The 138,278-nt window shown below is 41.9% G+C and overlaps 4 protein-coding genes across 10 annotated transcripts; 1 reads left to right on the top strand and 3 right to left on the bottom strand.

The window, feature by feature from the left end:
- Nucleotides 1–20,863: 20,863 nt before the first annotated feature.
- On the bottom strand, nucleotides 20,864–25,621 carry golt1a (golgi transport 1A; the record flags this gene model as incomplete). Its single annotated transcript, XM_080025474.1, has 5 exons — nucleotides 20,864–20,893; nucleotides 21,006–21,069; nucleotides 21,159–21,337; nucleotides 23,438–23,529; nucleotides 25,597–25,621. 5 exons carry the CDS (start codon nucleotides 25,619–25,621, stop codon nucleotides 20,864–20,866), a joined length of 390 nt encoding a protein of 129 aa, XP_079881600.1.
- Nucleotides 25,622–29,576: 3,955 nt separating this feature from the next.
- On the bottom strand, nucleotides 29,577–95,560 carry plekha6 (pleckstrin homology domain containing, family A member 6). Of its 7 annotated transcripts, none has more exons than XM_080026104.1 (24): nucleotides 95,423–95,560; nucleotides 84,424–84,507; nucleotides 78,209–78,329; nucleotides 76,515–76,619; nucleotides 72,846–72,918; nucleotides 65,163–65,263; nucleotides 56,191–56,381; nucleotides 54,761–55,312; nucleotides 53,363–53,846; nucleotides 52,523–52,609; nucleotides 50,789–50,857; nucleotides 50,203–50,283; nucleotides 49,391–49,540; nucleotides 49,044–49,139; nucleotides 48,101–48,212; nucleotides 47,850–47,989; nucleotides 44,798–44,852; nucleotides 43,092–43,195; nucleotides 42,530–42,688; nucleotides 41,916–42,068; nucleotides 41,227–41,360; nucleotides 38,147–38,298; nucleotides 35,470–35,577; nucleotides 29,577–33,650 (listed from the first exon to the last, which is right to left on the bottom strand). In XM_080026104.1, exons 3-23 carry the CDS (start codon nucleotides 78,317–78,319, stop codon nucleotides 35,480–35,482), a joined length of 3,207 nt encoding a protein of 1,068 aa, XP_079882230.1. In that variant the 5' UTR covers nucleotides 78,320–78,329; nucleotides 84,424–84,507; nucleotides 95,423–95,560; the 3' UTR covers nucleotides 29,577–33,650; nucleotides 35,470–35,479. The 7 variants fall into 7 exon arrangements, with proteins under 7 accessions (XP_079882230.1, XP_079882229.1, XP_079882231.1 ...); XM_080026103.1 differs by having other exon boundaries at nucleotides 29,577–33,647; XM_080026105.1 differs by having other exon boundaries at nucleotides 29,577–33,647; nucleotides 56,191–56,306.
- An 8,803-nt stretch (nucleotides 95,561–104,363) lies between these two features.
- Nucleotides 104,364–123,685, bottom strand: serinc3 (serine incorporator 3; the record flags this gene model as incomplete). The annotated part of the gene is made up of 10 exons (XM_080026590.1): nucleotides 104,364–104,499; nucleotides 105,166–105,345; nucleotides 115,888–116,089; nucleotides 116,957–117,047; nucleotides 117,191–117,360; nucleotides 117,636–117,773; nucleotides 117,865–117,944; nucleotides 121,222–121,415; nucleotides 122,758–122,919; nucleotides 123,641–123,685. 10 exons carry the CDS (start codon nucleotides 123,683–123,685, stop codon nucleotides 104,364–104,366), a joined length of 1,398 nt encoding a protein of 465 aa, XP_079882716.1.
- Nucleotides 123,686–125,907: 2,222 nt separating this feature from the next.
- Nucleotides 125,908–134,317, top strand: LOC307249411 (serine/threonine-protein kinase 35-like). The gene is made up of 3 exons (XM_080026114.1): nucleotides 125,908–126,436; nucleotides 130,355–131,087; nucleotides 132,071–134,317. Exons 1-2 carry the CDS (start codon nucleotides 125,950–125,952, stop codon nucleotides 131,074–131,076), a joined length of 1,209 nt encoding a protein of 402 aa, XP_079882240.1. The 5' UTR covers nucleotides 125,908–125,949; the 3' UTR covers nucleotides 131,077–131,087; nucleotides 132,071–134,317.
- The last annotated feature ends 3,961 nt before the right edge of the window (nucleotides 134,318–138,278 follow it).

Below are 138,278 nucleotides of genomic sequence, written 5' to 3'. Positions count from 1 at the left end.
TACAACTGTAAGGTCAGTTGTCTGTTTTATTCAAATAAGCAGTTGTTTATTTCTGTAGTGCGTATTGGCATCTTTGAGCAAAATACCCCCAAAATTTTCAGCGCGCCGCGTTGCGCCGCGCCTCCTCCACACCTGGGTGGTGACCGCCTTGACTAAGACATTTCCTGGGGGAAACACTGTTGCGTCACAATAAGAAGTGTAATAGACACTGATGTCAATTTTCAGTGATATGTGGCCCACAAAAAGTGTAAAGTAATGTGTTCTTGGACCTTTGATGGGAAATGATTTATGAAAAGCATTAGGTATGCAATTTCACACGTGTACAAACAGAAGCTTAATTCATTTGATGTGTGCTATGTAAATAAATATTAGCGATTTGATACAAGTAGCTCTTGGCCACTTACATTTTTTCAAAGTAGCTCTCAGTTGAAAAAAGGTTGGAGACCCCTGCTCTAGGCACACCTTGGACCCATGGATATGTTGGAACACATTTAAAAAGTGCATTTAGCATAATATGTGACCTTTAAAGATTCTTCTAACTATTGCCAGTACTGCTGCCTGCGACAGAAGGAATCAAATGGAACATTGAAAATAATGTACTGGTCCCCTCAAAGTCCGGCCCTCAATCCCATTGAGCTAATTTGGGGCAAGTTGGAAAATAAACTGGACAGATATATTGTATATTCAAAGGCAAGCCTTTGGTTTGAGTTGTAGAAGGCATGTGATAACATTAGTGTTGAAATTCTCCGGAAATACATTTTACTTTGTGACAGAGAGATGTGCTGCTGTAATTGCTGCAAAAGGTGGACCTACCAAATATTAAAGTTAAAATGGATAAAAACAGTAGGACTGACTTCATTTGATATTTTCTTGTGCTCAGAACAACCATCTGCATATTTCATGAACATTTTTAAATGACATCATGTTTTGGAGGCAAAAAAAGGTAAATATTTCAGATATGTCAGGTGTTCTTGTAATTTTGGCCACAACTGTAAATATATTTTACACCAGGCCACAATGACAGCTCTATATCAATTTTAATTGTATTTCCTGTGCAACAATATACATCAAACAGTAAACTACCTTATATCTTGTTTCACTGTCTTTTTCTTCACATTGTCCATTGTGAAGTAGAGTGTTCTTGCTTATGGAACTGATTGTCCCCTTTGAAAACTAAAAGCGAACTAATTTGAATAAAAAAATTGAAAGTATTCATACTGCTGCTGTATTTAGTCATCTGCTTGCGTCTTCATGTGTTTTATTTTCACAATGTGCACAGTGGAAAAAGTGTATTCATAGGCAGAGGGTTCTTTAAAACAAGGACATCACCTACTGCACATCAGATCAGAGACCATTTCCCAAAACATGTATGCCTGGTCCAAGTCCAGTTCTGAGGATCTGACTGACTGCAGTTCAATCAGGAGAGACTCAATGAATTGAATAAAAATACATTTATTTAGCATGCATATGAATACATATAGAAATAAAGTATTTGGCGATTAGACTTCATGGTGACATCATGACAGGGGGGGTATAGAGAATCCATGGGTTGTGCAGAATAACCCCCCTGATGGAGTCTAGACACTGTCAGTTGTCATTTCATCAAAGCTGAAATGACAACTGACAGAACGCAGAGGGAGACTGGTTTAAAAGTCTTGGCAGTGACAGCCTCATGGACAGTGGCGTGCACAGACATTTTGGGGGGCAGGTGCTCATTGCAAAAAAAAGCGCACAATATATTCTATCGATGAATGACCAAATCATTTTAAGGGTAGGCTACTTGTACAAAATCCCCCCCTGGCCTAATGACTTTTAATACCCGGCCACACATAGTGTTTCTCAAAGGAATTTGGGAGACTGTGTCTGGGACCCTGGACCTTCGAGGGGGGTCAGGGGGAATGCTCCCCCGGAAGAAAAATGTTAACCTTTTAAAGTAAAATTCATCAATCAGGTGCACTTTGAGAAGAAAGCTAAGGCTAAATCACCTGTGTCAATGTGGGCTATTTAGTACTATTTTCTGGAATAATTTGGAGACACAGAATTACCAAAAAGCAGATAGAAAAAATGTACATGTTTGAAAAAAAAACTGTCAGTTTCGGATTTTTTTAAATAATCCCTTATCCTGAATTATCTCTTTGAAGTCTTCGTTAGGCCCCTGATCTCCGTACTAATAATATCCTGCTAAGGTAAATACAAGATTACTGCAAGTCTGGTAACATAGAAATAACTTATGGTTGGGACAAAATAATATAATTAGCTTATATAGCTTCATGATTTAGTACCACCAACCCACTTTGCGTAGTTAAAATAAAATGTGTGGACAGCTTTTAAGATATTTCAATAACATTTGAGGAACAGTTCAACATTAAAATCTGAGCTTTAAAAGGCCCTGGTGCAACTGGCCCCAGGGGCCGGTTGCACCAACTGGTCTTAACTAAGCCTGGTTGTAACTGCTAAGTAGGGTGTAGTTAAGACCAGGCTTAAGAATGGGCGTAGTTAAGACCAGGCTTAAGAATGGGCGTAGTTAAGACCAGGCTTAAGAATGGACAGTTAACATGACTCTGGTCTTGACTCTGACCCTTCATCTTCATCTTCCTCCTTGCTGCTGGTGGATGCTTTCATCCAGGAGAGCAGAGAGCTGCTCCCGTGGGCTGCCTGCTGTAGCTCCCTTTCTTTTGCCTTTTTAACCTCTCCTTTCTAGGCATTATACTGCAATTTGTAAATAAAAAGAGACCAACCATATAAAATAAGACTGCTTGGTTACATTACAACCAGGCACAAGGCTACTTTATCTGCAGGCAATTGGGAATTGCCTGTTTGTCATTTAGCAAATAAATTACTGCATGTGTTAATTATATAGCCTAAAGTAAACCTAAACAACACTAAATATTCAGCATACTGATAGATTCACATAATGTACCAGTGACAAACTCCGCCGAAATTAGTTGTGTTCATCACGTCATATCTATTTTTTTTTTTGGGCTAGCTTGTTAAGCAGGACAGTCGGCTAATTTATGCTCAGCTGTGTGGCGCTGCATGATAGAGGCTACTTTAAAACAGAGACAGATAAATGCAAGTTATAGCTTGGCAACTGAGGCTTTGGGGGCAAACAATACACTCTTGACTCCATTCAATGTATGTGTTACCTCGCTGGTGGGGCAGGGCAGGCCGGGGAGTAGGTGTGTGTGTGCAGCAGCTGTGAACTGCTGCGGCAATGCGCCTCCGTTTGTGTCCACTCTGCGCGTTCACGTTGAAGTGTGTGCAGAGGAGGAGGAAGGGGGGCATATTTATTGGGGCATTATTGTCAAACGTTTTTAATCGTTGAGCATTTATAGATGATAATGTCGGCATGGGCCACATACACTGTAAAAAAAAAAAAAAAATTCAGATTTTTTAAATTTTTTTCAAAAGGGCACTTGATTGGGCCAGGGGAAAAGGGCAGGTGCTTCAGCACCACTTCAGGTCTACCTGTGCACGCCACTGCTCATGGAGAACACAGAGAGATGTGATAGGTTAGATAATAGAGTGAACCGCCCACGATCAGCTGATTGTGATAAATTCACTCTCTGTCCAATTGTAATGAAAAGGGAACTTGAACATTACAAATAAAAATATGTTTTGAACCAGGCTGTACAAATAGGCTTATTTATGCAGCTCTGTTGAAATTTGCTACTTTATAGAGCCAGTCTCAAGTGGCCACTTGAGGAACTTCAAAAGTTAGTTTTTTTTAAATATATCTTCTTTAACATTACAATTCATCTCATATGGCAAATGTTATAATGCACTAAACATATATTAAGTCAAACACATGGGGAAAGCTTCAGTAAAATGTTTGTTTTGCAGGCTGGCATTCAATCACTCCAACTGTAGCCTGGTTTACTGGGAATTGATTGTTGATAAAGAACCGCCGACCATTTTGGGTCAGAAAACTCACTGTTTTAAGTTCCCCCTCAATACAGGAAAGAACTAGTCTTGCACAGCCAATGACCATCGTGAGTTGGCGTGGATTCTTTGCACCTTTTAACTCAAGCAGCGGCATGCACAATATATCAATGAACATATCCTCCACTTCACAAGAGCACCTGGGATATTTGCTAAACGGCACTCTACAAGAACCCTGTCACCATTTTGCGAGGACACCGTTGCTGCTTCCTGTGCTTATCACAGCCCTAAGCCCTAACACACACGCACAGTAAATACAAATGATCTCAATTAAACATTACAGCCTTCAAGTATGTGTGTTATTAACTTAACATGTACCAATTGTGCAAAGGTATGTTTGTAATGAAAATGAAAGCAGGAATGAAGATTATCTTCCATGGTATAATCTGGCCAGTGTTCCATTAGGAGAAGCACACTTTCTTATGGTAACTATAATATTTGATTTTACTGGAAAATAAATTACGAATGATCATGCATCTATGCTGCCAGTAGACTGTATGTCATTAGGCTGTTTTAAATATTCAAATTATGAAATGATTCACTGCTTGATCAGTTCACAAGAATCTGGGGACGTACACAGAAAAAGATAGAACATTTGTTCTTCAGTTACAGAGAATGCATGTCCTTTCAGTGTTTATTTTTAGTTTCTATTATAAAGCCCACTTCACTGTTACTGATCTTATTTTTACGACCTCAAGGCATTTGTTTTGAATGGAAACCTCATCTCATGTCATGACCAAATTGGGAACCAAAAACTATTTGATGACATTTTGGAATGTTACTAATAAGACCATATCTTAAAAGAGGTGGATGAAAAGGAAGGACACGAGGAGAGCTGGGTGTATGTTGTTGCACATGCGATAAAATACAACACACCACCAACCAGTATTCAGTGATGACGCAGGATGTATCCCCCTACAAAAGAGATTTCTAGCCCATGAGGGGGGGACTCTCAGTCAGCACTCGCCTTCAGCAAACAGGTAAGACCAGGGCATCACATTTCATATCCACTAATGTTCTTTTAGTATCTCCGAGATGTTGACGATATGAGGATAGTGTCACAGTCACTATCAGTGTGAATCTTGGTTAAATAATCTTCAGGCTAGGTTGATCATGAAATTAATTTAATCTGCATTCTTAGGCTTAAGAAGTATATCCCAGTCATGACTGATGACTGAGTGTCTCTTTTCCACTGCAGGAGGCTAAGAATCATCAAAACTAGCTGGAGGAACCAAACACTACGTAGCTTTTATTTATTGATTTTATTATTAAAAGTCTCTCCTTTGTAACTTTGCCGTCTCAGTGCTACAGTGCTTTCTTCATCTTGGCTGATAGTCTATAGAAATTCAAGCAGTGCATAGAAATTAGTGACTGCTTCCTCAAGGATCTTAGAGAGGAAGAAAAATCCGAGGTAGGCTAGGTTTATACTAGAGCCGAAGAGGGTTTTTCCTGATGGTATATTTTCAGGTTTGTTTATTTTTATTCATGATATTCATTTTGTAAATATTCATGTTCTCACATATTCATTCAGAGCAGGTCTGGATTTTACTGTAAAAAACGAATCTTGAGCCAAAGGAATGGTTTTTGCTGAGGGTAGAGTGACGCATTCTCCAGCAACCAGTAGCTAGCGGCACTCAGTCTGTGAGAACTCTACTGGAGCATGTTATAGAAAAAGGGACAGGATTCAGGGGCTTTAAGTACTCTTGAACATAATGTGTTTCAGGGACAATCAATTAAAATATTTCAAACAACCTATGGTTGCATATTTTCATAACAACCTCTTGCAACCAGGAGACAGAAAGATATGACCTACAAAGCCAGGACCATTTGACTGCATGATGGAGACAACTAAATGCACATGCAGGCTGACTTCCAGAAGCCTTGATAGCTTGTATTAAGTTATGTATGTGGTCCTTATATACCTAAATAAAGACTCCACTGCCTTTTTGTGCAGGGACTCCCCTGCACAAAAAGGCAGTGGAGTCTTTATTTAGTTATACCAACTACCAACTTTAGTCATCAAGGCTTTTCCTTTCTAACCTCCTCATTTCCACAGTCCTTTTTGGGGCGACTGTGGCTCAGGTGGTTAAGCGGGTTGGCCAACAATCCAAGGGTTGGCAGTTCGATCCCCGCCCGGCCACCTGTGTCATGGTTGTTGTGTCCCTGGGCAAGACACTTCACACACCTTGCCTTGTGTGAATGTGTATGTTTGAGGTGGTGGTCAGAGGGGCCTTTGGCGCTGAATGGCAGCTGTGGCTACTCTCGTAGTTTACCACCACCGGTATGACTGTGTGTGAACAAATTGAACCTGGAACCCTGTAAAGCGCTTTGAGTCACAGAGAAATAAAGCGCTATATAAATCCAATAAATTATAAATTTTTACATTCTGTTAGTTCTATGGCAAAGCATCTGGCTCCGGCTCGATTTTGTAGGGCTCCTTTCATTTTCCCCAAGCCAAAAAATACAGTGGGAACTGTGAAGCTTGAACTGTGAGGACACGCCTCATCAGCTTAAGTGCGATGACAACATAAATATATTGTTCTGTTATCTTTTCAATTCTCAGCTCACCTTTAAAGCATCCTTTAACTTCCAGTCTGTGATTTCCTGGTCCATACAGAACTTTGAGGCGACTGCAGTGTCCCATACTTTTTAATTGAGCAATTGCTGTTTGAAGTTTCTATAACACTTGCTCCAGTGTCAAGTTTGAAAACAGTCCCTTCCCCAATTCAAATTGAATGTCTCTATCCACTCTTCCTCAGAGCACATTTCCCCTAGCTAAGAAAAATCAGAAACATTAGCAGTTTTATTGTAGCTACCATACTTCACACTCTGTTTACATGGAAGCGACAAAACAGACATACATAAACAGAGACAAATTAAAATAAACATATTAAAATGTCATAAAAATGGGGCGGCATTAAAAAGTAAAAAAAAAACATTAAAAAGCAGCATTTGGCAAAGTCCTGTTGTGATATGTACGGTATGTGCAATGTGGTACCAGTGTGCAATGGTACACATTTAAAGTGCTTAAGCTTTGATAGGGGAAGGGAGGGGTCACCGTCACATACCTGTGTGTAATCCATGATGGCCTGCAGGTGCCTCTTGTTTTTTCTGTCAGTGAAGTTGCTGTTTTCAAGTACTGTAGTTTCACTCTCTTGAAGGTCTCATATTATACACTTTGTCAATATTATATGGTCTTAGAGGTCCCTAATAAGTTTTTCTTTAGTTGTTTGCTGAAAAAAAACGTTCAGATCATTTATTGTAGTATGCCTCTATACCAGGGCTATTCAATTAGTTTTGAATGGGGGCCGTGTTTCCCCCCCAAAATATGTTTGTCAAGGGGTCACTGTCCAGGGTCATGGGAGGCGCAGTGCAGCATAGAAATAAACAACTGCTTATTTGAATACAAAAAAAAACTACTGACACTGACTTTACAGTTGTGCAATTTTGTTTGCTATGTGAAGGTACAAATTTTGTGCAAACATGCAATATTATGCAGACACACTAAATACAAATAATGGACCATATACTTACACTGCGGTACAATCGCGCCTGCAAAGCTGCATACACAGAGCCTATTGAATACCCTCATTTTCAGCTAATCTCACGATGGCCTATTTTTGAAACCGAGCTGCAGCTCCCCTCTTTTTATATACAATCCATGAGCTCCCCCCGCCCCTGTCCGGAAGCGAAGCCATTGGCCTCGCCCCCTCGCTCTCTGGCCATAGGTCCATAGCTTGCCGTGCCTGTTACCACGGTTAGGTTTACCCGTGAGAAGAACCATGTCTAGTGCTAGTAACGCAGGAGCTCAGCCGCACTTTGACATGACCGATCCTTGTCTACATGAAAGACTATGTTCATACAGATGCACTGACAGCCACAAGCTAATGGAAACGGCATGTTCACAATAAAAATGCGGCAAAAGATAGAGGCTACTGCGAAGCTACTCGGGGGCTAACGGTTAAAAATAACACTTAAATCAGTGAAATTATTAGATTCCTAGTTTGACTTCTACACTATTACCTTCCAATGCTTTGTCTTGCTAAAAACGAGGCATTGCCAAACTGCTGTGGGGAATCTAAATAGGTTATTATGAGCAAAAGATCTATGCTTTTCCCGAAGCTAGCTCGTGAGCTAGCGGCTAAAAATATCACTAAAATCAATGAAAAAATGTGCTTCAAAGTTTGACTTCTACACTATTACCTTCCAATGCTTTGTCTTGCTAAAAATGAGGCATTACCAGACTGCTGTGGGGAATCTAAATAGGTTATTATGAGCAAAAGCTGGATGCTTGTCCCAAAGCTAATAGCTATACACCAGTCAGGCAAAAATACCAATAAAACATTTCTTTTAGTTTCACCGTTTGAAAAAAAAGCACAAGTAGCTTCCTATCCGTTGTGTTATCAAAAACGAGGCATTAATAGACTGCTGTGGTTAAGATAAATGAGTGGATTATGAGCAAAAGCATTATGTGTTGGTTTATGCAACATTCAGCATGCTTTGCTGTACTACAGGCATCCTGTCGCTTAGCGGGGAAAACAAGATGGAGGTGAAGGAATGTTTTTCCCAGAGGATCTCGGGGCTGTGGACCAATTAGAAATAGGGGGTGGGGTTATCATAGACTACTGCACGGTGGAAGTTTCTGGTTACTAATGTGGGGGGAGGTGGCTTCTTCTCGCTATGACGACATAGCGAGAAGAATTCTGAACGGAGTACATTGGGGAGGGGTGGAGGGTTTCAGAAAGGGGGAGAGTGAGAAAAGGAGAGTTCTTTTTTTGATACTTTGGCAGTCTCTAGGCACACCGTGGATCCATGTTTATGTTCAAAAACATTTTGAAAAAAGTGCATTTTGCATAATATGGGAGCTTTAATTCCCTGAGTCAGATTGTTTCTTGCAGTCTTCAGAGATGCCTCGTCACCGGCTCTGACAGTGTGTCTCGTATCTTTAGCAGAGAGCAAACCTCCTGGGTCATCCATGGTTTCTGATTAGGGCGCACAGTGATGGTTCTGTTTGTTGTTACATCATCTGTGCACTTAATGATGTAATCCATTACAGTCTCGGTGTACTCCTGGAGGTCTGTGTGGTCCTAAATGGTTGGTTTTTCCAATGTGTTACTGATGTTTGGATTGATCCTGAAGAATGTTCAACACTCAGCCACTACTTTGTCCACATTAAAGATCCATGTGATATCAAAACACTCAAAAGGGAACACATCTCCCCACGCACACAAATACAACCAAATCAATACATGCCACTTTTATAGTGACTGTATTATAAGTTGTATTTGTATCTCACAATAGCAAATGCTAACAGGACACTGAATGTTTAAACTTTTGCTAAGCTAACTTCTATGGGGTAATGACATTGCAATCATTTCTGTCTACTTGCAGAATAATTCAAGCAGCTCTGACATACTGACTGTCATGGTGCCACGACTCATTGTTGCTCTGATGATGGCTGCTTTGTCAACAGAGGTCTACATTACCACCTACCAGGGTAGGAAAGTCACTTTCTTTTCTTTCTTTCTTTTTTGTAACCAGGGTCTATTGTTTGCAACGTTTCAGAGGCATTTTAGATCCTGTCCAGGGCAATTTGATCAGATTGGGAAATACCTTGTTTCCTCTATCAGGATACCTCCAGGAGTCTAAATGTTTCAATTGTTTGGTCTCTTTATCAGCTTGATGTGTGTTTGACGTATTTGCATTGTATATTGTATGTATATGTGTTGTTGTTTTTGCTTGTGTAGCGAGTGGGGCGAAGAAGGGGCAATGAATAGGGGTAGGGAGTACCGACAACGCCACCAGGGGAATTACACCCCTGGAAATAAAGTATAATAAAAGGATGTAACTTTTGTGTTGAATAATATTACCAATGCTGATAAGGCAAGCAGATTTGTTTAACTGACAGACAGAGACGGGAATTCAAAATAAACCAAATCTTTATTTAGATGGAAAACAATCAAGATGTGGAGGAACTGGAACTACTAAGGATGAAAAGGGATTAGTGTGTAAAAATGAATAAACAATATAACTAAAGGGAAAATATTCTTTATTACAAAACAGCTAAAACTCATTTATATAGAACATCTAAAAGTCACGATATCTAAAATAGCAGTCCCAAACTTAAACAAAACCTCGCCTAGCCTCCCTACAGTTTGGCACCCAGCTCCAGCCTAAATAAACAATAACTGTTAAAACATCAATCAAAAACAAACATTTAACCCCCAGTTGGTTCGATAAATACTCAAAACAAGGCAAAGCAAAAGTAAGGCAAAGCAAAACAGCATTAGGGCAAAACAATACTCCAAAAGAAAGACAAACAAATAAATACTAAACTAAACTAAGGCAAAACAGGGAAAAACAATACTCGGGCAAAAACAGCATAAGGGCAAAACAGCAGCAAGTGAACCTACAAAATGGAGGAAAATAAAGTCAACTACGGCTCACTATGCTGCATACTTGGATCAATTGGTGTGGCCTACACATTACTCACCACCACGGGTTTGGGGGTAAGCATGAAAGTAGTGATTGGTCGTAATGTGCCGAGGCTTCGGAGCGTGTGTCGAGTAATCCCGGAAGTTTTTGGTGAAGCGCGTATCGATTGTATCGTTTAGGGCGAATCACGTGACTGATGACGTTCGAAGCCTCGTTTGTTCAAGAAGTGCTTCGGGTATTGTTGATCCACTCGCACTTTGTGGGTTAGTGTTGGCGATTTATTGGTTTGGGAGTGATGTAGACGTGGATGTTGTATCAACTTGCTGTGACTTTATTGTGCACCCCTGCCTCCGCTGTACCATGTGAAAGAGTGTTCTCCAAAGCAGGAGAAGTTGTTTCCAAAAGGGGAAATTGTCTGAACCCCAGCACAGTGGAATAAATTTTGTTTCTCAATAAAAATGTATCAAATCCTTAAGTTGCACAAGCACATTCACTGCCCCTTACCTTTTTATAACACTGCGACAGTTTGAAAATAAGTATTCCTGTCATTATGAGTAATTCAAAGTTTGACGAAAAATATTTATTGATAGATTTATTAGATTTATATGTTTTTTCATGTTTCATACCCATAATAATACACCAAACAAAATATAAGTTGTATTTAATGTATATGAATTAATACATGAACAATAGGCTACATGAAATGCATTTATTAAGATGTATTGATTTATTAACTTGTCAGTCACTCATTCCCAGGGCTGCACTGTTGCAGACAGTATGGAGTGTATTACAAATTGATAGAATTATCTGGCTATTTAACACTGTTTGACCAGCAGGGGGGGTTGTATTGTGTTCAAATCGGTTCAAATGAAGCCTCGAGAAATGAACCTTTTTGTGAACCATTTGGCTTTAAGGCTTCAAGGCTTCAAAAAGCTTCATCTGGCCATCACTACATGAAAGTCACTCGGTCACAGGGGGGCTATCCTAAAGCTAAAAGAAACACACCAGATTAATGGACGCTTGTTTAAAATTAAGTTCAGTACATCTTCTAAGAAAAAAAAATACTCACATGGTCACCACTCCATACCAGCCAAAGCTCACATGCTACTGTATGGGATATTGAACTTCTCTCACAGCTCTGGTATATAAAGCTTTTTGAGGCTTTGCCTACGTTTCATTCTATGAGCAGCACAATAACCAAACGACACACTGTAGATGACGCTCTTGATCATATCCTTGATCATGTCACGGATGAGGAGGAGACAACATGATAGTGAAGGTGCATTAAAGGAGGAAGTGTCTGACATTACAGAAGTTGATCCAGAGGAAGAGACAACGTATGTGGAAGTATCCACTGATGAGGAGGAGGTTCCTGCCGTGGTTAAATTCAGGTCAAAACGATGAGGATTCGTCCAGGTCTTCATCCAAACCACAGAGGGAAGGTTGGCCGCCAGATAGAAATGTTATCAGTTTAATCCCAGTGCCAACGAGATACACCGGGTTGATGCTATACAATCCAGGTTCTAACTGTTCCTGACAAAGTCAATGAAAGTGAAGACCATGACCATGAGGGGAGACGAGTTTACAATGAAAACTGGAAGGTTGTAGACCAGACCGACCTTGCATACCATGCATACGAAGGTCTCTGGATTAGGGCTGGTGTTTACAGATCCAGAAACCAATCTATCACCAATTTATGGTCATGCAATTTTTTCGGTGTCACTATGTCACTCCAGACATTTCACATATTGTCACAGGTGATTGGGACGCCGCAGAGAGCCTTTCTCCTCTTAATTTGCCTTCACCTATACACAGACGCCTGTATCTTACTGCCCGAAGAAAAGGAAAAATATGGCCCTGCTGACAACTCTGCACAGAGAGACTGCAGTGAGTACAAGGGAGGACAAGAAGTCCAACCGCCATAAAGAAAACATCATCCACTGACACCAGCATTGTACAGACAACCAATATATACAGTATTGGTCAGTTTACTTCAATCAACTAATAAAAAACTGGGCTTACTGGTTAAATTACATGACAAAATAAAAGAGCTCCATGCTTGCCTGGAATGTGAACACAACTACATTGAAAACTCTCTGTCAACTCGCTAGCTGAAAAAAGAAACTATCTTATACCAGTAATAAACACTCAATGTCTCATCTCATTGTTAACCACTTATCCAGTTCGCGACCATGAACTAAATGTGTGAAATAAATATCTATGATTTCTGACTTTTTGAATGAAATAATATTTATTTTGTTTATCTTTCAGACAAGGAAATACTCAAAGCCCTGAGAGTTTTAAGTCATTCATCAATACCCCATTCAGCGAAGACATCTGATCATTTACCTGCAAAGGTCCATTTAGCTGATGGAATGCTTCACAGGAAACGATGGTGGATCTCCAAAGTGGTCCTGCCACACAGTATCCATAAACGTCTAGATGTCTCCTCATACAACCACAACTCCTTTGGTTTACGTTATGGAAAATGACCCAAAACCTGCTGTCTGTTGTTATTCTGTTTATTCTTCTTTTGTATATCGCTATCTACTGCAACTGTGAGGGTAATCTTTCAATTTATCGATGGACCTGCTTTCAAGTAACATGAAACCAATCTGAGTCAAATTAAAAGATAATAATGTATTGTAAGTTTAGTGATATGCAGTTGTGTTGCCATTTTTTTGCAATTCTTATTCTGAATATGATATTTTGCATATTGAAAGTAATGTGAACTAATAACAAGATAAAGAGATAAGTATCAGAGATTTTATGGTGAACATGATGCTTGATGTACATGGCTAAATGTGAGAACATTATATTCACCCTCTCAAGTAATTACATGTATGAATTTTAATTATATTTTTTGTGCAATACCAATCAGGATTTTGCACCCAAAACAGAACAGAACATTCTATTAAATAAAGCCATGTTACGCTACGTTGCCTATAGCGACATCTTCAGACCAGACCAGTGTAATTTATCCACTCCAACCACTTGATGAAACCCACCTCATTACCATTTCACTTTTTATTTCTTTGCAAACTTTCAAAAGATTCACTTCACATTTAGATGGAAATCTGGCTAATCATTGTCTCGGAGACTCTGTGAGCTGAGAGACCTACTCTCTCTGGGCTCAGGAGAATCTCTGTGGTTCAAATTTAAAAGTTAACTGACGGAGACACCATATAACCTAACAAACAAATCTAAAACGTTACCCGAGGATTCAGATACAATAAATGAATTAAGTCTTATGGGTGGAAACTTTTCCCCCCTAAAAATAAGTAAAATATTATTACATAGAGAAACACTTTTAAGTTTTTTGTATGTGTTTTTAATTGATTTGTAAAGGACACATTTGTTTGTTGGTACACTACAGTATAAAGCATAGTAAATCTGGCTGATAATAAGTTTATATTAGGCAAAATCTTAAATTTGCCTTTTGCAGCAACACCAAACAAAAACGTAAGTTATGAACATAACTATGGATCTATGAGACCGACCGATGACCGTCACTACGGTCTAACCGTGAATGATACCCTCCATTCTACCTATCTTTCGAGACCATAATATCAACAGAGTCGTATGACCGACCTTTAGAGGCGGGCTCGGAGTGCATAAAGCATCCGGGGGAGCACGCCTCTTCCTCCTGCCTGGAACGCCTCAGCCAGTTCCGAGCGACAAGAGATAGTGACGGTCATCGGTCGGTCTCATAGATCCATAGTTATGTTCATAACTTACGATCTATTTCGACCTCCCTCAGACCGTCACTACGGTCTAACCGTGGATGAGTCATATCAACAATGTCGCGAGGAAGAAAATTCCTCGTCATCAGTCCGCTCGGTGGCAGACCTGAGAATAGTGGAGCCCATGGTTGCGGACGCAACATTGACCCTATAAAATCTGGTGAAAGTGCATGGAGTGCTCCATGAAGCAGCCGCACATATATCACCTAGGGCAACTCCTTTTAAAGCTGCCCATGACGTGGCCATACTTCGTGTAGAGTGAGCCACAAGGCCACCAGGCATCGGGAGTCCCTGCGTGGTGTAAGCCTGGGCAATCGTCTCCACCAGCCAGTGGGAAAGACGCTGTTTAGACACTGGGTGGCCCAACTGTCTATCAGCATAACACACAAACAGCTTAGTATGTGACTGCCTCAGTTGCTGAGTACGGCTGACATAAGCCCTCAATGCTCTTACTGGACACAATGTATGAAGAGCAACTCTTCCTTGGCACGCTGGATCAGGGTGAAATGCCTCCAGCTCGATCGCTTGATTAACTGTATCTGGCCTTACCACTTTAGGCAGGAAGCAAGGGTTTGGCCAAAGAGACACCCCTGCGTTCTCGGGCTTCCACCTTAAGCACTCGTCACTAACAGACAGTGCGTGTAGCTCACTCACCCTTTTAGCTGAACATATGGCCAAAAGAAATGCAGTTTTTTGTGCCAAGAACTTTAAACCCGACTGCTCTAGCGGTTCGTATGGGGCAATAGCCAAAGACCTCAACACCAAAGGGAGGTCCCAGGATGGGGCTCTCAAGCTCCTGCTTGGCCGCAGGCGGTTAGCGCCCTTGAGGAACTGAGACACCATGGGGTGCTTTCCCACAGAAAGACCTCCCACTGTCTCGTGAAATACAGAAATAGCGGCAGCATAGACCCTCAGGGTGCTTGCTGCCCTCCCCAGGTCCAGTAGGGACTGCAGGAAGAGGAGCACCAAAGCCACCGGACAGGTGACCGGGTCCAACTCCCTATTTTGGCACCATGACGAAAAGAAATTCCATCTTTGTTGGTAATTGGCTCGTGTAGAAGGTGCCCTGGCATTATTTATCGTCTCCAGGACGGCTTCACTCAAATCCTGAGAGATGGACTGAGGAGGGGCCAGGCCCATAACTGCATCACAGACGGGTTCGGGTGCCAGATTTGGCCCCGTGCCTGAGAAAGAAGGTCTGCCCTGCGGGGCAAGGGCAAGGGTTGACCGTAAACAAGACGGAGGAGGGCCGGGAACCAATGCCTCCCCGGCCAGTGTGGAGCCACTAACAGGACCCTGTAGCACCCCTGGGAAATCCTGTCTAGCACATGGGGTACCAATGGAAGCGGAGGGAAAGCGTATAGTAACCCTTCCGGCCACTCTTGAGACAGTGCATCCAGGCCTAAAGGGCTGCACGGCTGCCTCAGGGAGAACCACCTCTGGCAATGGGTTGTCTCCCTGGAAGCAAATAGATCCACCTGGAGCCTTCCAAAGTGAGTTGACAAGGTCACTACAACCTCTGGGTGTAGTCTCCATTCTCCCGGGAGAGGTCCGGACCTGGAGAGGAGGTCCGCCGCTATGTTCAAGACCCCTGGTATGTAAACCGCCTTGAGTGAGGCCAGGCGTGGGAAGGCCCACGTCAGAAGCCTCTGGGCCATCTTTAGGCAAGAGAGGGACCTTGTGCCGCCCTGATGGTTGATGTTGTACACCGTGGCAGTATTGTCTGTTCTTACAAGGACATGTCTGCCCTGTATGAAGGGAATAAGAGCCTTGAGGCCCAAATAAACTGCCCTTATCTCCAGCACATTGATATGTTCTGTGTCCCAAGGAGGCCCCCAGAGACCCCTCACCGCTCTGCCTTCCCAGACCGCCCCCCAGCCTGACTGGGAAGCATCCGTAGACACTATGGTCCGCCTCGAGGGGAGATTGCCCAAGGGGGCTCCTTGTGTGAGCAACCTGCTGTCCCGCCATGGGCGCAGGGCTCTGAGACATGAGTGTGTTATCCGGAGCTTTACATGCCTGTCCCTGTGTGGGTTTAGGTTGAAAGCATTTAGCCACCGCTGTAGAGGCCGCGCCTTGAGGAGACCCAATGGAATCACCACCACTGCTGCCGAAATCGACCCCAGTAGTCTCTGAAGGTGGATTAGTTCTAGGCGCTTGCCTAGGCGAAAGATGCGCAGGGCCCCCAGAATTTTTGCCACTCTCTGAGGGGTGAGTGATGCCCTCATCGTGAGGGAGTTCAGACATAGTCCTAAGAAGACTGTCTCCTGCCTTGGCATGAGATTGCTCTTCTTCAAGTTGACCTGGAAGCCAAGAGACTGAACGTGGGACAGGACTGTCCCTGTGTCCTGCACTACCTGCTGGCAAGACGGAGCGCAGACCAACCAATCGTCCAGGTACGGCATGATTTTTAAGCCTGCCCTCTGTAGGGGCATCAAGGCAGCTGCCACCACCCTGGTAAATACCCTGGGGGACAGGGAGAGGCCAAATGGGAGGACTTTGAACTCGTAAGCCTGTCCCCGAAAGGCGAAGCGTAGGAACTTCCAATGTTCCTGACAAATAGGGACGTGGAAATAAGCGTCCTTGAGATCGATAGTGGTGAACCACTCCTTTTCCTCTATTGCTTCCATGATGTGCCTTGTGTGCAGCATCTTGAAGGGTAAGGTTTTCATAAAGGCATTTAAGCCCCTGAGGTCCAGAATGGGGCGCAGCCCCCCGTCCTTCTTTGGAACCAGGAAATATATTGAATAAAAGCCAGTGTGCTGTTCGCTGGAACTTACTTTTGCAATTGCTCCTTTTTGTAGCAGTGTGGCGATTTCCTCGGCCAACACATCTGCCTGGACTGGGTCCTTCACGGATGTTATCCGGACCCTGGAAAAAGGTGGGGGCCGCCGCCGAAATTGGAGCCTGTAACCCCTGGCGACTGTTGCCAGTACCCAGGGGTCTGAAACTTTCTGCTCCCAGCTGTCCAGGCGTAGCTGGGAGTGAACCCCGGCGGCTGTCCCACCAATCCTATTCACGACCCTGCCGGGGCCTTTGGCCCCTCGGGGGACGTCTATTTTGGGGAGCCCCTCTTGATGTTGAGTGGGACTGAAACCCCCGCTGCAGTGGTCTTACTTTAGCACCGCTGTAGCCCTGGTTGCCCGGGCTCTGACGTCCGTTACGCACCCAAGGATCCTGACGGCCCTCAGCAGTCTGATATGGTTGCTGCCGGCCAGTAGGTCGCTGCCTTGTCCTCCCAGGGTGAGTGAACGTGCGTTGCACACTCTCCCTGGCACGTGCAGTTTGTTCAGCCTTCTTCAGCACATTCTGGGAGTCTGAATGAAACATTGAGCCCGGCTCCACTGGCATATTGGTGAGCTCGCTCTTAATACTCGCTGGGAGGTTCGTTTGAGCCAACCAGATCTGCCTGCGGGTCATCATGGCTGATGACATAGCCGCCCCCACATCCCGGGTGAGCTGGGAATGGGTGGATAAGGCCGCATCTACCAAGTTCCTGGTATCGCGGTCAGCTGCGCTAAGAGTCTTCCTGATAGCTGCCAGTAGGATAGCCAAAGCATTTCCTGAACAAGCTGCACGAGCAGCTGCATTGTAGGTCCTGCAGACCAAGCGGTCCGTCTTGTCGCACTCCTTTCGTGGACATCGTGGGTCAACTGTGACCTTCTCTGGGCTGAGAGAGGTTAAGGCTGCCATCTCCTTCTCCACCGGAGGCATACCCCCCAGTCCTGTCTCCGACGGGTATTGTGCCTTAGCCACCCTCCTGCAGCCTGTATTAAACTGAGGTGCTTGGCTAGGAGTACTCCAAGCTCCTTTCAGCATCTTGCAGTAGTCTTCTGCTGCTGGAATAGCCACTGAAGGACGGGGTTGTGGAATGCCAGCCCAGACCCCCTCTGTCTGACTTGGGACTTCCACTGGGGTGTCAAGTCCCAGGATCTTGGCAGCACTCAGGACCCTTGAGAACACACTATCTTGACCCGGCTCTTCTGAACACTCATCTGCAGAAGCAGATCCCTCTGGATGGGATGAGCTGAGGCCGTGTGGCTCTGCAGCAAACTCCTGTTGTCCCTCTTCTGCGAAAAGGGAACCCCGGGCATAGAGGGATATAGAGTCCGGGTGGTTGGCTTCTGGCTCCTGGTACGATGACATATGTGCGGAGGATGTTGGACCAGAGGTGTGAGTCTCAGAGATAGCTTCACTCTGAGAGCGAGTTTCAATTCTGCCCACCCTGTCTGTCAGGCCACGAATGGCAGACAAAATTTGCAGCTGTATATCCTCCCGTCCTGCCGCCGCCACTGGGGTGGGGCCTGGACCTTCTGGCTGCAGAGCCCCTCTTGAGGCTCGTCTTTTGCTACGGCCATGGGAATGCTCACGTTGGCGTTTGCGTGATTGGCTGCTCTTAGAGTGGCGGTCCTGTATCCTACCATCGGTGGGAGAAGGAGCACCTGCCGCAGCACCGGGGGGGGGGTTCTCCTAACCAAGCCCTCCGAGACCTCTCGTCCAGCGGTAGGTCCAGTGCAGCTGGGCATGGGGACTCCACATCCTCCAAGAGGTGAGCCCTGCCCAAGCATGGGGGACACTCTCTGTGACCATCACGGGGGTCCATGGTCGCTCCACAGGAACGGCATGTCTGGGGGGCCATAGTGCCCAATTTCACCCCAAATGTGTACGCGGACGTACACTGGGGGACAACTAAAGGAACCCGACCGTCTGCGCACAGAGGTTAAGGGAAGCTTTAAGTTGATCAGCAGCCTCCTAGCTTAGCTGATTTTTCTCTTTATTCTTTTCTTCTTTTAATGAATCAAATTCACCCACAATGTGTACGCGGACGTACACTGGGGGACAACTAAAGGAACCCGACCTTCTGCGCACAGAGGTTAAGGGAAGCTTTAAGTTGATCAACAGCCTCTTAAATTCACCCACAATGTGTACGCGGACGTACACTGGGGGACAACTAAAGGAACCCGACCTTCTGCGTACAGAGGTTAAGGGAACCTTTAAGTCGATTAACAGCCTCTTAGTTAAGCTGCTTTTTTCTTTCTCTTCTCTTCTTTTCTTTTCTTCTTCTCCTCTATTTTCTTTTTCTTTCTTATTTTTCCCTACAATGGGGAATAAATAAAGAAACCCGTTTTCAGGGAAATTAAGTTGACCATCAAAATCAAAATCAACTCTGAAATAGTACGAATCACCACTCTTGGGACGTACGAGGAAAATATATAAATAAAGCACTTCTAACGCCGGCAGGCAAGGCTTTGTTTATTGCTACTTATTCTTAGTATTTAACAAAAAGTGTATTTCGCCCCAACACTGCTTTTTCCTTGCAGGCTAAGGGGAGAAGCAACAGGTGTTAACAATCAACAACAATCAAACACCATGCGCTACAAAACTACTGGAGACCTTTCGGTGCGCCAATAGTTACAACCTGTAATCACAGGGAAACCAGTTTAACAATCCTCAGGGACACAAGGCACCTGCACAATAATGTGACGGATTACCAGCTTCCTACATTTTCAAACACAACTTACCGGTCTCTCAGATGAGGCGAGAAAGGCAAAGAGGAAGAGGCGTGCTCCCCCGGATGCTTTATGCACTCCGAGCCCGCCTCTAAAGGTCGGTCATACGACTCTGTTGATATTATGGTCTCGAAAGATAGGTAGAATGGAGGGTATCATTCACGGTTAGACCGTAGTGACGGTCTGAGGGAGGTCGAAATAGATCAGCGAGCAGGGGGCGGAATTAGCTCAGTCGGTGGGGTCGTAGCTTGGGAACCCGAGTGTGGACTGGAAGCTGGAGGTGTCAGTTCTGAGTAGCTCCGGGCGCAGTAACAAACTAGAGGTTGACCAGTAGCTGACTTAAAGCTGGGGTGGAGGATTTGGGGAGAAAATGGCAGTTGGGATAGAGATTCGAATCCAAATACCTCAACCGCTCCACTTGTTCTCTTTGGTCCCTCCCCTGTGGTCCTTCCCTGACACGCTCTACACCAACAAAGTCGTGCCAAAGTGAATGGACAGTCCCATCAGCCAATAAGAACAGAGAATCGGAGCCTCGCTATGATTGGTCAACGTGTCAGCTCATGTTAACTTTGACCAATAAGAAATCATATACCCCAGCTTTAATCTACACAGGTGATTATCAAGCCTAAATAAAGACTTAAGTAGCTACATCAGGAAATCAACTCATCGGTGCAAAAGACAACACCAGCATGATGATGATGATGATGAACTGAGATAAGTGAAAAACAGGCATGGCTCTGTTTTTGATGTTCATTCTCAAATCACTCTGGAACCCTAGAATACCTTTCGGTGCGCTGTAAATTTGATTTTACTGGTTATAATGAAATCATCAGCTTACTAACTTTTAAGATGTGTAATGATGGTCACCCTTAAAACACTTCCACTGGGGATATTATACATTTATTACGTGTGAAACTGTGAGACTACAATATTCAAATTACCTTTATTCTTTTCTTTTTTTAACAAGAGCATATAAAGAAGTTATAAAAACAGTACATGATTGTAAAACAAGTTGCAAAACATCTTGTACAACAGGACGTTTTCTAATTTCAAATAGCTTTTTGTTGTAGTGTTTTTTGACTGGTTATATGGTTGAAATTAGCATACACTGTAAAAACTGTATTCTACTGGTCATCTGAATAATAAACTCATAAAAGTCTTCTCTCTGTGCACCTCTCTCTGATTTACAAAGTCCACCCAGTATTCCTTCACTGTTGCAACATGTTCTTCTTATCAGACCATTGAGGAGCTGCTGGGGAAAAACTGAAACAAAAACAAAATATTTCATTGAAAGCAACAATCAAAAACTGTCAAATCTCTGCTTTATTTCTTTATTATGTTATCCTTTGATAAGCTTTTGAAATATAAAACATACTGCATTGAGGAAAGGGATATTTACAGCTGACAGCACAAATCCCACGGCCATGGGGAAAAAGGATCTGCAGAGGGAAAAATTGTTAATTGTTAATTAAATTTTTTTTTAAATCAAATTGTTTATGTGTGTCGGTAAAACTATTATTGGACTTACCTGAATAAAAGCACAAAGCCGTAACCCTCCACTAAAATTCCAGTGATTGGCCAACGGCACAGCACCAGAGACACGCCTCCCAGGAAGAAGAGAGAACCTCGAAACTTATGTCTTTGGAAGAAGAAATGAGCTGTCCTCCTGAGGCCTATGATAAACATCAAACCAGCCAGAAACAAGATCTACGAGGAGGACAACGAAACAAAATATTTAAAGATATATGAAACACATTCTTACACTATGAATACACTGACCTATGTTGGACCAATTCATATTCGACAGCTGTTATCAGAGACTCACTCTTCTGTGCAGTGCATACACTTCATTGATAAACCACTGAATTTCATCTGGACTTTCGTGGATGACCCGACCGTGACAAAAATGTTCCAGGGTGCAGGTGGATCCGTGAGGAACTCAAGGAGCTTTAAAGATTGGCTGGGAGTCAGTCCCCCATTCTTTGTACTGAAGAAAGTTGGAGATAGCCAGATGAGTTCCTTCCTAAGACTTCCAGCTGTCACTAGCAACAGGGCTAGCAGGGGGCTGGCTAGACGCAACACGACAGGCAGGCGACTGATTTACGGCAACAGGACAGGAGCACAGCTGTAGGCCCAGAAAGCCCATGTTTATTGACAGTATAGCAGGCTTATTGCTAGCTGGGTTAGTGGGCTGGAGGCTAGCAGACTCAAAGCAAGTGTGAAGGCTGGGAGGCCGTGGTGCAGAGAGGTATTTAGAAAGCTGGGGCAGAGGCTAGCAAAAGAAGCCGAGTGTGACCAAGTGTGTGAGGTGATAATTACTGAACACCTCACACACTTACAAGTTCAATTGAAACCTCACACACTCACATCTAAATTCTTAAAGTACATCTTAAAAGTGAAAATGACAACTTGCAGTAATATGGTGTATGGGGAATTTGGAAGATAACCTCTTTGTGTTATAGTTTAAAAAAAATAATTAGATATTGGGGGAGATTGTTAGAAAGTAAAGAAAGTAAATTTGGTCAAATAATGTATATAATCATCTGCACAGCTTGCATAGCAGTGGTGTATATGCTTCACCCTGGGTTTGGCAGGTAAAGCAGATACTTGACAATTGTGGATTGTCCTACATTTGGGTCACACAAAAGTGCAACAACATCCCTGGTTGAAACTCACTGTTGAACAGAGGTTGAAAGATCAATTTATACAGAAGTGGCAGAGTGAGCTCACAAACATGACCTCTAGTGATATTTCCATATAATTTAAACAATAGTTTAAATTAGCTCTGCTAATTTCTTTGAAGGTCCTAGATATAATTTCTGCTAAACAACCTTTTACAACATTCCATGTCTGCAAAACCACTTTTCCCCCTTGGTAAACACTAGCAAAGGTTAAGATCTGTGGAAGTTCTAAGTGTAATCAAATAGAAGTAATAAGGTTTTATGTGCCTTATTGTGATTTAATGTAATATTCAAGTACTTTAAGAACAGTTTTGAGGAACTTATGAGGAATACAGTACAGTATTCTTTGTTACCTATACTTTTACTACACAACATTTCAAAGTGAAACACAGTAGACTACTTTTTTGTGAGGACACAGAATATTTCAGCCCGGTGAGGGCACGGTATCTTTCTGCTCCGTGAGAATGGTTAATGCTCACTCACTGCAATCAGGTGTGTGGCACTGATTGGCTGATTGAGCCCAGGTGTGATGAGTTTTCTTATGCCCTGAGACCCCAGTGCTCTGTGCTGCTCATTGTCTCTCCCTCTGGGGTAGTGAGCGGTTCTCTCTTAGAGCTCTCTTAGTGCTCGCTGTGTTTAGAGTTCCCAAGCGAACTGTTGAGTTATTTGTCTATTCTTTCAGCTGCTTGGCAGCGGTGGTTTAGTTTGTTGTTTAGTGTGTTATATTAAAGGTAGTCTGTGTGGCCCTTACAGTTTTGTGTGTTTTTTAGTTTTCTCTCCTTCCCCATATTTGCATTTGCGACTTAGTGGTTATCCCTCCGGGGATAACTTTCAGAAGCCCCTGAGTCCGCACCTGTGACCCAAACCCCCCCACCCTCCTAGTCATTATACTATGTATTAAATACATGTATTTGACATTTTCCATATTTACCTTTTCAGAACACAACTGCACTTATCAATACATGATATGAGTAATTCATTAAATAATGTGTAGTGTGAGAGTTATTTTCGGGGAAAATGTTTGCCCAAAGGTTGTGAAGTGGTGGTCATATATTTAAACGTTGATATAAGCCATTTATGGTGTGATGTCACTGGGCAGATGGGTGTTTCCTGAAATATTACTCACATTCCCAAAACCCAGCAAGACAGAGTCAAAGTACAACAGCATTCCAAAGAGCAGGAAAAATAAACCGAATCCCATCAGACCAATACCAATCTCTGGAAGACAAATATAAACAGGGTTGTTAAGAAAATCACAAAGTCTGTGTTAGCTCATTGGTTAATACGAAACGTCAAAACAAGCTGCAGAGCTGCCCTTACATTGAGCCCAATATAAGATGTCACATACAAAGTAAAATGTAGAATTAAGATTCAAAGGATAAAGCGATCTCTATATTTTTCATATTGTAAACAAATGTTATATGATCAAAACAACAATATGTGAACTCAAGAGTATGTTGGCTCTTTAGTTAGTTAGTGGAAACTGAGTTTTTGTTTCAGGAAGCAGGTTTAGTGTAACTCTGAGACCGGTTACCTGCTGTCAGGTTTGCTGCAACCAACAACAAGTTTGTTGTAATTTTACGCTGCAGCTCTGACTGAAGAAAGCGTGTCACAGTGTGACTGTTTACGGTTTATTGCAAAAATACTCTAGAGAAATCTCCATCGGGATGTTTTTATCATTTTCTGATGATTTTCTTTTTGATTGATCCTTTATCTGCTCTATATTTATCAGCCCTCGTGTCGTTCATGTGACACATCGTGAACACGCTCTACATTCAGAATTAATTATTTGTGTTGGACATTTTTTATTAACAGGAGATTTCTAACATTGCTAACGCTGAGCAGATTTCGGTCAGGCTGAGAAGTGACTCTGCACGCAAACATACACTTGTGTGATGTTCCAAAGACAAAGACGAGCCTCATTAAATAGCCTAATATGAATATAAAAATTATGTTATAATTTAAACTGTGATCACTTACTGAGGAACATGGATTTGGTTATAAATCAATAAGGCTCTTCAGTGAAAACTGCTGCCTAATTTGTCTAACTTTAAAGTCTTTCACTCCCTATTTAAAAGAAGCGACAGTCTTTTTACTATTTTGTGCCACACCAGCTCCTACATTTGCTACTGCTGCAACTGTGCATAGGTTATAACTTTGTTCTTAATTATTGCATCTCATAATGAAGCGTAATTCTGCCCTTTTACTTTCTGAACTGCCGAGATGATTCTGAGATAATGATAATAATATCCCCTGTTAAATAATCTTTAAAAAATGGCTCATTTTTTAAAGTAATTTCCTCATACAGTGGTTCACTGTAGGTTTTAAAATTGCATTTGCATTTGATCATTTCGGGCAGAAGGATGGTGTACTTTATGTGAGATTGGATCAAAATAAATGATAGTGTGTTTATGATGATGAAGGGACACGTCATCCAGTGCAACAGTATATCACTGACGTTTAAAAAAAATGTTTTATAGCAGAGAGAGCTTTAATGATCTGAATCTTAAAATAGTATTTCATTTCTTTGAAAATACCCTAAGCAAAAACGTCATTGGAGACAATTTTAAGTATCCAAGTAAGTAATGTTAATTACAAGAAAAAAAACACTTATTACAATTCTAATGAAAATCAATCAACAAACACACAGGCATTTAAACGGTTAAACCTAGCGTCACCAAGCAGCTGCGTGGCTGTTGTGTTCAACCCTTTTTATAGCCTGTGCAGCAACTCGGACTGGTGCATGGTTCCTTCCGGTTTTGCTGGTGTGCGCTCTTTTATTTCCACCACTCATTCTATTTAGTTTGACTTGACAGTGCTGGCAGTTGTGTTCTCAGTTTGATCAATGCAGGCCTCTTCCAGCCCGTTAACATCACATTATTCTCCATGCTTATCAGAAGGCCTGCTCCACAGCATTCATCCAGAATGCCTGCAGCACTGCTCTCACCTCTTCCCCACCAGTAGTTACACGGGTTCTAATCCACAAATACTTTTAAAATGTATTCTTTGTTTTATGCACATTTGTCAATTCATCAATTTGTTAATTTTTGAATCCTCTGAATTATTTAAGTAGGCTTTATCCTGATTTAAATTGATTTACCTTTTACACTTTTTAAATACTATAGCCTATACTCTATTATTATCCTGCAGTCCTTAACCTTGAGACACAATGCTTCCAGAAAAACACACCTTTGTATTTAGGAATCAGCCACAGTTGTGTGCCCAATGACTCCCTCGGAGGATTACACATTTACCCATAACACTTAACAAAAGTTAAACACTTACTCTGAAACTCTGAAACAGCCAGCATTGTAATCCCTTATGTCTTCTCTCCTCTCTTCAGGTTTGGCTTTGTAACGCTGTGATCATTAGGAACCAATGAGTCATTTCCTTCTCTTAACTGTGACCTTTGTGCGTTGATGTTGTCAGTGGTTGAGGTGAATATTAACAGAAACACACACTAAGCCCCTGTGGCTTGTCAGGGTCAACTATCTGAGTGATGTCATCAGCCTTTTAATATATGTATCCCTTATCATGTGTTTGTGTTATGGCTGGTGTGACAAAAAGCAACACACTCATTAGCATGAGCAAGGGCAACAGGCTTGAACTTAAAATAAAACTGTCTTTTGTAGGGAAATACTGTTTACAATGCCTAAACCAGTGGTTCTCAAAGTGTGGCCCGCGGGCCAATGGCGGCCCGCGGAAGCATATCTGGCGGTCCGCGGCCCGCATTGAATTATGAATTATTAAAAAAAAAATATATATATATATCATTTTTTTTTTTTTTTTTTTATTGAAACGCACGGAGGGGATGCGTCCCCCGTAACAGTAAAAACAGTACAGGGGTCGAAACACTTAAATATCCCTCCTAATTGTTTGTATTCATTCCCCACTTATTAAACTTGCGAAGTTCGGCTGGCCTCTCGTTGCAGACGGCTGGTCAGCCTCCCGCAGTGCAGCAGGCAGTGTAGTGGTCCCAATGTAAGTTGTTAGATAGTGAGCTTGTCAAGCCCAATACGATGCACTTTGGATGCTAACATTATCTGGTTTCTAACTCTTTTGCCTAAAGTTTAGCTAACAAACTAACGTTAGCTAGCTGCTGATAGCCATGGAACTATCTGCCTAGTTGACTGCTGATAGCCCACCCGGTTTATTTCCAATGTATAGTGTCATAATAGTTAACACTGCTGCTGCATCATGAGTAGTGAGTCCTACAAAAAAACACTCCAAAAGGTGATACGTTTTCAATGTGTAGAAAGTTTTGAACAATAAAGTAGAATAAATATTTGAATGCAATACAGAATTCCTCAGTGCCTTGATTTATATTCCATTAGATGTGAGTCAATGGGAGCGAGTTGTCTTTTCCTTAAAGCGGATACGAGTAACATTTAAATATCTTTTAAACAACCTCATGTTTCCTCTGATAATCATAAATTACCTTTAACAGCAAACGAGACCATCAGTGCAAAGAAAGACGTTTTTATATAGTTTTTATTACTGCTTTTGGTCTGGTCGCACACCCAGTCCGATTTTCGGTTCGCTCGTGCAGGCTCTATGGTCACATATCCGTATTGGTTGCAGATTTCAGTGTGGCGCTGCAACGCGATTTGAGAAGCCTATCCCTCCAGGTGAGGGAAGGGGAGCGGGAGCCTTGTTTGAGACAGTTATTTGTCGTCATAAATGACTGATAACGGGGCTGAACCATCAAAGAAAAAAAAGAGAATGCAATGAAGAAAAGCGAAAAGGGAGAGTGAGTGATAGGCGGGCGGGAGGACGTTGCCAAGCAACGTGTATACAATTTCACGAGAGCGAAACTAGACTGCTAAATGAATGAGCGGTTGGTACTAACACAAAGTTTGCTTTGCTTCACCATCATCAGATAACCATTATCTGAAATAGTCATTATTTACATCAACAACACAAACACATTACCTCATCGTGATCCATAGTCTACTAACTGCCGTCTCTCATTCATTCGCTTTCTGTGAGGACACAGCTCCGTGAGAGAGAGAGTAGTTAGGTGACGCTGCTGAATCAACTCATTGCAAGCAGGTGTGTGTACTGACTGGCATTAGTTGATGCAGTGTCAAAACCACTCTCACGGAGCCGAAAAGAGTCCTCACACTTTCAACACACGAACATGCACTATATTGCGCCCTTCTCAGTCCACGCTCACGCGCCTGGCACGAGCATTTGCGACAGCGGGCGTCGTAAAAATACTACCGCTTTTGTCCAAAGGGGACGCCAACGTGCCATCTTACTCGTAGTGCCTTTAACATTTCCACCATAAATAAATACAGAAGACACAATTCCCACTGGAATTAGAAATATTAATAAATTTAAAACATGTTGTGGAAACAAATTGAGGAATTTTATTTCAATTACAAAATAACAATCTTAGCCATTCTGAAAAACAGGAGGACATTATTAAAGAAAAAAACAACAATAAGCTACAGAAAAGGCAGCTGGAGTAGTAGAATATATATGCTGTATAGGCCTATATAATGAAGATGTTGTCACTGTGTTCTCAGATCATGTGTAAACAGTAAACAGACTGCCACTCCTTTTACATGAGGAACTACAAAAAAAGACAAATGCAGTTTGAAATCTCAGATCACCAAATAATAAGTACTGCATATATACAGTACAGTACCAGTCAAAATGTTGGACTCGCCTCTTCATTCAATGGTTGATGGTAGATTAATATTGAATACATCCAAACTACGAAGGAACATATGGAATGATTTAGTATCAAAAATGTGTTTAACAAACCAGAATATGATTTTTATTTTAGATTCTTCAAAGTAGCCACCTTTTGCTTTGATGACAGCTTTGAACACTCTTTGCACAGCTTTGGCATTTCCTCAATCAGCTTCATGAGGAAGCCACCTGAAATGGTTTTTCAACAGTCTTGAAGGAGTTCCCAGAGGTGCTGGTCACTTGTTGGCTGCTTTGCCATCACTCTGCGGTCCAACTCATCCCAAACCATCTCAATAGGGTTTAGGTCAGTCCAATATAGAGGCCCGGTCATCTGAAGCAGCACTCCATCGCTCTTTCTTCAAAATGGTCAAATAGCTTTTTATTTGGTTGGGAAAAAGGATAAAGGTTAATTCCTTATTATCAAAATTGGCCTTATTTTTTTTGTCATTCTTTCAGACACATTACTCATTCACATATCTCACCAAATGAATAGCTAAGATCTCAAAACAAGATGACATCACTAAAAATAAGTGCAGGAAACAGGATAAATCAGATTCTTGACAGTTTGATGTGAAAAAATCCAGTCTGTCTTTGTTTTTGGACTTTATTAATTCAGACATACACTTTGATATAACAAAGACTGAAGAATATCAGAGCCTATTGGTAACGACGGGCTGGACAGTTAACCTCAGTAGTGTTTTTGGCAGTGAACTTCATTATCAAATAGTGGATTTAAATAACAGCAGTAAATAAATCCTCATTCCAGGCAGCGAGACATTTTTATATACAAAATACTGTGATCAATTCAAAAGCATCTAGAGAATCACATTATTTGTATACATTCACTTTATTGCAAGGTTTTCAGAAAGCAAGCGTACTATTTGTCTCTTTTTCATAATTTGCATAGTCAAAGCAGTTTGTCTATTCTCCCTAAAGTTGCAATGGTTACATGTGATAGGTATATACTGTAACTGAAATCCAAAATATTATATACATTGACCAATGCATAAACTGTATAAATTCTGTATAATCATGATGCACAAATGCTACCTCTAGTATCAAACATTTGACATTTGGCTGTCATTTGTAACGGATCAGATTCCAATTCATCCAAAAATATCTATGTTCTGCTCCTTCAAACAATCCTCAAGAGCAATAAAATAAAAACAGTCTTCTTTGTGAAAAATGCAAAAAGGTGATACAGTGTAAAAATTGAACCCGTCAACTTGTCATCAAATATCCATGCATCTAAAAAAATATTCACTCACTCATTGAATGTATTCCCTTTAAAATAAAAACTTTAAATAAGAAAACAAATAGAGGTATTTTCTTATACTTTTTGTTTGTTTTCTGAACTGAAAGGATTTACCTTCTTTCTGCATACATTTCAAATGTATGTGACTTATTGTCTCTGAATTAAAATATGGACATACAATAGCTTTCAATACAGACAGGTCAACAGTGAAATGTGTAATGGGAAAAAACATACACATAACAGGCTGGTGTGTGTGTGTGTGTGTGTGTGTGTGTGTGTGTGTGTGTGTGTGTGTGTGTGTGTGTGTGTGTGTGTGTGTGTGTGTGTGTGTGTGTGTGTGTGTGTGTGTGTGTGTGTGTGTGTGTGTGTGTGTGTGTGTGTGTGTGTGTGTGTGTGTGTGTGTGTGTGACACAATACAATCTGGAAGAAGTTGTCAGGATGTTTGACATTGTAGTATTCAGAAGTCCCTTTGCACCACATTCAAGTCACTATGACTTTATGGTCAGTCACTATCCTAAAACCCTGGCAGTAGTCTTACCTCCCCCACAGAGCCACTGTTTTAACAGGGATAAATGTAATTTACTTTTGTGTAATAGAAATCACCAGTTTTACTATGAAAACAAGAATGATTACTTATCATTATATTTGACTACACAAGTAGTTTCAATTATACATTTATTTCAAAACATATTATTAAATAAATTGGCCATGTTTGTGTTCCAATTTCATTCGATATTACTAAAATGTTTGTTTGCCGACCCCCCCCTCCTCCCCCCATTGTTACTGTAAATAATTTCATTTCCTCCAGATTTAAGTCATGCCATTAATATTTTCATACATTACAACATATAAAACAAACAGACATGTTTCAGACATATGGCACAGCATGGTTGAATGAGATGTAGGTATATGTGACATGACAGTAAATATAGTATAGAATTCCTCTCAAATGACTGCAGGGTTTTTCTTACTCTTCTAAGGTCACTTCTATTGTCTATTATCCAACATACAATACATTACCTACTGTATACACAGGTGCATGATCTCCAAAAATGTAAACATCATGGAAAAGTCCTTTCAAAAAATTAAACTTTCATATGTTCTAGATTCATTACACAAAGTGAAATATGTCAGACCATCCTCTTGTAGAATATTACATACAACCAATCAAAAAAAGGATTTATAAATTGGATATTATAGGATATTATAAATGTCAACGTTTATCAGGGAAATTTATTCTAGATACAACTTTGTGTAATGAATCTAGAATATATGAAATGTTCCCTTTTTGAATTAAATTACGGAAAATAATGAACTTTTCATTGATATTAAAATTGTTGGAGAAGCACCTGTGTATATGTATATACAGTATATACATATATTGGACAATCACTGGGGGGAAATAAATAATTTGAGCACTATAAATTCCACTGCATTTCTGCCGAGTATTTAACCGAAACTGCAAACAGTGATAATTGGTGAGATGATCATATCACTCCATGATGCAACTCTGTCTTAATGAATTACATTCACATGCATCTGTTCTGGATCAAAGATATATGCTCAGTGTGAACATTCTGTTTCAAAGGTGAAGAGCATTACACTGTATGGGGTGCATGGGAGTGGATTACTGCATACAAGGTGATCAACTCAAGAGTTCCAGCTACTAATACTTTGTGGTCCAAGCACTTCATGGTCTAACCACCAAATCACACTCATCGTTGTCAAAAGATTAGAGAGGTTAGAGAAAGTATTTGCCGCAACATAACCACATTTTAACTATAGCGTAGTTGTCATGAACACATGTTTAGGAAAACCAAATTGAAAAATGTCAATTCTACTAGGAAAAGCCTTTAAGGCGTGTCTCTTTCTGTCTGTCAGCGCTGGTTTGAACATACCAGACTGACCAGAATCATGCAGACAGCAAGTCCAACCACAGTAAATCTGTCTCTCTTAATGTCTCATTATACTCCACCATGTAGATGAGACAAAATGTCCACAAATACAAAGTGACTGGCGTCCACATCACAGAGCAGGGTAAGTCTTTCCAATGAAGAGCAGGAAAGATCGCCAGCACACTGCCTTAATTTTCCTCCACACTATAACTCTAATAAAACAATTTAAATAAAAATAGTACATACAATATTGAGTTTGATTGCATTACGAGGGCAACATTGTTTCACTAATTTATTTGAGTTTATCAGACTTTATTAGATATATTTTTTTGCCGGAACCATACCCTCTTATTAGCACTGCAGCACTTTGGGTTACATTCGGTCAAAAACACTGAAATTTTCTGTTTAAAATGTTTTCACCGAAATTGGATGGATATGGACCAGTGTGACCGCTGACTGCAATTAATTTAAGTTGGCTACACCATATTCTTATTTCAATTTCTTTTATTTTTAGATATGATTGACAAATATATTATATCTACAAATATATTTCCATTTTAAAGTTACTAAATTACATTTCGCAATCAATAAATATATGTAGGAAACCTGATAAATGTTAGCCACTTTGATCCACTGAGTTTGGAGACTTGGCTTGCTCTGAATTCATTAAGGAGGAATGAAAAATGTATAGTGTGCTTTCTGTTCAAAACAATGATGTCAGATGACATATTTAAGAAGCAAGGTTTACCTGGTCAACTGTGACGGGTAAAGGTGGGTACATGTATCTACCTTGTTGGGGGACTGAAGTTATCACCACCGGTAAATGTACACATATTTAGAAAAATCTGAAATGGTTACTGTACCAACAGATATCAGCAGACCTGTCTCACAAAAACTTCAGGTCAATATTGGGAAAGGTCGTTCTCACTTCTTTGATAGCAGTTCTGTGCGAAAATGTGTTTTATTATAAATTTGTATTCTATTAATGCTCATTGACTATAGTCTCATTGTGCAGACAAATCATGGTTGGTTAGTTAATTGGGAGTATTACTTCCAAAAGTTAACTGGTGATCTTTCTTTCTTTCTTGTCTCTTTTACTCTGTTTGATATTGTTGATGAGATCACCTTCAAAGATATTCGTGACAATATGGCCCAACACCTGGCTGGAACCACCTCAGGCACCTTGATTCCTGTCTGGCCTTATTGATTAACTCCACTGTATGAGCAAAAACTGCATTTGAACTTTATTTAACAGGTTTTCCACCTGGGCAGAAGACAGCTAGGTGACTTCCACATAGCTGCTAAAGTATGACCATGCAGACCTTATGTGCCTACACTGAAGCAGACCAGATCCACATCTGAATACTCAAAGACCCAATTTAGTATGTACATCAATTTATATCAGGGATTTTCCTCTACTATCCTACGAATAATTGAGCAAAAACACCTCACATAAATATTAGGGAGGAGCATTGGAGGTTAGAAAATGTATTTTACATATAGCCATACACTGATTCAAGGACACAATTTAGTCTTTGTAAGACAGGTCATGGTTTTGTTTCTTCCTCTACAGCTTTGCAACAAACTGTAATTGTGTGTGTGTGTATGCTTTGTGCGAAAGAAGGGTTATGCATTGAACCCAGGTGGCATTAGGTTTGACCCAATCAAATGTATGAAAGGCTATAGGTTGCATATGAATGTAATAGATAGCAAACATGGTTGATAGGAGTGGTGTAGGGGATGGAAGTCAAGGTAATACAGGCATCACAGTGAGGTGAGGAGTAAAAGTCCTCAGCGTTTGACAATGGTAAAGATGCTAAAGTAGTGTCAGGATATGTCAGAGTGAGCAAAGACCCTTGGCTTGTCACTAAGCCCCACTCCTCTCACCAGTGGCTTGCGGTTTCTCAAGGTTGATGTTGTGATTAGATAATAATGAGATAGTTTCCAGAAGCCAGAGTCCACTTAACATTAACACTCATACTGCTTCATCGCAGATGCTTACTTTCCATTAATCTCTGATGCTATTTTCTTGTTTCTCTTCAGTGTGGACCCCTCATATGAAGTCTTCCCCGGTATTCTTCCAAACGTCCAACCTCAGTTCATTAACATTATTAACAATACTTAACATACTGTTAACATACTGAACCAGTAACCCATACTTTGTAGAATGGGTCCTGAGCTTAGTTATATTACACAACTTGAAGCCGGTAAGAGATCTGAAGCCCTCCTTTATACCGCAGGGCACACATAGTGGAAAACTGTACTCATTTGGATGAATTAAGAGTTCCAGTGGTTGATGGGAGTTCTACCTGGGGTCCTCTTCCCTTTCAGGAACCTCCTTTGAAAGCTTCCCATGCTTTTGTTGTATCAGTTCAGTTGCTTAAGAAAATAAAAGGAATCTGTATGGGGCCATCTTCCTTGGTCAGTTTGTCCAGTGATACCTCAGAAAGATGCTCCATCAAAGTTGACAGTCGCTAGGCCTAGAGCTACTGACAAAAAGAGGGAAAGAAAAAAGAAAAGGAGGATAGATTAATGCTATATTAATCCCTCAGGGGAAATTAAACAATGTTGTTATTCAACACACACACACACACACACACACACACACACACACACACACACACACACACACACACACACACACACACACACACACACACACACACACACACACACACACACACACACACACACACACACACACACACACACACACACACACACACACACACACACACACACACACCAACCAACCCGATCTCACGCCGAGGCGTCACTTCCAGACGCATGGACCGGCGGCTCTATTTCACGCCTTGCCTGACCAGGGCGGCTCTATTACACGCGCACCTCCGTAGTCAAGATGGCGGCCGCGGTCGCGGACCTCCCGTAGTCAAAATGGCGGCCGCGGTTTTCCGTCAATGTTTTATCTATATTATAACCTCTCCCTGTCCCCTTGCCCTAACCACCGAGGGGGCTGCAGCTAGATAGTATTGAAATGCTGGGAGAACATGTCGTGCTATTCCTGGGAGAACATGTCGGCCCCTGTTGGTGCTATTCCTCCGTTAATTTAGACTATTCCTCCGTTCATTTGGACGGCGGGAGGTGCGCGTGTAATAGAGCCGCCCTGGTCAGGCAAGGCGTGAAATAGAGCCGCCGGTCCATGCGTCTGGATGCGTCTGGAAGTGACGCCTCGGCGTGATACCAGGTTGCACACACACACGGAAATACAATGATCATTTCAGATTCCCTGTGTCACTGGGTACAGTTTGTGATCATGAAAAAAGGGACAATCTAACTTTGTAAGCTATTTAAGCAAATATTTATTTGTACTGCTACTTCACTGCTAAAGGACAATGCAATGTTACTATAGACTAGAGGAAGGGGACATTGTAAGTGATGTTTAACCATCATCCTACCGATAAACATCTTGTCATATCTCACTGGTATTTTCTTTTATCATTCTAACTTTTCAATGTGTCAATCAATGTGTTCCTAATCACTACAAATGTAAACCGCCTATGCAGTTTTAGTCTATCGTTGTCTTAGTTTCTAATTTAAAGTATCACACACAATCAGAGAGCGTAGGGGAGCTCTCAGTCAATTTGAAGTTGACAGACAGCAAAGTAACTCTAAAACACTGATATTTCCATAAACCAATAATATTCCCCTAAAAAATATAGTAATCTGTTGTTCTCAGATGCCATTATTTAAATAACTAATATTTATAAAAGACAAGTAATGTATTATTTTTCCTTGATGGTGGTTTCTTCCAGTACTTTTTTCCTGGGGGTCTCTAGTGACCCCTGTCTATGTATGTTAAATACGTCGATAGGATGAGGGTAACAGCCTGTTTAACACAACATATACTGAGCTAAATAAATGTCACTGTCAAGTACGTAGATGTCATTGTAACTACTTGACAGCTCAGTAAAAAGGAGGCTTGGAAAAAAAACTATAAAGTTTTTCCTACACATCCATGCACAATATTTTCCCAGAGCCAAGCAGGTGCTTCATGTTGTCTCTATTGCTTCTTGAAAACCAAATACCAAACTTATGGTAAAGAAAAATCTGGGTTTTTTTCCTCGGAAATTTGGCTGACAGAAATGAAAATCTGAGAAACTCCTGTGCCCATTTAATAACATAAAACACAACAATTGGTCATCAGAAGCTTCAAAGCTTATGAACATGACCGCTGCCATTCAAAAAAACCTGTTTGGGTTAAATATTATGTTCTGAACGTTTGTGAAAGCAGTGGCAGAGAGTGAAGCAAGCAAGGGAAAGGGAAGAAGTGGGGTGTGGTGAACTGACCTGATGCGATTCACACCTTCATTATGTGTGCGGAGCTGGGGAAGTCAGCAGAGGAAGGGGGAGGGGGCAGGCTGGTTGGAGAGGAGGGCGGGCTTGGGGCACATTGGGCTGCAGGCAGACGCAGTCAACACAGGAAGGAAAACAAAAACAAAATAGTGAACCAGAGAGGGAGAGCTGTGCTGACGTAGTGAGGACATATGGGGACTTTCTGGAGAATGCTGTGAGTGAAGTCAAAAGTCCTATTGATTTAACCTTCCTCCTGTGTTAACTTTCTGCTACCATCCATGGTGTTAGCGGGTCGGTTTCGACCCGTGTCTGAAATCAGCTGTAAAAAACACTAAAAACAATTATCTATCATCCAGTTTGTTTCTCATCTCTTGGTTACCTTGTTAGGCTTCCTTATCCATGAAAATATTGTTTTTAATAAGTTTTGGTGTAGGCAGCTGGGCCTTTTTTTTGTCAGTATGCGCCTCAATTTCAATTAAAAAAATTGTAAAATTAACCTCAAGAGAATCATAAATAAATATTTGGTTGTTGTGTTACCTGATTATTACTGAGGGGTATGAGAATACATTTCTTAACTAAATTTGTTTTATTTATTTTTTCATATTAATATTATTGACCTTTTTAACATCTACGGTGTTACTGGTCAATTACGACCCATATATATTTATTTCAGAAAACAGCAAAAAAACTTTTATTTCAGCATTATACAAACACACAATGAAAACCAGAACAAGTCACAACACAAAATATAGATTTGTAAGGTCAAATAAACAACAACTAATCAACAAATCAAACCAATCGAAATCAATTACTAGTTCCAAAACTAGTAAAAAAAACAGAGTAAAAGTCTCTGTGTGCATGTGCTTGGTTGTGTGTTCAGATGTGTGGCAAAGAGCAACACTTTCAGTGTTCTTTGCAGAAATATTTCTTGCAGGTAAAGCACAATACTTTTATCTTTCTGTCCTTAGTGCTTCGGCAGACCTGACACCTCTTATTTTTAGAATCAGGTGGCCATTTTCACCAAAAACATGATCCAGAACTTGGCTCACTGTATATCTCCTAATTTTTGAATGCTGCAAATAGGAGATGTGCACTGTGCAAGTCACCAACTCTATATTGAATTGACCTCACATGTCTGGATATGCCCGTCTGTTTGTTTCGCTTTTATGCAGGTATGAGGAAAAAAAAAGTCAAAATGAGAACCCCCCCCAGAGCTCACATGATTGGGAGAGGAGCTGACTGTCATTGTGTTGGCTGACAGTGCACTTATGATTTCAGTTTTGGCTCTAGTTATTGTTTTTTACATCTTATTCTATAACCGGGTCGAAAACGACCCTAACACCACCAGTTTTATAATTTCCACCAGAGCATTTTATAATTAAGTGAAACATTTTTTATTTTTTTTTATTTTGTTGAAATAGAGGTTCCTGACAAAGTCAAGAAATTTTTATGCAATAAACAAAATGTAAGTGGTTCTTTTATGCATTTGAAATCCAAAACGGGTCGGTGGCGACCCTAACACGAGAGGAAGGTTAAGTTGATAATAAACCATGTATAGATTATTTTGTTGTTTATTTAATGTATGTATAACAGGACTATCAGTCTACAGGTAGCCACTGTGTGAGGCAGTAAGACAAAGTGATGCTTTGAGACAAACCTCAATGTCAGCATGCCAACACACTCAAAACAACAATGTAACAATACGTGTGTATTAATATGTTTATCAGTTCATGTTTACCACATTTATCCATTTAAGTTCAGTGTGCCACATGCAGACGGCACTCAACTCAAAGAATACAGCTGAGGCTGATGGGAATTGTGAATAGCTTTGCAGCTATTTGGTTGAAACGCAAAATATTAAAATACAATTTTAAAATCTTTAAATTTGACCTGATGTCACAAGATGAAGAGCCTGAAGATCACCAAAGCAATCAGAAACCAACTCTCGTTTAGAACCATGTTGTACTAAATGTCAGTCTGTACTAAACTGGGTAAGTAAAACACTTTGACCTGCCGGTGGTGCTACATAAATACATTTTTGGAAATATTTGCAGATAAGAAGTTGCATTATCTTCATGCCGCACATTGTTGCTGATAATAAAAATAATTTCATGAACTATGTGACAATACCACCAGAAAAACACAAGGCCTTACAATTTTCTAAGAATGTTTAGTTTTGCCCGGATTGGTTTACCATAAGTCATTACTATGTCTTCATTGGTTGTTGCCTTTTTAAAATTACTCACACCATCTGGTTGCCTAAACACACACCGAAGACAAGAGGAGTCCTGTACCATCCGCATTATGCACATACAGTGAATGGCTAGTCAAAGCCATGGAATAACATTTACAGTCCCCTACAAAAGTATTGGAACGGTGAGGCCAATTCCTTTTATTTTAGCTGTAGACTGGAAACATTTGGGTTTGACACCAAAATATGAATATGAGACAATAGATCAACATTTCAGCTTTCAATTCCAGGTATTTACATCTGGATCTGATACACAACTGAGAATATATTACATTTCAGATGTGAGTTGGATGCATCATGGATAAACTCCCCAAAACTACCTCTGCAGAAATGTACACAAGGTAGTTTAAGAAGTTAAGTAGGTGGCTGGTCCTGGGCTGTCCGGTCATAGTGAGACAGTGGTGATGGTGTGGGACTCACCGGAGAGAAGGCGGCTCCTCCGGGATGCCTCAGCAGCCAGGGCACAGGAGATCTCTATACGCTTCTCCTGCTCCTGCAGCTGGTGCTGGGAGCTGACTGGAGCTCCACCCTCCTCCACTGGGCCATCCAGGAGAGGAACCATGTTCTGCAAACTGACAGGAGGGCGATGAAAGACAAAGAAAAAAAAGGAAGAGGGCGATGGTTGTTTAGTCAAAGAATATGGTTAATGCATCTGACAAATATATCGTCTGCGTATATGTTGATTTTGGATTCTATGTTATTATCATTTTTATCATATTCAGGGTTCGTACAACTTTTTAAGAGTAAAATTCAAGCACTTTTCCAGCACTTTCAAGATACAATGTCAACTTTTTCAAGGAAGCCGAAGCTTTAAATATATACAGTATATAAATAAATGCTTATGATTTCATACATTGCCTTATCTGTAAAATGGGAGTGTTCATAATATAATGTGTATGGACAATCACCAAATTGCAGTATGGCCCTAAGGAGACCTTTATCAGTTTAGTTCATATGCCAAAAATGACCATCTATCAGGTTAATAACAACATGACTATACTTGAGCAATATCACATGAGATGGAGCATATTGTCACTCTATATCAGTGCTGCTGCAGTGTCCTCTCTCCCAGCCAATTATTTTTGCTAGTGTCCTGCAAGTTTACATATTGTTTATAATAAATCAGAAATAAAGACAATTGGAAAATGTGATAAAACATCAAAAATCTTATTAAAATAAACTAATTCATGAATTGCAAAGTCGTAGGACAAGTTTTAAGTAAACATTGGGTGTGGACACATTAGAAGTGGAGGTCTGGGGGTCCCCCCCAAAAATCTTTGAGCATTAAACACTTAATTTCCTGCATTCTGGTGAATTTTTATGAAGCAATGTGTGCCTTTTCTGCATTCATTTTAATGAAAAAAAGGAGAACATTCACGGTTCCGCTGACACAAATTTAATTGAATAGCCTACAATGCATGTGTAGTGCTTTCAAATATCTCCTGTAGCCTATTGTTAAAACATTTGGTTAAACTGTAATAAAGGTAATTATTCTATATCATGTCTACTATTGAGGGTTGAGTGGCTGGTGGTATTTTACTAGCAGCATTAGGCTTTATTCAAAGAAGAAAACAAGTAGGGAACAGTTCAACACCAATGCAAACCAACCTACTAAAATAAAAACATCTGGGGACCAACCCAGATATTTTATTTTAGTAGGCTCCCTCCTCTATGCTACCTTAATTTGTGTTATGAAAAGTGCTATAAATGTGCAATACATAGGATACAGTTAATTACACAGAAGAATAAAAGCATTTTTATTGGCGGATGAGCCATTAATAACTTTGCAAACCTAATTTTCAAACAAATGTACCAAAAACAATGTACAAAACGATCCAAAGAACTTCTGAATTTACTAGAGTGAAATTGAAGCGTTATTATGTTTGATGCATGCGCGATTGCGCGCTCACCGGCCGGCGGGGACACAATTCTTATCAGCGGAAACTTGGCACGCTATCAACACACATAGAGAAGGTGCAGGGAGGGGGCTCGCCTCACGCTTCGAATGCACAGTGCACATCAAAGTATAACGTTAATGCGCGTTCAGAAAGAGGAAGTCACGGCACTCATGTCTGTTAAGCCCGTATCTCACTGGGCTGCGACTGTTTGCGACAAGTTGGAGACTGCAGTCGCGAGGGAGTCTCTAAACTGTCTCCAAACGTTCGCGGAGGTCTCAATTTCCTCGCATGAGTGTAACATCACGTTACAATGAAGTAACCCCCAAGCTTACGTTATCTAGCTAACAACATGAATTTGGAGCAATACATTATTGAAAACTAGCTGGTCAGCTAATTGCTAACGGTGTTGAGCATCAATTTAGCATGCTATTTATTTGTATCAACAAGTCAATTACACATACAAACTCGGGATTTGGTGTAACTTGCAAAGAAGAACATGATTGAACAGTCAACCAGAGTGACATAGTCCGATACGTTTTAACGAAAAAAAATTCTCAACTGATTTACCTTTGGCAGGAACTCTAAGTGCCGATTCCCCCATTGTGTACAGCTGGAGGTACTTTAAGCAGACCGTACAGTAGCCTATGCCTGTCGGTTATTAGGGCCTCGTCATAACCAAATGGAAACGGATATCTGATATGGAAGTATCGGGAGCAATAGGTCCATGAGCAGCGACTCGTGGTTCTGGATAATTCCTGGAGCGATCGCCAGGTGTGGCGCGTGTCCCAGGAAAGAAAACACGGGGAGCAACTGCACTCGTGCATACAAGACGGCGGCGAAGAAAACATTGCGACAGATTTTTTTTTTAATTTACAGAATAAAAAAATGAAAGAATTTGATGAATTACGACACTGGTCAATAAAGAGAAAATCCAGCATTTTCCAGCACAGTGTTCAGATTTCAAGCACATTTCAAACCTTGAAAACACTCGATTGAAAATCAAGCATTTTCCAGACTTTCAAGCATCTGTACGAACCCTGCATATTAGTTTATTAGCTTATTCAGCAAGGAAGCAGTTCTCTTGCTGAAATGAACAGTAATGAAATAAATTGACACCAAGTTAGGGTTTTCCACTTCCTTCATTCTGCATTTTTAAAGAAATAGAACCATGTGTGAAATGATTTTAAATAATTTGCAGAATACAGGTCCCGCTATCTTGCCCATGGTAAAAGTTGGTCCCTTCTATGCATTTGGATGCCTTCTTGTCATCAAATCATGACATGAAGCTGTTTTGGTAAATTGGTGAGGTTGCAGCTTCTTCAGGTTGACAAGTGAAAACTTTTCTTTGAATTGCACATACTGTAAATGTTTTTTGTGATGGCTATTTCTGTAAATCAATTATCTGAAAATCTACATTAAAAACATTTGAACACAAGTCAAAGCCTTCTTCACCATTCACGCACAGTATAGTTTAAATGATAATCAGCCCTTTTTGTTGTGAAAGAAGGTACATAGAAGGCATGCTTTAAAGTCGGACCAATAGGTATAAATTTAAAATGTCCTGAAACATCAGTGAGCGACATAAAACAATATGGAACTCACTTTGATTTGGCAATGAGGGTCTTGAGCCGCTCCAGTTTCTTCTGCTTCTCCTTCTCTTCCTCTGGGCTCAGAGGAATGCTTTCCTCCATATCCAGGTAGCGCTCTGGGATCAGAACCTTGTCAGGAGCCATCAGCTAGAACAAAAATTATACACATAAATAAACATGGATCTACACACATACTTTAGCCTACTTGACACAAATAAAAATACCTTGATGCATCCATATGTTATGCCTTTCATATCATCTATCAAATGACCCAGGAAAACCTTTTGTGAGGATGTTTCTTATATGTTCTTGTGTGCTAAAATATTTAGTTAGTGTTACTGATTTTCCTAATAAAATTTACTTTTTGTCATGCATTTACTGCACATACTGCAGGCTGCTACCAATCATGTTACATGTTACATCTGTGTTGTTTACGGCACACAGGGTCTCCTGTTTGGAGCTTCGTCATTATGAATAATGGATACACTTGGAAAACAAATGTCCCTTCCCTTGTAGTTCCAGTTATAACAAGCCTTTTAGAGCTCAACTTCGGGAAGTAATAATCCCATTAATTTCCTCCCTAGTGGATTTGATTATTAGCCATAATCTCATAACCATCCACGGCACAGCTACCTCAGTGTGAAAGGATGGTATATGATTGACGAGTGAAAGAGTGAGTAAATGAAGGAGTGATGAAAGCACCTCTCTGCTGATGTCCAGGTTGTAGTGTTGTGGTTCCACCTGAAGCCGTCTGAGGCGAGCAATCTCTTCCCGAGGCGACTCCTGCCCCTGGCCTCCAACAGCTGCCTCCAAGTCTTTAATGTCAATCTCATGAGCTGTCAGCCGCCTACGAATCTGTGAGCACGCGCAGACACACACACACACACACACACACACACACACACACACACACACACACGGATATGAACACAAATACAATTAGGTTCAACATAAGAAAACTATTGCTGATTGTCTCTTTAGTCTACAAGTGTAAGTCCACAGTACAGTAAAAGCAAATAACTCTGAGAGACATCTGACAGAGCTTTGAAGCTCAACTTGCCATTCAGAAAACCCTTTATCCATTTCTTCTCACAGAGGCTTGGCTCTACCGGCGATACACAACGTTACTGCTTCCAAAACATACCAAACTACGGGGCGGGCCCAGGGTCACAGAACACGCTGCATTAATCCCCCGTTATAAGAATAACTGCCATTAAAAGAAGTTTGCGTTAACACGATATTAGCGCGTTAACATTGACACCCCTAATTGAATATGTTAAAATGTTTGACAAGGCAAATAACAGGGTTGATCATACCATTTTGTAGGTGGCTGGAGACAGGCCTCCTGAGAGGTTTAAACTCCGCCTCTTGTCCCTCACAGAGCTGCTCTGGTTGCGGCGGAGTCGCTCATTTTGCTCCTCCACGCTCATCTTCGACTTTACCTCTGCAGTGAACACAGCACTCTTTGGACGTTCCTGTGACAAAGATGCGACATATACACACATGGTATTTCAAGCAAGATTTTGGTCCTAGTCCTTCAAACAAGATTCCTAAAGTCGTACAGTGCATGCCCAGCTTTAGGTAGATGTGACGACAGTGTTGAAATGCTGTTAAGTATCTTTGCTTAAACGAACAAGAGTTCTTGTATAAGCAATACAATGATGAAAGTATCACATGAAGGCAATATACAAGTTCTCAGACCCCACATTTGCCATGGTTTGTTTTATCAAAGGGTTCCTGTGCACACTGGTTAAATGACTTTGAACGGTTTCCACACAATGTTTTTCTTGAAGATTTAAGGCTACACATCTCTGCATGCTGTGGGTTGGATAAACATTTGGATATTGTTTAGGCTACATGAAGTTTAGCTTGACATACCTTAGGGATTCCATTAGGCCCTCTGCCATTATATCGGGAAGTTCCAGCAGATCTGCTGTGTGATTCGACGGTGGGGGACTTTGTTCTAGGAGGAACAATGCCAACTGGCGAGGAACACAATATATTATTAAGACACCATGGAAAGAGATAGGGAGCTTTGAGATTCCACCTTCCCTACTTTCTCCTGTATTTACAGTTTTTTTCGATTGCTAACCCACAGTGGGCACAACTGTAGCTCAATGTGCAAAACTCTAACTACAGTCTGCACTACCAACAGTCACTGGAGCTGAACAGTTCACTTCACCTGCAAAATAGGCTCAGTGCAGCAAACACTATGAATTGTCCTCACTGAGATAACACACACTGTCACTAAGAATATGCTCAGAGTACAAACACTAGCATCAAACCCCAATACATAAATTACAAACTTTTAATCTTTACAGTTTGAATAATTTTAGTTATTTCACACAAATTACGTAATATTTTCTTTGATGAAAGGGTGAAATTCTTTCACATGAAATTGTTTATTTTATAACATACCAGTTTTTTTAGGAAAACAAAAAGAAATGAAAATCAGAAGTTTGCTTCAATAGATACACATTTTGTATATTTTAAGGAAAACATTTCCAAATGTAGTATTTATCTGTGTAAATATTCTATAATTGTAATACAGAAATCTATCCTGTAATGTTGTCATTTACTGTAAGGATGCAACTCTAAGCTGTTTGTTTGCTGGAAAATTCGTATTACAGATGCAACTTTAGATTTTTGCAGATTGGGTTGCACTCTCAACCCTGCCTCTCTCAATGAGAGACCATGATTCACAACAGGGTCTATCAGTGTAGCCCTTACTGTATTTCAACAGACATTACAGCTCTGTCTTCCTCCACACATCCACACTCTCACTGCCACTCTTCTCCCTCCAACAACCTGTCTTCATTGGTCCATTTACAAAAAAATATATATTTTTGAGTTTTCTCTTTATACTGTATATGTTCACTAACAATTCTAAAACAAGACATCTTAGTGTTTCAGTTGAAATTGCAATCTGCAGTGTTTGAAATGCACTAGACATTCATTCTGTTTTGAATGTGTGGTTTACAGTTGTGGCAGTAGTGTGTTAGCGTTTGAAAAAAAGTGCTGGAAATCTACAGTGTTGTGCAGGCTGTGGTTAAGCCATGAGATAGGTGTGTAGAGTTTTGAAAATTGTGTTTTATCAATGAAAAACGAGCTAGAGTTTGGTCCGAATGAACCGCTGCTCTGCATACTGTTGTTAGAGTTTTGCACTTGTCGCTCCAGTTGTGCCCACTGTGGTTTAGCAATCGAAAAAAACTGTAAGGTGTATGCATCTTTTTTCCTATTAACAAGTATGCATTTCAGTCTCACTTGATCATACAGTCACATCTTGTAAGACTAAATGCTGCACCGGATTACAGGTTCTTCATTTATAATTAACAATTTTTAGTCGAATTAGTTAAGTAGTCAAAAACCATGCTCCAATAGTATAGGATTAGAATCCTGCCATAATTCAAATATTTTTTTTTAAGATGTCAAAGTCTTCAAAAGTAAATTCCAAGATTTGAATTATAGCCGGATTCTAATACCTTACAATAAGTGTACAGAAGTATGTGTTACTGGATTATGATCATGGTTGAGAAAGGATCATTAAGATTTTCACATGCAGAGTTTGACTTAGGTTGGCATACCTTTATTCATGGTGGATTGCCTGTCCTGGTCCTGCACTTCACTGATGTTGTTGGGCTGAAAAATGGAAAATTAAAATGATTTGTCATGCCAAAATGACTTTAGGATGGTGATAAATCCTTGTAGACAGGAGCTACTGATTAAACAGAATGCATTAAATAATGCATTACTGTATTTACCATGGGGGCAAGGTGTTCCGTAGATGGCAGAAGCAATCCAATACATGTACACATTATACTCTGATCAAACCGGAATGTATTACAGTGAAATTCCAGACCAAAATCACCTCATTACAATGGAATTGTGGTGATCAGTGGATTCGCTTGATGAGTTCAAGAGTTCCATTTGGGTAAGCTTTGACTGTGCTGATGACCAGTTTCAAACCGTCTTGACAGCGCTGACCTTTGATGGAACGGAGACAACCTGAGGATTATTCCCCTCCAAATAAAGCCTGCTCCACAATAGTGAGGCAGCATTGCTTTTAGCCAGTAATTAGAACATGAGTGGATGGTACAACACTGTGCCCTTGAATTTACTTCGTTCACTGTCCAGTTAGAGAGAGGAAGTGGTCTATTTAAAGCTTCCAGCACTACTTTGGTTGTGAGAATGCTGATTAACATTCACTGTACTGCTTCCTGGTGTAACCATGTTCAAATAGTATACCCACATGACTATCAAGTCACTACACAAATGCACACACACATAAAGAGTTTAATGGATGATGATGACTCAGATAACAGTACTCCTACCAACTTGGCATGAAGAAAGGGCCTTCATGCCAAAGCACCTACAGTGCAGTCTGAACTGAAATGTACTGTGTTAAGCATAACAACACTTGACACTTTATGTTACAACATGCAGCTGACATGGTTTCTAGTAGCAGAAACATAAAAAAAAGTGCAGAGGGAGAGCAGCCGCTTGTGAAAAAAAGACAAACAAAGGCTGATATGGAGACACAGCAAGGTAATCAGAGGAAATGAAGTTTGGAAAAGGTAAGAACTGGAATTTAGAGGGATAATGGTATCTGGTGGCTTGTGAGGTTGAGAATTATGCTTCTAAAAGATGACATTGGACAACAGCTATGACTGGGTGGAGCGAGGGCAGGACAGGGGCAGAGATACCCAAATACCTTTCTGATGAGAGAATCTTCACCATCAAAGTAACCATCGTGGAGGCCCAAGCTGTGTAGCCAGGCGGCGCTGTCAAAGGGCAGTGGAGGGATGGAGGGAGGGAAGGTAGAGGAGGGCTCCAGAGGGTAATAGGACTTGGGAAGTGGAGGCCTTGGGGGAACATGTTCCTAGATCACCATAAGAGCAAGGAGGGAAGGAGGAAGGTAGGAAGAGGATAGGAGGAAGAGAGAGTGCTGCACATCAGGAGGAGTGATAGTAAGCCAGGCAAAGTGACCAGCAGAAAGGACCCATGGGAATGATTTTGTGGAATTAGGTCTGAATGCCATGATAAGGACTTGAGACGCCAACATATCCAAGGGGCTGCAGCTTCTCTGAATTACACACAGTCCACGGTGGAAGAGCCACAGCATTCCAACTGTCATTTTATCACGTAAAAACACTTGTTCAACTGTGGCTAAGTAACATTTGAACAGCTTTGAATTTCTAAGAAACCGATAAGGACCATTTTGAAAGTGTAATTGTTATATTTAATAGAGAATTTCAGAGCATTTAGTCCCAATACATAACAATTAAAATTGTATCATACTCAGGGACCTCCTTACTTCCGCTGTCAGGGCATGATTTTTGGAGGGGTTGATTATTCAATATATAAAAAAAGAAAACTTTAAACACACACACAGTTAATTAAATTATTTAAAAAAAATTATTATGAACAAATATTTTCCTGAATACAAAAATAAATATAAATGTACTTAAAAAATTATTCCATTAAGTTTTTTTGCACCTTCCCTGGATTTCTTTAATGCCCCCCAGGGGATGGGGGCCTTACAATCACTGCTCTAGAGCAGTTAAAGAATGAGCACTGACAACTAAAGGGACAGATACAAATCTATCTGAATAGGCAATTGACATCACCAGTGACTTTACAAAAGAGGAAGGCAATGCAAAAAGTTGGGGATTTGGGGGACAATATTTTCTCTGTATTTATATTACAAATCAGGGATGGCTTTAGGAATGATTAGAATTAACTACGGAGTGGTGGATATACTTTTCTTTAAAAATGTGTCTGCATGAAAACTTTACCCGAGTGATTACTGGGAGAGTCAGACAGTGTTACAGCACAGATCACTGGAGCAATAGCAAAACCATCTTGATGTGGGTTGTCATGTTTACCAGTATGGCATGATGGCTGTGAAGCCAGGGCCCCATGGTGTTGGGTTTCAGGGCTAGCACCTCTAAAACAATCTACTGAAGGTGTATTAAGATCTGGGCTGTAGCATAATGCTCTAACATCAGTCTGATATAAGTCCTGGAGAGGCATGGTCTGGGATTCAGGCACAGAACAGTATCTATTGGAGGAAAGGTGTCTAGGGTAATCATGGTCTGGATAGACATCCTTTCTGAGGCCAATCTTGACTTCTTGGCTGCAGACATTTGAGGTGAACCAACTTACGTCCTCAAGATGAGAGTAAGTTTGGTATGTTTCTAAATGTTGATTGGTATATCTGGATTCCTGGCATTGTACTTGGAGAAAACTGATCTGGTCTCCTGCTATTGCTGGATTTATTAGTTGGTCAAAGTTTGTGTTGGTTCTGCAGTTGAGATTTAGGGTCTCTTCCTCTATCACAGGGTCTAATCTGCCCATAGACTCCCTACGTTCTTGGAAAGATAGGAAGAGCTGAGGAAAGTTGTGTTCATGTGTTCCAGAACCATAGTTATTTATATGTTCTGCATGCAGACTTGTGGTAGGCTCTGTGTAACTTTTGGGTCTACACCTTGTCTGAAGGTTAGTTTTGAGATGAGGAACTATACATGATTTGGGACGGGGTTTAGGGCTTCTTTTATGAGGTTCGGGGTTGGTTCTAGAGTCTGATAATTGTTTTGGAATGGGTTGAGTCCCCGGCTGGGTGTGTCCGGTGCTTACCTCCGGCCCCAGCTGTTTAGTGGGGGAGACCTGGGAGCCGGGCACTGGGGAGAAGGGGCTGAGTGGACTGGTGAGGCTTACTGAGCTCAGGGGACTGGCTGGACTATTGGTGCTAAAGGAGCCCGATGCACCGCTGGCCACTGTGCAAGAGAAGAGAAGGAGGTGGGGGTGGCATGGAGAGAGTCATTAGAATATACATGATACAGAAATTGGAATTTCCACCTGATTATTTGTCAGCTCCAGTGTGTTACCTCTGTGCTTGGCTGTGTCAGTGCCTCTGGATGAGTTATTCTTGTGCAGTCCCTCTAGGACATCCTGGACTCTCCAAAACTCTTTCTGGATGTGCCTACGAACCAGTTCACTCTGCAAACAATCCAAAACAGACAAACAGAGGGAAGGAAGGTGAACTACTTTGCTATTGAAGAAACAATCCCTATGTAACCTGTTGAAATGTAGGTTTACGGATTATCAGTGAGAATTATCCTCATAGCAACAGGTCATTCATTTTGTTGATGAACTAAAAATCCCTCAATGCATTCTTAAAATATGGTGCTTCCAAGATTTGAGGTCACCGTGACCTTGACCTATCAAAATGTAATCGGTTTATCGTCAAGACAATGTGTGAATTTGTGCCAAATTCTCATTCTTGAGATAGCACGTTTAAAGTGATCTTGACCTTTCTCCTCCAAAATCTCATTAGTTAGCCCTTGAGGGGAACCTTGTGCAAAGCTTGGAGAAAATCCCGTTATATCACATTCACAAAAATGGTCTGGATGGACGGACAACCCAAACACATAAAGGTTCTCACAGAGCAATCTGCAGTAAATTACCAGCACAGTGCTAATTACTATGTAAATCATATGTCAGCCTCTGTTTTTTTGTTTCTTCTTGTTTTTCATGACATTTTGAAAGCAATGAGGAAGAACTATATCTTAATAATGATGTTTACAGATGGATGGCTCAGTAGGTTACACCTTGCGGGACAAGTCCAGTGAGGGTCCCTAGGCAAGACCCAAAATACTAACTCCCTACCTCCCTACACATCTGCTAAATGACATATGATCTAACAAACACCTGTATCAATTACTGATGAATGGGTGACAGTTACAATAAAAGTTACTCGACGTAAAACCCCAAATTCTTAATATCTGTTAAATAAGAGCAGGGCTTAAAAGACAATGTGTGATCTTTTACCTGAACTCCTGCATTAAGCTGCTCCCATAGATCTCCATGAATGGCGCTGGCCTCATCCTCTAGTGCTTCAAACTCCATACGATTGGTGGTTAAAGCCTGACAGCGGTAAAAAGAAAGTCAGCCATGTTTATTGCTGTTACTGATGACAGTGAACAACATACTATACTCTTTGTAGCTGTGAAGCCATTTCAGCTAAGATGCTGGTTCAGAGAGCACACAATAAAGTAAACAGCTAGCAAAACTTGTAAACACATCATATTATTCCAAACTATAAAGAAGAATGGTGATCCTTTAAAATTGCTGCTATGTGTTTTTTTTTCCACTGATTATGTTATGCAGTGTCTTACACTGGAGGCCTGGGACAGCTCCCCTCTGATGTTGATGAGCTGGTTCTGCAGGGTTTCCTTTTTAAACTGCAGCTTTTCGATGGCCATCGGCTGGTTATGGTAAAGCTCCATTTCCTGATGAGTTGCCACAAGCGCTTCCTCTAGGCTGTCCTGAGAACAACAAGCATAGGAAGCAAAATGGGAAGAGTTTATTGGAAAAGGTAAAGATTTTCAACTCAACTGCTTTCATCCTTATATTTGATATGAGGAAATATAATAAAATATATGTTTGAACAAAGTAACTCATAACAGGTTCTTAATTGAAAGTGAAACAGTCTCAACAACAAAAAAAACAGTGACTAGTAGTATGTTAGCACTATTGTATATAGTGAGAGACCAGAAAAAGAGAATGACTTACAATGTAGAGTAATATAATGCACAGTATAACTCTTATACATGGACCACATGCAAACAAGAAAAGAAAAGAGCGGTATGGATATCTGGTCCAGTAGTGGGCCATACAGGCCCTGTTCCAGGAATAAATTGGACTACACTGGACTAGCAAACAAATTTGTCCTCTAATTGGTCCAAGGGGTTAAAATGATAATTTTGAACAATTAAATAACTAGTTAAGGCTTAACACATAAAGAAAGCAACTCTGCTGTTATATGTCCTATGCCTCCCTGAGGTCTCCGCCTCTGCTTACTTGTACACTGCCATGTGTTTCTATGTTCTAGTCAATCAGTATCTTTACGGGTTGTAATGTTGTAATGTTAAAAACACATTTTTTTGTTAATGCTTTTGCAAAACACACATGATATTACTGTTAGTACCTTGTCCATTCTCAGTCTGTGGACGACAGCCTCGTGGTCTTTAAAGATCCGGTTCTGCTCACAGAGTCGACCCAAGAGTTTCTGTGTCGGACCAGACAAAAGGTGTTCACCACAGGGTTTGTTTTAAACAGGGACAAAACATAAAACAATGAGAAAGAGAGTAAAATAATATATCTTTATGACTAGATGCCTACATTATAGGGCCAAATGTGTATGTGAATCAGATCATTAACCCATATGTGATAGCTTTACATGTTATTCTTTATCTGCTGCAGCCTTCATGCTTGTGATTTCAGCCACAACATAATGAGTAAGGTCCAACACTGATGTGAGGTGATAAGGCTTATGCTCCGTGTCAATGGGCCATTGCATTGGCATTATCAAGTTGTAAGAAAAGGCCAAACACAAACACTTGACTCAAAGTTGGAAGAATACTAGTGTCTTGTATAGCATTCAGATTAGGGACCTAGACTGCTGATCACAATATGTAGACAGTCGTGCCGTTTAATTGAAACACTTCATTGAAAACAGTGAATTATCTAGGTATAATAATGTGTTAGTATGTTTATTATATTGGGTATCTTACGCTGGTTTCAACCTCATTGAGCTTCAGCATGGGATGTAACTCTCTGTAAACATCATGGAAAGGAGGTGCCTGTGAATGAACATGTAAAGCACCATTTATTCAGAAAGTCAACATTTTCTTTAAGAGGGGAAACATCTGCCAACAAAGAAATGATCATATTACAATAAGCTTTGAGTGAATATTTTGCTGACAGGGTTTGATAGTAGGTTAAAAACAAACAGTATGTAATATCTGCCACCAGTTAGATGTGAGGAGCCATTCTCACATTCCTGCAATAATGATTATGCATACCTGCATGTGGCCTCATCGCTAATCATTAAAGGACTACTTATGATAACCATTGCCTATGCTAAGTTAACTAATGCTTAGTTGCCTATGCTAAGTTAACTAATGCTTAGTTAACTTAGCATATTGAATGCACCCTTTGTGTTACCATAATGGTAAATAATACTCTTTGTTTGTCCTCTTACCTGTTGGTCTAAGTAATCCAGGTTACGCTGCAGTTGAAGGTCTAATATTTCCTCCTAAGCCAAGCAGTAGCAACAACGACACACATAGAAATCACACAGACACTTAGTGTACAGATAGTGGCGTACATATAAGACAGCAGCAAAGCAAAGCACCACAGTCAATCTGTCATTCACACTGGAGCTCTGCAGCTTTGGGGAATGATAAACTGAAACACGTTAAAGTTGTTGTGACTAAAAGATGTTAATTTCATTGTTCTTGGGCCTTCAAAAAATGTAATCTCAGGTCTGGTCTTCCTCAGCATATGGGGGCTGATTTAAATGGTTCTCATGAAGAGGGTTTAGTTGTTATATCTTAAATATGCACCTTTAAGAGAGAGATTATAATGAGACCATATAGTCTATAGTGTTAGATATGACTGTACTCAATTGACCAGTATTTATAAGGTCAACAAATAGTAGGTCAGGGTGACTCTCATGCTCAAACTCACCAAAATGCATTCTGATCATGCTGAAAACTTTCCCTCCCTCATGAAGCGCGGGCCAATACTTTAGGCATTGTTGATACCAGCATTGTAAATAGCCATGTTTGCTAGTTAGCAGCTATTTGCCCCGTTGCTAAAACACTGCCAGAGCTGACGGCATTAATGGGGCCAAATGTTTCTTGGAACATGACTGCTGTCAGCTGCCACTCAGTGGGCTGTATATTACATCACTTCATGCTAGTGCGAGTATGGCCACCCTTATGTTGGTCCAACATGGCACGCAAACAAAACAGGGACCTACTCATACATCTTTACACCATAGCCTCACTAGTGGTCAGACTAACTTCCACATAGTGTCTGTAATGACATTTGACACATCTTTCATTTTCTGAGCGATACAAAGTTTTTATATGCCAGAGTCAAATGTGGTTATTTCTCTCTGTAATTGAGTCTCACTCAAAGTCTCACACACACTCAAACACATATGCACACAATAGTGGTCCCATGGGGGTGTTAGTTATAGAACAGCAGAGAGGAGTACAAGACATAAGACATAGGGGAAAAGGTGAAGACAGAGAGATGTGTGTACAGGAATTAGGGCAGATAGACAGAGGACAGATGTGTGGAAGAAACCCCACTGCTGACTGCAGTTGCAAAGGCATGCCCCGGCATTAATGCCATAACTAAAAGACTACGCCTACTATCACAGGACTGTGTGTGTGCGTGTGACTGTGTGTTATCCAGTAAATGGACATGTATTACAGCACATTCACGGCACATACCATTTTATTCTGGATGGAAGGGGATACAGGGTAGTTGTAGTGGTATAATCCCTGGTTTAAGGACCTCCTATCTCCCGGGTAGTCATACTGAAGGAAGGAGAAGAGGCAATAAGGAAAGAGGGAAGAGAAGAACGGAGTGTAGAACTAATGAAAGCGTGAAGTGAAGTTAGGTGAATATGATTACAGCATACGAAAACAAAACAATAATCGCTCTTTCTTTCTTGTGTCCCCATTGACTTTTGAAGATAATTTGCAATCTTTAAGTTATTAATTCCTTCCTTGAAATGGTGTGGGAATTATATTAATGAATTCCTAACGTTGTAAATAAGAACATTTAAAAATCAATTTTAAAAATGCATTTAAAAAAATAATAAATTGGAATGAATATAAGGAATACATTTTTTAACTGTTTTAAATGTACAATTATATATTACATTTCCACGACCCTCAAGGTCCTCCATAGAAAACTACATCCAGTCTTACTATCAGTAAAAACATATGATAAAAACGTGTTCTCATTAACTATTTCTGATCCCAAAAGTCAGGTGTTATAACAAAATACATTTTCAAGTTTAGGTGACGTTTACATTTTATTGCTAAAAATGCAGGCATGCATGCACGCGCACACACACACACACACACACACACACACACACACACACACACACACACACACACACACACACACACACACACACACACACACACACACACACACACACACACACACACACACACACACACACACACACACACACACACACACACACACACACACACACACACACACACACACACACACACACACACACACACACACACACACACTTATTGTTTCACCTTCGGTGAGCTGAGGGATCTCCTCAGGCTGTAGACAGATGGATCAGCGTAGATCACTTCATCCCTCATCCTCTCCTGGAAGCGCTCCATGCGGGAACATGGGGATCGAGCTGGTGAGGAAAAGCTGAGTGGTACTGGTGAGTAGTGCCCCCCTGATGACAGGGACGGTGACCTGGGCACAGACCTGGAGCGTGGCTGTATGGAGAGACGTCTCATAGATTTCTCCATTCCACCATAGTACTGTGGCCCCCATTGGTCCCTGCTTATTTGAGAACCATACAGCTGATGGGGTCCATCCCTCAGCGAGTGGCGCTTCTCCACAGCCCAGCGTTGGTTGTATCCCCCCACACCAGAGACAGAGCAGATGCTGTCAGGCCGGACCCCTGGCGGGTACAAAGGGTACTCTTCCACATACTGGGGGCCACCGGGGTAGCCAAAATATTCAGCCGAGACCCCACGGTTCACTGGGTAGTATTGAGATAGGCTGGAAGGACAGGAAACAAGTGGAGATTATTGCCTTATCAAGTCATGAAAATAGGATTTATTTTTAAACAAGTCTAGCCTCTTTACATTGTTAGATAAAGCCTAGGTTTTTCATTTGACTTGGAGGCCCACTATATTATAACACATATGTAATACCACCTTGATAAGACCGTTTTATTACCATCTTTGACAAATGTTCATCTTTATTCATTATGCATTGAATAAATAAATTAATTAATAAACCACTCGATGAATACCTTATTGTGATGTTTAATAAGTTATAATGTATGTAAAATCTAGTGTTATTCCTCCAATAACTGTCCGTGTGCTGTGCTGTAAACTCAGGTATATTATAAAGGTTTCGTCAGGAAGCTCTGGATCATAACAAGCTTTTGGTGAACTTAAACTCTACCAATTTGAAATTCCAGTTATTTAAGCAGCGCTGCAGATTGGTTAAGTACACCTTACCTCCCAAAGTCAAATAGCATCAGTTCGACTGATTCTATCCTTTCGTATCAAAGTTGCAAACGAAACTGCGCTGGAGATAGATATTTTCTGTAGAGGTCTAATGTAATTATAGTATCTTTCATGCATTTTTGTTTAAAATGATGCAAATCCAGTGGAAATGTGTGCCACAATGTATTTTCTTAAACTACCACTACAATCACTCAAATCAGATTTGATCCAATAAATGGGGAGTTAAAACACCGTAAGTCAAGGCCTTATCTTGTGGAGATGCAGGGCTTTAATTACATTCCTCAAAATTACTGCATGTCAGGAACTAATTAAATAATGAATAATGAAGGTGCATGTATGTACCAGTGTCCCCCCACAACAGATCATATAAAACATAAGTGCAAAGAACCACAAAGAGAAAGGCAGATATAACATGTCTTCTCCTCTCCACTGATCTACCTGTTGATGTCCTCCTGGGAAGACATGCCTCTCCGCTGGTTGACCCAGGTCTGCAGCTGGGCCATTGAGCTCTTCCTCTGAGCCACCCTCTCTGGTGCAGTCCGGGGAACAAAGCCCCTCCTCAGCACCATGTTTTCCTGCTGCTTCCCGGGATGGTGCAATGGCTCAGAACCTCCTTCTGAAGTCGCCGGAGGGGCACGGTGTCCACTTTGACTGATGGATGGGCTGGGATTCCCTTTGCTCTTGTGGGGCATGCTTTTGCAAGGGTCAGAGTTTTCCCAACCATTTGGATGGCGATATGGGTGAGGGGGGTGGTCAGGACCAGGTCCTCCTCCTTCATCTTCACCTTCTCCTTCTCTTCCGTCCATCTTTAAGCAGGGGCTGGAGGGTGGGACTGTCTGAAGGCTGTCCACCCCATTGATCTCAGGGCGGCTGGGCAGGTCATTGTCTGTTTCATTGTGTGTTTGTGTCTGTGGATGATGTTGTGTTTTCGGGTCAGGGGCCTTGGTCACCATCGTGTGGTTGAGGTCAGCCGTAGTGTCTAACTTTGTTCTGTGGATTTTGGAGAAAACATGAGAAGAGACAGGTAGCCATGTTTTGTTTTAGAATAGAGGCAGAATCAACACATGTTATAATCCCCGTAATGATTATTTTCTTTCTTAGGAAGGAAGAGTCTTCTACTTTTATCAAGGTCATAGACAGTTGTTTCGAACAATCAAACAAAATTATTAACTGGTACACCAAGATGAAGATAAAGGGGCAACCTCTTCTTTCTGACAGCAGGCCATGCTGTCCTGAACTAAATTGTATGCAATGCTTCAATTGGGCCAGTAGTCATATTATGTGTACCATAAAATTCTATCCAACTGCGTACTGTTTTTTTACTTACTTCTCAATATGTAATGGCACATTGACGTAATAGAAACATAATCGCCATCCGTAGCAATCATGACTGGCAGCATTTAAAAATGTGATCCGCCGTTGTTGTTTTGCTTGAGTTTAGCAGAAGTGTTAGCAGGGATAAGGGAAACTAAACAGATGTATACACAGCGATGTAATGACAGGCTCTCTAACCCTCTGAAAAGGAAACAGGTTCCTAGAGGGTTCAAAAGTTAAACCACCTGTGGACTAGAATAAGCACCAGCCCTGAACTCAACCAGGTTTGCATTGATTTAAAATGAGTAAACTAGACAAAACAATGTGCAGCCACACACCCAAGCAGCCGTTTGTGGCGCCATCTTGGCTGATTATTGTGGGTGACAAGACTTTTGTTTTTCTTTAAAAATATGTAAAGCTAGTGTGCATTTTCTTTCTAATCACCCTGTACCATGGATTCATTACCTGCCTATCTATGACAACATGGAGACAAGCTTCATAGCCACATTGCCAGCTACATTTAACCTGATCTGGTGCATGTGTGAGATCAGCACCTTTGTGTTGGCTGAACGTTGACCTCTGAAGCCTTGCTCATGGCTCTAATCCACTGTGTCTGCTCCTCATGGCTGTCTGTGCTGAAGTAGTATGTCCTGGTTCCTGCATGCTCCGCCTGCAGGCAAAACACAATGGGAGCCTTCAAGTCCCTGCCAACACCCTCCTCCTCCTCCTCCTCCTCCAACCACACCTGTAGAGAGACACAACAAAGAGAGTTTCATCAGTCATCCCGTCAGCCACCACGTGCGTCAGCAGTAACTTTATGTCCACATGCAATGAACAATAATGATATCACCATGAGGTCAACGTAAAAATGTATTATGGTGTATTACAATTTGAGGTTTCTTTTTGCCTCAGAAAGGTTGGAAAAAACAACAGTTCACTAGATTTTCTAAAACACTTCTAAGGCATTTAAGGTCCTTGAGGCATATTTGTCATTTATAACATTGGGCTTTATAAATAAAATTGACTTCATATGAGTTAACAGTGTGCTTCCTTTTGCGCTCTCTATTCTGATCACATTACTTGTCCTGACTTCTTTTTAACAGTCTCACTGATCTCAGCATTTTACATGTAAAGAACACTGTTGATTTAACTGATAGAAATGAATGGACATAGCTATGAACACGAGACCACCATATCACATTACTATAATTTAATGATATGCCTAATTTAATGATATCCATACAGTCCTCTGGGCAACTTAAAACTACACTCATATAGTCTTCTGCATTTGCAAACCCTTAAATCCTTCTATTTCCCCCAAGCTACAAACTTATCTTTTGAAAAACTAGTTCACAGTTGACTTGAAACATAGGGTTAGTAGAGGTGGTATCAGTTGCAATAACACAATCACATGGACATGCAGTCAAACACTGGGCAACCCCAACTAAACAAGACAAGACTGGTATGTATGAATCCGTAGGTATTAAATGGATGTAGACATGCAGTAATTCACACAATGCATGCATCCTTTGCAGACAGATTAGGTAATAAAAAGGGTTGTAAGATATCAATATCACTTTACCTACTGTTCTTTTAACCACAACAGGAGAAGGCGAGGGCCAGGATACCTCACAGGAGTGGATGAAGTGGGGAAGGAGATGAGATAGTTAGGGGAAAGGATAAAGGAATAGTTCAACATTTTCAATATTTAGCTTTTGCCTCACACTCCGGCACAAGAAAAGACGACAAAAACCGTTCCTGTAACTGTGAGTGCATTTTTGATTTAGAAATTGGCAAATGTCGCTCATCTGGGTTAGCTTAGCTCAAACACTGGTAGTGGGAGCAGGTCAAAAGGAAACTAAATGCTCCTGTGTGACTTGTTTATCTACCACGTTGTGTTGCGCTTTATATTTTTTACACGTTATGCCACTTTAGAATCGTATACATACTGGAAGGAAAACAGCCATCACCAGCAGTTTCTGGTTTCTGACTAGTGTTTAAGCTATTCGGGAGCAACCTTTACCCATTTCTGAATAAAAATACACGCAGAGTTACAGGAACGGTTTTTGTCTCCTTTTCTAGACATGGAGAGTATGTCAAAAAGCTAAAAATTTTAAATGTTGAACGATTCCTTCAAGGAGTTGTGGTTTGAAAGTTCACTGCTAGCACAACATAAGGTCCTTAACATATATTTTAAAGGCTTTCAGGATGATTTCTGTGTCTTTTTCATGTGTGTGTAGCAGGAGAAACACTACAGCCGCATGACCACTATGTCACTGTAAACAGTCACTTCCTTCCATTGTGGAGCACTATGAGGCTCCGCCTTCAATGGTGACTCAAGTTGATACAATTGGCTGAAATGGCACTGAGGTACAGCAGTAACCTAGCAACAGAGTCTGGGTTGTAGAGAGAGAGAGAGAGAGAGATTCCTCTCTCCTTCATTGTCCTTCCTTTGTTCATTCATTTAGATTGTAAGAGGGGGAAGGATGGATTAAGGAGAATAGGTGACAGAAAAACATATCTCACACTTCCATGTTTTTGTATTACAAAAATGGCAGGAAAGGAGGGAGGATAAATACAATACAGAAAATAAAATAAATAAATTGTCAGATAAGAAATATGGAAAAATAATACAAAGAAGAGAAATATAAGGAGAGCAATAGAGCAAGGAAGGATAGGAGAAGAGAAGGGAGGTAGCAAAATAGACTAGTATGAATTGATGATAACAATGTTAAGAAACTGCGACTAACAGTGTCTTGAAACAACAACTTGATTAGGTTGTTTAGTCCTCTGTGTGCTTGGCTGTGTTCTGCATGTTTTCATGATGTATTTATATATATATAGTTATACTGTGGGTGTGTGTGTGTGTGGGTGTGTGCATGTGTCTGTGTGTGTGCTAGTGACTTAGCTACACTGTAAATAGGTGTGTGAATGTAGGAAATGTGTGTGTGTGGGTGTTTGCATGTGTACACTTTGAGTACATGGTTTATTTGACTAGTCAAACTTGCCACAGCTACATGCAGCATGTTATGTAAATGGTTTCTGGGGAAATTCAGTAAAATTAAACTATTTTTAGTACCTTTCTTAACAAAAACCCACAGTGTGTGGGAAAATACCAGATAAAATTGAAAAGAAAGACTCTCATTTGATTTTAATGATAAGGTCAGCAATAATTAAACACATTATAAGAAATTGGTTGAAAAAGGACTACTTAAATAATCAGGAATGGAAAGATCTTTTGAGTGAAATATATGAAATGGAGAAAACTACTATATAAATTTGAAAATAAATACATAGAAATTAACATCAAGGGACTGTAACAAACCAGCTTCTCATTTTCAAAATTCAAATCATAGACATTTATTATTGAGTCATTTTGATTTAATTAATTCCCTGGCATTATCACATGAGTGTAAAGTAGCCCATTAAGTGGTCCGTCGCAAATTCCAGATGCATTTTTCATTTATCAAATACTTGAATTTGCCTTTTATTATGTTCCCAGCCCGCCACCTACTGTCTGGAAGAAAAAAAAAATTGGCACGATCCCAATCTTGACCGTTGCTGCAGGGAATGTCAATACAGCCATTCAGAATGCAGCAGCACTCACTGTGAGCCATTGAAATGCTTCCCTGGCTGTCTTCTCCCGCACAGTTTTCACTGCGCAATGGCATTTAAATTAAAGGGATAGTTCAATATTTTTGAATATGGCTGTCAGCTCAGTCATTTTAAAGAGTTTGGGTGAGACGTTTATGAGTGGGCCATTCGGTGAAAAACGGTTTTGGCCAAATATATAAATGCTTACCTAAAAAATAATTATCGGTATTGTACACTAAGGAGTTGATCTACTTAACGTTTACGTGAATCTAAAAAAAAACGTGCATGCTGATCTACTAACGGTGCGCTCTGAGGATTGAGTGTCAATCAACATCCCCTGTCCATACGGTTGCCTTAATGAATATGCAATCTAGGGCATTTTTTCCCTAGTGCGCAAACTATTGGGAGGAGTAGAAGCAAATAGGTCTATTTAGCACACACACTGTGATTTACAAAGCCTGAAAATATAAGCAGTCGTTGTGATTGCATCTATATTTATCAGTTTCAAAAGCCGGTGTTATACCGTTGCACACAGACGGCTGGTGAGGAGGAGACATAAAAGACAACAGATATCAGTTGTTTTCTGCTCGTGTTATGTTTGGATTGACAGAAAAACATTTGAGTTATATATCTGCTATCCAGCAATGCAATTTTGCATGAGTTAAAGGCTATATACAGTAGGCTTCCTATTTCAGCTGGCGTTTCCCACAGTAGTTTGTAAGTTGTAGCCTACTGTCCAGAGTCCTTAATGTCAAGCAGGATGGGCTGGTAGCCTACATAGATATCCAAGCACTGAATGACACCAAACAGGGTGTTTAGCGGTTGCTGTTTTAGAAAAAAAGTTAACAAGCAATTCACTGTAGCCTACTCATGTGCAACCTGTTATATTTTTAGAAGTTTTGTTACTCTCCCATATCATGTGTCTTTGAGTAATTAAGATTCTTTTGCTGTAGTTTTCCATTCCAAGTGTCATTATGAATGTCACTTTAGTCAATTACTACACAATGGAGAGAATGGAGAGAAAGCAGCACAATAGCCCGAAGGAATGAACATACACTCATCTTTTCATGCCAACTGACAGCTTAACTGTTTGCTGTGAGGCTAAGGTCCACCGCACACACAGAACCTACATACACACCCCAAGGTGTAACCCAATGACTCTGGCTTTTGAATCACACACACACACACACACACACACACACACACACACACACACACACACACACACACACACACACACACACACACACACACACACCCTCATGCTGCAGTTTAATAACCATCTTTAAACGGAGGTAACAAGGTATTCAAGGCTGTGATTTGTGAGGAAGCTTTCAAGAGTTTTTTTTAAATGTTAAATTTCAACACACATTAGCTGCAGGCATACTCCTCAACCCAGGTGTGTGATACAAAGAACATTAGTCTGGCAGCTTTCATAAAAACAATTGTTCTTTTTTTGAAGTTTTGAGAGATGAGATCACCATTAATTGGACATAGATTTCTCTTAGTACTGAATGTCTCCTGGCTATGACCACACCTATGTAGTCAGGTGGTACAGCTGCAGGTACAACAGGTTAGGACAGCTCTCCCATTGAGCTGCTGATGGAAAACAACCCCTACTAAAGAGCAGAGATATCTCCCATGTAGGTCAACTCAGTTCGCCAAATGAGAGAAGTTGTATGAGTTGATGTGAAGTTACAGCCAGAGAATATGTAAGCAGATGATAATGAAAATGAAAAGGAAGGAGAGCCATTTCATTAACTATGTTATTTTGTGGAGCAATTGCTGCAACTCCTGTTTGAAGGTGTGTGTCTGTGTGTGGGTGAGTGCAGAGGCGGAGCCAAGAGTGTAAGGATTGTGACGTAAATGGCTTCACAGAAACAGATTTTCTCCAGAATGTCAGTTGGGCTACTTGTGTAACCCTAACTAGATTAAACTCTAACTGTCTGATTCTGACAGGCTACTGAATTACAACCCCCATCACAACCACATCAACACATGGCTGTTCCTGGTATACAATGGGAAACTTTTCAGGTAGAGAGGACAAACATTAAGTGGACTCTGTACCCCTGTCTTCTTTATCTCTGTGTTGTACGTGGGTCATTTTCAACAGACACTTGTCATATATAGAAGTGGTCAGACAGGAATCATCAGACAGTGGCAGAAGAAATGCACGCTGGGACAGGTCCACAGATAGGCCCCGCCCCCATCACAACCTGACAGAGCTCATCCAATCAGACAGGACATGAGGAGTCCACCTCACAGAAACACACTGGTACAACATATCTCAAGCCCCTTATCTGACATTATGTCATTCATAGTTATAGTAGACTCTGAAGCACATTCCTGTGTAATGATCATAACGAGTACCAAAGCTGAATACAAGCAGCTTTCTGTCATAAAGCTGCACTGTCCTTACTGTAAACACTGAGAGTACAAAGCAGACAACAACTCAACAGCTGTCATGATGGGTGGATGTGTGTTTCCCTGACGTGACCTGCCTCTGCTGTCTGCTTCATCTTTAACATCTTCAAAGCAGCTGGCTACTGAGCCCGAACACCTGACATGTTGGAAGCCATATATAGATAACTTGCAATAATCTGTATCAAGAGATACTGTACAGTGCAGTATGGTATGTAATTTAGAATTAAAACAAGTTGAGCTGGACTTTTTTGGCCTCTTAGAAGCCGTCATATGCACAGTGCTGTTTCTCAAACTGGATTCAAACAATAGCTGAAGCAACACACTCCAGCCAATGTCGTCCCTTGCATTTTTTCAACGCATAACTTTGGATCAAAATGTGAGAATGCAGAGTCAAAGAATATGGAAGGAAAAGTCCAAGAACATGGAATCAAACCCTAGAATATAAAATTAAACTTTGAAATATTGTTTGAGAATATGGAATTAGCTGATAATGGCAGAAGTATACAACTGAGAACTTCAGAAAAAAGCTGATAAGGAAACCTTCAGTGAAAATTATTTGCTCATACATTATTTTGTTTGGTTTGCATTAACATCCTTGTGCAAAACTTGTGAAATGTAAGTTAATATTCAAACTTACAAAACTATTAAAACTGTTTGACCCACATTTAGATGATTCTTGAAACATGTTGATTTTAACAGTATATATGTTGAATCAATCTGACTGCACAGATTTTAAAGGAATGGTTCAACATTTTGGGAAATATAAGTTTCTTTATTTGTGAAATTTACACAAGGTACATCAAAATGCGTTCTTCGCATATCCCCTCTCAAGTTACCACACTTCGAAGGGGGTCAGAGCGCAGAGTCAGCCATAGTACGGCGCCCCTGGAGCAGTTTGGGGTTAAGTGTCTTGCTCAAGGCCACAATGGTAGAGATGGTGGGCACTGTACGTGTACTACAAGCCACCACTAGTGTTACAAATAACACCCTCCTCAGTTCCGGTAATCAAACCAGAGACCTAATGGTTGCTGGTCGACCACCTTTCCTCTAGGCCGTCCTGCCACCCTTTTTATGCATATTTGCTTTCCTTCTGAGAGGGAAAGGAGAAGATCATTAACAATACTATGTCTTTGCATTCTGTACATAGTCAGAATGACAGGGAAAATAAATCTACCCAGCCCAGTATCTTAGAAAGATGTGCACTTACTTTATGAAGTTGGGAGATAATTTGCACTAAAGTCTGGTGTACTTTAAAATCACATTTACCTACTTAAGTAATATTTTATGTCTCCCTCTCTTTTTATAGGAAACTTCTACTCATTATCTTCTCACAAGCATTTACGCTACTCTTAACTGCTGTATTTGTATAAAACACCAGTGTAGCATGATTTTGTAGCATGAAGTATGATCAAATGTAATTGATCATTCTTATTATAATTTATGTTAATGACAATAATATAAAAATCTAAATTGCTGCCAGGTTTTATGGTATGATGACAGCCAGCAAACGTTACTGAGCATGTGGTCAGAATGTTAGCCAACAAGCAGCACTCTAACCCTCGCACTCTGGCAAAGCATTAAGTATATTTGCTCAGTCTGTCCCCACTTCTAGGGTGAATGTAGAACGTATCTATGTGTGTGTGTGTGTGTGTGTGTGTGTGTGTGTGTGTGTGTGTGTGTGTGTGTGTGTGTGTGTGTGTGTGTGTGTGTGTGTGTGTGTGTGTGTGTGTGTGTGTGTGTGTGTGTGTGTGTGTGTGTGTGTGTGTGTGTGTGTGTGTGTGTGTGTGTGTGTGTGTGTGTGTGTGTGTGTACACAGGTACATGCAGTGGACTTTGCACCAGAGCTTGCACTGGACATGCAATGAAAGAAAACAACAGAAAGGACTAAATGTTCTGAAAAGTGAAGAAAACTGGCGATGACAAAGAGTGATTGCAGTAAGATTGGGTCAAGAGAGAGAAGATAAAAGAGAGAGAGAGATACAGACAGAGAGCTGTCACTGTGCGTGGTTCATGCTGATGCCGAAAGGGACGTATTTCTAAAATGTCAAACTTATTTATAGCTTTATTCATCATATTTTGACTAATCTAACCTACATTCTATCCTCATTGTCTCATCTTTCTTCTGTCTGTCAGGTGGCTGTGTGCTGCTGCTGCCACCCTGTTTATGTGATTCATAAGGATCTGCAGAAACAGCCTATCTATTTAGCGAGGCAATTATAGTATTCCTATATTTTGGTGTTAAATTGTCATTATCTCCCACCAGAGAGAGAAGAGAAACCTCACTCTCTTCAGACTACAACAATTATGCTCTTTTTTTTAGGGATATTACTGAATGGATGCGTACAAGATGAGTTGGAACTATATTTTTAGTTCATTCTAATTATTGTGCAGCTGTTGCTGTACAAAGTAGGAAAAAGCTCAGACAGAAAATATTTATAAAGATATGAAATACAATAAAAACATCTCGTAAGGATCCTAAATAGTTTCTTGCTGACAGACAGTATATATAAACCAGAATGAAGTATAAGAACTACAAATCTGAACAAACATCAACCTAATTCAAGGTCCTTTCACCAACTGTTAAAATCAACTGTAATCCACTGTGGAACTCCAGTCCCCATGGGGCTCTATAGAATGTCATAAATAACATCATGTGACTCAGTCATGAAGCCAGTCAACTTCAATTAATCAACCACAACCAAACCGAATCCTTCACTAAAGCCTTGTTTCCACTGAGCAGTACAGTTCACTTTGGTACAATATGGTTTGGTACGGAAAGGTGACCCCAGATCCGATGTGCGTTTCCACTGCCGACAGTACCCTTACTTGGTAGGCCCAGAATATGCCAGACATCGATCGCCGTGGCAGCTATGAAAGTATTTTGACATCAAAGCAGGGTGACACAGTGTGGCTCGACAATAAATTAAATTGAGAGGAAGAACACAACATAGTAAACAAACAGCAACAATGGAGGACGTCTAGCAGGCGGGAATTGTGTTTGTTCTTTTAACTCCCATGTCGCACAGAAATGACAATTCTGTCAAAGGACTGCAGTGTGTGGAGGTCCACCCTCTTGGGACAGCCTGGTACTCCAACGAAAGGGTTAACCGAATTAGGTACGACAGGGTACGGTTATTGCATGTTGTACCGTAGAAAACCGAGCTGTATCGCTAATTGAAAACAAGCCTCTAGTCACAGTGATGCAACCAAGGGACAAGTTCAAACATGAGTAAATCTTGCTCTTGCAAAAAAGCATTCTTATGGAATAAGGATGAATTGATGTCACTTACAGCCAACTGCCTTTCAATACTGCTGCTTTGGGACATTTCTTACTGTCTGAAATGAACATTGACGTTCCAACACAGAACCCATCATTTTCCCACTGATATAACCTACATCCTGAAAGTCATTTGCACTAACGCATGTTCCCTCAGACCCGGTAGCATCCCCTGCATTAGATGACATAGACCAATCAGCAGCTGGGGTCTCTCCATCAGGATGGAACTGACCTTAAAGGCAAACTTGCGGGTGACGTTGTCTGAAGGCTCCACTCCTCCGACTCGGAAACTGAGCAGCGGCAAACTCCCTAACACTGTGTCCTCCTTCTCATCTGTGAAAAGAGAAACGGAAGTGTGAAAAATCCCAGAGAAGAATTCAGAGAGTCAGAAAATAACATTTTGGTGCATCACTGGATCTGCTGTGTGCGAAAAATAATTACAGCCCAAGCCAGTTCCCTCAGCCTGCAGAAGAAAAGACAGCTAAACAAAGGGGGAGTGTTCCAGCCTAAACATGAGCTGCTCTCCTCTCAGCATTCTCTCTGTTCTCACACTGACAGCTTCCTAGAATAGATATCCATTATGGTCCCAGGCTCCCTGTGATAAGAAGCGGTAATGGCTCACACACTCACACACACCCCCAACCCCCAGGATCCAGTGGTGATCAAAAAAGCAGCACTGTAGAAAGGTAAATGCGGTGCTGCCTAATAATTGACGAAGGCATGAAAAATTCAGTTGCTCAAAAAAGGGATACACTCCTTTCTCTGTGACGTCTTACCTTCTTATTTCCCAAACATGTCTCTGCACCGACGCTCTCTCCTCCACTGGCTGATTGTGTGTGTTTGTGTTATGTGTGGGTGTGTGAGGAGATAGAGAGAGAAAAGCAGGGCAAAGGGAGAGAGAGAGAGAGAGGGGGGAGAGGGAGAGAGAGAGAGCTCTGAGGTTGGGGGAAGGGCTAGTGCAATCATACACTACACTGATCCCTGCGCGCTGTGTGTTTGTCCGAGATAATGATCAGCCTATGTGACTCAGTGTATCAGGAATCTTACCCCACAGCCAACTGTACCTGCTGCTTGTCTGCACCAATCAGACGCATTAAGACAGGTAAATCCCTACTTACGCATAGGCCAATCAACAGTGACAAGAGGTAAAAAAAAAAATCCCTTTGAGAATGAAGGCATTTCAAATGTCAAATCTAAAACATGTAATACATTTCAAACATTTTGAAATTACCTGTATTATTATTATTATTATTATTATTATTATTATTATTATTATTATTATTATTATTATTATTATTATTATTATTATTATTATTATTATTATTATTATTATTATTTTATCTTTTTAAGATATTTTTTGGCATTTTTATTAGGGATGGGCATAATTAATCGATTGCTCGATCATTGCTCGTTAAGAATATTGTCGATCACGTGAAATTGTTATCGATCATATAGCAGCCGTTGTGTTGCGCAGTGTGAGTCCGGCAGCACAGCAATGAATTTCACTATGTGGCAGCACCAAAGACTGTATGGGGAGCAATTAAACATCCGACCAGTAGGGGGAGATACTTAACTAGTAGTAGGAGACAACAGAACAGGCTCAGGCAGCAGCCTGCAAGCTGCCGTAAACAGGAAGAAGTCAAGGGGAAGTTTGGCATCTGACAGGTCTGTCACTACACGATCTGAGGAGCCTGCACGATATGAGGACCGCATGCGCAGAACGGCCGCCATCTTGGAAAGCCCGCAGTCGCCTAGGCAACGCACGTCAGCGTCCTCACCCCCTCCCCCCCAAAGGTTCCCCGTGAGCACAAACACACACACACAAAGTCCGTGGGTTAGCAGCCCCGTAACTGAATTTAATTCCAACACGTAATCTGTAGCATGATTAACAAATATCTTCATAACAAACTAAATGTCATGAAAATCGGTTCAGAATTGAGCGAGTTACAGTCTGTTTTAAGTGCAGTCTGTGGCTCTCCAAAACACTTTAAGCTAAGCGGGCTGTCAATGATGGCGGCCATTTTGCGCACGCGCACCTCATATCGTGCATGCTCCTCAGATCGTGTAGTGACAAGGTCCATGGGACAGCTTTAGAACCGAAAATAACTAAGTGCATTAAGCATTGTGAAACCTTGTATAAGTAAAACACTTAAACAAACTGAATTATGTATGTACCTCTTGTACATTGAAGCCTACATCCGACCCTGTTTAACGTGTGACGTTAGCGCCGCTAGCATTAGCTGCTAACTTTAGCGTCTATGCTTTCCTACTTCGCCTTCATCAGGGAACTAATTTGCACATATTGTTTATTAGATGAAGTAACGTTAGGTCCTTTAACACTCAGAGAAACGTGCCGTGCCCTTATGCAGTCTTTGCCAGCATCTTAGGAGGCGCATATGTGTTTCAAGGTATCGTAGCATTGGCTCATAGCCTCGGGCTATCACCAGCGCCGCATATGGTAAAACGCTGTATTTTGGATGTTCTGTTGGCATTTTTTTAATATGTAAAAAGATAACGATTGCTCGTTAATTTTCCCGATGATCGATCAATGAAATTTCTTAAAATGCCCATCCCTAATTTTTATGCTTTATTGATAGTGTAGAGACAGAGTTGAAATGGGGCAGAGAGGGGAGTGACATGCAGAGTACGACCGCGGGCTGGAATCGAACCTGGGTTCGCTGCTGGTCCGAGGCCCATGGGGGGGACGCCCTACCAACTGAGCTAAGGGTGCCCCCATTATTATTATTTTTAAAACAGTATTTCAGTGAGTATACAGTACATCTGGATGCTTGGTATTAAGGATTCAAGGATTCAAGGATTTTATTGTCATTGTAGCACAACGAAATTCAGTTTGGCACTCTCCAGCAACAATATCTAAAAATGACAAAACAAGACAATTGACAAATAAAACGATGACACAACAACAAAGACCAAATGACAAAAATGGTTTAAAAATAAATATATAAATAGTGATATGTAGATTTAAAAATTTAAAAATTATCCCTATACATATTGTGCCATATATGCAATTCATATGAAGATAAAAAAAAAAAAATTATAATGATTAAAAATGTAGATGTGCGTGTTGTTCTTAATGCTTTGTTAGGGGGGTTGGGGAGGGGAGGGGGTGATGGAGGCTACAGCTCTTGGAAAAAAACTGTTCCTCATCCTGGTGGTGCGGGCCCCCAGTGTGCGGTACCTCTTCCCCGATGGTAGGGGAACAAACAAGGTGTGTCCTGGGTGGGTTATATCAGAACTTATTGACCTTGCCTTCCTCTTCAGTCGGTCACCCCACACAGAGTCCAGGTCTGGTAGCTCAGCTCCGATGATCTTTCTGGCCGACTTAACCACCCTGGCCAAGTCCCTCTTGCTCTCCGCTGTGCAGCCTGAATGCCACACACAGCAGCCCTGGCAGAGAATGCTCTCAATTGTACTCCTGTAAAAGTTAATGAGCAGGTGTGTGGCTAAACCAGCCTGTTTTAGCCTCCTTAGGAAGAAGAGCCTCTTCTGGGCCCTCTTCACGAGACTGGATATGTGAGTAGCCCATGTTAGGTCCTTAGTGATGTATGTCCCCGGGAATTTCACAGAGTCCACCCTCTCCACCTCTTCTCCATTTATGGTAATTGGGGTCTGCATGGTCCTCTTGGATCTCCTAAAGTCCACAATGATTTCATTGGTTTTGGTGGTGTTTAGGATCAGGTTGTTATCCACACACCACTCTGCCATGTGTTGGACCTCCTGCCTGTAATGGGACTCATTGTTGTCAGTAATGAGCCCCACCACAGTGGTGTCATCAGCAAACTTTATTATTGTGTTGGATGGATGGGTGGGGACGCAGTCATGGGTGAAGAGGGTGTAGAGGGCTGGGCTGAGTACACACCCCTGGGGCGCACCTGTGCTCAGGGTTATAGTTGAGGATGTCAGATCCCCTACTCTGACATTCTGCGGTCTGTTCGTGAGGAAGTCTAGGATCCATGAGCAGAGTGAGGTGGGCAGACCAAGATCAATGAGTTTGAGGACCAGTTTATGGGGGATTATGGTATTGAATGCGGAGCTGAAGTCCACAAAGAGCATCCTTACATATGTGTTGGGATGCTCCAGGTGGGACAGGGCTGTGTGAAGTGCGATGGAGACAGCGTCATCTGTGGACCTGTTTGCTTTATAGGCAAACTGGTGGCTGTCCAAGTCCACAGGGATGCGGTCTCTGATGGACACCAGTATCATCCGCTCGAAGCACTTCATTATTACTGGGGTGAGGGCGACTGGGCGGTAGTCATTGAGGCAGGTAATGGCAGATCGTTTGGGGATAGGGACGATGGTAGTGGACTTAAGGCAGGTGGGGACGGCGGCTTGATGCAGGGAGAGGTTAAAGATGTCTGTGAAAACTCCTGCTAACTGGTCGGCACATGACCTCAGTATACGGCCCGACACCCCATCAGGTCCAGCAGCCTTGTTGATGTCAATACTTCTCAAGGTAGACCTCACCTGGTGGTGCTGAAGAGTGAGTGGCTCCTCCTCCTCTGGCCCTGTCACCTGATGCTCCACTGTCACCCCACTGTGCTGCTTGTCAAAGCGGGCGAAAAAGTGGTTTAGGGTATTTTAGTTGGCTTTGACATATCTGATTCCTCCCCGATAGAACAAAAGTGACCTCCACTTTGCCATTATATTAGTATAGGCTACAATGTCCATTCATAATAAACCTCCATAAATCCACTTAGAAATAACAAAGATATGACTCCGAACTTCCTCAGAATCTTCATATTTTATTCAGTATCAAAGTAATCCGGGGTGAGTTGTCAGTACATCCAGGGGTACACTGCTAACAGAGTGCTGCTAATTCAGCACAATATTAGATGTAAACTATATGTAACACATATAGGCAAACTGGGCTTAAAACGAACCACAGCATCAACCTGTACCTGACATTACAGAAAACATTTTGTTTCTGTACCGGTAACCGGAACCGGTCTATGTGTTGCTGTAAGCATGCTAGCATCAGATTAGCAATAGCATTTTTTCACGGTGAGCTGATGAAATGCAGCAGAAGGAAAAACATCAGAGAGCTGATAGACAGTAGCAGTTGTAGCTCAACAATCTTAAAGGAATAGTTAAAAAAATATATGTTTAGCTTTTTGCCTCATTCTCTTGCTCAAGAAAAGGTGACAGATAGAAACTGTTCTTGTAGCTGTACGTGAATTTTTTACGTAGAGATGGGCAAAGGTCGTTCATCCAGTTTCGCTTAGCTAAAACACTGGTAATCAAGGGGAGCAGGTCTAACGATAAACTTTACAACATTGCTTAACGCTTGTGTGTGCTTATTGGGACTTTTTTTTAACCAGGTTATTTTGCACTCAATATTTTTACACGTTATGTAATTTAAAAAAACTAAATACATACTGGAAGGAAACCAGGGAGTGCCCATGACGATCACATTTGTATTTGATTCTAAAATGACATAAAGTGTAAAAATAAAGAGTGCAACATGGTAAATCAGTGGTTCTCAATTATTTTCTGTCATGCCCCCCCTAGGGGACAGAAATTTTTTCGCGCCACCCCCCCTAAATTGAAATACTATTATTGAGAACCTGCTAATATTTATTTATTTATCTGTACAAAACCACTGTATGAGTTTCTCGCACGAGCATTCTGCATACTATCACCTTATTATCAAATTAGATAACAAAAATTAGCTGAAAAATTCAAAGTTCTGTTTGTAACACTTAAACAAGACTGCTCAGTCTGTGTGAATCTCAGGACAGAGAAACAAGAGCAAATGATTCACTGAGGTTTGCATTTCATTCAAAACATTTTTAAACTGTAAACTGTTAAGGTGGTGTTTTTTTATTATTATAGGCCAATAGGCCTTCTATGATGCGATAACCAATAATTCATTAATGTTATTAGTCTACTTGCTTGATTTCTTTTTAAATAGCCTACAGAGACACTTGGAGACACATGTGGACATTTATTTACTGCAAATCGCGGCCTTTCGCGCGGATATGACCATACACAAGCATACATCGCGCTTGCTAGCTCAAAAAAATAAAAAATACAAATCTTGGTCAATTGGAAATCAAGGCAGCCCGCGCCCCCCCTGACAACTCACGGGGGCGCGCCCCACCATTTGAGAAGCACTGTGGTAAATGAACAAGTCCCAACAAGCACATGTGTGTGTGAAGTTTATCTTTTGACCTGTTCCCCTTGACTACCAGTGTTTGGGCTAAGCTAACCTTGATGAGCGACCTTTGCCCATTTCTATAACAAAAATGAACGCACAGGTACAGGAACGGTTTCTGTCGCTTTTTCTTGAGCCGGAGAGTGAGATAAAAAGATAAAAATGTTAAATGTTGAACTATTCCTTTAAGCCAATGGATGACTGTGGACGTAAGAAAAAAGTTCCATCCTGTAGGCCTATGTGTGTCAAGACTGTAGTCTGCTACCTGCTCCCAGCATCACCTAGCAGCTCTCTGCTGGAGCCTGAAGCTGTGTCTGAGCCGTCTCACCCTTGACACACCTCCCCAAAACCTCCCACAACAACAACAGCTTCTTCCTGTCAACAGCCAGTCTTATTCACAAGGCCAAGGGCCACCAACCACACTCACTCTTCTTCCCTCCTACTTCGGCATCAACATCTCCAATCAGTGCAAAATATAAAAAAAACACAACATGTAAAGACAATAAAATGATTAATCTATTTTGACATGTTTCAGGAGTCAACCCTATTGTGTCTACATTGACTCACTCAAAAACAGCAGTAAAATACCAGCAATAGGTCCTCCATGATATTCAAATTTCTTTTAGATGCACCATTCTCCAGAATAAAACCAAAGGAAGCTACTTCATGCTCAAAATATATGCTGAAAGCATTTGGTTTTGGTGAGGAGAGAGAGCTCTCTGCATCAGCTGTATGCTTGGTCAGCAAGTGTTATTAAAGAGGGATATTTGCATTGGTAATCTGAGACAAGATACTGGCAGGATCCTTAAGGTAGGCCCTCACGTCACAGAGTCAGCAGCGGGGAGAAAAAAAGTCTGCAGCAGTGACGCCGCATGAATGCCATGGATAAAAGCCAATCATATTTAGAAAAAAAGAGAAATAGTTTTATGTCATAGTGAAAAATCTTCAGATCTTCACTAAAATATTAATTTAGATACATAATTGTCTAAACAGACTTACTTCACAGGGGAGATTCTAGGATCAGGGCTTCAGGGGTAGCAGGCACCCTCTTAATATAAATGGTATTGTGCAAATATTGAATCAATGTTAAAAACAGTTACAGCATCAAATTAAAAGATAATGAGGTATAAATAATATATTTGTAAAGAAATGGAGATTTTTGTTAGGGTTGCCAGGATAAAATAAAGGGGTTACCCTAAAATGACCCCTGCACACTCAAAGAAGTACAAGCTGTGCTTCCAAGGAGTCAAAGACAGTTCTGTAAACACAAACCAGACCAGCTTTTTTCTGCCCCCTGAGCCCATTTTTCGGCCCTTGGTCCATGCTGGCATAGCAATCACAGCAGTATATTGCACTGTCACACATTCCTCCCTCTCTCTAAGCTTTGGTTTCCACAACACAGTTGGGCCAGGGCAGAGACAGGGGGAGGTTTGGACAAAACAGACGTGTTCAGAATAAAGAGAGGAGCCTCCATCGCAGAAGGAAGCACATCAAAATAAGAGAGAAGGAGGAGGCAACTCTTTGTAACAACAAGTTTAGAAACTGATGATGCCCAATCTTAACCTGGATCCTTTTTTGCATGGTGACAGAGTTAGGGAGACAAAATGGACAAAGACCTCTGCATCAAATCATCTATGAAATGAAGGGAAATATAGATCAACTAAATCAATGTTACAAATGTTATACACTGAAAGTCATAGCAGCAGATATCCAGGCTAAGGAACAGTTTGAATTACAAACCTTTGTAGTAGAAGAGACATCTGTCGCTGATGATGAACCACCTCCTGTTCCACTGCTTCACTCCACTGCTGGCCTGCAGGAACACACGCCACACACTCATTAATCAGAACCATCATCACAATCAACCCATCTACTTAGTAATGTTTGTCTTTTCATAGTCACAGCTTTAGCTTCCGGGCTTTTTTTCTCTCTAAATATACAGTATCTCACAAAAGTGAGTACACCCCTCACATTTCTTCACATTTTTCTTTATATCTTTCCATGGGACAACACTGAATAAATGACACTTTGATACAATATAAAGTAGTCAGTGTACAGCTTGTATAACAGTGTAAATTTACTGTCCCCTCAAAATAACTCGACACACAGCCATTAATGTCTAAACTGCTGGCAACAAAAGTGAGTACACCCCTTAGAAAAAAAATACAAATTGAGCCCAAAGTGTAAATATTTTGTGTGGCCACCATTATTTTCCAGCACTGCCTTAACCCTCTTGGGCATGTAGTTCACTAGAGCTTCACAGGTTGCAACTGGAACCCTCTTCCACCCATTTATGACAGCATCACAGAGCTGGTGGATATTAAAGACCTTGCGCTCCTCCACCTTCCGTTTGAGGATGCCCCAAAGATGCTCAATAGGGTTTAGGTCTGGAGACATGCTTGGCCAGGCCATAACCTTTACCCTCAGCTTTTTTAGCAAGCCACTGGTCGTCTTGGAGGTGTGTTTGGGGTCGTTATCATGTTGCAATACCACCCTGCGGCCCAGTTTACGAAGGTTGAGTGCACATGGTCAGCGTCGTACACAGAGGTTGGCTTTGGAAAATAGACGTATGAGTGCTGCCAGCATTGCTGAAGGGCTTGAAGGGGTGGGGGGTCAACCTGTCAGTGCTCAGACCATACGCCGCACTCTGCATCATACTGGTCTGCATGGCTGTCATCCCAGAAGGAAGCCTATTCTAAAGATGATGCACAAGAAACCCCACAAAAAGTTTGCTGAAGACAAACAGACTACGGACATGGATTACTGGAACCATGTCCTGTGGTCTGATGAGACCAAAATACATTTATTTGGTTCAGATGGTGTTAAGAGTGTGGAGCGGCAACCAGGTGAGGAGTACAAAGACAAGTGTGTCTTGCCTAGAGTCAAGCATGGTGGTTGGAGTGTCATGGTCTGGGGCTGCATGAGTGCTGCCAGCACTGGGGATCTACAGTTCATTGAATTCTAACATGTACTGTGACATACTGAAGCAGAGCATGATCCCCTCCCTTCATAAACTGGGCCGCAGGGCAGTACTGCAACATGATAACGACCCCAAACACCCCTCCGAACGACCACTGGCTTGCTAAAGAAGCTGAGGGTAAAGGTTATGGACTGGCCAAGCATGTCTCCAGTCTTAAACCCTATTGAGCATCTTTGGGGCATCCTAAAACGGGAGATGGAGGAGCGCAAGGACTCTAATATCCACCAGCTCCTTGATGTCGTCATGAATGGGTAGAAGAGGGTTCCAGTTGCAACCTGTGAAGCTCTAGTGAACTACATGCCCAAGAGGGTTAAGGTAGTGCTAGAAAATAATGATGGCAAAACAAAATATTGACACTTTGGGCCCAATTTGGAAATTTTTTCTTAGGGGTGTACTCACTTTTGTTGCCAGCAGTTTAGACATTAATGGCTGTGTGTCGAGTTATTTTGAGGGGACAGTAAATTTACACTGTTATACAAGCTGTACACTGACTACTTGACATTGTATCAAAGTGTCATTTATTCAGTGTTGTCGCATGGAAAGATATAATGAAATATTTGAAGAAATGTTAGGGGTGTACTCACTTTTGTGAGATACTGTAGCTTTAAAATGATTTAAATTCATTGTAGGTCAGTGTCAACCAAGTTTTGTGAGTAGGCTAATATTAATGTCTAAACTTTTCCAAGCTACCCAGTTTCTTATGTGACACCTGTCCAAGGAAGCACCACAAGCAAGGTTGGCAAAATGAAGGAACTTTCAACCAAAAGCTGTGCTACGGTTCTTTACAGAGATATCAGCTGTGTTGTTTTCTCTAAAATAGCAGTCTGAAGCCAGGGGCCTATTGCATAAAACTAGGATAAGGGATTAACCTAGGATTTTTCGGTTATCCTGGCTTGCGTTAGCCATGATCCGGTTGCATAAAAGCGGAGGGACATAAGTTACCCTGGAGATTTATCCTTTACGTTTAAACGTAAAGGATAAACTTATTCTGTTGCCTGACTGGTTCAGTCAGCTGTCACTCCGATCTGAAGGTGTTTAACAGTTATTCCATGATCTTCTGTGTAATGCTTAAGTTTCAATAACCTGTTTTAAAGTACCATAATAAAAGACTGCATTGTCATTTAGTTAAATAGTTCTTCTTTTTTATTATTTAACTTGAACCATTTATAATTAACTTAATTATAATTACATTAAGATGAAATTATATAAATTATAATAATGTATGTGATAGTCTGTTCATATTGCGGGCTATATTTATACAATTGATTATCGATGGTAGATGACGTTGCAAATGTGGGTCAAATAAATTCACTTTGTACTTATAACTATATCGAGGTGCATCTAAAACAAAATTAAATATCAATGAAAGTTTCCTTTTTTCTGTAATTTAATTCAAAAAGTGAAACTTAAATATGTTCTAGATTCATTACACATTAAGTGAAATTAATCTAGAATAAACATACTTTTCAGAAGGTCGACATTTCTGATTGGTTGTATGCAATATTCTAATATTTCGAGATACTGGATTTTTTATTCCATGATCAATCAATCATCCAAAAAGAAGGCCTGACATATTTCACTTTGTGTAATGAAAGTTTAACTTTTTGAATGGACTTTCCATGATATTCTATTTTTTAAATGCACCTGCAGACTGCTCACTGTCAACTATTTTATCATAAAACAATGCAGGGACATCAAGATTAGTTGGCAGAGATGACATCCCCTGTATAAAATGAACTGCCCCCTGATTTACGGTTTAAACTAGCCAGGCATTGTGGGAAAATGGGCCGTCTTTTAAATTTTTACATCAGTAAATCTGTGTTCGATCTCTGGGTCTACTTCTGAAAGCTGTGGCCTGGCACTTAACAGAATGACTTACACCTGGCTTGACAAAGCGACCCCTTTACATCCTGGATTGGCGTTTATGCAACTGACTAATCCAAAGTGCCCAGGCTAGACTTTGTCAAGGCTGGCTTTATCAATCATCCTGGATATCTTAATAGCACTTTTATGCAATAGGCCCCAGGACTTCAGTTGGTAATGAGGATAGACAAACAGGAGACAAACTTACAACCACAAATAGACCAGAAGAGGATTGTTTCAATGGTTCTTTTACTTGAATTTATTTTGGCTGCTTACAATTAACATTTCCAAATTGAGTACAATATTACCAATCTGGTTGATATTATATCGTCAAAACTAATTTCCTACATTGTAGTCCTTAGTAAAGCCCACGCTATAAAAACATTGGAATCCTACAATTCACATCATGCAACTTGATAGCACCTTACTGTAACATAATCAGGCATATTTTCTCAGATATGACAAAGCTTCCCCAGAGGAACAGAAGGCATTAGGATACAGGCTGAGCAAAACTAAACATGATTAGTTGAACTGCTGTAAAATCAATGGAGTTTCTCAGATTGTACCTGCTTGTACAGCCATCCCTGTATGGTAACCTCTGCTTTTGGATTTCTACGCATAGAGTTGGAGCGCTTTCCAAATGTAGCTGCCTTCCTGGGAGTACGGGATGTCTGATTTTCAGAAAAGATACAAAGGAGGTAAGGAGTGTTCATATGTTTATGTATTTTTCAAAAACGTAATCAAACAACAAGCAATGCACCCTATATAGTGAGGTCCAGAGGATCAACAGACACAGGAATTGGTTTTGACTGTTTATGAAGAAAAAAAGTAATGTTACTATATGTAGCCAAAATACCATCCAAATCGTTAAATGAATTGACTAAAAGCTGGGGTTGGATCAGAGCAATTAAGTTGATATAATTGAGCATTTTCTCAACCTTAGGGTCAAATGACATGAGGGACATGAAGTCAAAGAAGATTTCAAGAAAGCCTTGTTTGCCAAGACCCTAAAAATGACAACAGTGAATGTGATCACAATAATTCCTGAGGACTGATGAAATGGAAACTGTGTTTGATACCCCAGTAGGCTACTAAGTTTCTTTTTTCAGATTTGTGGATGCGCATTTAAAAAAATTGTATCAATAAAAATCCCCTAAAACTTGGGGGGCGCCCTTAACTCAGTTGGTAGGTGGTCCCCCCATGGGCCTCGGCCAGCAGCGGGCCCGGGTTCGATTCCAGCCCACGGTCGTTCTCTGGATGTCACTCCCCTCTCTGCCCCATTTCAACTCTGTATCTACTAGGGGTGGGAATCTCTTGGCACCTCACGATTCGATTCGATAACGATTAGATTCAAAATCAATTCTCAATGCATCTCGATGCTTTTTTTTTTTACGTAGGGGAGAACGGGGGAATCTGAGGCATCGGGTAATGTGAGCCACCCCCTGTATCTAGGCAACGGAAAACATTTGTGGTCATGTGAGATATATGTTTTCAAGCCCCTCTCATTTCCCCTAGTTAGAGTAGAGTAGAGTATGACAGGCTGATGTTATAATCCAGTTGGGTCTTCTCCTGTGTTCTGAGTCCCAGGCTGTTCTCGCTGGTTCTGATTTTCCTATGCTTTGACCCCCAGACACTAGCTGGCTCTAAGGGCCTGTGTTCTGACCCCCAGACTGTGTTCTAATCTAACTGGTTCTATCTTTCATTTGAATCTTATTAAAACCTTTTGAATTATAATATGTTGTATTTGATTTTGTTCAGAGTTACTTTCAAGTGTTTAGAAAATGTACTTTGCTTAATTGACCAAACCCCATAATTATTTTACTAGTCCGACATTAGTTCTGGAATGTGTGGCTAGCTTTCAGGATTCTTTCTGTTACAATATGTGTTGTTATGGTAGTTTCAGAGTGGAAAAAGTAAGTGGATCAGTTTACCCCACAGCTGGGCCACATGACAACTTTTTTTTAAAACAACCATATTTTCACTGCCCTTTGTCTTGAAAAAATTCTGCTAATGCCCATTTCTAGGAAACATCCTGAATTAATGGTAAATGTGTAAATTTCAGTGATAAATAATTTTAGCTCGCTTAGAGGGGAGCAAATGTAAAAAGTGTCTCAGATTACCGCGTTCTCCCCTATATAAAAAAAAATCCCCTAAAATTGAGATAGAAATCTTGTAAATTAAAATAATCCTGCAGTGTGGGATATCCTTAAACCCAGCCAGGGATTGGTTCATTTGTGTGTGTGTGCTTGTGTTTTCTCACCCGCGTGTAAGGCTGGGCTTCTGTAGACAGGTCTGACACCATGTTGGCACCTTTGGAGTGAATGATCTTCTCTGCAGCAGTATTCACCTTCACCTTCCCGTTCATATCCATATCACAGTGCCTGCGTAGAGGTGCAAATGTGTGAGCTCCTATCAGTGCATCAGTCCATTTCTTACCCCTTATTGTCTTATAGCCTGCCAAGAGGAGTATGTGGCTGCTAGAATATCAAGTTCAAGTTATTAGGGGGCCAAGCCCGAGTAGGGCCTGGGACCGCGTTTTGCAGAGCAACGCGGTTCCATAGCCCTGCTGGGCAGGGAACCCTATTGTTTTTGCTGGAGTTTTTATTATTCCTCCCCCCTCCCAGCGTAAAACTGGTGCTGCAGCCCAAACCGTAAACGGTTGGGACATGCCACTTGCATGACTTGTCCAGACCTCCGGCCTCTCAGCATACAAAAAAATTCAGACATGCCAGCCACTAGGTGGCGCTACAACAAAGGAAAAGGCGTTTTGGGCTATAACTTCCGCACCGAAAGTCCGACAGTCAAAAACTTTATATCCACAGATGCCCACAAGTCAGCTGCATCTTTTGAGATAGGCCACGCCCATTTGCGTCTATATACATTTTTCGCTACATCGCAAAAACTGTGTCAGTCACCAAAACATACTCCTCCTACAGTTTTCGCCCGATTTTGACCAAACCAAAAGCATTATGCTCTACTGACTCCCACGAGCAAAAGTTGGTCAAATAATTTTTCTACGACCATCGGAAGACCAAACGCTAGCACTTTAAAGATTCGATTTTTCGATATGGAACATTTCTTCTTCTTTTTATTTAAAATGGTGCTGCAGCCCAAACCGTAAAGGGTTGGGACATGCCACTTGCATGACTAGATCAAGGTCCGTGCCTGGTACACAGACAAAAAAATTCAGACAAGCCGACCACTAGGTGGCGCTATAACAAAGGAAAATGCGTTTGGGACTATAACTTCCGCACTGAAAGTCCGACAGTCAAAAACTTTATATCCACAGATGCACACAAGTCAGCTGCATCTTTTGACTTAGGCCACGCCCATTTGCGTATATATAGATTTTTCGCTACGTCGCAAAAACTGTGTCAGTCACCAAAACATACTCCTCCCACAGTTTTCGCCCGATTTGGACCAAACCAAAAGCATTATGCTCTACCGACTCCCACGAGCAAAAGTTGTATAAAGAATTGTTTTACGACCATCGGAAGACCAAACGGTAGCGCTTTAAGTAGCGCTTTAAAGATTAGCCGATTAGCTTCCTTGTAATACATTGTACGTAAGAGATCATAAATCCAAAACTATACATCGTGTTAAGACAACATTTTAGAAATATGGTCGTACTGTCTGAACAAACATCCTCAATTTTTTTTTTTAATTCGCCAAAAGGGTGCGCCAAAAACACAAAAAGTATACATCTCCTTATCCACTTTTTTTTTTTGCCGTTTGGTCTATAACTCCCAAACCGAACATCCCACGTTCAAAAACTTTACATCCCCGTATTCCGTAAAGCGAGGGGCCGGCGCCGTGGACGACGATGCCCGATTCCGAGTCGCGTGGGAGGCTTGGCCCCCGTTCACAACTGCTTGCAGTTCTAGTTTTATTTGTCATGATATGCATAACAAGAGCAGTAGTTGGCGATGGCGTTCTTGAATCTCAGGCTCCCTCCAACAATGCAACATAAAAATGGAAAAAGAAGATGCAAGTGAAAAATGGAATCTGTATTAACAGATTTAAATACAAACATATATAACTAACCAACAGATGTCTGCTGGTGGTGATTTGCATCTTTGATGATGAAGCTTTCTGCCACACTGAAGGGTGTAGAGCAGGGGTGTCCAAACTACGGCCCGCGGGCCAACTGCGGCCCGCGGCCCGCTTTTTATTGGCCCGCGGCCGATTTTAAAAATATAATGCAATATGGCCCTTTGAAAAAAATATATATACATTTTTTTGCATTTCTTAGTTAACCCACTAGTGCAGGGGTGTCAAAACTGATTGATTGGTCTTTGGCACATTTTAAAAATATAATGTAATATGGCCCTTTTAATTTTTAAATAATCTAAATGCACTCATTATATTACAGAGAAATATGTCCCATAAAAGAAAAAGAGCACCAAGGCCATCCCAGAGGACCCTGCATAATATTTTAATTTAAATTAATATTATTATGGAAAATCCATGTGTCCTTCTCCAATAGCTTCTAATTCATCTGACACAGTGTTTAAATTTTTTTTCATACAAAATTCTTCAGCTTTAGCCTCTTAATTTCCCTCTCAAAGTGCACCAGATTCATGCATTTTAAAAACTTAAAAAAATCTCCCGGGGGGGCATACCCCCGGACTATGAAACTAAACATCAGAGCAGCTACATGTCCTGATAAATGTGTTATTTTTGCAAAGTGGCCCGGCCCTTTGTAGATTTTTCTGTATGTGGCCCTCAGTGAAAAAAGTTTGGACACCCCTGGTGTAGAGGTCCTGTATGAATATAATCTTCCTCCTGGTTCTGAGCAGCTTTCACCACCCTCTCTAAAGTCTTAAGGTTTAGGGCAGTGACACTTCCATAACCAGGTGTTGCAGTCAGCCAGGGTACTCTCAATTAGGGTAGCTGATTCCCGGATTCCCATTGAAACCAGAGGTGTCTTTTAATACTACTTTATTTTGCATATTGTTTGGTTCTTGGGCACTTTATGAGAATCATTGCACAATCCTCCTGTACAAGACAAAGCTTAGAACAGATACAATGAGCCCTATATGAATATACGCTTACCAACCAACAGGCCTGTTCAGTAGCTTCTGTACACTTATTACCAGCGGAGTCAATGACGTGTTAGGGGTCATAGCCCGGAAGTGCTGGAGACTGTGTATGCAGAGCAACGTGGTTCCCACCATCTCTACCATTGAGTACTTGAGCAAGCCACTTAACCCTAAACTGCTCCAGGGGCGCTGTACTATGGCTGACTCTGCGCTTTGACCCCTTCTGAAGTTATTCCTCTATGAAGAGGAATTGAGAGGGGATATGTGAAAAGACAAATTTCAATTTGCTTTGTGTACAATTGAGTTAATTGACTTACTTACTTACTAACTTACTTACAGTTTTTAATTATTATTCTGTATTACTTGTTGAGCCTTAAACTGGTTTGGCAGCCTAAACTGTAAGGCTACTTGACGTAAATACGTGTTTTGCCTATAACTCCCAAACTGAACATCCCAAATTCAAAAACGTTACATCTATGTACAGGTCCTTCTCATATAATTAGCATATTGTGATAAAGTTCAATATTTTCTGTAATGTACTGATAAACATTAGACTTTCATATATTTTAGATTCATTACACACAACTGAAGTAGTTCAAGCCTTTTATTGTTTTAATATTGATGATTTTGGCAAAAAAGTAAAGGAAAACCAAAAATTCCTATCTCAAAAAATTAGCATATTTCATCCGACCAATAAAAGAAAAGTGTTTTTAATACAAAAAAGTCAACCTTCAAATAATTATGTTCAGTTATGCACTCAATACTAGGTCGGGAATCCTTTCGCAGAAATGACTGCTTCAATGCGGCGTGGCATGGAGGCAATCAGCCTGTGGCACTGCTGAGGTGTTATGGAGGCCCAGGATGCTTCGATAGCGGCCTTACGCGCCCCACACACATCCTGCGTCTACCTCTGGAGCGCGTCGCCTTACCTTACTGCTGCCTCTCTCGGACTTTTCTCGGACACACATGCAACGTCTCAGCAGCTGCTGCTGCAGCGCTGCTTCTAAAAGCCCTATCTTTCTACATAGAGTTTTCATAGATAATTCCCATTAAAAATGAAGTTATTTCATGTCATCTATGATGCATATGATTTATATTGAGTCTGGACAGTAATCCGTGCGCCCCATTGCCATTTTTTTTCTTTTTTTTTTGCCATATTTTCGCTTGTTGGAAGTTTTATTTTGAAGGGGACACACCAGGAAATGGTGAAATTACAGCGAAAGCTGCCAGTATGAAGTCAATATGACTCTCAACAGAGTATTTCAAAAATCTTTACTGATTTATACGGGAGAGAGAGAGGGGGGTGTGGTCGGGGAAGAAGAAGGCCGTAGACACAGATAGAGCAACGGAAAACTGTTGCGCTCATCATGATCTTTTTTATTTCTTCACTATATTGGATCTCTATATGTGTCATTTATCCAAAAATGAAATGCCAGAACTAATTGAAAATTAGGTTTTAAATCCCTCGGATTTTGATTGCACAATTAAATCGTGAAATAAAGGGATTATTCGCGTATACGACTGAGGGATGTTTTATTTTGAAATAAACACACCGGGTAAACGTGTAACTAGAGTGAATGCTGCTGGTATGACTGTCAACAGAGTATTTCTCTATCAGTTAAAGCACAGAGACGCGAGAGAGACGCGCTGCTCTCAGAAAAAAATAGGCGAGCCTCCTGAGGTGAAGGGGAGCGGCGCTGCAGACGTGCCTCCGACGCGCCTCAGCAGTGCGTCTGAGGTTGGATGTGTGCTCGCTCTACGTTGATTTCACAGTCTGTGACCAAAAGTCAGACGCAGACGCGAGGTAGACGCGCAGTAGAGGTAGGATGTGTGTGGGGCGCGTTAAGCTCATCCACAGTGTTGGGTCTGGTGTCTCTCAACTTCCTCTTCACAATATCCCACAGATTCTCTATGGGGTTCAGGTCAGGAGAGTTGGCCGGCCAATTGAGCACAGTAATACCATGGTCAGTAAACCATTTACCAGTGGTTTTGGCACTGTGAGCAGGTGCCACGTCTTGTTGAAAAATGAAATCTTCATCTCCATAAAGCTTTTCAGCAGATGGAAGCATGAAGTGCTCAAAAAATCTCCTGATAGCTAGCTGCATTGACCCTGCCTTTGATAAAACACAGTGGACCAACACCAGCAGCTGACATGGCACCCCAGACCATCACTGACTGTGGGTACTTGACACTGGACTTCAGGCATTTTGGCATTTCCTTCTCCCCAGTCTTCCTCCAGACTCTGGCACCTTGATTTCCGAATGAAAAATTTGCTTTCATCCGAAAAAAGTACTTTGGACCTGTGTCTTACCCTCTTGCTTGAGGGTGTCAATGATGGCCTGCTGGACAGCAGTCAGGTCGGCAGTCTTACCCATGATTGCGGTTTTGAGTAATGAACCAGGCTGGGAGTTTTTAAAAGCCTCAGGAATCTTTTGCAGGTGTTTAGAGTTAATTAGTTGATTCAGATGATTAGGTTAAGAGCTCCTTTAGAGTACCTTTTCATAATATGCTAATTTTTGGAGATAGGAATTTGGGGTTTTCATGAGCTGTATGCCAAAATCATCAGTATTAAAACAACAAAATACCTGAAATATTTCAGTTGGTGTGCAATGAATCTAAAATATATGAAAGTTCAATTATTATCATTACATTATGGAAAATAATCAACTTTATCACAATATGCTAATTATATGAGAAGGACCTGTATTCTATGACATAGGCCACGCCCCTTTTGTGCCTATATTATATTATATTATATTATATAGAAACCACAAAAAGTTCAGAACTGACTTTTTCCAACTCCTTTAACAGTTTTTTGCAGGATTGACCCCAAACCTTACACATAACATCTAGAGATGCTGCAAACCTTCGGGGACCATACCTGAGTCTCCAGCTACACATTGGTAAAGATGAGTGAAAGGTGGCGGGGTTTCTTAATACTATATTAATATCTCCTAATCTGTTGTGAGAATTTGCAAGAAACTCAAAGCACACCAAGCTGGGCCATACCTGAGACTACAGCTATAAATCTGTCACGATAGGTGCAAGTGTGCTGGGCTTATTAATATTTACATTTCTCTCTGAACTGCCTACCTGCAGTACAGTCAAAGCTTTCGGCAATCAACCTTGCATGGCTGATACAAATGCATACCCACATGTCACAGGTCACAAAAGAAACATGCCCACCAGTAGTTGGCGCTACAATCGACGAGCCACAGGTATTGATTGCGAGGGGCGCTTGGACCCTGTTCATAACAGCTGGCAATTCTAGTTTCCACTTGTGATTATTAAACTTCTTGCCTGTTTATTGGAATAAGTATTGGATTTGCATTTTTCCTTTCTTTTTTTGCAGATAGGTGTGAATACATGTGGCTAGAGATAAACAATAGTCTATACAGTAGCTGCTGTTCAGTTCTCAGTACGGGTTACTTACTGTAGATAGGAATGTATTGGTGTAAGCTCTACAAGCTGGATCGGGCTCACTGCAAGTCCAGCTGATTCACTGGGGTCATGATGACTGGAAAGAGAAAAATTAACAACAAAGAGGATATGAATGGTGAAGATGAAATAGGATGTCGATCAGCTCGCTTCAGTTTTAAATTGGGTTAATCAACAACGACGATGATAATTACAGTTACAACAATGACTACAACTTATAGTTTTGTCCTTCATTTTAGAAGGTAATGTGTTCTGCTCTGTCAGACTTTTTTTAAATATGTCACCAGCCATCACTGAAAAAATCAAGGTAATAGAAATTAACTTGGTGAAAACAATTGTCCTATTACTTAGAGGAATGATAGAAAAGACTACAAATGCAATGGCATACTAAACAATTATTATTCATACACTGATGACACTCAACTCATAGAATTCTTCCTCCATCCCTATATCCCATCAGTGGCGTTTTTACATATACTGTACATGTACTGGCTCTGTAAGGTTAGGCTCAGCCCGTCAGCCCAGTAAGGAAGGGGTTTGCTTTTCCATTCCAGCAGGGGTCTGTTGGTGTGCATTAAACTGATGATGCTCTGTCCGCTGAGGCTTATGTGTATGAATGTATTTGACTGCCAAGTGTGGCCTACCGTTGCTCAACTGTTAGCCTAAAAAATAAACATTTTAAATTACGCCTTGCCCTGAGATAATGAAGCATAAAAGCATTGACCTCGTTTACCATAATACGTCCATGGTTTATTGTCAAAGTATTGTTTAACACCGTGAGCGAAATGCTAGTTTAAATTCATAAATTAGCATTGAGCTAATATAGTTTTTTTATTCTTTTCTTGAGCTAGCAGTTATGCTAGATATGCAGGTAGTTATTTGGGTTTTTATGACAAGCTTCTTGTAGGTGATATATTCTTTATAATTTGAGGTTTGCTTGTATTAAGTATTGCTCATCTGACTGAGCAGCTTCACATGTTGCTAGAGGGTCAGGGGTCACTGAACGATGACGCATGACGATGACGTATATTCGCGGGTTTTCTCCGGCAGATTTTTATCGGTCCAATCAACGAACAGAGGGGGTGGCTCAGAAGTCGGCGCATGACATACATACATCAGGACCAAACATTATGCAATTGGTTGGCAGATCCAGAGTGGCACTGGGCAGATGCAATAGTTTTAAACTTCAACAGAAACCCGCCTTCAAGTGAGTAAACGTTTGTCAATTGAGCGATTCCAGGCCTTCTGTACAAGTGAAATGAAGTATAATGGTCTGGTAGGACCAGGCTAACTTGAGTATGCGATCCTCGGAAAACGAGCCTGCTCTTCATCTCCCACTCTCGCCTCCGAACTGATGGGGACAGAGCACTTAGTGTTTCTACCCCCACCCTCTGAAACTGTCTTCTCGCCAAGATCCACAATGCCACCTCTCTGAACATTTTCAAGACAACCCTGAAATCTGTATGTCCTTTGGACTATATCTCTCATCGACTTTGTCTGCTTTCACTATTACTTTTATTTATTTCTACATACTGTTTTTGCCTTGTTTGCTTATTTTATGCCATTGTCTGTGTGTTGTCCTACTTTGAATCGGCATGTGGTCCCTTAAAAGGCACTAGATAAATTTAAGATATTAATATCATCATACAATAAGAAGTGCATTTCAAACTATTTCAATGACTCATCTGACTGTGGCTCCTTTAGGATACGGCTGTTTGGTTAACTGTGTATGTGTGTGAGTGTCTGTTGGGGTACAGCACAGGGTCACATTATTTACTAAGGGAAAGGATAGCAGAGACCAAAGGGGCATTTAGTTATAGCAATAACACTCCAAGATCTTCCCTACACATTTCATCCACTACAGAACTCAAATTATCATCAGAATCCAGAGTTCTCTTGCTTTTTCCTCTAATTGTTGACGTGATTGAGACAAGCAAACTAGGTTTGACAGTTGACCATATTCACCACCCACTAATGACATCACAATCTCAGCTGATGCATCAGCTGATCTGAACACAGCAGCACTGCTGATGTCTGCAGTAGCTTACAGTCCTTGCTTCATATCAGTGTTCAGAATCCTCATTTCCTTTCGGTTTCAAATTCACATGCTGTTGCTCTGGATCATGGGGGTATTGGAATGTGCATGTGTTTGTGTGTGAGCATATTTGTGTGCGAACGGCCGAGTGTCTTTTATCAGACATCTGGCCCAGTTTCTGCACAAGATATCTGTGTACTGTACAGTCTCAATCTCCGTTTTTCTCTCACACAAACACACATGCCTAACAGTAGGATTGTGTGTGTGAAGGAGAAAACCGAATGACTTAGACTTTATTCAACAAAACCAGTGCTTTATTGGGTTTGTTTTGAATGCATGGAGTCCCTTTTGGTTTTTGACAACAGGCCTTTTGTTTCCTGCTGGGGGAAATATCATTTCTCATAACCATTCCTGACAGAAAAGTCACTGATTTGAAGTAATTCATCACTGAAACACCAAAACATAATCACAAAGCATAAACAGTATGTGTGTGGTAAATCCAATGCCTAACATTATTTTGATCCACAACTAATTTTCATTTACATATACAGTCATATGAAAAAGTTTGGGAACCCCTCTCAGCCGGCATTATAATTGACTCTGCTTTCACAAAAAAAATATAAAAGTGGTATGTCTTTAATTTACCAGGAACAGCTAAGTACTGGGATGTTTTCCAAACAAAGATTTTTTGAAAAGCAGTATTTGGTTGTATGAAATAAAATAAAATGTGAAAAACTGGCTGTGCAAAAATATAGGAACCCTTGTGGTTTTGTTGATTTTAATGCCTGTAACAGCATGTAAAACTGATGACTTTAAACACAAAGTTGGTTGGATTATGTTGTTAAGCCTTGAACCTCATAGAAATGTCTGTTTAATCATGAGAAAATGTATTTTAGGTGCCTAAATGCAAGTTGCACTTCTCTTTGACTCTCTGCTGAAGTGAGACAGAATGGGATCATCAAAACAGCTCCCAAAAGATCTGAAAAACAAAGATTGTTCATTGTCATGGTTTAGGGGAAGGCTACAAGAAGCTTTCCCAAAGGTTTCAATTGTCAATTTCGACTGTAGGGAACGTTGTCAGGAAATGGAAGGACACAGGCATAGTGGCAGTTAAACCCAGGCATGGAAGACCAAGAAAAAAACAGGAGCGGCATAGGTGGAGGATTGTGAGAATGGTTGCACACAACCCACAGATCACCTCCAAAGGCCTGCACGAACATCTGGCTGCAGATGGTGCATCTGTACATTGTTCAACAATTCAGTGCAATTTGCACCAAAACATCTGCTTTTTATAAAGACCAAATAACTTAATTTTTGTTTCATCAGTCCAAAGCATTTTCTTCCAATATGAATCTGGCTTGTCTAAATGAGCTTTTGCATACTCCATGCAACTGTATCTGTGGCGTGGGCGCAGAAAGGGCTTCTTTCTCATCACCCGGCCATACAGATGTTTTGGTGCAAATTGCACTGAATTGTTGAACCATGTACAGATACAAAATCTGCAGCCAGATGTTCTTGCAGGTGTTTGGAGGTGATCTTTGGGTTGTGTGCAACCATTCTCACAATCCGCCGCATATGCCGCTCTTGTACTTTTCTTGGTCTGCTAGACCTGGGTTTAACTGCAACTGTGCCTGTGTCCTTCCATTCCCTGACAACGTTCCTTACAGTAGAACTTGACAATTGAAACCTTTGGGAAAGCTTCTTGAAGCCTTCCCCTAAACCATGCCAATGAATAATCTTTGTTTTTAAGATCTTTTGGGAGCTGTTTTGATGATCGCATTCTGTCTCACTTCTGCAGAGAGTCAAAGAGAAGTGGAACTTGCATTTAGGCACCTAAAATACCTTTTATCATGATTAAACAGACCTTTATATGAGGTTCAAGGCTTAACAACATAATCCAACCAATTTTGTGTTTAAAGTCCTCAGTTTTACATGCTGTTACATGCATTAAAATCAGCAAGACCACAAGGGTTCCCATATTTTTGCACAGCCAGTTTTTCACATTTTATTTAATTTCATAAAACTAAATACTGCTTTTCAAAAAATCTTTGTTTGGAAAACATCCCAGTACTTAGCTGTTCCTGGTAAATGAAAGACATACCACTTTTATCTTTTTTGTGTGAAAGCAGAGTCAATTATAATGCTGGCTGAGAGGGGTTCCCAAACTTTTTCATATGACTGTATGTTGTAGCAGACATAATGCCCTCCTTATTTTTATTTTTTTAAATAAATATAATGAACGTTTCATCCAACAGATGACTGCCACTGTTATTTCATCAGATACACTTTAAATTCACGTGACATGTACGTACGCTGTCCATTAGAAATTAATTGGGGGAAAAAACGTAATTAACTCACAATTGCGAGGCCTTTTCGGGAAACTACTACACCAACAAAGCTATTACACATTTTACTGTGAGACTGGGTTGCGGTCGCAAGTTTTCCCCATCCATTCCACCCCTTAAAGACACACACACACACACACACACACACACACTCACACACACACACACACACACACACACACACACACACACACACACACACACACACACACACACAAAGTACTCTATACATCACTGTAAAGAAAGAAAACACTTCAACCATGCATACACAGTCATGCTTGCTCATGTTTTCCTGTTTGCTGCCGCACTGCATTGCAGTCATCTCTGACCTCCACGCTGCTTGTGGTCCACTCTTCCTCCCTTCCCCCACTCCCCCTCTCCTCCCTGGGCTAGTCCTATCTCCAGCCCCCCCTGAACCCCTCCTCCACCTACCTGACTCTCCTGTCCACACGGAACTTCAGCATCCTGCCCTGAATCAGTCATGTACAAGCAGCAGACACACACAGAGCAGAGGGATGAGGGAGAGGTGGAGAGCAGCTGGACAGATATACATCGCTGTCCTCTCCTCTCTCCTTCACACTGCATGCCTCTCCCTCTCTCTGCTGGCTTCCCCACCTGTCTCATACTCCTTTTACTTTCTCTCTCTCTCTCTCTCTCTCTCTCTCTCTCTCTCTCTCTCTCTCTCTCTCTCTCTCTCTCTCTCTCTCTCTCTCTCTCTCTCTCTCTCTCACACACACACAAAAACACACACACACACAAAAACACACACATACACACACTGCCTTCTGGCTGAGAATTGCATTACTCAGCTTATTCAGTCTGGTAGACATACACTGTCTATATCATGGCCTGTCACTCCCCATCGCTCTTTCTCTCTCAATTCAATTAGCTTTATTGGCAGGACAATAGACATATCTTGCCAAAGTACAACAACAAAATGAATCACAATTACTACTACGACTACTACTTATTATATGTATTATATAATAGTTTATATTATAGAATATAATACATATATATATATATTCATTTGTCATTGCATGTTATACATTATTGTTATATATACAACATAACTTTGTTTTAAAAGTCCTGGTAGCAGCATCTTAACTATATATATATATATATATATATATATATATATATATATATATATATATATATATGAAAGCACATTTTTTAAAGTTTTCTGCCAATGTATTTTGTCCTGCACACTCACTGCACAATCCTTTTTTTTTTTGTCAAAATCAGCGAATATTTATAGTCAAAAGTGAACTGGACAAAAAGATAATATTCCCCAATACTGACAGCTTCCACAGTCTGTCATACGTGAATCAACTGCCGGCCTGATTTCAGAACTTCACAGCACATAGCACTGCAGGCAGCAGACGTGTGGCCCAGTTGGCAACCTCAAACTATTCTCTAGCATAGGACAATATGGCCCAGGCTTCCTGGGCCATATTGTCAGAACACATTCAGAACACATTCATTCACAAACACACACACACACACACACACACACACACACACACACACACACACACACACACACACACACACACACACACACACACACACACACACACACACACACACACACACACACACACAGTTATCATCTACAAAGGACCTGTCTATTATCCCTCAATTTCATGTTGTCATGCAAATTCAACCTGTAAACAGTGTATTGTTACCTGACTTACTGACAAACATAGCCAGACCCACTCCAGCAAGTGGTAGTGGTTGAGTGGAATTATTTGAAACACTGAATTGTATTGCTTAATACATGACATTACTACATGCATTTAGCACTTTTACTCAAATAAATACCTTTATAGACTGATTGTTTGAAAAAAATTATATTCCATTCACTAATAATATAGGGGAGAGTGGCCTAAGTTGTGCCAGTGGGGAAGTTGTGCCACCCCTTGTTTCTAGAAGACCGTGGAAGAAATTGGAAATGTGACCACATATTTAAGAAGATACATCTATTTGACTCATCCTGTAAAGAAGGGAGACACAAGGAATAAGATATAAGCACATTTAAGCTCAAAACTATTTTTTTTTGCCTTTCAAAGTAAAATTTCCATGATCAAGGTTTTTTGATTATTGTGTCTGAACAATTATAGACAAGTTTGAAAACAGTTGACACATGTTTTAGTGCTTTAGTATGCTACACTTTGAGTCTATATAGTTAGCACGATGTCAGCCCTAAACTGCTGCATCATGCTTATTATCCAAAATTCTGGGGTTGGGGTGATTTGTGCCAAAGGGCCTAGGTGAGTTATAAGTAAGTAAGTAAAATGTATTTATAAAAGCACATTTATGACAGTTTGCACTGTCCAAAGTGCTGTACATAGGGCATTCAGTAGGTAAAATAACAATAACAAAAATAAAAGACATAAAGCCCATACATCCACATATAAACAAAGATAGTAGTGCAGAGGTAAGATAGTTAATGGGGAGGAAAAGCCAGGATGTACATATGGGTTTTGAGCCCTGATTTAAAGGCAGAAATGGAGGGGGAATCACATTTGTAAGGTGGCAGTTGGTTCCACAAGCACGGAGCAACTAGTGCAAAGTAAATTTCTGAGAGTTGTGCCAGTGGCATGGCTGTATACGCTGGTCACCAAAAAGAAAGTGATCGTCTACAGTAGCTCAGAAGAGACTGACATCTCCATTCCACTTAACGACACCACTGACAAGAGTGCAGATGGCCATAAGATGATGATGGTGACTTTGTCATTGTGAGCTTTGCAGGTAAAACCATTAGATCTGCTAGGCCTTGTTTAAGAAAATTGACCTTCAATCTTTGTAAAATATTTACTTTATTTACTTTAAATACACCTTAAATAAGTAATTGTCTTATGGATTTGTTTTGCATTACAGTTATATATCAATGGCGCAATTTACCCCATGGTATTCTCTCTTGTGGCAAAACTTACACCACACCGAGGGCAAGTTGTGCCACAAGACAACTTTTTTTCCGAAAGCTATATTTCTTAAACAGTTTATTCCAGATCCAAAGTTTTTATTGCCAGGGATGCACAACATCCTGAAATATATGTACATATTTGAGTTGGAGACATAACTGTCAAGGCCTCACTTTAAAATCACTTTGAGTAAAAAGTGGCACAACTTAGGCCACTCTCCCCTATGTATGTAATAAGCTGAGGGTGCAGATAGTAACTCAGTACTGTTGTATAAATGTTTTGAAGAAAAAAAAACTAAAAATGAAAAATAAGTTTGCTTTTATGTTTTAATTTTTTTTTCATTAAAAAAGTTAAAACATGAATTGTTTGGTATGAATAAGTCTGTGACCCAAACACTGTTTGTACTGTCTGCACTTCACATGCGTGCTTTAGCATGGGGGAGATCAGTATGGACCTTCTGATCTGTTTCAACACTAACTTGGCTTGAATTCAAGCTGTCTCTGTACAGGTGATGTAGGACGTGCATTTCAAACAAGCAGAGAAATAATAATATTACGCCTTCTGCTGTTTAGGAAGCGTATTGCAAATAATTTCTCATCTTAACAATTTGAATCATCCCACCTACGAATGGATTTTAAAGTGACTGACGACGCATGGTTACATCCCTAAAATGTGTGTTTTGTGTGGATGATGGCAGCTATAGACAGCTATGATGTGACTCCTGCAGTGCATCCTCTTTGCCTCTGTTGATGCTTAGTTTGCTCTGACAACACTACTCCTTAGTCCACAGAGAAGAGAGTACAAAGAGGGTAATCTACCTCTTTGTACTCTTTGTCTCTATATTTATTGGTCTGCAAATAGATGTATTCTTTATACTTCCGAGTGTTGGTGGAGTTTTGAAGTCACAAAAGAAGTATATTAGTTTTAGCTTTGTTGTGGAAACACAAGTATGTAGGACATACTGAAAATACAGATTTAGGGCGTATGCTGCTGAAGTGGTTTAATATAGCAATAATTTCATAGGTCAAAGTCATAGTTTTGTCAATCATTAAGTAAGCTTGAACCTTAATTACATTTTAACATCAAAACGTAAAAGATTAAACTGATCGCATTGGCTGTTTGTTTAAACATATTTTGTTTATGTTGCCATGACTTCTTGTGGTTGTCTGAATGACTACTGTTGTCTGCCAGGACCAGGCCCAATATAGTGTAATGATAGTTCCATATAAGGAGGAGGTCAAGATGGATGGATGGGCCAACAAAGAGGGAGTTCTTTTTTAACCATGACCATTATCATTATGACCCTGACCTAACTTAGTCCTTTGACTCTCCTGAAACTTAACTAGTTTTGATGACAGCGGAAATATGTATTCGCTGTGCGCTTGAGGAATCTTCACTCATCTTTTTGTTTCAGTCATTTTGAATCACATCTATAAAATGTCGGAGATACACTTGTTTGTTATATAGTATCGCAAAGTTCTTACAAGATTTTAGAAATAGTTTATAAGAGCAATGAACAGTGGATGAATAACTATCATACTGTACCAACACACACACACACACACACACACACACACACACACACACACACACACACACACACACACACTCTCTCTCTCTCTCTCTCTCTCTCTCTCTCTCTCTCTCTCTCTCTCTCTCTCTCTCTCTCTCTCTCTCTCTCTCTCTCTCTCTCTCTCTCTCTCTCTCTCTCTCTCTCTCTCTCTCTCTCTCTCTCTCTCTCTCCTCTCAGACCGAAACACAGGTCTGCCTGGACTTGTGTCCCTGCATGCCTGCACAGTAGGAATGTGTTGTATTACAGTTGTTTTCAATCGCTAAACCACAGTGGGCACAACTGTAGCTCAATGTGCAAAAATCTAACAACAGTCTGCACTACCAACAGTCATTGGAGCTGAACAGTTCACTTCACCTGCAAAATAGGTTCAGTGCAGCAAACACTATGAACCAGCCTCATTGAGATAACACACACTGTCACTCAGAACTTGCTCAGGGTACAAACACTAGCATCAAACCCCAATACACAAATTACAAACTTTTAATCTTTACAGTTTGAATAATTTGAGTTATTTCACACAAATTACGTAATATTTTCTTTGATGAAAGGGTGACATTCTTTCACATGAAATTGTTTATTTTATAACATACCAGTTTTTTTAGGAAAACAAAAAGAAATGAAAATCAGAAGTTTGCTTCAATAGATACACATTTTGTATATTTTATTGAAAACATTTCCAAATTTAATATTTATCTGTGTAAATATTCTATAATTGTAATACAGAAATCAATTCCTGTAATGTTGTCATTTACTGTAAGGATGCAACTCTAAGCTGTTTATTTGTTGCAAAATTCGTATTACAGATGCAACTTTAGATTTTTGCAGATTGGGTTGCACTCTCAACCCTGCCTCTCTCAATGAGAGAGAATGATTCACAACAGGGTCTATCAGTGTTGCCCTTACTGTATTTCATCAGACATTACAGCTCTATGTCTTCTAGGTCTTCCTCCACACATACACACTCTCACTGCCACTCTTCTCCCTCCAACAACCTGTCTTCCTTGGTCAATTTCCAAATACAAATATATTTTTGAGCTTTCCCTTTACACTGTATATATGTTCACTAACAATTCTAAAACAAGACATCTTAGTGTTTCAATTGAAATTGCAATCCGCAGTGTTTGAAATGCACTAGGCATTCATTCTGTTTTGAATATGTGGTTTAGAGTTGTGGCAGTAGTGTGTGGAAATCCACAGTGTTGTGCAGGCTGTGGTTAAGCCATAAGATAGGTGTGTAGAGTTTTGAAAATTGTGTTTAATCAATGAAAACGAGCTAGAGTTTGGTCCGAATGAACCGCTGCTCTGCATACTGTTGTTAGAGTTTTGCACATGTCGCTCCAGTTGTGCCCACTGTGGTTTAGCAATCGTAAAAAACTGTAAAATGAGTGTGAGTAACTCTCCCAAGCAAATCTATAGAAATACAGATCAATACAAGCAGAAATAGTTCTGTTGACCACAGTTCTTCTGTGCCTGCAGGGTCTACGCTGACTGCCTGGCCAACTTCAAGTTCAGATCTCACTCTCACTTCCTCCTGCTACACACAAGTCCCTCCCTTCCACAGTCAGTCACACAGACCACTAGTGTCCAGGTAGAGTGAGGCCAGAATGAGAGCACTTGAAACATGCTGGAGTCGTGGTCTTTTACTGTGTGTAGCAGCTCTTACTGACTGAGATTGTACATGTTGCCACTAGCGCATAACTTAAAGAGTTTTAAACAAATATAAAAAACATGTTGAGAGCTTTCTCAGAGGGAAACACACTCATAGTTCTCTTTCCCACAGACATGGCTTTATTTAGTCCCACCACATCAGCAGCAAGTCTGTCTTCAGCAGCAGGTTTCACATATACACAAGCGTGCACACACACACACACACACACACACACACACACACACACACACACACACACACACACACACACACACACACACACACACACACACACACACACACACACACACACACACACCCCTTAAATACATCAGCGTACACACATACGACTGTTCTCTCGTCTCGAGACTAAGCACAAAGAGAGCAGAAACTGGAGATCCCTCCGTCTTTTCTGCCCCTCCTTTCTATCCTTCACAAAGAGAGCATGTGCAGCCATGCTTACCTTCTTTTACCATCTTTTCATTGGCTTTCTTCTTATCTGTTGTTTTGTTTCTTTCTTTCTCCACTGCAGTCTTCCCCTCGGTAGCGGTGTCTTACAGCATGCCGGCTCTGGAACGGGCTGAACTGCTCTGGAAAAAATAGGAGAGAGAAGAAAAACAAATTCAATCTGCATGAGAGCAGAGATTTGGAAGAAAAGAGAAATTTGAAACCTCCAAAGCTCCAGTAACAATCAACCCCTCCCTTCTTCCACCTCTCACTGCTCTATACCTCCATCTCCCTCTGCTTTCCTCTGCTTCATCTCCCACTCATTCATTTAGCATGCAGGCTAAATCACTTCTTCCCCCCATACTTAAGTAAGTAGTGCATTATAACATAAGAATCCCCTAAAAATGAAAACTGGGTTTACCGTGCAAAAACTTGGCTGGAACCAATAAATATTCAAAAGCATATTAAATATTAAAGCAAACACTTCCATAAACAAAGGCAAGGTAAATATTGAGCAGAAACGCAATGCTGAACTTCTCCGTTTGCTCTTCTTGTTGAAGTGAAGACCATGTTGGATTCTTATCAAATATGAATCATGTTTTACATCATTGTCAAATATTCTACAGGACTTAAAGGGGATGTAAAATCAGAATTCTGTCTTCACTATTGCCTCATTTCGAATGAGTGACACGGCTTGGGTCAGCGTGGCTCAGATCGGGTCAGCTTGGTTACACTAGATCCTGCTTGCCTCTCCACTGGCGACACTACCCTTTAGGTAGGCGGGGTCTATGGCGGATACAGTCCTCCATAATTCCCTGCCCTTGTGCACAGAAACACATGCAACACACACACACACACACACACACACACACACACACACACACACACACACACACACACACACACACACACACACACACACACACACACACACAAACAAACACAAACAGGATAGCCTTGCTTAAACCCCTTGTGTGTCCTAGTTGCAGCATCTCTTTTGGTTTGTTTGGGCTACAGTTTAAACATTCTCAGAACTGCAGTATGATTAGTCAGCATCATAATCCTGCTCCAGTTCCGTTTGGGAGACATGGAAAATGTATTCATGCTAAACAGGAGGAGAATCCCTAAATATGTAAATAGACATGACTTTTCACAGTTCAAGCATAAAAAGAAACAAGAGTAGGTGAATACCTAGTATATGGCTGGACCGCATAGTGTAAATGAATGTTGATATTAGGCTACTGTTGTATCAGGAGATGTACATTCTAATGCAGTGTCAAAATACTTTATATTAAAAGGATAAGGTTGGTGAAAATGTCTTAATGCCTTTGTCATGGGTACGCTCACCCAGGAAGAATAGCTGGGGTAGTAATAACACTACCACTTTTGTCCAAAGGGGGTGCAAGAATTAACAAAAACTGAAAGTTCCTCGGAGCACCTTTAAGGAAATATTATGGTGAAAAGATGTGTAGCGGCTGCCAATGACAGACTATACTGACTCTGGTTTCTGGTCTCAGAATCCTGTACACCCATTATCAACCCCAACAACCTCCTTGGTTCATATGCCGTATACAGTGCCTCATTCACACACACACACACACACACACACACACACACACACACACACACACACACACACACACACACACACACACACACACACACACACACACACACACACACACACACACACACACACACACACACACACACACACACACACACACACATTGCTGATTGGAGAAATTACATTTTGATGCTTCGGCAACATAATTTTTGACACTTTCATGCCAATAAAGACGTTTTCAGCCTAATGGTGTGTGGAGGGCAAGCCGGCAGTAGATGAGCTGGGACCTATGGGCGTATGAGCCAATTATGAGCCCAACAGTGTATTAATTAGTTATAAGCTTCCTCCGATTCTCTTATGAACATGTGTGTGTGTGTGTGTGTGTGTGTGTGTGTGTGTGTGTGTGTGTGTGTGTGAGTGTGTGTGCGTGTGTTTGTGTGAAGGCTTAAATCAAAGCCTTCTCATCCCGATCAACTCCGCTCTGAGGATTGGATAGGAATTGGCTGGGATTAACCTAACACTGCAATGTGGTGTGTAGCACAGCACCCAAATGGCATGCAGGCAGATTCACCGGGAAACACTATTTTTTTCAACTGTTTCTTCACTCACTCCTGCTTGTAATTCTTATGTGGCTGGAACATAAATTGTAAGGATATTTTTCATCACAATTCAGAATCATCTTATCAAGAAAGAAGCAGTCATATGCATGCAAACTGAGTTCTGCAGATGGTCCACAAAGGGTTTGTTAAAACAGCAGTGTGTAACCTAAGCCGCCTTTGCCTGTCTGGTCCTGTTTGTTTGATCGAGGCTGTTTCCTTGTCCAACTCAGATAAACTATATTGTATTATAATTGGATCATGACAAATGTCTTTATTATGAATCAGAATTTTTTATTTGGTTTAGGCTTATCCATCTTTACATAAATCCTTGCATTGTTACAAAAATGTATAATGTACAAGGTTAAATTCCTCTTTCTGATGATTGACTCAGATGCACAAGTGAACATTTTAAAGGTTCAGATGCTGACCTCTGACCTGGTTCAAAATGCTTCTGGAGACAAGTAGCAAGTTGGCGGCCATCTTTTTCATGTGACATGTGTATCATCTAATTTTTGGTTCAAGAGGCTTTTTTGTAGGGCACCTTCACCTGGTGTGATAACTGTCAAGTGAATCAGACAAAGCGGGTGAAATTTGACACAAATTTAGTGAACATAGATTAAATAAAATAAAATATAAACCTGGGGAGATATATACATTTATTATATTATTATTATTGCGTGTAAATCAATGGAGCAGATTATGAGATATAAACTTCTTGCATTGGTAGCGTCCCCTACAGGTTTTGCTCAATATGCTTTGGTAGTCCTATTCCTAAACAAGACCTTAATATATCTAACTAGTTTCATAATGATTGCACCAATAGTTATTGAGTTATTAACATATATTTTTTGACATGGTTGCTCATATTTGTTGGGAAGCTTTTGCACACCATTTCCAGCAATTAGGCCAAATGCTGAGACTTGAAAGACAGAGGAAGAAGATAGATTCTGGCATGCTATGTTGATGAGACTGTGATGGATGGTGAATGATATGCCATATCCCTTTATTTGATCTATCTGCATCATTTGTTAACCCATTTGAAGTGAAGCCAAGAAGGAACTCGAGCTTACATGCTCGTACGCCATACACTGGGAGGAAGACACAACAAAGTGACTGTGGAAGGCCATTAGAGCTCACTGGGGTTCAGGTACGCCCATCACCCTTGCTTGTTGATGTCTTTCAGTATATGTTGTCGCCTGTTAAGTGCTTATGCCATGTTACTGAAGAAGAGGCTCACACAGGTGTGGATGTCAGATACATGAAGAGCAATGGATATTTCCCTCCTGATTGTGCAACAGTTGACCTGCTCTTTATCCATGCAGGGTTGTTGAGGGGATGATCAGTCTGTTCATCCAACATTTGATTTGTGGACCTACGGATTATCCGATTTGTCAATTCCAAAACTTATTCTCTGTTTTTTTACAACTGATGGGTTCTGTTGGCTGACGTGCGTGGGTAGGCAACATTTTCAATTTACCAGTTGATCTACATTCCAAACCCTCAGCTATGGTTATGACTGAAAGATTGAGACAGAAGCGCCTGAAATGAGTGTCCTCTGATGGGTGTCTGGGCTCAGATATGTTAGGGAGCTAACACATCCGTAGAGACCTTTGTAGTAGAACCAATCTGGAGTTGTGCTTCAGATCAGCATGTCTCAGGGGGCTTTCCTTTGGAGATTCTACTGGGCAAATCCAACTAGTGAGAAACCTCTTAGTGGAGCCAGAACATGTTTGGGAGATTGAAGATCTAATCTGTCTTGAAAGAGCCTCTGGATCCCCCATGAGGCGCTTGCAAACATTATGTGGTATAGGGACGTCTGGACTAACCACCTTAACCTGCCCCCACTGCAACCCTTCAATAAACACTATTCATTGGCCCATATTGTAAAGTCTAATTATAAAGTTTATGCTGTCCATATCTACGTATAAGCCAAACTCCGGACGTGTCTGTATGGATAGAAATATTGGTCAGTCAGTCCATAATTCTAGTCCAGACATGTGGTTGTCATGGTGACAGTGAGCAAAGAGCTGCTTGTGACAGCAGCTGATGGTCCATGTTGCTGCTGTACACACCATAAATGATGTCGTCACTGCTGTTGTTGTGCTAATGAGTCTGATTCTGTTTCCTGTTTCTCACAAAATGTTGCCTAATGAATCAGAAATGCATAAAATACCAATTACTAAAGAAAATAAGGCTTTCAATATTTAACAAATAAGTGATCAAGTATAGGCAAAATCAATGTCAACGAGGAATGAGAGGGAGGCTGTTCAATCATACAGTAGCTGAGGATGAAGCAGTGAATGGATGAAGGTATTCTTTGGTCACATACACACACAGCCAGCATGTCACTTACCAGCCAAACGTGCCAATGCCGCCGTGTACCCAATGCCGTCTCTTCCCACTGCACATGTATTCCAACGTGAATATTGACAAGTGAGTGACAGGACAGTGTTCTAACAAAGAATCCAGCCCTCTAGTCTTTCCAATGCTAAATGTCACTCTCCCCTAACCATAGATCTTCCAGGAAGGTTTGAGTGAGCGGCTGCATGCAGGACAATAACAGGAATCCTCTCCTCGGATAGAAATGGATGGAGGGAGCCTATAGGGCACGCCTGGCAGAAAATCCCTGGGTATTATACGGTCACGTGACCAGCCAGCCACCATCAGTCACCGAGGAGCAGGGTGGGGAGGGGGGGGGGGGAGATGACGTCACACAGCTGCTCACACAGACACACAGCCGACACACAGCCAATGAGGCTGGAGGACTTTCTGCTGGTTGAACCCCTCCCTGATCACAAAGACAGGACAAAGAAAAGCCCAGAGAGAGAAGAAAGATATCCCACCTTCAGATAGGAAGAAAAAAGGAAATAATCCATATCTAACCTGTTTTGATTTCCAATAACATTCAGAAAATAATAGTGGAAAAGACAAAAAAGGAGGAACATCTTATAAAGCTTTACCAGCATATACAGTATCTCACAAAAGTGAGTACACCCCTCACATTTCTTCAAATATTTCTTTATATCTTTCCATGGGACAACACTGAAGAAATGACACTTTGATATAATGTAAAGTAGTCAGTGTACAGCTTGTATAGCAGTGTAAATTTACTGTCGCCTCAAAATAACTCGACACACAGCCATTAATGTCTAAACTGAAGGCAACAAAAGTGAGTACACCCCTGAGTTAAAATGTCCAAATTGGGCCCAAAGTGTCAATATTTTGTGTGGCCACCATTATTTTCCAGCACTACCTTAACCCTCATGGGCATGGAGTTCACCAGAGCTTCACAGGTTGCCACTGGAATCCTCTTCCACTCATTCATGACAACATCATGGAGTTGGTCGATATTAGAGACCTTGCGCTCCTCCATCTCCCGTTTTCAGAAGCCCCAAAGATGCTCAATAGGGTTTATGGCTGGAGACATGCTTGGCCAGTCCATAACCTTTACCCTGAGCTTCTTTAGCAAGGCATTGGTCGTCTTGGAGGTGTGTTTAGGGTCATTATCATGTTGCAATACTGCCCTGCGGCCCAGTTTAAGAAGGTTGAGTGCACGTTTTCAGCGTCATACCAAGAGGTTGGCTTTGGAAAATAGACATATGAATACTGCCAGCATTGCTGCAGGTCTTGAAGGGGTTGGGGGTCAACCTGTCAATGCTCAGACCATACGCCGCACTCTGCATCATACTGGTCTGCATGGCTGTCGTCCCAGAAGGAAGCCTTTTCTAAAGATGATGCAAAAGAAAGCCCACAAACAGTTTGCTGAAGACAAGCAGACTACGGACATGGATCACTGCAACCATGTCCTGTGGTCTGATGAGACCAAGATAAACTTATTTGGTTCAGATGGTGTCAAGTGTGTGTGGTGGCAACCAGGTGAGGAGTACAAAGACAAGTGTGTCTTGCCTATAGTCAAGCATGGTGGTTGGAGTGTCATGGTCTGGGGCTGCATGAGTGCTGCCAGCAGTGGGGAACTACAGTTCATTGAATGCTAACATGTACTGTGACATACTGAAGCAGAACATGATCCCCTCCCTTCATAAACTGGGCCGCAGGGCAGTACTGCAACATGATAATGACCCCAAACACACCTCCAAGACGACCAATGCCTTGCTAAAGAAGCTCAGGGTAAAGGTTATGGACTGGCCAAGCATGTCCCCAGACCTAAACCCTATTGAGCATTTTTGGGGCTTCTGAAAACAGGAGATGGAGGAGCGCAAGGTCTCCAGTATCCACCAGCTCCATGATGTTGTCATGAATGAGTGGAAGAGGATTCCAGTGGCAACCTGTGAAGCTCTGGTGAACTCCATGCCCATGAGGGTTAAGGTAGTGCTGGAAAATAATGGTGGCCACACAAAATATTGACACTTTGGGCCCAATTTGGACATTTTAACTCAGGGGTGTACTCACTTTTGTAACCGGCAGTTTAGACATTAATGGCTGTGTGTCGAGTTATTTTGAGGGGACAGTAAATTTACACTGTTATATAAGCTGTACACACGCTACTTTACATTGTATCAAAGTGTCATTTATTCAGTGTTGTCCCATGAAAAGATATAATGAAATATTTGAAGAAATGTGAGGGGTGTACTCACTTTTGTGAGATACTGTATATTCACTTATAATTGTCTACTCTTTACTTATATTCAGAGCACGTATTCCATGTTGAGATCTTAGGCTATAAATTCATCATATTTTGTAGCTTTTCAAAGGATTTCCATCTGTAGTCTGGAAAGGTCACTCACTCTTGTATATGTGTGTCGACCTTTAAATAACAGATCTCTGCATACAATTCCGGCTCCATGCATACAAGCCCGGTCCATGTCTGGACTGGTCTCCGGTCTGGACCGAGATCCATGCATAACAGAAGAACTAGAGGAAGTGTTAAGCGCTGAGGGACCGGAGTGGGCTGATGTCTCACACTTCCACTTCCCTACTGTCTCTTTGAAGAGTGAATATGATATGAATATTTGACAGTGTTGTCACAACAGAGTGAACACTGAACAGTCTTAAAGGTCACATATTATGCTAAATGCACTTTTTAAATGTGTTCTAACATATCCATGGGTCCACAGTGTGTCTAGAGACTGCCAAAATATTTAAAAAAATAACACTCCTTTTCTCACAATCCCCCTTTCTGAAACCACCACCCCTCCCCCACCCAATATACTCCAGTCAGAATTTTCCCCTTTTCTGACCTCACAAACTGGAAAGCCAGAAGCTTCCACTGTGCAGCCCACACCCCTATTTCTTATTGGTCCACGGCCCTGACAGACAGAGGGCGAGGCGTATCTGGCTTCGCTTCCGGACAGGGGGCGGGGGCAGCGCAAAGATTGTATATTTACGAGGGGAGCTGCAGCTCTTTTTAAAAAATAGGCCATTGTGAGATTAGCTGAACTTCAGCATAGTACAATAAATTATCTGAAAGTTTTTTTCAGCAAACAATTAAAGAAAAACGTATTAGTGACCACTAAGACCATATAATATGGTGTATAATAGTACCGAAAAGTGTATAATATGGGAGCTTTAAACAAAAGCTTAATTGCCGTTCTTAGCTTCAACATGTAGAGGCAACCCACTCAAAGTATTAAACCAACAATCATTGGATAATGATCACAATACAGACTTATCATATTAGCAGTGCTCAAAAGCGTATTACTGAACCAGACATCTCTTTTTCTGTTTTAAGTTTGTTTTGTAAATTGAGGTTTCATTTATAATGACTGATATCTGTGGCTGTTTTGTGTAGTTATTAGAATTAGGGGAAAGAGCTCTGTGTGTATAAGAATAAGGTATTGTTTGAAAGGATTACCCATTTGTGTTAAGACTTTTGTACTGAATGTCAAACGAGGACAAACGTCCATAAATCCGTCTGAACACAATTACCGCAGGAAATCACTTTGGCTGACAGGTTTTTGGTCTGTGACTTTAATAATAATAATAATACATTTTATCTATATGCGCTTTTCTCTCACTCAGAGCGCTTTACAAAACACAACAATAAACAAAGAAAAAGAACATGTAGATTGGGTTGTTTTAATCTGGTTCATTCATAGTTCATAGATTCATTGTATTACACATTTAATTCCTCTAAAACTGGTATTTCTTACAAAACACAATTTTGGATTTTAAAAAGGTGACATTCTTTACAAGTAAAATAATAAATAATGATGACGCCCAGAAAATTATACAATCGTCAACTTTCAGTTTTAAAACACTGTTTGTATATTTGCGTGTTCTGTGCAGTTCTGTCACTACTTATAAGGCATTGGAAGGCATAGCAGCAAACTAAATGAGCTCACAATTGTGTGCAGTTCTCATAAAAATAATTGTTAGTAATTCTGTAATACTGACATTTCTAGAACATTCATACTTTTTAGCAATGTAAAAAAAATAAAAATAAATCTGTTATAGCAAAAAATAATTTAGCTGGTTAATAAGAGCACATCATTTAAAGATGTTTGATTCAAATTCACATACGTTTACACAAACATAATGGAATGTTTTTCTTCACGCTGTGTTTTACGTGAGTGTCCTTGGATGTCTGGCAGCTCCTAGTGACTGCTATAACATCACTACAGTCAATACCTGTACCTGAAGCAGCTGTTTTGGCCCCTCTGAACCAGACCCACTGTCTGACTTAATAAAAAGCAGAAATACTCAAACTTAAGTCCAGTTGAGATTATAAAACCAGTCCGTTGTGAAAGTAAAGTGTAGGCAATATGGTGGCAGGGTGTATGTGTGTCAGAAACACGAGCCTGGTGGAAGGTAAAGTAGAGTGGAGCTGCTGATCAGCTGAAGTCTCTGTTGGGGAGGATGGTGGGGGCCACCAGGGTCCAGACGTACAGGGCCAAACACACCCAGCTGGAGCTGATCTTCACCCACACAGCTGGCCACTTGCTGCTGATGCTGTAGGCTGCATCAGGGCTGTCAGAAGACAAACACAACCAAAGCTTATCTACTCATTTAATCATAAGGCAAAGCAAGGCAAGTTTATTTACGTATATAGCACAATTCAGATAGAAGGCAATTCAAAGTGATTTACAAGGGCATACAAAAACTCAATATTATACATTAGAAATTGCATTTAAGAGATAATAAAAACAAAGAACAAATACAAAACAAAACAAGCAAATACAAATTTATAAAAAAATAATAGAAATGACAAGGGAAACATAAAAGAGATTTGATTTAAAAGAACTTAGAGTTGCAGCAGACCTCACATTTTCTGGGAGTTTGTTCCAGATATGTGGTGCATAAAAACTAAAAGCTGCTTCTCCTGGTTTAGTCCTACCTTTCTGGGGACTGTAAGTTGGCCTGTCCCATAACAGCAGAGGAGGCTTCCATCTCCAAGGGCACAGTACATGTTGTTTGTACAATTATTTTTGTACTTTGTTTACACATACCAGGCTAATAAAGCAGATTCTGATAATTGGAGACTCAGACATTATACATTGATGGTGTTGGTCTATTTATGGGAATGTTTACTGTGAGAAGCCTGTAGAACAAAGTAAGCCTTGTCAGCAGGGCTGTGATCTCCACCAAACAAGAGCCTAGTTGTGGTTCAGTAAGATCCAGTGTGCAGGGACTGACCTGTACCAGTTGGTGAGGGTCATCATAATATAGAGTGAAGCCAGGAAGAGCATGAAGTGGAAGAAGGAGTAGCTGTACTGAAGCTCCAGGTCAGAGCTGCAGCCTTCCTCTGCCAGGATGGAGGAGTCTTTGGAGGCCATGGTCAACTTGTTCACCTGGCTGGTGCTGGACGAACTAATGCTGGGGACAAAACACACATGTTTTTAAAAGTGAGAACCGCAGTACATGAGAAAACATGTCTGCCATACAGCTTTTAATAAACTGAAAATGTGTCTATACAGCTTTTCTTCATATAACATGGTCTTCCTGAGCAGATGGTCAGAGCACTTGAGGGACCTTTCGTCCACACTGTTGGCTTAATAATAATAATAATAATAATAATAATAATAATAATAATAATAATAATGATAATACATCAAATTTTTATAGCGTTTTTCCCAGTGCTCAAAGACGCTTCACAAAAGCTAAACAAAACAAACAAACAAAATGTAACGTTTAAAGGTTAAAAGCAAGGGTGAAAAGGTGTGTTTTTAGGGCTGTTTTGAAGGATGAAAGAGTGTTGGTATTGCAGATGTCGTTGGGGAGGGCATTCCAGAGGGCGGGGGCGGCTGCAGCAAAGGCTCTGTCTCCCCAGGACCGGAGGTTGGTCTTGATAGGGTGGAGGAGGTTGGCATCGGCGGACCTGAGACAGCGGGTAAGAGTATGGTGGTGGAGAAGGTCCGAGAGGTAGGGGGGGCCAGGTTGTTGAGGGCTTTGAAGGTGATGAGTAATATTTTGAAATCAATCCGGTATTTGACGGGAAGCCAGTGGAAGTCTTGGAGGACAGGGGTGATGTGGTCTGAGCGGCGGGTGGATGTGAGCATACGGGCTACGGAGTTTTGAACATATTGTATAGGATGGAGTTACAGTAATCAAGGCGGGATGAAATTAATGCGTGGACCAGAGTTTCAGCGGCTGAGAGTGATAGGGAGGGACGGAGACGAGTGATGTTCCTGAGGTGGAAGAAGGCTGTTTTTGTAATGTGGTTTACATGGGGGAGGAATGAGAGGGTGGGGTCAAGGATGATACCTAAGTTGTGGATGTGAGTGGAGGGGGTGACAATGGAACCATCAATATTAAGTGAGAAGTCCTGGGTGGAGCGGGTGAGGGAGTTTGGGCCAATGATGAGGATTTCTGATTTATTGCAATTTAGTTTAAGGAAGTTGTGTTGCATCCAAGTGTTGACATCAGTAGTGGTGAGGGTGCAAGGGGTGCTGCAGAGATGGTGTTGGTGGAGAGGTAGATCTGAGTGCCATCAGCGTAACAGTGAAAATGGAGGCCATGTTGTCGGAGGATTTGACCGAGTGGGAGGATGTAGATGATGAAAAGTAGGCGACCAAGTACAGAGCCCTGGGGGACACCATGAGTGACTGGGGAGGTGGGGGATTTGCAGTTGTTGACTGAAATGAATTGGCGTCTGTCAGAGAGATAGGAAATGAACCAGGTGAGAGCGGTGCCAGTGATGCCAAGTGAGGACTGGAGGCGGGAGATGAGGATGGAGTGATTGTATCAAAGGCGGTGCTGAGGTCAAGGAGGATAAGGATGGAGAGGGAACCAGAGTCAGCAGAGAGGAGAATGTCATTTGTGACCTTTAAAAGAGCTGTTTCGGTGCTGTGTCTGGAGCGGAAGCCGGATTGGAAAGGTTCGTAGGGGTTATTGTAGTCGAGGTGTGATTTTAACTGCGAGGCAATGGTTATTTCTAAAAATGTTGATAGGAAGGGGAGGTTGGAGATGGGTCGGAAATTGCTGAGTGTTTCAGGGTCAAGTCCAGGTTTTTTAAGTAGGGCGGTGACAGCAGCAAGTTTGAGGGCGGGACTAGGCCAGTGGACAGAGAGGAGTTTATAATTGAGGTGATCAGGGGCAAGAGTGAGGGAGACAGGCCATGGCTAGGGTGGAGGGGATGGGGTCCAGGATGCAGGTAGAGGTTTTCATGCCAGTGAGAATGGCAGATAGGTCTGCTGGGGTGATTTCAGTGAATGAGGAGAGTGGGTGAATGGCTGCAGACGGTAGTGGAGGTTCCGAAGAAGAGACAGTGGAGGTGGAAGCGTTGATCAGTTGGCTGTGTATATTGTCTATTGTTCTTTGGATGTGTGAGAGAAATGAGATGCATTTAGTGACCGTGAAGGAGTTGGAGATGGGGTCCAGAGGTTTGAGAAGTTTGTTTATGGTGGAGAACAGAGTCTTGGGATTGTTGCTGCCTGATTGTATGATGGAGGAGTAGTAGGTGGAGTGTGCACTGTTGAGGGTGTCTTTGTAGAGCTGTTGGTGTTGTTTGTAGACATCTTTGTGGATAGTGAGACCGGTTTTATTGGTTAGCCGTTCGAGTTGGTGGCCCTTGGATTTGAGGTGATGGAGATGATCAGTGTACCAGGGGGTGGAGTGAGTGAAAGAGACAGTCTTTGTTTTTATTGGAGCGAGCTGATTGAGGCAGGAGGAGAGGGTGTCATTATAGACTGTGACAAGGTCAGTAGGGGAGGCGTTCTGGATGAAGGCGGAGTCAGGGATGGTATCGGCCAAAAGGGAGGACAGAGATGTGGGTTGGATTGATTTGAGATTCCGGAAAGTTATAGAGCGTTTTTGCTTGACGTTTGGTGTGGGGATGAGAATGTCCATGGTGATAGCCAGATTGTCGGAGATGGTGAAGTCGGAGCTGGATAGATTGCTGATGGTGATGCCAGTGGTGCAGACAAGGTCCAGTGTGTGTCCTTTTTTATGGGTTGGAAAATCTACATGTTGGGTGAAGTTGAAGATGTTTAGGATGTCCAGGAGTTCTGTAGAGGTTTTGGAGTCGGATGAGTCGACATGTATGTTGAAGTCACCAAGTAGCAGAATGGATGGAGTGATGGCACACAGTTGAGTCAGGAAGTCAGACAGGTCAGATAAGAAGGCTGAGTTGGGTTTGGGGGGGAGGGGGGGGGGCGATAAATGACTGCAGTAACCAGGGGTTTGGGTCCAGACAGTTTAAAAACAATGCGTTCAAATGAGAGGGGGGCCGGGATGGTGATTGTGCTTGTAGTGATGCTTTGTCTGAAAAATGTGGCTATTCCACCACCACGACCGTGGAGGTGTGGCTTATTGATATATGCATATCCAGCGGGTGTGGTCTGATTTAGTGAACAATATTCCTGTGGTTTTGCCATGTTTCAGTTATGCAGAGATAGTCCAGATTATTGTCAGTTATGAATTAATTGAGTATGAGGCCTTTGCTGTTTAGGGATCGGGTGTTGAACAGAGCAAATTTGAGATTTGGTTGCATTTGGACAGGCTGGGGTGCTTTGGCTAGGGGGCGGAGACAGGCAGATCGCATGTGTCGGTTATTGTGATGATGGAAGTCTCTGTGGCTGATGATGGTTTGTATAGGGAGACTTTCAGGTGTGAGTGTCAGTGACGGATGTGGCCAGCAGGGGGAACTGACGGGGGGAACAGTGATCTGAGTGGGCATGTGAAGATGGACGTTTCGGGGAGAAGGGGGTAAACAGTCATGCATGTGTGGTTGATTGAACAGTGTGCTGTAGGTTAGCCGTTAGAATTTGGTTACCTCGCCAGTTTGGGTGAATACCGTCTGGCCTGAATAAATCAGAACGGTCCCAAAACAGATCGAAATTATTGATGAAACCAAATTTAAGAGCTGTGCAGGTGGACTGAAGCCAGGTGTGGATGCTGAGAAGTCTGCTAAAGCGCCCCACTCCACGACCTAGAGAGGGGATGGGACCAGAAATTTAGACACTCTTGTCACAGGAACTTAACAAATGAAAGAGATTGTTAAAATCTTTTTTGATGAGCTCAGACTGCTGACGAGTGGTGTTGCATGTTCCGACATGAACAATCACACGTCTAACTGAGGACGGGAGGGAGCGCAGTAGCCCCGGAAGTTTGCTGGTGATGACGGGGACCATGGCTCCGGGGAAACAGTGGGTGGCAGCATTAAAAAAGCGCGTGTTCCTTATAATGGAGTCGCCAACTATTAATGTGGTCGGAAGGAAAAGGGGCCGAGGGGCTGACAGCCGTGGAATCTCGGAGCCAGAGAGTGGAATCTCGGTGTCTACGCTGCAGGGCCCAGCAGGGGAGAGTGGACGCGGGGCTTAAACATTGAGTATCAAAGTTCACCGTTGACCTTGAAACCAGCAGCTGGAAGATGAAGATCGCAGAGTTACGTATGTAACTCCGGTTCTATGAATCCTGGATGACCGCCAGAGGCGGTGCATTAAGCACTGGATATACATCTAGCGCATGCGCAGTTTCGAGTACCTATACCAAAAAAGTCACCTGTGACCCTCGTGACACCGGAAGGGCTATATAGCCCGGTGTCTACAGAGGATCTGTTCCCAGAATCTTCTCGCGAACCACGAGACTTCTGAGTGACCTGTTACTCTGGCGGTCATCCAGGATTCATAGAACCGGAGTTACATACGTAACTCTGCGTTCTATTTCATCCTTACTGACCGCCAGAGGCGGTGCATTAAGCACTGGATGGCCAATACCAACAACGTCACGAAGAATCCAAGCAACCAGCTCACTGGTTGGAGACAGTGGAGCTTGGCATAGGACCACCCCCATTGGATGGGAAATGGCGACGTTGAAAAACCTGGAAAATGTGCTAGGCGATGCCTTGGCACAGATGGTCCTCAGGGGCAGCCCTCTCAGGGCAGCCCATGATGCTGAGACACTCCTGGTTGAATGGATGGCGGGGGGCGTCCACTGGTCCCATGGACATGTGCAATGGTATGAACAATCCAGTGGGACAGCCCCTGCTTTGTTTAGAGCCTGACCCTTGTTGGGGCCCTAATAGCAAACAAAGAGCTGCTCCAACTGACGAATACAGGTGGTAGCAGAAATATAAGCCCAAAGAGCCCGCATCGGGCACAGTAGCTCAGACCTGCCCTCCTCAGCTGGGGGGCGGGGAAAGCGTGCCAGCTGGATGTGCTGGCTAAGGTGACTGCGTGGAAGCGACTTGGCGGAAACGCAGCCTTCGGCCACAGGGTGATACATGAGCCAGAGTTACACCTCCGGCATGTACCGTTCCCAGATAGGGCATGCAGCTTTGCAGGGGCTAAGGTGAGTAAAATTGCATCCCTCATGGACAGCCACCTCGACCTCCTCTGGACCAAAGGCTTAGAGGGAGGTAACAAGGCCTCCAGGACCAGCGGGAGGCCCCATGCCAGAGCCCTCGGGGCCCTAGGGGGACGCAGCCTCAAAGGCCCTCAATGAAAGAGGGACCCTAACCTGTGGCATCCTACCGTGGCACCATCAACCCCCTCGTGTAGGGGAGCAGATAACAGCCACCTCAACTCCCAAGGTGGAGTGAGAGCAGCCACTATCCAGGAGGGGCCGCAGAACTCCAGAACAGGGGACACAGCGCAGTGCACTGGGTCCACAGCTCTAGCTGCAAACCAATTGGAGAACAGTTTCCACCTGTTCCCAACTGCCTCCTGGTTGATGCTGCCCTGGTATTCAGGACAGTAACCCTGAAGGTGCAATCACTCAGCAGTGAGTCGGGCCCTGTAGTGGCCAAGCCCAGAGCTGAAGGCGAACGTGGGTCAGGATGCCAGATCTGACCCCCCAGCTGTGACAGGAGGTCCCTGGCGAGCTGCAGCAGAGCCTGAGCAGCAGACCAACACGGCAGTTTTACCGGGAGAGCACTGTCTTCACCGGTAAGTAACTGAATGGAAAAGCACCCTTCCCTTTTCTTTTTCTTTTTAAAAGAAAGAGTTACCAAACAAATGTGGTAACCTAGAACACAGCTTAGCTGCTTCTATCCATAAACAAAAAAGCTATAATTAGCAGCTACGAATGCTGGAGGGGAGCTGAGGTGCTGCCTCAACAACAAAGTAGCTTAGCACTGCACAGTGTTACCGGGAGAGGACGCGAGAGCGCTGTCTTCACCAGTAAGTGACTGAGTGGAACACATAGCAGTGTTACCAGGAGAGGGCGCGAGACCGCTGCCTTCACCAGTAAGTGACTGAATGGAAGAAAATAGATTCAGTGTGAACCCTGCTGCTAATTACCAATACAAACGGTGGCTCTAACAGTTGAGAGACAAGCGTCTGTTGTGACCATCTCCTGGCGGAATGGAATGGCGCCCATGGGCACACCCGCCGACAGATATGCCCTCTGTCTACATCGAGACAGAGAAGGGGAGACACTGCTGAGGTACCCTGAGCCTCCTCTGCCTGTGTCTCTGTAATGGTGACGGGGCTGCTGCCACATACCACTTAATATACGCAGAACCAGGGACGGCCCAAACGGAAGAGCCCTGAACTGGTACACCTTGCCCAGAAATGCAAAGGGGGAGGACCCCCTGTGACCCTGGGCAGTAGGGACGTGAAAGAAGCATCTTTCAGGTCTAATGACACAAACCAGCCCGCCTGAGCGATAGCCTGGAAGACATCTGCAACACGCAGAATGTGGAAGGGAAGAACATTGAGGAACTGATTCAGCCCTCTCAGTCCAGAATGGGGCGAACCCGCCCTCCTTCTTTGGTACCAGAAAATAGGTTGGGTAGACCCTATCGAGCATCGATTAGCGCCCCTAAGGGCCCTGGGGGGGGCGGAGGCTGGGCGCCAGACCCCCTGGCGCCTCAAATGCCGACTGTAGCGCCGTAACTGTTACGGTGCTGGTCAAAATGCGCTGAGAAGCGCTGGCCATTGCTTGTCCACCTGGACGTGGCTGAAGCTATCGGCACGGGGTACCACAGAGGTACCATTTCGCTCTGGGGCCTGAGGTGCAGCTGGCCCAACGTCTGGCCTGGGCCGACTGGAAGAGAACGGAGGGTCTGTTGACACACCTCCGACTGGGGGGACTGCGCCAGCCAACCCCCGCGGCGCCAACGTATCAGTTGACCTCACCCTGTCTAGCTCCTTAGTCATAATGCAAAGTCTGCAGTGAAGCATCACTGAGGGTCTGTCATTCCGACCCCGCCAAAGGCTTGTGGCTGGCTTCGGAGCTGCAATTCCTACCCCCGGGTTAAGGTGGAAACCACCCAGGGGTCCATAGAAATATAATACAGTCAGCCCAGAACCTACGCTGCTGCTGGGAAAAACAGCCAGCGGCCGGCCCTGATGCCCGAGCACCTGGCCCCCAGGCCTCTAGGGGGAGGGGGGTACCGGTGAGGTTCTGAGGCCCGAGGCTGCCCGGAGGACGGGCGGGCGGGGGCACGAAAGTTATCAGTAGGCTGCTGGGCGGGCCGCTGAGTGGGCCGCCGAGACTTGCGTAGGCCATCGTCTCTCGCTGGATGAGAACGTGCCTGAGAGTGGCTCTGGGGGGCAGCCGAGGAGTCCCTAGGCCTGCCAGGAGTGGACACACTCTTGCGAATAGACCCGAAAGCTGCTGGCTGGTCTCCCAAGCTTGGGCAGCCCGCTCCGGCGTCTCCAGGGCAGCTGATCTAAACAGCTCCCCCGGCGTCACAGGCCCAGCGGAGGGCCCTCCTGCACCTCTCCGTCAGAGGCGACTTAGCCAGCCAAACCTGGCGGCGAGTCTGGACAAGGGTGAACATAACGTGCCCTAAGTCCCTGGACATGAGGGCAACAGCCTGCAGTGACGCATCGCTACGCCTCTGCAGAGATGGCTCAACTGCAGCTTGTTGCAGAGAGGTTGAGAGCGCCAGCATTAGGTGGGTGAGAGAGTCGCCTACCCAACCCATACGTGCCGCTGTATCGTAGGCCTTTAAAAGCAGGTCGTCCGCGACCCTGCACTGGGGCCGGGGACACCTGGCATCCAGCTTCATCGGGAGCCAAAGGCAGGCTCAACGGGTGGCATGCAACCCAGCCCATATTGCGCTGGAGCCCGCATGGCAGCCAAGGCCCGAGCACTGGGACTAGGATGACTTGGCATCCTTCCAGCACACGTGTAGCTCCTTTAAGTACTCCTCCGAAGGAGGGACAGAGAAAGAGGCTGTGGCAGGGCTGCACCTGAAAAAGGCGCTAGGCTGAGCCACTCCTGCCTGAGGAGCATCGAGCCCCAGGCAAGCCAGAGCCGCACGGCTACCAGGTTGCAGAGTCAGGAGGAGCTCCTGTATCCTCACCATGTCGGACGACAAGCGATCCACCTTGGATGCTAGTTCGTTCCTAGCCCTTTTCCTGGGGGGGAGGGGGAGGCACTGCTCTACCCCGACGCCAAGACCGGCCGGGCTGGGCCGAAGGAAGTGGTGTCATTGAGGGAAGGTTGACAGCCGTCGGACGCTCCGCCGCTGCCAGTCTAGCCACCCTGAGTGCCAAGGGCATGGAGCCGCAGTTCATACAGGCCCTCTCAGTAAGGCCCTCCCACAAATGCTCAAAGCCGAGACACGAGGGGCAGCGATCATGGCCATCGTCAGGCTCTAGGAGGGCCACACAGGCACCACACACATGAGCCATCAGCAGAATACTGGGAGAGGGAGCGAAAGCACTGCCTTCACCAGTAAGGTACTTACTCAAAAAACACAAGACAGTGTTACCGGGAGAGGACGCGAGAGCGCAGTCTTCACCAGTAAGTGTCTGAAAAGAAATATACAACAGTGTTACCAGGAGCAGACGCGAGAGCGCAGCCTTCACTGGAAAGTGACTGAGCTCAAATACACAACAGTGTTACCAGGAGAGGACGCGGGAGCGCAGCCTTCACTGGAAAGTGACTGAAAAGAGATACACGGCAGTGTTACCAGGAGCGGACGCGAGAGCGCAGCCTTCACTGGAAAGTGACTGAAAAGAGACACACAGCAGTGTTACCAGGAGCGGACGCGAGAGCGCAGCCTTCACCAGTAAGTGACTGAGCTCAAATATACAGCAGTGTTACCAGGAGAGGACGCGAAAGCGCAGCCTTCACCGATAAGTGACTGAACAGAATACACAGCAGTGTCGTGTTAACAACCAGTGTTAACCTTAAGTTAAGCATTTCACAACTGTACACTTAAAAAGTTATATTATAACCAATACAAGGGGTGGGTTCCGAAAAACCACTCTGCAGTACTACCAGGAGAGGACGCGAGAGCGCTGCCTTCACTGGAGAGTGACTGAAAAAGAGATACACTGAACAATCCTCTTTTTTTTTTTTTTTTCAAAAATAGTTACTAAACAAATGTGGTAACAACCGAGCTGCTTCTATTAGCAAACAGGGAAGCTATAATAATAGCTACAAGCGCCGGAAAGGAGCGGGCACGCTAAGCGCTGTACAGTGTTACCAGTAGCCTAAGTGACTGAACTCAAATATACAACAGTGTTACCAGGAGCGGACGCGAGAGCGCAGCCTTCACTGGAAAGTGACTGAGCTCAAATACACAACAGGGTTACCAGGAGAGGACGCGAGAGCGCAGCCTTCACCGATAAGTAACTGAAAATAAATACACAGCAGTGTTACTAGGAGCGGACGCGAGAGCGCAGCCTTCACCAGTAAGTGACTGAGCTCAAATATACAGCGGTGTTACCAGGAGCGGACGCGAGAGCGCAGCCTTCACCAGTAAGTGACCGAAAAATAAATACACAGCAGTGTTACCAGGAGCGGACGCGAGAGCGCAGCCTTCACCGATAAGTGACTGGAAATAAATACACAGCAGTGTTACCAGGAGCGGACGCGAGAGCGCAGCCTTCACTGATAAGTGACTGGAAATAAATACACAGCAGTGTTACCAGGAGCGGACGCGAGAGCGCAGCCTTCACTGATAAGCAACTGAAAAGATACTTTATTATTATTATTATTATTATTTTTTCAAACGAAAAGTTTACCAGCAAAAAAAAAAAATGTGGCAAGAAACAGCCGAGCTGTCTCTATCAAAGGGAAGCTATATCTTAGCGGCTACACACAGTGGGGGAAAGCCAATTAAGCTGACCCACCATCAAAGTAGCGGCGATAGCTCCTTCAGCGCTACACAGCTAAACAGCCCCTGGAGGACGGACTCACCGTTACTCCGACCTCTTTGGTCGCGAGGCTGCACCGTTAGCAGTTAGTTAGCACAATCCTTCCAAAAAATACGAACGGGTTGTCCGCACGCGGTACTCTCACTGCGTCGCGAGAAGATGAAAGGAACAGATCCTCTGTAGACACCGGGATATAGCCCTTCCGGTGTCACGAGGGTCACAGGTGACTTTTTTGGTATAGGTACTCGAAACTGCGCATGCGCTAGATGTATATCCAGTGCTTAATGCACCGCCTCTGGCGGTCAGTAAGGATGAAATAGAACACGTGATGATGGAGAGGTCCAGAGCAGTAATGTGAGGATCAGACCAAACTTTGAAACTCTCTTTACATCTTTAGTTTTGAATTAGAGAAGATGCAGAAATGCTCCAATTTGTCCATTTGAATAAATTATGCATTTGTTATATTATTATGTCATAGTGAAAAGTACTCATGTGGAATGTATGTAAACAAAGTACTGAGCCTCGGTCCTGGGACAATTTTTTTTTCTCCTAAAGACAGCCCATATTATTGACATGATCTGAGTTGAAACCATGGGGTTCATCAAACACTGCTTTATTTGCTGTTTGTTTGAGCTGACTGCTAGCTTTGGGGATCAGGGCCAAACAAGAATCAGTTCCAATATATCAGGTTCCACTTCTCAATGTAGGCCCATTGCACAGCGACAACTTAACCAGAAATCCCACTACTGACATTATTTCATGTGAAGATTGCATAGTACTTGACAGGAAAGAGAAGAGAGCACAGGCTGGTTTGGTCATAGTGTTTTATATGGGAGTCAACACGGCAGTATAGGCCTACCTTGAGGAAAGGATGCACAGGACGAATATAGCCAGCCCCACTATGTTCTGGGCATCCCACCACTGTATGTACGGGGCGGTCAGGTTAGGTTCCTCTGTGCCAATGATCACCACAGCTGTCTGGTTCTCCACCTCCAGAGGGGCCAGTGTGGGGGCTGCCATCTGCTGGAGGAGACTCAGCAGGTTGGGATTACACGATCGGTCTGAGGACGGGACAAACAACAGGCACAACTTTTGAATCTACATCCCAGTGTGTAAAGAGAAATTGTGACATGGATTTATTCTGATAGAAAAGATGAGAACTCATATCCCTTTACATCTGTTTAATACATGTTCTTGGAAAAGGCAGTTTGCAAGTTAAAGGTTGACTATGCAACATTTTCATTAAAAAACAAAGTCTTGAGTCACACAAAAATAATCCGACTCAATTATCACTTTTGCCTCACTAGAATGAGTTGTGGTTTATCTGTACAGTGGGGTATAGCTATCGGTGGAGCTATGTCTGAATCTTCTGTTTACAAAAACAAAACTAACAAATGTTATTATGTAAAATACAGCCAAAGGGGAGGGGACTGTGCAAATAAAGACACCACCACATATTCTAGTGGGGCAGAAGTGATCATTTAGTGGGATCATTTTTGAGCAGGAAATACTTTGTATTTTCATAAAAATGTTGCATAGTGTGCCTTTAAGAACATGATATCAATGAAATCCATACCTTGAAATGGTCCCTTAAACCATTTGTGTTTGGATAGTTTGGACATACTACGCAGGAATGAATTTAATACAACATGTTGCACTACCCAAAGAGCAACACTCAAGGGATGCCACAATGATTTGAAGACTTATAGTTCATCCCTGCATTCCCACAACATCCCACATGCATTTCGAACAAAGCATTAAATCAATAACTCATAGTCATACGACATAAAAAAGGAGGCTACAACGCAGAAAATAATGCCCAGGACCAAAATATGTTCCTGTTGCTTGTTATGGGATAATGAATTGCATTTCCTCAAATCATGAATGCATAATTGTGATAACAGCAATATTCAAGCAAACCTTCTCACCAGGCTCATTGGTCATGGCAGACCAGGTGAGATACATGGTGTACAGGGTGATGATGGAGGACGGGAGAAGACCTGACCGGGGCTGGGACTCCTGGACAATCAAGCAGAAACAATCTTAACAGTAATAAACTCCATCTACTGTAGTAAGATGTGGCTGAAATTATGAAAAAGACAGTGGACTTCTTCTGTCATATAATGAAAACAACATGTTATATATAACTTTCTGTCCTGTACCTGTACTTTGTCCAACACAGAGACAACAGAAGCCAGGATGCAGAACAGCATGTTGAAGCTGATGAAGAACTTGTTGACTTGGCATCCATCAGGCTTGGTGTAGAAGAGGAAGAAGAGCACCACAGCAGTGAACGACAGGCTGTAGTTGAGGATTGTCACCGCTAGCAAAGCTAAAAACACAAGGAAGAAAAGAAAAGGTATGTCTGATTTTAAAAAGAGAAAAAAACATAAACATTCATAAAATAAATCACTTTTTCATGTGTTGTTCATTTTCAATGTATTTTCAGGTAGGCAACTTCTCTTCTTCCATTTGGTTGATATAAGTCTCCAACAACATCACATTCAGGAAGTGTAGTCTATGTCTCTGTGTGGGATTGTAAAGAGTGTAAACAGTACATTCTAAGAAGACTCTTAAAGATGTGTGCAGCATGTAATATTGACTGACCTGCATACCAGCCACTGGATTGGCCTGTCTCCATGTTGTCCACCCAGGACTCATTCCAGGAGTGAGCCATGTCCACCAGCAGCACCAGCTGGATTAGAATAAAGAAGAAAGCTCCAGCCGAGCCCAGTACAAAGCACACTGTGAGGACAGAGGCACAGGGCATTGCTTTACTCAGGCCATCAGATACTGTTACAACTGTATGCTGGAAGTCATGATAGAAAGCTCTTACTGTAGGTAAAAGCTCCATCTGGAATGGAAAAGGCAGCCACTGTAACTGCCACCAAGGCGGCAAACTTAAAGAACCAAAATCTGAAGAAAAAAAATCTTAATGACAGAGTTCACAGTAGAAAGCACATGCACATACGCAATATTGCCAAAAGTATTGGCTCACCTGCCTTGACTCGCATATGAACTTAAGTGGCATCCCATTTTAATCCATAGGGTTGAATATGACGTCGGTCCACCCTTTGCAGCTATAACAGCTTCAAATCTTCTGGGAAGGCTTCCCACAATGTTTAGGAGTGTGTTTATGGGAATGTTTGACCATTCTTCAAAAAGCGCATTTGTGAGGTCACACACACTGTTGTTGGACAAGAAGGCGTGGCTCTCAGTCTCTGCTCTAATTCATCTAAAAGGCGTTCTATTGGGTTGAGGTCAGGACTGTGCAGGCCAGTCAAGTTCATCCACACCAAACTCTCTCATCTATGTCTTTATGGACCTTGCTTTGTGCACTGGTGCATTGTCACGTTGGAACAGGAAGGGGCCATCCCCAAACTGTTCCCACAAGTTTCGGAGCATGGAATTGTCCAACATCTCTTGGTATCCTGAAGCGTTTCCCCTCCACGAAACTTTACACTTGGCACAATGCAGTCAGACAAGAACCGTTCTCCTGGCAGAGGCCAAACCCACGCCTGCACAGTCCTGACTTTAGGACACTCCTTTTAAGAGTGAAAATTCTTCCCAGAAGAGTTGAAGCTGTTATAGCTGCAAAGGGTGGACCAATGCCATATTAAACCCTATATGCTGTAGCTTATACAGCTGAAATGTTCGTCCTTCAACATGTGTAGGACAGTAGGACTTTACACAGAAACACGGTGTGGGTGATCATCTGACGCATATGATTTTGGCTATACTGCCTTAAGAAGCGTAACACTCAGGTCTCTTAGAACATTAATTAATCTACAAACTGGCCTTGGCCATGCACATCTTTTAATTGTTTGCTGCTGTGGCTAGCTAACGTTATGTTGCTAAGATAAACACAAACTTTATTAAAGCTGGGGTATGTGATTTCTTATTGGTCAAAGTTAACATGAGCTGAAAACTTTGACCAATCACAGCGAGGCTCCGATTCTCTGTTCTTATTGGCTGTTGGGACTGTCCATTCACTTTGGCACGACTTTGTTGGTTTAGAGCAGGGGTTCTCAACCTTTTGCAAGCTGGGCCCCCCCAAAGCTGGGTCATTGCAGTTGGGCCCCCCCACCGACCCTGACAACCCCCCCCCCCCCCCCCCACACACACACACACACCACCCAACACAGATAGATAGATAGATAGATAGATAGATAGATAGATAGATAGATAGATAGATAGATAGATAGATAGATAGATAGATAGATAGATAGATAGATAGATAGATAGATAGATAGATAGATAGATAGATAGATAGATAGATAGATAGATAGATAATCTATTATTGTTATTATCACAAGGGCTAGGCCAGTGGCGCACCTTTGAGTTGAACATTGGGTTTAGGGTTGGGGTCCGGAAATTTCTTATATTTTAACGTTAAATTCTGGTGCACTTTAAAAGCTAATTATGAGATTGTATCAATGAGACACTGAGGAAATGTGTTTTTTTTTAAAATCTCCTTAGAAGAGAAGAAAATAGTAGCCTAAATAGAACATACACAGAATAAATTCTACAATAGGTATACCTGTTATGAAAAAGCTTCACAAAACAAAGTCTATGATCAATGGGAAACACTGCTGTCTGACAACCCAGTTCAGAGAATGTTTCAACTATTGAGTCTTGGATTTGGAAAGTGGCCAGATTTAGCTCAAAATGCTACCTGCGATTAATGTGCTGTGCAGCCTGACCGCGGAGTTGTGTGTGTCTCAGTGGCGATACCAGGAAATTTTGACTGGGGGTGGCCAAGGTGGGCCACAGAGCTAGAGTGGGGTGGCCATCGCACCCCTGAATGAATAGCATGTGATATGCTGTACAACCAATTCAAAGATGATTTATAATCTCAAATGCCCAAATCATGTTAGTATCCATTGTAATGTTTGTCAGAAAACTAAACCCCTGAAGGGGGGTCTGGGGGCATCCCCCCAGAAGATTTTTTTGTGTTTTTAACATGTAATCTAAGCATTCTGGTGCATTCTGGCGAAGATAATAAAGGAAAAAGTCAATATTTATTTCAGTTCAGATGAATAGTAAAATTAGCAAGACAACACAACTTGCAACACAAGCACACTTATGCTGTTTTCAAGACCTTTGCTGACCAGAGACCAGTTCTAGTGGCCACAGTCCTACCATTAATTCAGTACTTGAAAATTGCAAACTGATCTCATATCAGTGGATTGGAGTGTTTGTGTGATGAACTTGGCAACTACCTATCAAAAAAAGTTAAGAAAGAAAAAAAATACATATCATCTCTGAACTAGGCTACATATCAGGAAAAAAATTGAAATTACAAAAAAAAAAAAAAATTAAGATTTTTTATTTTTTTTTCCATCCCCCTCGCGCCCCCCCCGGTAGAGTGTCCGCGCCCCCCCGGTTGAGAACCACTGGTTTAGAGCATGTCAGGGAGGGACCATAGGGGAGGGACCAAAGAGAACAAGTGGAGCGGTTGAGGTATTTGGATTTGAATCTCTATCCCAAATGCCATTTTCTCCCCAAATCCTCCACCCCAGCTTTAAGAGCAGCTGAAGAGTCCTGAGACAGCTTTCTGCCCAGGATGAGCATCTTCTGATCTTCAGAATTCAATATAGGTTTAGTCAGCAGGCAAACAGCAAGACCTAAGTGAAAAATAGTGTCATCAAATGATAAAATAAATGACTAACATATATAATTACAATATCTATAAATAAGCCAAATACTTAAACAGTTATCAATTATCTCCTATAGAAGAACCATGATAAGAAAATACAATTTGATAACATGATGTTAATGAGCACTTCCAGAGCAGCAGCTGTTCAAACATGGGTTAAAAATATTAGTTTGACAGCATTGAAATTCAAATACTTCAAACTGACTAGTTGAATACAGAACATGCTGCCTCCCACAGCCAAGAGATATCTTTTTAAGAATAATCCTTCTTTGAATATCTAAGGAGGACGAAGTGCAAACAGTAATGTGCTGTAGATCCGTAATGAACATAATGATGCAGCAGTAGTAGAGAATCCCAAGGTTACAAAATGTGTGTGTGAGATAAAGGCCATCTTTCAAAATGCTGAACAACTCTGAGCTAGTGTTAGAGAAGAAAGAGAGAGGAAGCCAGGCTTCTTTTTTTCATTTAGCCTAAGGTTTAGTAGAAAGACACATTAGTGTGTATATGTATGGCTGTGGTTACTGCGGTGCTTACCCATTGTGGATCGCAGCACGGGGGTCTCTGCTGTTCTTCATGTTAATCAGAAGAATGGAAAAGCCCAGGAACCAAATACTCATTCCAAAGCAGAAACGGTACACTCCCTTGTAGCCTACAAACATTTCACAGTTGAAATCAGCCTGGTAGCCGGGAATTGAAGAGCCTGCACCATCTTCACAGAAGCCTGGAATCTATAGAAAAAAATCATATTTTAAAGGGTGCTCCGAGGAGCTTTCAGTTTGGGGTAATTCTTGCACCCCCTTTGGACAAAAGCGGTAGTGTTTTTACACCTGTAGTTCCTGGCTGAGCGTACCCATGACAAAGGCATTAAGAAAAACTATGTAAAAATAGCATTCTTTGCACTGAGGGTGTGGTTTGCTGTTAAATGTAATTTATGATCATAAGAGGAAAAATTAGACTGTTTCAGAAATATCTAAAAGTTCCTCGTAGTACCTTTAATACAGTATATCACTAAAAATCTATATGTAATATGGTAGAACAGTCATCCTCCACCTTATTCGGCTTATTGGGCGGCAGTGGCGAAGTGGGTAGGGAGATCGCCTCTGGAGTGCAGGGTCGGAGGTTCGATCCCCCGTCTCCCCGCCACATGTCGAAGTGTCCCTGAGCAAGACACTGAACCCCAAATTGCTCCTGATGGTTCAGAGAGCGCCTTGCATGGCAGCTACTGCCGTGCGTGTATGAATGGGTGAATGTGGTAAGATATGTAAAGCGCTTTGGGGCTGAGAAAATCGGCTAGAAGGCGCTATATAAGTCAAGTCCATTTACCATTTATTCTCCACAAGTGGCTGAGTGCATGTGTGGACCAAGACAATGGTAAGGTCTGGATGCTTGGCCACATCTAATGTAACTAACTACATTTACTCAAAAACTGTACAAGCTTGAGGCACTTGTACTTTACTTGAGTATTTTCTTTTCATGCTACTTTATACTTCTACTCCACTACAATGCAGTAGATAATATTCTACTTTTTACTCCACTACATTTATCTGATAGCTTAAGTTACTAGTTACTTTCTAATTACGATTTTTGTTCACGAAACATATAAGAGTTTATAAATTATCGTTTAACTACTACCCAACAATATGCAGGCCTACAAACACTACTCGATCAATTGATGACTTGTCTGTCAAAATACATTTTCTTGTGACTATTTTAAGTAATTTTTGAAACAATCGATCTATGAATCGAAAAATATTTGATTTTGATATTTACACAAATACTCTTGATACTTATATACTCAATACTTAAATACTATAAAATCAGATACTTTTGTGCTTTTACTCAAGTGTTATTCTAATAGGTGACGTGTCAATTTTCTAGTAAGGTATCTTACTCAATTGTGGTTTTCAGCTACTCTTTACAACACTGTCTCTATCCTGATGGGAGTGCTCTCTTACTGGATGATGGCCCAATACCTTACCCACCACATTATGTTGGGCTGTGCTTTTGATCTATCACCAGTCTCTGTAGAAATGTTTATAGAAATGTACTGTATATAAACATCATCTCTACCCTTCTGAGCTGCTGATGAGCCCCCGGCGAGAGCATGAGGCAGGCCAGGCCGGTCCCCAGCAGCAGGGTGGAGGCGTAGATGACCCTGGTCAGAGTGGATGGCTTGCTGCTCACACACAGGCCACACAGCAGACAACTTCCACTGCCGCAGAGGCACAGAGCCTGGGGACAAACACAACTCACATTTCACCATCTACCTGGAAAAGTAGTTTCTACGGGTTAGAATCCGGCCTGTGGTCGTTCTCTGTATGTCATTCCCTCTCTGCCTCTCCAAACTATCCAATAAAGCATGACAAATGAAAAAAAAATTATAATAATTTAAAAGAAAAAAATCTAAAAATCAGTGATCTCTTCTTTAAATTAAATTAGAAACTATGGCAAAGATACATTTTTTTTAATAAAAAATACATAGGCAGAATAGGCTGGGGTCAAAATTACCCCAATACATTTTTTTAAAGCAGAAATGAGAAGAGAATCAGAAAACAATAATATTGGGTCATGTGGAACACATTTATTGAAAAACTCATGAAAAATTGGAATGATAGAATAAAATACCAGTGAGATATGACAAGATGTTTACCTCTGGTACCCACTCAGGTAGGGAGGGTTAAGGGAGGACCTTAAAATTATGCAGATGCTTCCATAAAGATGCTACAATGGAGCTATTCTTCAGCTTCAGCTTCAACTGCTTAAAGCTTTTGCTGACACTGTCAATTCTGCTTCCAACACCTAAACATCAGCAAACACTTTACACTTTCAGGTATCGGGAACAAAACAACCCAATTAACTTCGAATTGGTGCTAGAAGTAAAGCACTACCACTCCAACACTTCAGGTGACATCTTCTCACACTCTATCTGATTGTCCTGGTTCTAATTACTTACCGGGGGAACTTCCAGCGCATTGAGCTCCTGCACTGCTGTTGACATTTCAACTTCTTCAGGGCTTGAACTTCATCCGAACTGTCTACTCTATAGCTTGTCCATTTTCATTTCTTTACATAACTGCGTTTCAACTGCCACTTCAACTACAACTTCACATGTTTCAGTATTTAACTATTTCAAATGTTTGGATTGCAAAAGTGGCACAAGAAAAAGAAAGAAAACTAAAAATTAAACAATAAATAAACAAAACAAAAAAACGCCCAAAAATGTATGCATGATTTTCTTGCATTCTTTTACAATGAATATGAGGAGTGATATCATATCATAAAAAGAATCCCATGTTGTGGTCATAATGGTAAATCAGATTATTATTCGTCACCCGAACGTCATCTGCCAAGGCATCTGAGGAACACCAACCTTTGTCTGAACTAAGGGCTTGAATGAATCTAATATTAAGCATTTATCCTATTCAACTCTAGAACAAATCTACAAGCATTACATGGTTATTTTGTAGACATCTACCATGGAAAACATATATATATAAATAGACTGATAGGGAGATTCTCATAGGATGCATTGAACAAATTCCCGTTGTGGAAAAAGGACTGTGAAGACTTCCTTGCCTGTTAACTGTAGGACCCATGGATACAGAATTAAAGGCTGATAACACTCCATGCATTTAGTGAGGTAATGCTTTATGGCGTTGGTTACCTTACCTAACTGTGTGAATAGACAAGCCATAACGCACTGCCTCACTAAAGACACCAAAGTATATAGTTGTATCGTTTGTTTTTAATTTTTTTCTCATCCAGTCAAATCTGCAGCAAACATTCTAAGTAAACAAGTTACATAATGTATTGCATATGGGTGAATGGGTAGCAATGTAACTTGAAAAAAAATGGACTTTCCCAGACTTTCTCCTGTCCCTTTCATATAAAATCTAGTAAATGTATGAGAAGCAACCGGGTTGGATTTTCCTTGGAAATCCAAAGGATGTGCTGAGTTTCTCCGAGTTCCGGAGCACATACACAGGAGAAGAAGAAGCTCAACTGGCCACAACAGCCGTAGTAGTTGTATCAGAATCATAACGTTTGTCAAACTAAACCAAACATCTAAAAAAGTGGAAGAAAAACCTACCTCATCCATCATTAAAACAGCTCAATCACACCGTCTCCTTTCACAGTTGTTGTCCGGTGCTTCTTGGCGTTCTTGTGGGCTGTATTGTCCGCCGGCGAGGCTTGCTTCCTGGGTGTGAGTTGGTCCGGTGCGGTCTTGCTGTTTGGCCGGTGCTCTCAGCTTGCTGCTGCCATAGCTGCACATGGGCACTGCTGCTCACTTTTCCACCACAGGGGCTGTCATTGAGAAGGAATTTCTGAATTCTGTATATTGGACCTTTAAGTTTATCACAACAAAAACAAAGCACCGTTCCTATAGCTTTTACAATTGGCACTATCTATTGCCGTGCCCTCACCTACACTGACAGCTGAGTGAAGAGATAAAGAGACCGGCAAGATTGTCAACAAGATAATACCCCCACCAGCCATACAAGGTGGATTTAGTGCAACCACAGACTAGGCCAGTTAATGTGTGCCAGATTACACGGGCATCACATGACCCACCAGGCCACACTCCTCAATGACAATACACCTGCTCAAAGACTGACAGGAGGAAGACACTGTTGAAATTATTAGTCCATTCATTTTGTTTGTCAAATTGAGGGCCATTTTCATTAGTCTAATTCCATTCATTTTGTAAATGCATGCTGATAGTCAACTGTCCCACATGTTTCTAAGGTCCTAAAAGGCAACAGAGCAGACTTAATCCAATTAATCACGAGTAAACGGTTGTATCATCAGTGACTCTTTGCTTTGCTGTGGGCTTCTAGTTTTGTCTGCAGTCCCTCATGTCATCCTGCCAGCGCATCCATCACATCGTCCTATATATATATATATATATATATATATATATATATATATATATATATATATATATATATATATATATAGGACGATGTGATGGATGTGATGGATATATATATATATATATATATATATATATATATATATATATATATATATATATATATATATATATATATATATATATATATATATCACTATGGTTTAATCTGCATTGAATTAAACTTTGACACACCCAACACGTTTTATTTTGAAGGACTTGACCGGATAGGGTCATGATGTGTTTCCGGTTTAAATGAACATTTTGAGTCCAGATTCTCTCCTCGCTAAAAGGGAGAGTAGGGAAAGAAGGGACGTCACGCAACATGTGAACATATTTCTAGCTATAGTATGGATACAGCCGGTGGGGACAACCGGCGGAGACGCACGAGGAGCGAGCGAGCCAGCAGCAGACAACAGACCGGTGGATCACGAGCTGGTGACGACGCCAATGTACTGCGGTGTCTGAGCGTGGGAAACACCGCAGAGCATGCCATGGAGGCAGGCGAACCGCACGCTCTGGATTGGAGGGGGCTCACGGCGCCCCGCTACAGCCTGCTGCGGGAGGTGGGCAGGGGGACGTACGGTGTGGTGTACGAGGCCGTGGCCCGCAGATCCGGGGCCAAAGTCGCCGTGAAGAAACTCCGATGCGACGCGCCGGAGAACGTTGAGCTCGCCCTGCAGGAGTTCTGGGCGCTGGCTAGTCTGGAGAAACGCCACGAGAACGTGGTGCAGCTGGAAGAGTGTGTGCTGCAGAGGAACGGCATGGCCCAGAGGATGAGTCATGGGAACAAGCGCTCCAAACAGTACCTGCGTCTGGTGGAGACGTCACTCAAAGGTGAGGCGACGGTCAATCCCATCAGCTGTTTTTGACGTCTTTGATAGGATCTATGCTGCAGTGGGGGGGAAAACAGCCACACAACTGTAATGTTGTAGCAAGGAGTCCTTAGTGGTCACCCGACACATCAACCTAATATTACCATGGACATATAAGAATATTCCACTGCAAGGTGTTAACTTATTGCAGAAGCAAGTTCCGGTCATGAAGGCCTATGCCTAGCTCTAAAACAACTGGCCATTAGCAAACAGGGTGTGAACAGTGACATCCATGTGATTAAGCATGTTTAATGTTGGGGCTTTAGTATCATTAGTTGTGTGTTGACACAGTGTTGAGGTTCCAGCGGCCCAACAACACAAATGGCTGCTCGTCAGGTTTGGTTTGTCCTTCCAAGCAGAGTGCTGCTGTCGCCATGACACAGCCTCGCTGGGGGAAGGGTAGGCTACATTTAGTAAGGGAGCTCGTGAGACCAACACTCACTAAAATGGAGTCTGCTTTGTTGGCCTATTTGTTAGTTTTACATTGCTTTGACAATCATTGCACTTCTCCACCACATTTAACAACACCTAGCCTTTTGTGAATCCCTCTTTAAATTGCTGTGCTGCTTCCCTTGTGCTTGTCTAGGGCAGGTTCTGTATTTTACTAAATCATATTATGGTTATATTAATATACATAATTATTAACCTCAGCTATCACTCCAAATCACAGCTGAGTGTCCAGCTGTGTGCAGTTATACCTCCTTAACAGAGGTGAACTCTGTGTGTTCAAAGCTTTTTGAAGTAAGGCCTACACTTGGCTAGATCCAAGCCTGTAGTCTATACAGCTTCTAGCAGCACATGTACACATTCTGATAGTATACCAACATGTAATTGGCCTACAAGGAAAGGAAATACACACTCCTTTTTAACACTAGTTTGTGTCAGTCTGACTCATTATTTTGGCTTAAAGCGGCTACGAGTAACATTTAAATATCTTTTAAACAGCCTCATGTTTCCTCTGATAATCATAAATTACCTTTAACAGCAAACGAGACCATCAGTGCAAAGAAAGACGTTTTTAATCTAGTTTGTATTACTGCTTTTGGTCTGGTCGCACACCCAGTCCGATTTTCGGTTCACGCGTGCATGCTCTATGGCAGGGGTGGCCAACCAGTCAGAGACAAAGAGCCACATTTTTTACTGTGTTACTGCAAAGAGCCACATCGTACACACGGGTACACACAGTGGCGATTCCAGGAAATTTTGACTGGGGGTGGTCAAGGTGGGCCACAGAGTTAGAGTGGGGTGGCCATCACACCCCTGAATGAATAGCATGTGATATGCTGTACAACCAATTCAAAGATGATTTATAATCCCAAATGCCCAAATCATGTTAGTATCCATTGTAATGTTTGTCAGAAAACAAAGGGGGGTCTGGGGGCATCCCCCCCCCCCCCCCCCCGAAGATTTTTTTGTGTTTTTAACATGTAATCTAAGCATTCTGGTGCATTCTCGCGAAGAAGGAAAAAGTCAATATTTATTTCTGCTCAGATGAATAGTAAAATTAGCAAGACAACATAACTTGCTAGCAGCCAGATGCCTAACAACTGGACAGAGGGACGGATGACCACTAGCTTTTGACCAAATATCTTGCTAAAAAAATAAACCTTTATTTATGAAAGTCTGCCCTTGCTAAGAACATGTTACACTCGCTAACTACAAACTTTAATTTTTTTATTCAGATTTCAAAAATCTGCTGGGACACGTGCCTATACACATGCATGGGTGGCACGCATGTCACAAGCACACTTATGCTGTTTTCAAGACCAGTGACCAGTTCTAGTGGCCACAGTCCTACCATTAATTTAGTAATTGAAAATTGCAAACTGATCTCATATCAGTGGATTGGAGTGTTTGTGTGATGAACTTGGCAACTACCTATCAAAAAAAGTTAAGAAAGAAAAAAAAATACATATCATCTCTGAACTAGGATAGATATCAGGAAAAAAATGTAATTAAAAAAATTAAATTAAAATAAAAAATAACATTTGAACTGGGGGGGGGGGGGGCACTGGGGTGGCCAGTAAGATTTCAGGGGGGGTGGGGGGGGGGGGCGTTTTTATTTTCGCGGGGAGCTTGCACATGCATGCACAAGCATTATTTATTAAAAAAATAAAAATAAAAAACAGGGGGCCCCACACTAGGACTTGAAACGGGCCCCCAGATTGTTAAGGCCCCCCCTGTGATAATGACAGGACTGGACTAAAGACGACAGGGCAGTCATTTTCAACAATGAACATTGTGTGCACTGCCTCACACACAAACTCTCAGTTCAACCAAGTCCACAAACAAAAATATAACAATTTAAAATAGCGTTTTTCTCTTACTATGCATGTTGCTTTGTGGGACTTACTTTTAGCATGGAGAGAGCTGAAGTGGCGCTGAAGATTTGAAGCCTTGAAATGCGCAAATGACACCTGGCATATAAGGCAGAATGGCTTGGCATAACGTTCAACAAAAAATATGAACTCTCCCACTCTGTTTCGGAGCGAACTTGACACAAATAGTTTACTCACGGAAAACCTCCCTCCAAGCTGAGCGGGCAGTTTTATGTTGCGTCCGCACCAAACGTTTGCGAACGTTATGTTGCGTCCTCAATTAAACATTTGCGAACAGGCATACACATAGGGCCTACACATTAATAAAATAAAAAATTAAATAATAGACAACATGTAAAACGAACGTAAGAGCCGCATGAAACGTTTGCGAATATGCACACACATAGGCCCACACAAAAAAAAAGTATATAAAAAAAAAAAAATTATAATCACATAATTTGATATGAACTGAAGAGCCGCACGAAGCTGGGCAAAGAGCCGCATGCGGCTCGCGAGCCGCGGGTTGGCCACCCCTGCTCTATGGTCACATATCCGTATTGGTCGCAGATTTCAGTGTGGAGCAGCAACGCGATTTGAGAAGCCTATCCCTCCAGGTGAGGGAAGGGGAGCGGGAGCCTTGTTTGAGACAGTTATTTGTCGTCATAATGACTGATAACGGGGCTGAACCATTAAAGAAAAAAAAGAGAATGCAATGAAGAAAAGCTAAAAGGGAGAGTGATATAGGCTACGGGCGGGACGAGGGCGTTGCCAAGCAATGTGTATACAATTTCACGAGAGCGAAACTAGACTGCAGTGAATGAGCGGTTGGTACTAACACAACGTTTGCTTTGCTTCACCATCATCAGATAACCATTATCTGAAATAGTCATTATTTACATCAACAACACAAACACATTACCTCATCGTGATCCATACTAACTGCCGTCTCTCGTTCATTCGCTTTCTGTGAGGACACGTAATCTTTCAGCTCCGTGAGAGAGAGTAGTTAGGTGACGCTGCTGCATCAACTCATTGCAATCAGGTGTGTGTAGCACTGACTGGCATTAGTTGATGCAGTGTCAAAACCACTCTCACGGAGCCGAAAAGAGTCCTCACACTTTCAACACACGGACATGCACTATATTGCGCCCTTCTCAGTTCACACTCGAACGCCTGGCACGAGCTAGAAAACAGCTTTGCGACAGCGGGCGTCGTAAAAATACTACCGCTTTTGTCCAAAGGGGACGCCAACGTGCCATGTTACTCGTAGTGGCTTTAACAGCTGAACTCCATGTTAGAGCTAGTGTTTCCACAGTTAGCGTGTAGTTGTTGTTGTTGTCTTTGGGTTGTTTGGAAAACGCCTGGTGAATGGTAACATTTATTCAAATAGAATTGCAAATCAAGCTTGTTAAGCCTTCTCCTCACCTAGGGGCCTGGTGTATTTTCCCAGTGACAAATTATGAATCATTGATGATGATGATGTGTTTTGATTTTAGCACAAAATAATGATTATGGCAGTGTATCATTAGAGCAGTGTCTTAAATAAGTGTTGTTGGCTGCAGGTGAGAGGGTGCTGGGCCCCCCGGAGGAGCCCTGTTATCTGTGGTTCGTCATGGAGTTCTGTGAAGGCGGAGACCTCAACCAGTTCATCCTGTCACGCCGGCCCGACCCTCCAACCAACCACAGCTTCATGCTGCAGCTGAGCAGCGCCGTGGCCTTCCTGCATCACAACCACATCGTACACAGAGACCTCAAACCAGATAACATCCTCATTTCGCAGAAGTCGGGCACTCCGGTCGTGAAGGTGGCGGACTTCGGCCTGAGCAAAGTGTGCGCCGGTTTAGGGAACGCCTCTGAGGGCAAGGCGGGCCAAGACAACAAGAGCAAACAGGTCAACGTCAACAAGCTGTGGCTGTCGTCGGCGTGCGGCTCGGACTTCTTCATGGCTCCCGAGGTGTGGGAGGGCCACTACACGGCCAAGGCGGACATCTTCGCCCTGGGCATCATCATCTGGGCCATGGTGGAGAGGATCACCTTCATCGACGCGGCCTCTCAGAGGGAGCTGCTGGGCACCTACGTGAGGCACGGGGCAGACATAGTGCCGGTGGGGGAGGCGCTGCTGGGGAACCCTAAGATGGTGCTGAACATCCCACAGAAGCAGCGCTCCTGCATGTCAGAGGGAGTGAGGAGGCTGCTGCAGGAGATGCTGGCCGTCAACCCTCAGGACCGGCCCGACGCTGCCCAGCTGAGGGCCAGGATGGACCAGGTTACGTGTGCTGCGTGATTGGCTTACAGGTACGTAGTAGGCTTTTATAGTCTTGTGTTTTGGCAGAAAATGTGAGCGCAGCACTGTTTATTGTGTGGTGTTTTTCCTTGTCATTACATTAATCAGTGGGCTACACTGTGTCCCACTTCTACGATGTCGATGCCGCAGCCAGCGCTATTCACTCAGTGTCTCTGTCGGCTTGCACCGAGCCGTCTCATGTGCATTTACCGAAGTAATACGCTCACAACACGGGGGGAATAAATTAAGAAGCGCCAAGGGCGCCCCCTTTTAGCAGAATCTTGACTAAAACAACCAGATTTCATGCAAGTAGACTTGGCAAGTTGCACATAGCACACATCCTACTGCAGGGGTACTGAGGCCACGCCCCCTACATGCACTGTGCATTCCTCCATCACATGGGGGGCAATTTACTTAATTTATTGAATGGGTTGGGTCAGACAGATGAATTATATTTTACTCAACATTCATCTTTTTGTTGTTCAGTGAAATTATTAATTGTTCATAAAATAATCAAAACTTGATAAAGTTCTACTTACAAATAAATCTGTTAAAATGTAATGTTTTTTTTTATTGAATTAGTTTGCATGGACGTCTGCCTATGACCAAACATAATGTCTATATGTTTAGATTTATGTTTGGATATGACAAAAATTATTTAAATGACCACCATTTAGTTAATTCCTATAATTCCCAATTTTGAATATTCCCAAAATTCCCAAGCTAAAGTTCCCGTGGAAAGTTTCTGGAAATTTACCGGAAACTTTCCACCCCTTTGCAACCCTAATGCACATCAAAATGTCCCTATTGCCAAATGGGATCTTATGCAGTTGCTCATGTTGTCCAAACAGCACAGCAACACTGAGCTCAGTTCAATATTCTGTCGGATAAAATGTTCGCATACTGAACAACTCCAAATCAACTTGTGCTTTCTGCAGTGTTCCAGTGCCGTCCATCTAGTTGAATGAATGTCTCCTCTTGTGTTTGTCCACAGACTGGAGCTCACTCATCACTCACCGGCTCCTGGCTCAAATCCCAGGACTGAACTGTGAGCGCCTCCTCCTGCCGGCTGGAAGCTGTTAAAGGGATTTCTGTTTTCTTTTTGAACTTGTTTACAGTGAATGAATCAGCTAATTGGGATGTGAATGTTTGTCCGGTCCTGAATGTTCTAATCTAAGCAGGAAGCAGCCAGGTCTCCCATCAGAATACAAGAGATCTTGGCGTAGCAACCGCTAGCGCTAATGGAAGCTTGTCATCATGGCCATGTGTTTCCGACTTGAATGATGTTTAAAGGAAACTCAGTGAGATTTGACGGCTTTATCAATCAATTTAATCAACCTATGTCACTTTATATTGCAATTTCAATACAGTTCATTTTGGCTTATCCGTCAAATTAAATACAAAATTGCCAAACTCTTGTTTGCTGACGAAGTGATCCCGCTAACTCATTCACAGCATTGGCCATAATGTCCAGATAGGCCCAAAGATGTAAAGGCACAGTAATGTTATTTTAATGCATGGGGCAGCATTTTAAATGGTTGACACATTTCTATAGTCTCACAGAATTTTTTTTTTCATATTGCCCCATGCTGTTGCTGGATGGATAACTAGATCCTTTCAGCCCGGATTTTGATTCCCTGCTCTCCAGTACAGAGGGACTTGCATCCCCTTAATTTCCACAGTCTTTACCAATACAACCATTTTTTTTATGGTTCTGTTTTAATTTATCATGCTGGAAACACTTTTATCGCTGTTAAAGTAAAAATATATGAAACTGGTCAGATCTAAGAAGAATTTTGGTTGGATTTTTTGTTGTGGATAGTTGATCAGAAATGGGAAAACATCTGTTATTTTTTTTACATTCTTTTCAAACTAAACAATGTTGGAAATAAAAGCATAAAGGACACATGTGATATAGTGGATGTTCATTTTGAATAAGGATTTAACTGGGGCATGTATGCTTTTTTTTACACCCCTTCCTTGCCTTTTGACTAGAAACCAATTGCAGAGAGCAGTCTGTTTTAAACATTTGAATAGTTATGATTTAGAAATTTGAATCGAAACGTTATACCTATGGTGCCTTTTAAACTGCTCATCAAATTTGGCGTAAGATTAGCTGCTATATTTTCCTTTTTGATTTGATGTTTCAAATACATTATTCAGGGTCCATGGCCTTGATGAGGTTAAGGTGTGTTTATAAGTGGGATGAACAGGATGTGGTTCTAGTTGAAAAATAATCCCATTTTAATGGAAGTGTTGCTCAAAATCCCTCACAGGCCTTTTGAGTTTGAAATTGTGCCCGTCATTAAAAAGTGGATTGTGAAAATTAAGTGGGGGACATTTGAACTGTGAAACCCAGCTGAATATTGTGCCTGACATTAGTTTGAAACCAAAGGTGAGAAGAATGCAGAGGCTTGATGATAGATGTTCCTAGAGTCTCTTGCTATGTTCAACTAAACTGGGCTCCCTGAATGGCATTAAAGAAGCTGCTTTCTCTGTGATTGTACTACCTCATGTGTGTGCACAGTTTCACCTTATTTCTTTACCGAGCCATTGAGAAACAACACATTCCTCAGTTAGACCACCTGATTTCAAAGAAAGGGCTTTGTATTGCATGTGCGCAAGTGTTTGTTGGGATTGTAAATGAATATCTCTGTTTGTGCTGGTGCATTGTGTGGAAAATTAGCTGCTATTGATTGATGTTTACCCACCTTTTAAGCTTAACACAATGTACTTTAGTTAATTCCTTGAATTTATCTGAAAAACGTACCTCAGTTCCTCACCCTTCTTTCACTAATGTATTACTATTTCAATATGTGAGGGTTCCATTGTAATGTTGAGCTGGATATAAGCTAATGGTAGAGCCAAGCTTCAGATGATCAGCTCACACAGAGCATTTCTTCTTGAGATTTCTCAATTGTTTTTTATTTCACTTCAATTTAGAGGAATAGAGTAATGAAATATTCCCACCATGTCCATGGAGCTGTTGGACTTCTAGGTTGTACATGCAACACTCTTCTATGCAATGCCGTACTGTGGAACATTATATGTCTGTCCTTTGCTTGTGATGCTCAACTCAGTTGCTCAACTGTATACTCCACAACCGGACAGTTACTTGACCCTTTATTTCAACATGTTTTTATTCCTGACTTTGTACATGTAGGGGCTCTGTTTCAATAAAGGCCAAAAATACCTCTGATTTGTGCTCATGCTGAAAATGTGTATGACTGAATGATGAGTGAAGTGTATAGGAGGAATTTAATAAGATTAAAGATTGTCCTGATCCAGACAAATAACGCTGATTCTGGACTCTTGTTTACTGATGGTTTCATTACAACTGGAATAACTGCCGAAAGAGGCAGGTATAACTGACATGTCAAATCAAGGTGTCTATAGGTGCTTGCATATAACATACAAAACAATGAAATAGAGGTAAGGCTGTGATTGTATAATTTCTCATTGTTAAATAATCCATGGAAAGACCAAAACCAGTCGAGTGTCAGTCCATCCTTCAATACTATATACTGTAAGTTCCTGTTTGTTATGGCTCATGCTGCATACCTGTCATAACAGAATGGGAGTCATTGCTAGGTTACAACTTCTCAAAATCGTGCCAGACTCGACGTTACTTAATGGATATGATGTCATATAGTCAATGCACAATCCTCAACAAACAGTCTTCATACAGCCATCTTGATGATGTGAATGTTCACAAGTAATAATACAACTATGTTGATATAGCTACATTGGCCTTATTTGTTTATATACCAGTTTACAGAGCCTAGGCTGTGTATTAACACCTGTTTTTTTTCCAGCACACATACATTACCGACAGGTTGCGGAGGACATATTCACTGATTTTGACAACAAACGTCCAGAATCGCTGACTTCACTTTTAGTGGACACATTTGGCCAAACAAAGGAACAGAGTAAATGGCTTTTCTTCCGCAGTTATTCAAGCAACATGTTTTGTGCCGCTTGAGCTGGACCTCTGCCTGGCCCCTGTACTGAAAGCATGCAAACTCGGAGTGTCCAACATTTTCTTGCATGTTAAAGCAGGATCCATAGATGTGGTGTTACTGATGTTTAGCATTGCGTATGTCCCTTGGGGCTCTGACAGTTCACCATGGCCCAAGTGGAAGTGACCCGTTTGACTACTAAACAGGATGAGTGTGTGTGTTGCTGTGAAGAGGATCTTACCAAAGTGCTGTAAATTCACAGAGATACTGTACACACGATACAACAAAACCACAACAAGTGCTATTCATCCTATACTTTACCTTCCACTCGACAACCCAGCATCCTTTGCATAGTGTAATAGTCAGGTTTGGAGTGGATCATGGTCACACTGAACATTATCATCAGTGATCAATCAGCCAATCAGTCAACAGCACTGATGAGAGAAGCTGTGTCATTGTCTCTGTGTGAGACGTCAGCTCATTTCAATGTCCTTCTACGTTTGAGCTTAATTCATTCATCATAGATCAATACATCTGTTCTGAAATACACCCTGTTACTGGAGAGAACAGGTCTAATCCAGTGTATACATTGAGTGATTTGTACTTCACACACACACACACACACACACACACACACACACACACACACACACACACACACACACACACACACACACACACACACTTGGCCGATGGAGTGATTGTAGGTAAAGGTCAGATGTGGATGTAAAGGGATGAAGCTTCCATTACTGTCAACAGTAAATTAAATGCATCTTCAGGGAAAAATAAATCTTCAATTTATTTGACTTGTTGAATGTTTCAAAGCAGATGACAGCCTGCTGTTAATGCTTACCACTGAGTTTAGAATACTGTCATCTCATACCATACCAGAACATATTCAAGAGTGCCACCAAGCGGTGGGATATATGTATTACAATACAATACTTTTTCTATTGTCTAGTCTCTCTACTTATATACAACATTAAAGCAAAAACTCACTTATTACCAGAGGGAGAGTTTGTATTACACAGTTACTAACAAATGACACTGGATGGACTTTAATATGTGCTAGAAATGTTCTGACTGTGTGCACAAAATAAGTGCACACACACACAATACCTGTCGGATTCATGACACTCATGACATTAATTTCCAGTGACGTGTACATAACATTTCTCAGTGCACGCCCGGTTTGCTTCAGCACTGAAGCTTATTATAATGGCAGAGGAGCCACATAAGCAGTGACACTTTAAATAGCAGCTGATATTGTGTTACTCTGACTGTATGTGTGGAGGCAGCTGTGTCAGTGCTGCCCTTTGGCACAGTGTGAACACACACCACCAGCTCTCCTGCACACAACACAACACCCAAGCTAACACCTTTGTTTGGATTGGAGCTGAAAATACCATTTGTAGGCTACCTCACAATGCAACTGTTAAACCACTACCATGCTAAATACTACTGTTGTTTCTACCTATCACGTATTATCATAACATTTCAAACACAGAGCCAAGGATACATTTTTTTCTCAAACATAAATCCCTGGCCATTTAGCAATTCTAGTATCCAGTATGACATCATCACATGTTCAAATGATCCAAATATATTTAATCTGTTGCATAATAATACTAACACTAATAATAAAACACTTCACCAAGGTGCCTCTCCATCTACAAACCCATTTGGTATGGATATGTACAATACACCGCCACGTTTTAAAATGACAAACATCTGCTAATCTGGTTATAAAAGGTATATTCCAGCTGAACAGATTTTATAACAAAAATATACTTTTCATTTGAAAGGTGACGCATTCTTGGTTGATGCAAAATGATGAACATTTCTTACATATGAATATATATGATAAAGGACTGTAATGGTCCCCTGTGGAGTCTAAGACCTAGTGGTGCTGCAGAGCCTTTCTCTCTGTGTCACTCCCCCTTTTGATTACATGCATGTGATGTGGGTGATATAATACACATTCCCGTCAATGGTTTCTCAATATTACACTGATCAACTTGCTGTAACAAGCCAGGATCAGTGCTCCTAAATAGATAGTGTTGAAGATGATTGTAAGAAAATAAACTTAACCCTTGTGTGGTGTTCATATTGTTGTTACTGAGCCAGTGTTCATGGGTCTGGTGGACCCGCTGCATGTTTGGGTTTTTAATTCAACAAAATCAAACAAATACTCAACAGATGTATACTTCATCCCAATTACTGGAATAAATTAAACACATTTACAAATAAAGCAAGGTTTTTCATGACTATTGATTTTTATTTATTTGAACTTCATTAGGAATGTAACCCTTTGAGGTCATTTTACACAACAAACGCTGACGGGCTGGTCCTGTGGCTCGTCGTCATTTTGGAACTAGCTGATGCTCAATCTCATCCTCTTCTTCAAAGTCACTGTCAGAACTGTGATCCTCACTGAGATCACATCTCTGCTGTTTGCGGATGATATGGTTCTGATGACATCATCGGTCTGTGACCTTCAGCTCTCACTGGTTTCGCAGCCAAGTGTGAAGCGGATGGAATGAGGATCAGAACCTCTAAATCTGAGGCCATGGTTCTCAGCAGGAAACTGATGGACGGCCTGTTCCGGGTAGGGAATGAGTCCTTATCCCATGTGAAGGAGTTCAAGTACCTCAGGGTCATGTTTGCGAGTGAAGGAACAATGGAGTGGGAGATCGGCCAAAGAATCGGAGCAGCGTGGGCAGTTTTGCCAGTGTTGGGAAAGTTCACTTTCTACCTGAACTAGTTCAAAGTTCAGTTCACACACTTTAAAATTAACCAGACGTGTGATGATGATGAGAGAGTGAGTGAGTGAGTGATCTGAAACCTTTTCATCTACATCATCCTCAAAAGCTTCACTCTCTTCCAAAATCAATTGCAAGGCCCTCTGAGCAGAGAACATGTTGGCCATCTTGATCGGTTTTGATAGGGCAAAAGCTATACTTATTGGGTCCCGCCTCTAATTTACAGCTGGGATAGAGTAGGAAAAAATTAAGAGTGGTTCCCACATCGTTATGTAAGTTTTCAAATGCATGGTTCATGGGATTACATTGATGTCAGTGTGTTGCAGGAGATTTCACTCAAACAACTGGTTTTATGACTAATATGCACTTGACATCAACATGTATAGTGCATATATCAAACCACAAAACCCATTGTGCAACCTATTACTAAAAGCATTAGATCAAATTCTGGGAATCCTTACAATTCAGACAATCATCAAAA

Source organism: Ammodytes marinus, assembly GCF_949987685.1.
Source record: "Ammodytes marinus genome assembly, chromosome: 4".
Classification (NCBI taxonomy): Eukaryota; Metazoa; Chordata; class Actinopteri; order Uranoscopiformes; family Ammodytidae; genus Ammodytes; species Ammodytes marinus.
Note: the sequence above shows the minus strand (reverse complement) of the source record. Positions and strands in the feature narration are given on the sequence as shown.

Excerpts from the sequence above, each read along its gene's own strand:
- LOC307249411 (XM_080026114.1), top strand. The coding sequence starts at position 125,950 with ATGGATACAGCCGGTGGGGACAACCGGCGGAGACGCACGAGGAGCGAG. Across the intron at positions 126,437-130,354 it reads GGTGGAGACGTCACTCAAAG|GTGAGAGGGTGCTGGGCCCC; the intron begins GTGAGGCGACGG and ends TGTTGGCTGCAG.
- plekha6 (XM_080026104.1), bottom strand. The coding sequence starts at position 78,319 with ATGGATATGAACGGGAAGGTGAAGGTGAATACTGCTGCAGAGAAGATC. Across the intron at positions 43,196-44,797 it reads GCAATCCACCATGAATAAAG|TTGGCATTGTTCCTCCTAGA; the intron begins GTATGCCAACCT and ends GTTCCTCGCCAG. Across the intron at positions 38,299-41,226 it reads ACCCTCATTGCCAAATCAAA|TTTGCAGAACATGGTTCCTC; the intron begins GTGAGTTCCATA and ends CCCTCCTGTCAG.